Below are 144,179 nucleotides of genomic sequence, written 5' to 3'. Positions count from 1 at the left end.
GGGGAGCTGGGGGTGGCAACGGCCGACAGAAAGCTCTGGCGTGGGCTGGACATGAAGTCACGAAGAGTCGGAAGCGACTGACCGAATAAACAACAACAACAAACAACAACAACCCTGTGAGGTAGGATAGGCTTAGAGTCAGGGACTGGCCCAAAATCACCCTGTGAGCTTCATGGCCAAGTGGGGTCTAGAACCCGGATCTCCCAAGTCCCAGTCCAGCACTCTAACCACTACACCACACCGGCTCCCATGCCCTGTGGCAGTGATTTCCACAGTTCAACTACGTATGTGCTGTGTGAAGGAGTACGTCCTTTTACCTGTCACACATCTACCACCGTTCAGCTTCATGGGATGACCCCTTGGGTTCATCCCATCTAGTATTATGAGAGAGGGAGAAAAATGTCTCCCTCTCCGCTTTCTCCACACCTCTAAGCAATCCAGTGCACCTGATGCTTGCTGCTGCCGTAGCTGCTCACAGGCCGGTACACACTTCGAATGGCAGCATGCCACGCACCCTTGACGGCCGCGCATTGAGTTGAATGCGTCAGTGCGATCCTTAGCCATTATCAGTGCCCTTGCCGACCTCGCGGGTCAAAGCAAAGATTTGCAACCTACTTCCGCCCGGTGCTCTTTCTCAATCTCTACAAACATTTTATATTTTAATGATTGCAGGGCTGCTGATAGAGCTTGCCTCGCCCCGTTTCGAAACGTGCCAGGCTGTAAATTGTAGACTTGGGTGCTTCTGCGTTCTATAAGCTTTGTCCCTTCCTTTTTTGTGGTAGGAGCAGGAGGTAGATCGAGGGCAGTGGAATTTTCCCAGCAGGGAAAATTCCAGTCAGCCGAGCAGTGGGCAGGCCCGAAGCGGAGACATGTAGCGTTGGAAAGAGGTGCTGCCAACCTTCCTTTTGTGTGTCTTTGATCCTCTGCTCTGCAGGAGAAATGCTGCATGTTGAACTCAGAGGGGGGAAAGGGGGGCTGCTCAACACGACCAGGGCTGGCCGCATTCCATCCTCCGTAGCGTGGCAGGGATCTTAGTTTCCATGGCGACAGAATCGCTGTATGGCATCTTTTTTGTGTTTTGCTATGGAACGTCTGAGAAGGCCAGGAAGCTCATGGGATCTCTTTCTCACAGGGGCTGGCATTGCAGCAGTTGCCAATTTCAGGACTTAAATAAACTGTTTTCTTGGTTTCTCAACAACATCAACGACTCTAATTGCATTCATATGAGCATTAAATGCAAAAGTTCAAACCATATTCCCTTTAGACACTTGCATTTTTTCTATGAGTGCTTCAGTGCCTTAACAGCTGACAGGCCGAAATTCAGGTAGTGAAGCTTTCTGCAAGAAATGTAGCTTTCCTCTTTACTGCACATCCATGATAAGAACTGCTCCACCTTCTGAATCTCTTGCGGCCACATAATCGTCAAAAGCTCAGGTGCGCTGACAGACAAGCCTATGCCTGGCTCTTGATGAAGACAGGGCTGGGGAATGAGCAGCCTTCCAGATCTTTTAGCCTGCAACTCCCATCAGTCCTAGCCAGTGTAGGCAATGGTGAGGGATGATGGGAATTGCAGTGCAACAACTTTTGGAGGGCCATACATTCCCCATCCCTACTGTGAGGGGTTTGAAGCAAATCAATAACATTTAGCAGTCTTGGCACTGCAATATAGGCCTTTTCTGCGTAAGGCTGTTAATCCGCTGTATCAACTTTCAGTTTCAGTGCAGAAGTGAGATCTGAGCACTACAAGAAGAGTGTTTCCTTTTCTGCTTTTCTGCCACATAACCTCTAGGTGGCATTTTGGTACAGCAGAATAGTGCAGTTACACAAGTGGAAGAAGTGTTTTCTTTTGCTTTCACAAATAATATTGCATTTTCCCTGCTCTAAAAAAACTCACCCAAAGTGTTCTTTAAATACAGAAGCAAAACTGGAGGGTTACATTGTCTAAGGAACCCATAAACAATGGTGATTAGGGAATGATGAGTGCACAATAGAAAAGTTCATAATGGTGAGACAATGTCTTGGTTGAATTTGTGCCTAAAATTCCATGGATATGGCAACTTCTATCACACTGGAACACAGAGACAGAGTGTCTGCACACCAAATACCATAAAATGCAATATTTAAATATAGTCAATAATATCTAGATCAGCCGTGGAGAATCTTTTTCCTATGAAGGGCCATTGACCCATAGTGTGATATGATGTTCGTTTTGTTGTTGTTGTTCAGTCGTTCAGTCGTGTCCGACTCTTCGTGACCCCATGGACCATAGCACTCCAGGCCTTCCTGTCATGCGCTCTCTCCCGGAGTGTGCTCAAGTCAATATTCATTGCATCGGTGATGCTATCCAGCCATCTCATTCTCTGCCGTCCCCTTCTCCTTTTGCCTTCAATCTTTCCCAGCATCAGGGTCTTTTCCAGGGAGTTTTCTTTTCGCATTAGGTGGTCAAAATATTTGAGCTTCAGTATCTGTCCTTCTAATGAGCAGTCAGGGTTGATTTCCTTGAGGATTGACTGATTTGACCTCCTTGCAGTCCAGGGGACTCATAAGAGTCTTCTCCAGCACCACAGTTCGAAAGCATCGATTCTTCGGCGCTCAGCCTTCCTTATAGTCCAGCTCTCACAGCCATACATTACTACTGGGAACACCATAGCTTTGATTAGACGGACCCTTGTCGGCAAGGCGATGTCTCTGCTTCTTACTATGCTGTCTAGGTTTGCCATAGCTTTCCTCCCAAGGAGCAAGCGTCTTTTAATTTCATGGCTACAGTCACCATCTGCGGTGTTCTTGGAGCCCAAGAAAATAAAATCTGTCACTGCTTCCATTTCTTCCCCTTCTATATGCCAGCAAGTGATGGGGCCAGATGCCATGATCTTCATTTTTTTAATGTTGAGTTTCAAACCAGCTTTTGCACTCTCCACTTTCACCCTCAACAAGAGGCTCTTTAGATCCTCTTCGCTTTCTGCCATTAGGATGGTATCGTCTGCATATCGGAGGTTGTTGATAATTCTCCTGGCAATCTTAATTCCGACCTGTGAGTCATCCAACCCGGCGTTTCTCATGATGTACTCTGCATATAAATTAAACAAGCAGGGCGACAATATGCAGCCTTGTCGTACTCCTTTCCCAATTTTGAACCAATCGGTTGTTCCATGTCCGGTTCTTACTGTTGCTTCTTGACCCTCGTACAGGTTTCTCAGGAGACAGGTAAGGTGGTCTGGTACTCCCATCTCTTGAAGAATTTGTCACAGTTTGTTGTGATCCACACAATCAAAGGCTTTAGCGTAGTCAATGAAGCAGAAATAGACGTTTTTCTGGAATTCTCTTGCTTTCTCCATGATGCAGCGAATGTTGGTGATTTGATCTCTACTTCAGTGATGTTTGTTACCAACTCCTTTATGATTTTTGCAGTTGATTAGGCTGCAAAAACTACAGGACCTTATAGGATGGAGTTCAGATATCCACACAAAATGTTTAGAAGGAAGTTAAGGATTTATTGAAAGATTCTAAGTGCAACTCACATGCCCAAATAAAGTGAACACCTTATTTGTTATGCAGCCCCAAATTCCCAACGTATGTAGTATAGCAATACAAAGATATATCCCTGATACCTAAGCACTGGACAGTAAATACTTCTTCCCTGATATTTACCCATATTTGCATATTTCATATGTTCTGGAAATGCCCAATAGTTGGTTTCTTTGGGGAGGAAGTTATCATACAGATAAACTTCATATTGGAAAGCTCTTTAATATTTACTGATGTATATGTTCTCCTAAAAAATTTCCCTGCTTTTTGGAATGTAACACATGGTCAGTGTAAATGGATTTTTGTGCCCTCTTGGCTGCTAAAAGACTGCTACTACAATGCTGGAAGGATAAAAACTCACCACCTATAATGCAATGAAGATGTAACAACACTAGCGACATTTGAAAGCGTGGTATATAGATGTCACTTGCAAATAGACTCATATTTGGATATCTGGTCTGTTATTACTGAGGTTTATGTCAATCTATGGTCCCCCCCCCCCAATGTTATAATATTTGAAACTGAGAACTTTAGAATATGTTGTTACATTTTCAATTGTTTGGTTTTGTTATGTTTTTGTTCGTTTGCTTTGTTTTGTTGAAACTCAAAATAATTTATATATATATATATATATATATATATATATACACACACACACACACACACACACACACACATACCCAGAAGACCCCACACTTACACACACAGGCTAATATACTGGCCAAGTATTAATAGCTGTAGAATGCTTGGACTGGGGTGAGTTGACAATGGCCACTTAGTAGGGCCAAATGTTCACTAAGCCCTGCCCCCCCTTACACTCTAGGGGTCTTTTATACCTTTCTTTAGATACAGGAGGGCATAATAGGATGTCACACCTAATGTTTGATCTCATGCTTAATGTTGCCCATCTCTGGTATCAATTGGTGTTTGTGATGAAACAGTATATTGTTTGATTGTTGAACTGTCTATTTTAATGTCTGTTTGCATGGTTGATGCATTATAACATGTCTTTTCTCTTTAAGGCTTTGGTAAGTAGGTGGGTCGGGTTGGATGAATCAGAGGTCGGAATTAAGATTGCCGGGAGAATTATCAACAACCTCCGATATGCAGACGATACCACCCTAATGGCAGAAAGCGAAGAGGATCTCAAGAGCCTCTTGTTGAGGGTGAAAGAGGAGAGTGCAAAAGCTGGTTTGAAACTCAACATTAAAAAAACGAAGATCATGTCATCTGGCCCTATCACTTCCTGGCATATAGAAGGGGAAGAAATGGAAGCAGTGACAGATTTTATTTTCTTGGGCTCCAAGATCACCGCAGACGGTGACTGTAGCCATGAAATTAAAAGACGCTTGCTCCTTGGGAGGAAAGCTATGGCAAACCTAGACAGCGTAGTAAGAAGCAGAGACATCACCTTGCCGACAAAGGTCCGTCTAATCAAAGCTATGGTTTTCCCAGTAGTAATGTATGGCTGTCAGAGCTGGACTATAAGGAAGGCTGAGCGCCGAAGAATCGATGCTTTCGAACTGTGGTGCTGGAGAAGACTCTTACGAGTCCCCTGGACTGCAAGGAGGTCAAATCAGTCCATCCTAAAGGAAATCAACCCTGACTGCTCATTGGAAGGACAGATAATGAAGCTGAAGCTCAAATATTTTGGCCACCTAATGCGAAGAGAAAACTCCCTGGAAAAGACCCTGATGCTGGGAAAGACTGAAGGCAAAAGGAGAAGGGGACGGCAGAGGATGAGATGGCTAGATAGCATCACGGATACAATGAATATGAACTTGAGCACGCTCCGGGAGAGAGCGCAGGACAGGAAGGCCTGGCGTGCTATGGTCCATGGGGTCACGAAGAGTCAGACACGACTGAACGACTGAACAACAACAACAAAGAGTAGGCAAGGATTTAATAAAAACGTGGAACAACAATTTTTACATGTAACACCAACTAAATTGAAACTTCATATCCTTTGTAAATAAAGTTTAATTTTTATTTCGTTAATACAAACCATGTCATTCTCGGTCTTGTTATTAAAAGGGAAAAGGTTTGATGATAATAAGAACGTAATAAGCTGGAGTCACAATATCTGCAGAGAGAGAGAGAGAGAGGGAGAGAGAGAGAGGAACTGAAGGTTCTCTGCTAGCTAAGAGGAGAGTGGTGGCAGCAACATTTTAAAGGTTTGTAAAAGAAAAGAGGTTTTTTTTCTCAGAAGTAGGTTTTGAGGTTATTATGATTGCATCCCTTCCACAGATGCTCACTCTCTGGTTTTCCCAAAAGGAAGAGGTTGAGGGAATATAAGGGTATAAAGAATTCTAGAGTTGGAATTTGTACCTGATGCTGTGGAGATTTTCATCAGGAGTGGTGATAAGATAATAATCAGAAGTGGGGGACAGGTGGATATGCCACAGTGTTCTTCCAAAGATCATTGTCTTCCAGTGTTCCCAAGGTCTGCCTAAATGGTCACAAAATGGCTCCCTTTGTTATTGTAACATCTTCCTCCCTGCTGTCAATATCCCCCCTGCCCCCAAATATGGGCCATTTCCATTATGTTTTTGTTGTTGTTTATTTGTTCAGTCGCTTCCGACTCTTCGTGACTTCATGGACCAGCCCACGCCAGAGCTTCCTGTCGGCCGTCGCCACCCCCAGCTCCCCCAAAGTTGAGCCCGTCACCTCCAGAATATCATCCATCCATCTTGCCCTTGGTCGGCCCCTCTTCCTTTTGCCTTCCACTTTCCCTAGCATCAGCATCTTCTCCAGGGTGTCCTGTCTTCTCAGTATGTGGCCAAAGTACTTCAGTTTTGCCTTTCATATCATTCCCTGAAGTGAGCAGTCGGGCTTTATTTCCTGGAGTATGGACTGGTTTGATCTTCTTGCAGTCTCAGAATTTTCCTCCAGCACCACAGTTCAAATGCATCTATCTTCCTTCCCTCAGCCTTCCTTATGGTCCATCTCTCGCAGCCATAGGTTACTACGGGGAATACCATTGTTTTAACTATGCGGACCTTTGTTGTCTGTGTGATGTCTCTGCTCTTCACTATTTTATCAAGATTTGTCACTGCTCTCCTCCCAAGAAGTAAACGTCTTCTGATTTCCTGGCTGCAGTCAGCGTCTGCAGTAAGCTTTGCACCTAGAAAGACAAAGTCTGTCACTGCCTCCACGTTTTCTCCCTCTATTTGCCAGTTATCTATCAAGCTGGTTGCCATAATCTTGGTTTTTTTGAAGTTGAACTGCAACCCAACTTTTGCACTTTCTTCTTTCACCTTCGTCATGAGGTTCCTCAGCTCCTCCTTGCTTTCAGCCATCAAAGTGGTATCATCTGCATATCTGAGATAGTTAGTGTTTCTTCCAGCGATTTTAACTCCAGCCTTGGCTTCGTCAAGCCCAGCACGTCGCATGATGTGTTCTGCGTACATAGGTAGAGAGTATACAACCCTGCTGTACTCCTTTCCCAATCTTAAACCAGTCCGTTGTTCCGTGGTCTGTTCTTACCGTTACTACTTGGTCGTTATACAGATTCCTCAGGGGGCAGACAAGACGACTTGGTATCCCCATACCACCAAGAACTTGCCACAATTTGTGATGATCCACACAGTCAAAGGCTTTAGAATAGTCAATAAAACAGAAATAGATGTTTTTCTGAAACTCCCTGGCTTTCTCCATTATCCAGCGGATATTGGCAATTTGGTCTCTAGTTCCTCTGCCTTTTCTAAACCCAGCTTGTACATCTGGCAGTTCTCGTTCCATGAATTGCCAGAGTCTACCTTGCAAGATCTTGAGCATTACCTTACTGGCATGTGAAATAAGTGCCACTGTTAGATAGTTGGAACATTCTTTGGTGCTTCCCTTTTTTGGTATGGGGATATAAGTTGATTTTTTCCAATCTGTTGGCCATTCTTGTGCTTTCCAAATTTGCTGGCATATGGCATGCATCACTTTGACAGCATCATCTTGCAAGATTTTAAACAGTTCAGCTGGGATACCGTCATCTCCTGCTGCCATGTTATTAGCAATGCTTCTTAAGGCCCATTCAACCTCACTCTTCAGGATGTCTGGCTCTAGCTCACTGACTACACCATCAAATCTATCCCCGATATTATTATCCTTCCTATACAGATCTTCTGTATATTCTTGCCACCTTTTCTTGATCTCTTCTGCTTCTCTTAGGTCCTTGCCATCTTTGTTTTTGATCATACCCATTTTTGCCTGGAATTTACCTCCGATGTTTCTGATTTTCTGGAAGAGTTCTCTTGTCCTGCCTATTCTATTATCTTCTTCTGCTTCCGCGCATTGCTTGTTTAAAAATAATTCCTTATCTCTTTTGGCTAACCTCTGGAATTTTGCATGTAATTGGGCATATCTCCCCGTATCACTGTTGCCTTTTGCTTTCCTTCTTTCTTGGGCGGCTTCCAGTGTCTCAGCAGACAGCCATCTTGCCTTTTTGGTTTTCTTTTTCTTTGGGACGTTTTTTGTTGCCGCCTCCTGAACAGTGTTGCAAACTTCTGTCCATAGTTCTTCCGGGACCCTATCTACTAAATCTAGTCCCTTAAATCTATTCTTCACTCCACTGCATATTCATGAGGAATATTAGTGAGCTCATATCTAACTGATCTGTGGGTCTTCCCTGTTCTCTTTAGTCTGATTCTAAATTGTGCAATAAGAACTTCGTGATCTGAACTACAATCAGCTCCAGGTCTTGTTTTTACCAACTGCATAGATGTCCGCTTGGCTACAAACGATGTAGTCAATCTGATTTTGGTGTCGACCGTCTGGTGAAGTCCATGTATAAAGTCGTCTCTTAGGTTGTTGGAAGAGAGTGTTTGAGTTGTCTTGGCAAAATTCTATCAGCCTATGTCCTGCTTCATTTTGTTCTCCCAGACCATGCTTGCCTGTAATTCCAGGTGTTGTTTGACTACCCACCTTAGCATTCCAGTCCCCTGTAATGAAAATAACATCTTTTTTTGGCGTACTATCCAGTAGGTGCTGCAGATCCTCATAGAACTGATCTACTTCTGCTTCTTCAGCATCTGTGGTTGGGGCATATATTTGGATCACTGTGATGTTAAATGGCGTACCCTAAATTTGAATTGAGATCATTCTATCGTTTTTTGGATTGTATCCAAGCACTGCTTTAGCCACTTTATTATTAATTATGAAGGCTACTCCATTTCTTCTGTGGTCCTCTTGTCCACAGTAGTAGATCTGGTGGTCATCTGATGTGAAGTGGCCCATTCCAGTCCATTTCAGTTCACTGACACCCAAAATGTCTATATTTAATCTTGACATCTCCCCAATAACCACATCCAATTTGCCCCGGCTCATAGATCTTACATTCCAGTTTCCTATGGTGTGTTGATCTTTAGAACATCGGATTCATCGTTCACCACCAGCACCATCGGCTGCTAGCCGTCCTTTCGGCTTTGAGCTAGCTGCGTCATCACATCTGGGGCTAGTTGAACTTATCCTCTGTTCCTCCCCAGTAGCATTTTGACCATCCTCCAACCTGGGAGTCCCATCTTCCGATACCGACATATCTCTGGTTGTAATGATCCATTTAGCTTTCATGGCAAGAATATTGGGGTGGGTTGCTGTTTCCTTCCCCAGGGAACGTATTTATTCTGACCTCTCTGCCATGACCTTCCTGTCTTGGGTGTCCCTTCATGGTTTAGCTCATGATGTCATTGAGGTGCTCCAGCACCACGATAAAGTAACAATTCCCTTTGCTGAAGCATTTCCATTATGTTGTTTGTTGTTCAGTCGTTCAGTCGTGTCCGACTCTTCGTGACCCCATGGACCATAGCACGCCAGGCCTTCCTGTCCTGCGCTCTCTCCCAGAGCGTGCTCAAGTCCATATTCATTGCATCGGTGATGCTATCCAGCCATCTCATCCTCTGCCGTCCCCTTCTCCTCTTGCCTTCAGTCTTTCCCAGCATCAGGGTCTTTTCCAGAGAGTTTCCTCTTTGCATTAGGCAGCCAAAATATTTGAGCTTCAGCTTCAGTATCTGTCCTTCCAATGAGCACTCAGGGTTGATTTCCTTGAGGATGGACTGATTTGACCTCCTTGCAGTCCAGGGGACTCGTAAGAGTCTTCTCCAGCACCACAGTTCGAAAGCATCGATTCTTCGGTGCTCAGCCTTCCTTATAGTCCAGCTCTCACAGCCATACAGTACTACTGGGAAAACCATAGCTTTGATTAGACAGACCCTTGTCGGCAAGGTGATGTCTCTGCTTCTTACTATGCTGTCTAGATTTGCCATAGCTTTCCTCCCAAGGAGCAAGCGTCTTTTAATTTCATGGCTACAGTCACCGTCTGCGGTGATCTTGGAGCCCAAGAAAATAAAATCTGTCACTGCTTCCATTTCTTCCCCTTCTATATGCCAGCAAGTGATGGGGCCAGATGCCATGATCTTCGTTTTTGTAATGTTGAGTTTCAAACCAGCTTTTGCACTCTCCTCTTTCACCCTCAACAAGAGGCTCTTGAGATCCTCTTCGCTTTCTGCCATTAGGGTGGGATCGTCTGCGTATCTGAGGTTGTTGATAATTCTCCTGGCAATCTTAATTCCGACCTGTGAGTCATCCAACCCGGCGTTTCTCATGATGTACTCTGCATATAAGTTAAATAAGCAGGGTGACAATATGCAGCCTTGTCGTACTCCTTTCCCAATTTGAACCAATCGGTTGTTCCATGTCCGGTTCTTACTGTTGCTTCTTGACCCTTGTACAGGTTTCTCAGGAGACAGGTAAGGTGGTCTGGTACTCCCATCTCTTGAAGAATTTGCCACAGTTTGTTGTGATCCACACAATCAAAGGCTTTAGCGTAGTCAATGAAGCAGAAATAGACATTTTTCTGGAATTCTCCTGCTTTCTCCATGATCCAGTGAATGTTGGCGATTTGATCTCTAGTTCCTCTGCCTCTTCGGAACCCAGCTTGTACTTCCGGTAGTTCTCGGTTCACATGCTGCTGAAGCCTAGCTTGTAGGATTTTGAGCATCACCTTGCTGGCATGTGAAATGAGCGCAATTGTACGGTAGTTTGAAAACTCTTTGGCATTGCCCTTTTTTGGAATTGGAATGTAAACTGACCTTTTCCAGTCTTGTGGCCACTGCTGAGTGTTTCAAATGTGTTGGCATATTGAGTGCAGCACTTTAACAGCATCATCTTTTAGGATTTTAAATAGCTCGGCTGGAATACTGTCATCTCCACTAGCTTTGTTGTTACTAATGCTTCCTAAGGCCCACTTGACTTCACTCTCGAGGATGTCCGGCTCAAGTTCAGTGACCGCACTATCATGGCTATCAGGGACATTAAGATCTTTCCTGTATAGTTCTTCTGTGTATTCTTTCCACCTCTTCTTAATCTCATCTGCTTCTGTGAGGTCCCTGCCTTCTTTGTCCTTTATCATGCCCGTCTTTGCACAAAACGTTCCCTTGATATCTCTGATTTTCTTGAAGAGATCTCTAGTCTTTCCCATTCTGTTGTTTTCCTCGATTTCTTTGCATTGTTCATTTAAGAAGGCCTTCTTGTCTCTCCTCGCTGTTCTCTGGAACTCTGCATTCAGTTGGATATATCTTCCCCTTTCTCCCTTGCTTTTTGCTTCCCTTCTTTCCTCAGCTACTTGTAAAGCCTCCTCAGACAACCATTTGGCTTTCTTGCATTTCTTTTTCTTTGGGATGGATTGAGTTGCTGCCTCCTGAACAATGTTACGGACCTCCGTCCATAGTTCCTCAGGCACTCTGTCTATCAGGTCTAATCCCTTAAATCTATTCCTCACCTCCACTGTATATTCATAAGGAATATGATTTAGGTCATACCTGAATGGTTTAGTGGTTTTCCCAATGTTCTTCAATTTAAGCCGAAATTTTGCAAGAAGCAGCTCATGATCTGAGCCACAGTCAGCTCCAGGTCTTGTTTTGACTGACTGTATAGAGCTTCTCCATCTTTGGCTGCAAAGGACATAATCAATCTGACTTCGATATTGACCATCTGGTGATGTCCATGTGTAGAGTCGCCTCTTGTGCTGTTGGAAAAGCGTGTTTGCTATGATCAGCATGTTCTCTTGGCAAAACTCTATTAGCCTTTGTCCTGCTTCATTTTGTACACGGAGGCCATGCTTGCCTGTTATCCCGGTGATTTCTTGACTTCCTACTTTAGCATTCCAATCCCCTATGATGAAGAGGACATCTGTTTTTGGTGTTAGTTCTAGAAGGTGTTGTAGGTCTTCATAGAACCGATCAACCTCAGCTTCTTCGGCCTTAGTTGTTGGGGCATAGACTTGAATTACTGTGATGTTGAATGGTTTGCCTTGGATTCATACTGAGATCATTCTATCGTTTTTGAGATTGTACTCCAGTACTGCTCTTCCCACCCTTTTGTTGACGATGAGTGCTACTCCATTTCTTCTAAGGGATTCTTGCCCACAGTAGTAGATATGATGGTCACCTGAATTAAATTCGCCCATGCCTGTCCATTTTAGTTCGCTGATTCCCAAGATGTCGATGTTCAATCTTGCCATCTCCTGTTTGACCACCTCCAGCTTACCTTGATTCATTGATCTGACATTCCAGGTTGCTAAACAATATTGTTCTTTACAGCATTGGATTTTCTTTTCACCACCAGACACATCCACAGCTGAGTGTCCTTTCGGGTTTGGCCCAGCCGCTTCACTCTTTCTGGCGCTACTTGGAAATACCCTCTGCTCTTCCCCAGTAGCATATTGGACACCTTCCGACCTGAGGGGCTCATCTTCCGGCGTCATCTCTTTTAGCCTTGTGATACATTCCATGGGGTTTTCTTGGCAAGAATACTGAAGTGGGTTGCCATTTCCTTCTCCAGTGGACCACATTTTGTCAGAACTCTCTGCCATGACCTGTCCGTCTTGGGTGGCCCTGCACGGCATAGCTTATGGCTTCACTGAGTTACGCAAGCCCCTTTGCCACAACAAGGCAGTGATACTTTGATGTTAATAGCCTTCCTGCATTAACATCAAAGTATCATCCATCACCATCACCATTCCTGGATGCCCAAGGTCCTCCTCTTGAGAGAAACAGTTCTCTCACCATTCATACCTCCCTGCATTCCTTCATTTGGAACAACAAGAAACTACAACAAACAATGCTGTTCAGGATGATTGTTTTGAATGATTGTTTTGAATGCAGGATGTTTAGATTTAACATATCTAAGCACTTAGATTTTACAATTTAGTTATGAATTGTGTTGGCACATACAGGCGTACAAACAGAACTGGGATCATCGGAAGTTCACTGGAGATCTTTCAATATTGTAAGGTCAGGAATAATAAAAAGGAACTATCTAGAAAGTCAAATAGAAAAAGAATTTAAAGGAAAGAAATAAACTTTATTTATTCAGGCCAGGTTACCTGAAGGATCGCCTCCTCCCATATGTGCCTGCCCGGACCTTAAGGTCATCATCAGCGGCCCTTCTCCGTGAGCCCCTGCCAAAGGAAGTGAGGCGCGTGGCTACTAGGAGGAGGGCTTTTTCTGCTGTGGCACCCCGGCTCTGGAATGAGCTCCCTAGTGAGGTTCGCCTGACGCCTACATTGTACTCCTTTCGGCGCCAGGTGAAGACCTTTTTATTTTCCCAGGCATTTTAGCTTTCTAAATTTTTATCTTTGCTGTTTTAAATCTGTATTTTAAACTCCTGTACTGCTGCTAGGTTTTATTGTGGTTGTATTGTTATATTGTGGTTTTAATGTTCTATATATTTTAAATTGTTTTATTGTGTGTTGTTTGGTTTTAGTTTTTGTGAACCGCCCAGAGAGCTTCAGCTATTGGGCGGTATAGAAATGAAATGAATGAATAAATAAATAAATAAATACATTGACCAAAATCAAGTAGAGGACGAGAAAAGAAAGGGAACCATAGAGGGAGTGGGCAGTTCTAACTAAATTAATGTAAGCAGTGTATGTGGAAAGAATATATTTTGAAGAATTAAAACACACTGTCTGAATGGGATAAGTCAATCAGGGACCACAGCCAAATTTGCTGTACAAATTCAGTGGTGTAGCAGCAAAAAGTGGCTATTTAACTATGACCTGAAGAAGCCTCCCAGGAGTGTGATTTTGCTTTAACCCTTATTGCTCACCTTGTTTTAAAGAGAGATCACCTCTGTTTTGCTGATGTGGCCACAGTTTGGCAGCAATTTCAGTGGCATGACAGTGGTGGCAATTTCTGCAGTGGGGAGGGGTCGGGAAATTGGCTTTGCCAGACCCCCAGAACTTGCTTTTCCCTGCTCTAAGGGGTTGTCAGTGGGCACCTTGCAGCAGTGTGGGCCTTGGCAGATGCCCTGAAACTGGTCTTCCTCCTGTCCTTCATAAAAGCCAATGATGCCCCTGACTTGGATTCCCTAGAGGATGCCAATTAGTTTTCTAGCAGCTGTGGTAAAACTCACACACGCACACGCATGCACCCCCCCCCCCAAGGTGAAGGTAAACACTCTTGTATGAGCGTGACGGCAGTGCGGAGTGTGCCTTCCAGGGACACAACACAGGCTTCAATAGACAGGATACAGTGGCAATGAGAACAATGCAGTGGCAAAACCGATCTCTAAAATAAACATCTGCTGTCAGCTTGCCATCTTGGCTGCAACACTATCTGTCGATGGGAAGAAGGAAGTACTGATCTCTGGGTGGTTTGTGATGGTGGAGAAGATTAGATGGAATTAAAAATTAACCAAAAACATCCAATAAAATTAGAGAAATTTCTTGGGTGTTTGAGTCACATATATCTGTCTCTGAAAATTAATAGCTGATCTACTTAGGCATGCTACAACAGTTGTAAAATTCCACTTTCAAAACTCTTTCACCCATTGTTGCAATAATGTCAGGAATCTTTACCACCAGCATTTGGGTTTTTTTTTCATTAAACTTATTCGCAACTCTTTAACTCTGGAACCTACAAATCTTTTTCACATATGATTCTGGCTACTCAAATAGCCTGCAGCTAAGGATATTTTAGGGCCAGACCACCCTTTCTTCAGGACTTTAGGATTCCTCATTGTGTTCTAACTTGTGTGGTTTATGGTCTGTAATTACAAGTATGAACATTTACACACCATGGGTTGGATCCAGGATCTGCCTTCCGTGGGCGGAAGGGCTCCACTCACTAAAAGTGCCTCTGCCCAATTTTGGGGGATCTCCTTTCTCTCTGCACCACACCCCAGTGTGAGCTCACCCCATTCTGCAGGGTCCTCCAACCCTCTTTATAGCACTTTCAGGCTCTAGAGTGGCTGTTGTGGGAGGATGGGAGTGGGGAACTCCACTTCATCCAGCCTGGTTGCATGTGCCTCAATATGCATTTTTTAACCCATTAGTCATGGATGTGACTTGTATGATTTTAAAGCAAAATTTTAAAAAGGCAGGTTGGTTCTAATGAACCATGTTCTAGACCAGATGAGCACATGGAATGTTTCCTGTGACTTGTATACGTATGCAAATGGGTAGCCTGAATGAGTTGGACATGCAACATACTCCTGAATACTGAATGGCCATCCACACGAAAGCTTTCTTTCCTTGTGTTAGAGTGGCCTTCCCCAACTTGTTGCCTTCCAGACTACAAGTTCCATTATCCCTAGCTATTTGCCATACTGGGTGGGTATGATGGGTGGTGTAGTCCACAACAGCTGGAGTGCATCAGGTTGAGGAAGTCTGTGTTCGACACAGCATCCTCTCTTACATTAGACTGCAGGAGCTGGAAGCTGGTTACTAGGACCACCTTCCTGCCTTGAGGCCTTTCTACTGACACAAACTAACCTGCAAATACCCCCCAAAGGGGACATTGTTCTGAGTTGTTTCGGCAGTTCAATACTAAACAAAATAATAACGCATGATGTTGTAGTGCTGAAAGAGCTGTTCTTGCACCATAGACTGAGCATGGGATCAGGATGAAAGTCAAGCCCTTTATATCTTAGCAGTGAATTGGTCCATCTTTCAGATCAGCTGAATTGGTTTGACATTTGAGATCTGCTTCTATGGTGCTTCCCAGGAGATGCTTTCGATCAGCAGAGAAACTGTAGGAGGCAGCTCAGGCTGCAGGAAAGGCAGAGAACAGGGAGCTCCTAAGTTGAGACAGCAATTTCCCAATCTGTCAGTAGTTTTTGCTGTCCAAAAAGAGAACATAAGGAAACTGCCACAACTCATAAATTTTGTCTATTGTTTATAGTTTATTTGGCCCACACAGGGAAAAAGCCCTTAAGACAGACTCATTAAACTAGCTGTAATAACACAGTAATCTCTAAACACATTGGCTCAGTTTAGATGTCATGAACTTGATCTTCCACAGCAAGTTTCTCAAAGGTTCCCTCATCCACTTTCTGGTTTTCCCTAACTACAATTTCCCATCATGTCCGAATTGGCAAAGTTAGCTCCATGCCTCCGAACCATGCTTTGAAACCATTGCTTGAAGCAGCTTTACAGACCATGGCTTGGAGACACAGTGCTAGCCAGGGTTGGCATCATTGGGCATTTGCCCAGGTCTTGTTGTGGCGAAGGGGCTTGCATAACTCAGTGAAGCCATAAGCTATGCCGTGCAGGGCCACCCAAGACGGACAGGTCATGGCAGAGAGTTCTGACAAAATGTGGTCCACTGGAGAAGGAAATGGCAACCCACTCCAGTATTCTTGCCAAGAAAACCCCATGGAACGTATCACAAGGCTAAAAGAGATGACGCCGGAAGATGAGCCCCTCAGGTCGAAAGGTGTCCAATATGCTACTGGGGAAGAGCAGAGGGTATTTCCAAGTAGCGCCAGAAAGAGTGAAGCGGCTGGGCCAAACCCGAAAGGACACTCAGCTGTGGATGTGTCTGGTGGTGAAAAGAAAATCCGATGCTGTAAAGAACAATATTGTTTAGCAACCTGGAATGTCAGATCAATGAATCAAGGTAAGCTGGAGGTGGTCAAACAGGAGATGGCAAGATTGAACATCGACATCTTGGGAATCAGCGAACTAAAATGGACAGGCATGGGCGAATTTAATTCAGGTGACCATCATATCTACTATTGTGGGCAAGAATCCCTTAGAAGAAATGGAGTAGCACTCATAGTCAACAAAAGGGTGGGAAAAGCAGTACTGGGGTACAATCTTAAAAATGATAGAATGATCTCAGTACGAATCCAAGGCAAACCATTCAACATCACAGTAATTCAAGTCTATGCCCCAACCACTGAGGCCGAAGAAGCTGAGGTTGATCGGTTCTATGAAGACCTACAACACCTTCTAGAACTAACACCAAAAACAGATGTCCTCTTCATCATAGGGGATTGGAATGCTAAAGTAGGAAGTCAAGAAATCACCGGGATAACAGGCAGGCATGGCCTTGGTGTACAAAATGAAGCAGGACAAAAGCTAATAGAGTTTTGCCAAGAGAACACGCTGATCATAGCAAACACTCTTTTCCAACAGCACAAGAGACGACTCTACACATGGACGTCACCAGATGGTCAATATCGAAATCAGATTGATTATGTCCTTTGCAGCCAAAGATGGAGAAGCTCCATACAGTCAGTCAAAACAAGACCTGGAGCTGACTGTGGCTCAGATCATGAGCTGCTTCTTGCAAAATTTCGGCTTAAATTGAAGAACGTCGGGAAAACCACTAAACCGTTCAGGTATGACCTAAATCATATCCCTGATGAATATACAGTGGAGGTGAGGAATAGATTTCAGGGATTAGACCTGATAGACAGAGTGCCTGAGGAACTATGGACGGAGGTCCATAACATTGTTCAGGAGGCAGCAACGAAATCCATCCCAAAGAAAAAGAAATGCAAGAAAGCCAAGTGGCTGTCTGATGAGGCTTTACAAGTAGCTCACGAAAGAAGGGAAGCGAAAAGCAATGGAGAAAGGGGAAGATATACCCAACTGAATGCAGAGTTCCAGAGAATAGCAAGGAGAGACAAGAAGGCCTTCTTAAATGAACAATGCAAAGAAATCGAGGAAAACAACAGAATGGGAAAGACTAGAGATCTCTTCAAGAAAATTGGAGATCTCAAGGGAACGTTTTGTGCAAAGACGGGCATGATAAAGGACAAAGAAGGCAGGGACCTCACAGAAGCAGATGAGATTAAGAAGAGGTGGCAAGAATACACAGAAGAACTGTACAGGAAAGATCTGAATGTCCCTGATAGCCATGATAGTGCGGTCACTGAACTTGAGCCGGACATCCTCGAGAGTGAAGTCAAGTGGGCCTTAGGAAGCATTAGTAACAACAAAGCTAGCGGAGATGACAGTATTCCAGCCGAGCTATTTAAAATCCTAAAAGATGATGCTGTTAAAGTGCTGCATTCAATATGCCAACAAATCTGGAACACTCAACAGTGGCCACAAGACTGGAAAAGGTCAGTTTACATTCCAATTCCAAAGAAGGGCAACGCCAAAGAGTGTTCAAACTACCGCACCATTGCGCTCATTTCACATGCCAGCAAGGTGATGCTCAAAATCCTACAAGCTAGGCTTCAGCAGTATGCGAACCGAGAACTACCGGAAGTACAAGCTGGGTTTAGAAGAGGCAGAGGAACTAGAGATCAAATCGCCAACATTCGCTGCATCATGGAGAAAGCAAGAGAATTCCAGAAAAATGTCTATTTCTGCTTCATTGACTACGCTAAAGCCTTTGATTGTGTGGATCACAACAAACTGTGGCAAATTCTTCAAGTGATGGGAGTACCAGACCACCTTACCTGTCTCCTGAGAAACCTGTACGAGGGTCAAGAAGCAACAGTAAGAACCAGACATGGAACAACCGATTGGTTCCAAATTGGGAAAGGAGTACGACAAGGCTGCATATTGTCACCCTGCTTATTTAACTTATATGCAGAGTACATCATAAGAAATGCCGGGTTGGATGAATCAGAGGTCGGAATTAAGATTGCCGGGATAATTATCAACAACCTCCGATATGCAGACGATACCACCCTAATGGCAGAAAGCGAAGAGGATCTCAAGAGCCTCTTGTTGAGGGTGAAAGAGGAGAGTGCAAAAGCTGGTTTGAAACTCAACATTACAAAAACGAAGATCATGGCATGTGGCCCCATCACTTGCTGGCATATAGAAGGGGAAGAAATGGAAGCAGTGACAGATTTTACTTTCTTGGGCTCCAAGATCACCGCAGACGGTGACTGTAGCCATGAAATTAAAAGACGCTTGCTCCTGGGGAGGAAAGCTATGGCCAACCTAGACAGCATAGTAAGAAGCAGAGACATCACCTTGCCGACAAAGGTCCGTCTAATCAAAGCTATGGTTTTCCCAGTAGTAATGTATGGCTGTGAGAGCTGGACTATAAGGAAGGCTGAGCACCGAAGAATTGATGCTTTCGAACTGTGGTGCTGGAGAAGGCTCTTACGAGTCCCCTGGACTGCAAGGAGGTCAAATCAGTCCATCCTCAAGGAAATCAACCCTGAGTGCTCATTGGAAGGACAGATACTGAAGCTGAAGCTCCAATATTTTGGCCACCTAATGCGAAGAGAAAACTCCCTGGAAAAGCCCCTGATGCTGGGAAAGACTGAAGGCAAAAGGAGAAGGGGGCGGCAGAGGATGAGATGGCTAGATAGCATCACCGATGCAATGAATATGAACTTGAGCACGCTCCGGGAGAGAGCGCAGGACAGGAAGGCCTGGCGTGCTATGGTCCATGGGGTCACGAAGAGTCGGCCACGACTGAACAACAACACCTCAGCAAGGGACTCACCGCTGACCACCAGAGACCTCTGGCTGTATTGTTGCTCCTCCTTGCCATTGCTGCCATCTTCCCTGCTGTCTCCCTTTGGGATAGCATGAGCAAGCGAAGAAAGCTAGAAGGAGCAGCAGCCATAGCTGCCCTGCTTACTCACATGTTCCTTCTTTAGGAGTGGGCCCAGAGGGCATGTGAGTGACCAACAGCCAGGAGAAGGGGAGCCCTTGGGGGTATCTTGCCTGATGGTCTCCAAAAACCAGCAGCTGGCACTGGTGTTAGGTTGGCCAGTTACACATTGCTAAATCTCCAAGAGAGAGGTCAAAAAAGGACACAGATTTGCATAAAATGTGCATGTGCTAATCTATATATATACAGAGATACAAATTTAGAAGAGTTGCTGTAATTTAAATAGAAATGCATCTCAACATCATATGGATGACTGTGACCAGGTGACCTGTGTGCTTTGCTCAGTCTCCTGTCCAGGTGCTAACCATTGATGGGCAACTTCAAGGCCCCTGTTGCTCTCCCTTCTTGGGGTTTAAATTGGACTTGGACTGAATAGCCCTTCAAATAGAGGAAATATTCAAAATAGAGGACTGTCCACAGATAGACCTTCAAATAGAAAAAGAGGACACATGGCCACTCTTGCCAATTTGGATGATGACGGGAGCTTGCAGCACATTCCGAAGCCTCTAAACCCTGATGTGTAAGATCACTCCTTGTGCTACCAGTCAAAAGGCATTGTGCACCTTTTCTGACTTTTCCTCCTTAATGGATTGTTTTGAAGAAATAAAAGAGACAGAAGAAGGGGTGGCAAAACACAGGAGGGTAACATCATGAAGATGACATTGGGCTTCCCCACATGAGGCTTATATCATGTGATCAAGATTGGTTACTCTCAGAAGTTTGCAGAGACTTTACATGACGTGTCAACCTGCAGGGCCACTCCCACAGTTTATGACCTTTCTCCTGCCATTATAAAGTGTGGGAAAAGTCCGATTTTCCTGTGTACTTCCGTAATGGCGCTATAACAGCAGAACCATCTAGTGATTGTAAAATGAAACATATAGAACTCACCAAGAAAGACAAACAACCCATGTCACTGTGAGAAAAGTGGGAAAGACTAGAGATCTCTTCAAGAAAATTGGAGATCTCAAGGGAACGTTTTGTGCAAAGACGGACATGATAAAGGACAAAGAAGGCAGGGACCTAACAGAAGCAGATGAGATTAAGAAGAGGTGGAAAGAATACACAGAAGAACTATACAGGAAAGATCTTAATGTCCCTGATAGCCATGATAGTGCGGTCACTGAACTTGAGCCGGACATCCTTGAGAGTGAAGTCAAGTGGGCCTTAGGAAGCATTAGTAACAACAAAGCTAGTGGAGATGACAGTATTCCAGCTGAGCTATTTAAAATCCTAAAAGATGATGCTGTTAAAGTGCTGCATTCAATATGCCAACAAATTTGGAACACTCAGCAGTGGCCGCAAGACTGGAAAAGGTCAGTTTACATTCCAATTCCAAAGAAGGGCAACGCCAAAGAATGTTCAAACTACCGCACAATTGCGCTCATTTCACATGCCAGCAAGGTGATGCTCAAAATCCTACAAGCTAGACTTCAGCAGTATGCGAACCGAGAACTACCGGAAGTACAAGCTGGGTTCCGAAGAGGCAGAGGAACTAGAGATCAAATTGCCAACATTCGCTGCATCATGGAGAAAGCAGGAGAATTCCAGAAAAATGTCTATTTCTGCTTCATTGACTACGCTAAAGCCTTTGATTGTGTGGATCACAACAAACTGTGGCAAATTCTTCAAGTGATGGGAGTACCAGACCACCTTACCTGTCTCCTGAGAAACCTGTACGAGGGTCAAGAAGCAACAGTAAGAACCAGACATGGAACAACCGATTGGTTCCAAATTGGGAAAGGAGTACGACAAGGCTGCATATTGTCGCCCTGCTTATTTAACTTATATGCAGAGTACATCATGAGAAATGCCGGGTTGGATGAATCAGAGGTCGGAATTAAGATTGCCGGGAGAATTATCAACAACCTCCGATATGCAGACGATACCACCCTAATGGCAGAAAGCGAAGAGGATCTCAAGAGCCTCTTGTTGAGGGTGAAAGAGGAGAGTGCAAAAGCTGGTTTGAAACTCAACATTACAAAAACGAAGATCATGGCATCTGGCCCCATCACTTGCTGGCATATAGAAGGGGAAGAAATGGAAGCAGTGACAGATTTTACTTTCTTGGGCTCCAAGATCACCGCAGACGGTGACTGTAGCCATGAAATTAAAAGATGCTTGCTCCTGGGGAGGAAAGCTATGGCCAACCTAGACAGCATAGTAAGAAGCAGAGACATCACCTTGCCGACAAAGGTCCGTCTAATCAAAGCTATGGTTTTCCCAGTAGTAATGTATGGCTGTGAGAGCTGGACTATAAGGAAGGCTGAGCACCGAAGAATTGATGCTTTCGAACTGTGGTGCTGGAGAAGACTCTTACGAGTCCCCTGGACTGCAAGGAGGTCAAATCAGTCCATCCTAAAGGAAATCAACCCTGACTGCTCATTGGAAGGACAGATCATGAAGGTGAAGCTCAAATATTTTGGCCACCTAATGTGAAGAGAAAACTCTCTGGAAAAGACCCTGATGCTGGGAAAGACTGAAGGCAAGAGGAGAAGGGGACGGCAGAGGATGAGATGGCTAGATAGCATCACCAATGCAATGAATATGAACTTGAGCACGCTCCGGGAGAGAGCACAGGACAGGAAGGCCTGGCGTGCCATGGTCCATGGGGTCACGAAGAGTCGGACACGACTGAACGACTGAACAACGCAACAAAGGACATAAAACAGCATGGACGAGAACAACATATATCTGAAACAAGTTAAAACCATCAGCCAAAGACAATCCAGGGCCTGATCAAAATTTAATTTTGTCTGGGTCTTAGCCCTGGAGTCTGTTCTCAGTGCTAGGGCTCTCCCTTAGAATGTGCAAAGCTCTGATGGAGACCAGAGTGCCACTGAAGAATGGGCAGGGCATCTTTCCCTCAGCACTGAGTATCTATAATGAGCACCATTACATTTGATGTATTAGGAGAAAGGCTTCTAGGGAGGCTTGAGTTGCGGCACCTCTCTTAAAGCACTGCACCAACTAGCTGAGGGGGAAGCCAGAAGGTAGGACATAACGTACTGGTTGGCACTGAAAAAAAATGGGGGGAGATGAAATCACAGAGGAACGTAACAATCACGTTTTTATTGGCCTAATTCATTTTGGAAAATACGTCTTCAAGGCCACTACAGAAAGGAACAATAGACATTTTATATAGGATTTGTGGAAGGCCCCCCCCCGCCTTTCTTAGGCTATCCCACTGCTAACATCCACCAAATGTAGTGAACCCAACATAGGGTTTCTGCCACTATTCCATTTTTGAATACTTTGAGACTTGGATCTGTAGAACTCCTTGCCATGAGTCATGAAACCCTTAACCATAGAAGTGCTGCCACCAAAATGAACCCTGTGTATCTTATATACCTCAGTAGTCTGATAACTACAGAAGAGGCATGGGATTGACACCAGCATTAGAGACAAGATGAACAAAATTATGAGTTTTATTATGGGATTTATATACACAAAGGGACAGAGTGTTCTTCAAATTACAGGATGGAATGCTTAAACATACTTAAATTAAATATCCTTTGTTGCCATACCTAATAAGAGAGTATTCCCTGCTAATAAGCTCTCAATAGACTTCCCTCCAGATCCAATTACCCTAAATTGCACCCCAGCCAATCCCTCACAAGTAAGAATGGAAGCTGCACAGCAGTCTCTTGTCCCTGCTCTGAGCACAGACCTCTTCAGCTAACTACTGGTAACTCCATCTCCCCGCATTCCATTCTCTAGCTCAGGGGTAGGCAAAAGGTAGATCTCTAGATGTTTTGGATTTCAACTCCCAGAAGTGCTGGGAGTTGAAGGCCAAAACATCTGGAGGTCTACTTTCTCACCACCCATACTCTAAGCGTCTCTAACTGGCTTCTCCCAGACTCTTCTAAATCTCCTGGTCAATCATGTTCCTAATGGAACTTCTAACTGCCAATCACATTTGTTGACCCACAAAGTTAACTTCTCCCCTATACATTTCAAACAGCCTGAAGTCCCCCTTGCTAAGCCACCATAGCCAAGGCAACCACAACTGTTTAAGGCTCTATACACAGTAACAAAGCTAGGCCTCTGGCCTACTCAGTTACATTATAGCCTCACACAAAGTATTTAAACATAACAAAACACAAACAAACGGGTGAAAATACAGTGTTTCTTCACAGTAGTATATTATAGTATTATTATATTATACAATATAATATATTATGCCTTTTTTTTGGAGAATATTGGTTTCTGTTAATTGTTGGCAATGGAAATGTTTGATTACACTTAACAGAAGAGGAGTAAATCAGGGTCCAGTCTGGGCTAACTACAGTCTTGCATAGCCCGTCATCTCGTTAGTAGAATTCCCATGGCCCACCACTTGTTATATTATACAATATAATAAGGTTTATGCCATTAAAATATCAATTCAAAAGGGAAAGGACCTATTGAACATCTACATAGATGCTAAAAATATACAAATATTTTGTCCATTTCCTTTTTCACTGATATTTTAATTCTATTAATTTCCCCCTTATTCTATTGTGTAATGGTCTTAATAGTATCATACTATATACAACATTCAATATTATTATTTGTAGTACCCTCAAACGTGCTGGCCCAATAAACACTTTATTTTTGTGCAGCTTTGAGATTTCACCTCCTCTCTCTTTCCCACTCCCTGTTATTGCTGCCTGCTCTCTTTCAGTTTCTCCACTGGTGGACACTGGCCAATTTCCCATAGAGTACCTAGTGCCGCCTGCTTGCTGGGATTCTTGCATAGACTGTGTTTCAAGTGGTGTTTGCAACCACTTGAGAATCAGGCAGGAGTTATGTAAAATAAAGTTATTTATTTACCCCAGCATGCTTCTAACTCCTCAGTCTCCGTGTCCCTCCTGCTCTGTCTCTGTACTGTTAATGCTGGCTGCCTGGTAGCGGAATCGTAGGTTGTTGTTGAATCATGGGTTCTCATTATGTGCGAATTCTGCACTATAGTTTAACTATGGGTTGTTAACTACAAACAACCTAGAGTTCGCAACCCAACAACAAACCATGGGTTCTCTTCCTGGGTTGTTCAAGGTTAACAACCCATAGTGCAGGCTTTGCACATAACAACCCAATTCAACAACAGCCCATGATTCAACAACCCATGATTCAACGACAACCCACACTCAACCTATAATCTGGGTTGCCGTTACATGTGTCATTCTTCCCGTCTGCTCCCACAGCTCTCTGACCTGGTTCCACATACATTGACACAGTCTGATCCAGGGAGGGACATCTCATGTCCTTTACATACTCAGGATCACTTAACACAGATTGGTTGCGCCTTAACTGTTCAGTGGTCTTGAATATGTACTCTTGGTTTGTAAAATCCAGTGGTAGACCATGGGGATTCTAATAACAAGACGACAGATGACACAAGACTGAAGTTAGCCCACCCTGGGCCTTGTTCTACACCTCTTCTGTTAAGTTAATCAAACATTTAATCAAACAAGACTGAAGTTAGCCCACCCTGGGCCTTGTTCTACACCTCTTCTGTTAAGTTAATCAAACATTCTCATTGCACACAATTAATAGACAAAATATATTCTCCAAAAATGTGCTTCTCTTCCATTGCTTTCTTTTTTTCAGTTCAGTGTCCTCTTGCTTTAACATCACCTGATCTAGTGGTGGCAAAGGTCTAAATTCTTGGGAACCGCCACATGCTATCCCCATACGAATTTTGTTCAGGCTCCATAATAAAGATGCTGCCATCCAGCAGTATCGGCTTCTCAATAAGGAGCATATATACTCATGCACAGCTGGGCATTACATGCAGAATCCAAAACAAAGAGGTGATATCAATGCATGTTACAAACAATGGGATGGATCGAGACATAATCATATTTAAAGCAGACCCAATGGAATCAATGGGACTTAAGGTCTCTAAGTATGACTAAGTCTGGATGCAACCCAATTACACCCCCCCACACACACACACACACTTTTCCTTACAGGTGAAGCTATAGGCAATGTATGTATTTTTTACCATGCTGTGATTAAAAATTGGTGGCATCAGATGACATTGCTTCAGGGGTCGGATCCAGCCAATGAGCCTTGAGTTGGCTGTCCTGGATCTAAGCACTCATTTGCTCCATAAATGTCATGCACTTCTCCAAGTGAATTGGAGAATGCCTGAAGAACGCACTGAATTCTGAACCTTTCTGACCCAAGGGAAGATATTTACTACATAAAAAGGACCAAAAAAGCCCATTGAAAACTGACTGGCTTGTTTCCCTTCCGTGCTTCCTTGGGAAGTGCAGACACTGCTTCTCTTGTAGTTATGAGAGAATGCCTGTGATTTAGTATCCTACACATCACAGGTGGATTTGGGGCATTGTTCCTTTCTTGTCAAGTAATAGATCCGGTTGGCTTCTGGGTAGGTGACTTTGGAGAGAGGCAGTTTGTAGATGGCATCATCATTGGTGGTGAACAGCAGGAAGGTGAGTGAAGATAAACAGAAAGGCCACGTTCCCAGTGGCATTCCAAACTGGAGGGGAACAGAACAGTCGCAATCTTAGGTTGGTTTGTACAACCCTATGGCTGTGATCAGGCGACAGCTATTCAGAGACGGTGGTGTAATGGAGCCAGGGCTCACGGGGATGTGGCACCGGCCCTTTTTTTATTAGCTGAGATGCTAAGGTTATCTGCCAATCCCCCACCCCCTGCAGAATTCCTTGTTTCCTCTGAGCTTAACTGCAATCCTCACAGAGGGCGGGTTTGCACAATCACAGAGGAAAATAAACCACAGTGACTTATTTTCTCTCCCCACACGTGCCAGTCACAAGTTGCCTAATTAGCATAATACCCTTGCCAGGCGTGGGTTGCTGTGATGTCTGAACCTGTTGAGGGTGAGTGGCTTTAAAAAAAAAAAAAGACATAGCTTGTTTAATTTGTTTTAAAAATGAAACCACGGACGATTCCTAATGCTTTGATTCCACTTGGAAGCCAAGTCCGAGAAATTTGAAACTCTTGAATCTATGGGGAAATTTGGATGAGGGGAATTTCAGAAGGGTGCTATTGCCCTTATGTCCACAATAATAAGCAGGATGCTTGTGGGCTTCCCATAGGCATCTGGTTAGCTACTGTGGGAACAAAACGGTGGACTAGACAGGCCTTTGGTCTGATCCAGAACAGCTCTTCTTATGTTCCTATCCGTAGGACAGAGACATCACGGCTCATGGTACAATCATTCTTTTTTTCATAGTAGTTCAAGTTCAAAATTACTTGACCACGGACCATGGAGGCTGGGGCCAAAAAGAAGAAGTGAATATGAGTCCCACAGGCAACAATGGGCCCATCATACCAGCTATATCAGGGGATGACTTTTGGCCCTACACATGTTGTTGGGCTTGGACTCCTACTCCCACTAGCCCCAGCCAGCATGGCCAATGGTGAGGATGCTGAGCATGGTAAGCATTGTAGGGCAGCAGAATCCAGAGGGCCACAGATTCCCCACCCCTGACCTACAAAGCTGTTGTCCATACACAGCTGTTATGTACACTGGTTGGGAACTAGATTGGCAAGTAGTCCTGAATACCAGTAAGAGGGACAACCATCATGTTCTCATTCTACTTCCCTGTAGCTGGCCTCAAGAAGGGATAACTGTGGAAGGGAGTTAGGAAGAGATTTTGCCTCTTCCTAACTCCTGCCCTATCCAAAGTTATATCTAGGGATGTCAGAGAATTCTGCCACTGATCTCGGTGAGGCCAAATGCCAGTGCATTCGGCCCCCCAAAATCTGTGGCGGAACAAAGCCCCCCACCCCCCCCGTGAAAGCCACGCAAAACGGGACACTTACCTGGTGCCATTCGCGCTGCTTTGCGAATGGCGGCCATGTCTGCGGCCACCATTAGCTTCTTCGTTATAGCCGTGATAGGCTACATAAATAATTATGTAGCCTGTCACGGCTAATGCAGGGACACCATTTGTGTCCCTGCGGAGGCCATGATAGGCTACGTAAATATTTACGTAGCCTATCATGGCAAAAAAAGGGAACGCAAATGGCGGCCGCTGTAGCCGCTGCCATTTGCGTTCCCCCCCCCTTTTTTTTTGCCGTGATAGGCTACGTAAATATATACGTAGCCTATCACGGCAAAATACAGGGATGCAAATGGCAGCGGCTACGGCGGCTGCCATTTGCGTCCCTGTGCAGCCCAGCGGCCGGATGTCCAGCTGCAGGCGGCTCTGGCTGGCAGCTCCACAGAGTCACTGCAGAGCAGAGCCGGCCGGGGAGAATTTTGGGGGGAGTGATGGAGCGCCTCCCCCCCCCCCCGCGAATTTCACCCTTCGAAAAGATAAATGACTTTCGTACATCCCTAGTTATATCTTTCTCAGGCCAGTTGGCTCAGAGCCAGCTAGAAAGTTATGCTTTTGGGTGACCCAGCTGTCATTGTTCTTGCTGCTGCCCCTTAATTTAAAGTGAATACCCTACAGGGAGCCAGAAGAAGACCACACTGGTTGCTGGTCCTCGTTGCTCATATAACATATATGGTGAAGTGGGCCAGCCTCGACTCTGAGAGTTCAAATTATGCATCAGTTTCAAAGCTGGCTTTGAACGTTTGCCTGAAATCCATGAGAAACCAGCTCACAGTGGAGTCCCACAGAGTTCAATGGGCCTGAGGCTTGCTCTGGATTGCATCCTTAATTCCTGTTTGACTTTCCTTTAGTCAAACCACCCAGGCTCAGGAGCGAAGATAAACAAGATCCTTTTTGTATGCTGCTATTCTTTTGGCCGCAGCCATCTTCTCCTCATTTGCCCTTGTAGCACTCTTCAGGGGAAGACAATCTTCTCACGAGGAAAGCAACTGTGAATACTTGATGATAAATTTCTGCCCCCTGTGCCTCCACCCTTAAAGTCAGCAAAACTTACCACGGAAAACATATTGGCCAGTGCTTCTCCCGCATAGGCAGTCAACAGGGCTGCAAAAATATGAAGGACAATTAGATTAGATTATGATATGCTGTGGCAGGCTCCGAAATGGAGCAGGGTACAGGCAAGTGGGTGAAAGACTACTTATTTTTCTTTCTTTTTTTTAAGAAGAAAGGGGCAATGGAATTTGGGTTTTGCCATTAGATCCTTTCACTTCTCAGTCATCAACCTCAAAGGATGCTAAAATCATTATGCATGATCTGGCCAAAGATAAGCACTGTTAAAGTCCAATCGATTTCAGTTGGAAAGTTTTAAGCATGTGCTGAGTCTCCCACTGAAATCAATGTTACTTAAGGACAGCTTAACCATGGTTGGATCATGTCCATATCTTTGAAAAAGACATGCCTTATGTCAGCCTCCCTCCCCGTGGTGCCCTCCAGATGTTTTTGACTATAACTCCCATCAGCCCCTGCCAGGATGGCCAATGGTCAGGGATGATGGGAGTTATAATCAAAAACATCTGGAGGGTACCATCTTGGGGAAGTCTGCCTGAAGTTAAGACCTGAGCCTTCGAATTCGACAAGTTCATGGAGGATAAGGCTATCGGTGGCTACTAGACATAAGAACATAAGAAGAGCTGTGCTGGATCAGACCAAGGGTCCATCTAGTCCAGCATTCTGTTCACACAGTGGTCAACCAGATGCCCACAGGAAACCTATAAGTAGGACATGAGTGCAATAGAACCCTCCCACTCATGTTCCCCAGCAACTGGTGCACATAGGCATACTGTCTCTGATACTGGAGGGATCATATAGCCATCAGGACTAGTAGCCATCGATAGCCTTATCCTCCATTAATTTGTAACGATGGCTCTGTACTACCTTCAAGATGAGGCAGCATGCCACTTGTTGGGGAGTAACAGCAGGTGATGGCTATTGCCTTCATGTCCTGTTTGTGGGCTTCCCAGAGGCCTTTGGTTGACACAGTGTGGGAAACAGAATGCTGGACTTGACAGGCCTTTCGTCTGATCTAGCCGGGCTCTTATGTTCTTATATTCTTATTTATCTCTTTCGCAGCCAAACTCAGGAGAGATGAGAGCTTTTCCCTGCCTGGGGAGAGGGGATGGGGCCCGGAGGTTCCCCAGGCTTGTTTTAGATTCTGGCCATTGTAGGCAGTAGCTTAAGTTCACTTAGGGAGGAACTGCCACTTGGTGGTAGAGCATATGCTTTGCATGCACAAAGCCCCAGGTTCAATCTCCATGGCATCCCCAGTTCAAAAGATCAGTTAGCACATGATGGTAAAGACCTATCTCAACTTGTGACTTTGGAGTCTCTGCTTGTGACCCTGCGAGTCAGAGGAAACCCCACGGGCCTAGAGTCATTCCAATGTTGGGGGATGAGGCCATGGATTTAGAAGAAGTATCTGAAGGGGAGAGAGAACGACTCCCTGGGCAAGCCCCATGCAAATCCACTGCCCTGGAAGGTCTAGAGCAAAAGGAGGGGTATTAGCTTAATGGCAGAGGCCATGCTTTGCATGCAGAAAATCCCAGTTTCAATCCCTGGTGTCTCCAGGTAGGGCAGGGAAAGAGTCCTGTCTGAAACCCTGGAGAGCCGCTGCTAGTCAAGGTAGCCATTTCTGCCCTACATGGACCAACGGTCTGAGTCAGAAACAGGCGGCTTCTTATGCTTCTATGACCCCCCTGGTGGCCAGTGGCTCTCTGATCTCAGGAGGTTGCATCGCCATCCTCTCACCTTGAGAACTCCAGCTCAGAAGACCCAGTGGAACCATGGTCTCCTCAGTGTCAGTGAGGCTGACAGCCATTGAATAAGGAAGGCCCCTTTAAATGAATGGGCTTCTGTCACTGGAGGAGGAGCTTGCCAGCCAGGCTGAGCTGCAGCTGTACTTAAGGCCCAGTCATGGAGTTAGGTGCTGCTGAAGCAACATCTGAGTCTTGCTCCTATGAGTCTTCACCTTGGGTGCCCATAGAGCTGGCTGCATGCTATACTTTGGCCTTGGTGAAAACTGGACTTTGTCCTGTGATGCCTCACCTGGCTGCTTTGCTGGAATCCTAACTCCTGCTGTGAACCTACCTCTTGGGCCAGAGTCCGCATAGAGGCCATTGCTCAGAACAGAACAGCTAGATTGGGGAGGGGAACTGGGTTGGGGGCTGGGGGCTACTTTCCCCAGACTCCATCCCCACAGGCCCAAATTTCAGCAGCAAACCTCTGTGGACGCTTACAGTACAAGGGACATTTTTGGTGCATTTTTGGTGGATGTTGGTGGCGCGTTGGGGCTGCATGCAGCCTGCAGGCCATGTGTTGCTCACCCCCAGAGCTAAGTAGAGAAATAGTCTGACGTGGCATGAGGCAACTTCCTGTGTTGTGAGTAATAGCAGTGAGACTGGATACCTACCACAAGCTACTGCCAATGAAAAAGTCTGCCAGGTGAAGGCGTAGAACATCCCCCCTATTGCGATGCATGACAAGCAGCTGTTGTAGCTCCACAAGCCGGCGTAAATTTTGCAAAAAGGAGAGGCCAGACTCAGTGCTGCAGGGAAGACAGATGCAAAGACATGTCACTGCTGGGCTTAAGGGGTAAGTTCCATAATGAAATAGGAGTGAAGAGGATGGCCAGCTCCAAGATGTTTTTCTACACCAGAATCTCAAAGGAATTTGGAGTGCAAGGACATCCATATTCATGGGGTCCATTCATCTCGCCACAAGGCAAGTTCTTCCCTTCCACAGGTCCCAGAATGTGGCTTTACCTAGCAACCTCAACAGATAATAATATCACAGCTCAGCTGGGCCACTATACTGCAGAGTTCTTAGGATAATGGTTTAAGCCGATCCTGTCCATGGCATCACTCATACCTGCGGGCACCCCCACTGCTGAACCAATCACAGCATGAATGAAGATGAGTGGGGATGAAACGAGCAAAGCCATCAGGATAATGCCTCCGGTCCAAGGGTTATCACAGCCATACACCTGCCCAACTCCTACTGGGATAGACTGCAAAAGCTGTGGAACAAGCATTGAAAGGAAAAGTTTTAAGGTTGTATGATAAGAGCTTCTATATTGATGGGCACAAAATAATAAGAACCACCAGTTGCCCAGAATCCTGTCCCTGACCATCTCCTGCTCTTCAGGACATCTATGATAGCACAGGATAATAATAAATGATCCTACTTCTGATGTTTATTCTTGGCCTTCAGTAGTTTAACATCTCAATACTTTGAATCCTGGATTATGGGACAGTCCCCATAAACATGAAGCTATGCTTGCAGACAGTGGCAGCTCCAGGTTTTTGAGGAACCTTGTGCAAGACACCCTCCATGGGCCCCTCCCTCAGTGAGTCTACCTTCTCACTGCCATTGTCACCCTCTCCTCTTGCTCCTCCTCTTTCTCATCATTGACACTGCTTGCTTGCTTGCTTGCTTGACAGGCAGGAAGCCAATGAGCAAGCCGGCTGTGGCATCTGCTGCTCTTACTTCTCACCGCTATCATTGCCTGGGCCACAGCAAGGTGAACAAGCAGGTTGCAACAGTGGAGAGGATGAGCAAGTCCAAGGGGCTGTTGTCAGTGGGCCCCTGCTGGGGTGTGGGCCCTCAGCAAATGCCCAGCCATGCTTACCCTTGACTCTGCTTGCAGAGTGCAAGCTTCATTCATGCGTTCTTTTAGGGTAGGAGCAGTGGGGTGGCTTGATGGGTCTCAAACTGGGCAGCTGACCTCCTGTGCAACCAGTGCTGTTTCTGCTGCAAGCCTGGCAGACTCAACTCTGTGGTTCAAAGGTGCCATCTAGAGCAGTAATTCAGGCCTGCCTGAGCCCTCCATCAGCTGGCTCTGAATGCCAATCTCTGCCTGTCGGGTTCTATCAAAGCCCTGGCCTCAGAGTTTGCCCTTCAGTCTCTGGTGTGGGGGCTCGGCCTAAGCTTCTGCTCTCTGATTCCTGTCTCAGATCTTGACCTGCGCCAGCTTGGACTGCACCCATACCTCTGGCCCTCCTTACCCCTGACTGCTGCCTTAGAACTTGACACCTGCCTGTTTCTGGCCCACTTGGATAGGCAGCCAGTTCCCACTGGGTCCCAAAACCCAGCTGCTTTGAACCTGACCTTTGCCAAAGCCTGACAGCTCTAGGAGGACAGCTTGGGCTTCACTCATGCATCATCTCAAACCACTTTCCCAGAATGTTTCAGTTTTAACACAGCATTTAGATTATAAAGGTGTTGCAGCTTGAAATAATGGGCTCCTTTCTGGCCCCTTCCCAATACCAGTCCTGTGTCTGAAAATTGGTTGATAGGTAAAGATGCCCATTCTAGCTAATGCAGTAATGGTGTCCATGGACTTTGTGTCCCGCTTCAATGCAGATTGATCGTGCTAAGCCCCTGAGTTTCTTTGATTGATCGTACTAAGCCCCAGAGTTTCTGTGATTGATTGTACTAAGCCCCAAAGTTTCTGTGATTGATCGTATTAAACCCCAAAGTTTCTGTGATTGATCGTACTAAGCCCCAAAGTTTCTTTGACTGATCGTACTAAGCCCCAAAGTTTCTTTGACTGATCGTACTAAGCCCCAACTTTTCATGTTTCCCTAAGCACTTGCTTTCCTGTCATGCTTCCATGCCTACCCAAGTAAAAAGCCAAACTCACATCAAACCATTATTATGGGATACTAAGTAAGTAATTAGTACCTTATTGAGTTTTACTGACATCTGGCTCTTCCTTGGAAAAGCTCAGAGTATAGGATAGCTTATATGAGGGCTCCCTGGCAATTTCCCAACCAGCCACTAGCTAGGCTGAAACCCATTGGGCTCTAATGGTGTTACAAACATATGAAACACCTGAAGCTGGATCAGACCAAAGGCCTTTTTAGCCTCTCCTTTCCCACAGTGGCCAACCTGATGCCTCTAGGAAGCCCACAAGCAGGACATGAGGACAATAGCCTTCTTCCTCTGTTGTTCCTCAGCAGCTGGTACTCAGAGGCATGCTGCCTTTGATTCTGGAGGCGGTACACAGCCATCATGGCTAGTAGCCGCTGCTATCCATCACATGGTCCCATACCATTCCCCATTTCCTGCTGGCATTGCTTGAATCTTTGCCCTTGCCCAGGTCTTCCCGGGATGGCAACAGTCTTTGCCTGAGGAGAGAGCAGCATTGGGGATCCTCCTTTCTATCACACAGAATTGCAGCAAGCGTCCCATTCATGCAATTCCTCCCCTTCCCCAAAGGGGGCTTGGGCCTGTCCTACATGGACAGTCCATCAACCTGGAGCTTTCAGTCCAAGGTGTGATGTTATCTGTGCAGTGGAGGTGAGTGGCATCCATGCTGCACATCCATCAAATGAAGCCTGCTTCTGTTCCAGGATGGTATGAATGGGACTTTTTGTTTGCTGAACTCTCAACCCCGGAGCTGGCAAGCGTCCTTCCATTCTTTTCCACAAGCAGCTCGTGTCGGGCAGCTAATGTTATGGAATCTGAACAGTGATGAGCTGACTGCTGAAACAAAGGTCTCCTAGTTTAATTAAATTAAATGCTCAGCGCATGAGTCCATTTCAGCTTGACAGCCGAAAACTCATTACTGCTTTGGCTAAGTCATTGGGGAACATTCTCCTCAACGATGCTGGCATTCGCTTTTGAAGTCTCTTGCAGAGATAAGAATAAAAAATATTTCTAATAACCTGTTAATCTTGCATAAATACCTCTCCCTGTGGAAGCGAGAGATGACTGGCCTTCATTCCAAAACCGACTTACAATTGAAGGCCTCAGCTGTAATTTTCCACTGACTTTGAGACGCACAGTACTGCTCACGTCAGTGGCGCATTGCCAGTTTTACAAGAACCCGGCTCCAAAACGTACATTCCTTGAATATCCCAAATATTTCATTACTGCTAACTTGGGCAAGCAATTGAGGAAGACAATGTGAACATGAATCTAGTTCTCAGGGTAGCTGGAATAGATGGGGGATGGGGATGATAGGGCATAAAGGGCGCCTTGTCCCCTTAGTACCCTGGGTTTAAAACCTAAAGGAAAGGGAAATCCGATGTACAAGGCAAGTTGTAAAACTGCAGTTACTAGTTCACTGTTACCACTCCTAAGAATACCCTGTCTGTACTGACAGTGCTATCTCTTTCATCTCTTCCATCCTGATAGCATGCTTTTTGAGGCCTCGCATTGTCATAACTACTTAACAAATGGCAAACTGAAGCTAAGGGAGACTGTGTTCACATAACACGATAACCCTCACTCAAAGGTTGAGTATGGTTGGAGTGTGGGTTGTAGTTGAACCATGGGTTGTTGTTGAAATGTGCATTATCATGTCTGAACCCAGCCATGATAACAAACCACAGTTTGTTAACCACAAACAAGCCATCATTCACAACCCAACAAACAATGGGTTCTTTTCATGAGTCGTTCGTGGTTAACAAACCATAGTTTGTTAGTGTGGCTGAGTTCAGACAACATGATAAGCAACATTTCAGCAACAACCCACTATGCAATGATAACCCACACTCAACCCTTGAGTGTGGCTTATCGTGTTGGATCCAGTGCCAGGGTTAGATTTATATACAGATTAGATTACTGGAGACATAATGCTGACTCTTCCATGCGATTAAATGGGACTGTTTGTTTGTTCTGATATAATGAGGGACCAAAGTCTCCAAAATATAGAATTCTTAGAAGTCGTAAAAATCACCTGGATGTTATCATATGTCAATGACACCCAATTAGGGAGTTATGGGTCTCGACATTCAAGCCACAAATGACAATTGCCACAATAACATTTCCCACACAGCAGGGGTAAACATTTTCCCAACACTATGCAGCTCCATGGCTCTGGGGTTGTCATGAAAAACAAACAACAAACAACTGTTTTGTAGGTTAGGGTTCAATAAGGCTGTTTACATCAATGGAAGCTTTGCCACTGCTCTTTCCTGTTGACTTCAGCGAGGTATGGATGGATCCCCAGTGCTCGATGTTCATACATAGCACTGTGTTAATGCTAGTAAGGCACCCACAGATGGGGTCCTAGGGCTGTTTTGGAGCCTGGCATAGTGTTGCCTAACTCTCTGCTTTGAAAACAAGAGGGGAGAAAAGAGTAGGAGGAGCCACTGTGCCTGCCCCACACCACTAACCCATCCTCCTCAGCAATGTCAGATATCTCTTCAAAGCAGCTGCCACACCGAGGGACCACAGGAGGAATACCAGCATGCATTGCTTTGTTTGTGCAGTGTTTAAACTGTGTCAAGGATTGATGGTTCACACCAGCTGTGGGTAGTGCCAGGGCTGGTCCAAGACATTTTGCTGCCTGAGGAGAAGAACAAGATTGTGTCTCCTCCCCGCTCAGTCCTAAAGCTGACTGAAGTGACAGATGAATTGTCTTCAACACTGACAATGAGACAATGGCTCCCACTGCACCTGAAAGCGTTAGGGTAGCTTCAGGGCAGCAGAGCAGGCCACATGGTGCACAGCTCTCTCCTACAACATCTTGTTGCTGCCTCCCAGCACCCACTGCTTGAGGTGACTGTCTTACTCTGCCTAATGGTTGGACCAGCCCTGGGCAGCACCCTTGCCAACTCTCAGATACCTTAAGGCAGGCCTGTCAGTTTAGGGATGCTGGAGAAATTTGAGACGGACTAAAATGAGCTCGGATTTCTAAGAATCCGACCTGCAGAATATGCTGTGGAGAGACCCCCTCAGGCCATGTGGAGTCCGTGGATTTTTGATTTTTTTTTTTAACTTTCCCAAAATGTACACATATTTATTTGTAGGGACATACACACGTTTCTTCTGAGGAGAAGTGGAATGGAACAGGGGACAGTACGTAAAATGTTACGCATTAAGGTAAATTATGGAAATACTTACGAAACCGCCCACATAATTACTAGTGTATTTTTCCGCATGATGTAAAATAAATATTCGCATCCGTCTGTAAACGGATGACAGAAGAAAATGCGCCTGACAATCCATGGAACACAGATGGAGAGGATTTTTCATAGTCTGCATATCCCTATGTCAAATACCGTACCCAGTGGCCTTACTGAGCTGTTAAGAGGCACAAAGATGGCTTGCAACACCCATCCAAGGCTATGCCGCCATCTTAATTCTCCCTTTAGGTTGGGTTCACCCAGGTTGGGGGCTGTGTGCCTTGTCTGCGACCTGGCCGGTCCCCATGTGAAGTGAGAGTCATAATCCTTTTCAGCAGGTGCAGGGAACTCTGGGATGCCCTCAGTGTGGGTGGGCATGTCAGGCTGAAGGTAGTATGTGTGGTTTCAGACCTGCTAAGGCTCCACGGCACAAAGTGAGAGTGTCCCTTTCTGGAGGGCTCTGGACCAACCGGTCCTTGCTCACGTGAACCAAGAATTTGGAGCTGATATGGCACACCATTTTGGGTCCGTACTTCTTGTTTCAATTGCTTGCAAGAACGACAGCCGGAGCTTTTAAAGGTTGATTTTTTTCCAGGTGATGCACTGGAGAAGTAGGTGTTGTGTGTGTGAGATCATGTGGTATGTTGTGCCTTTTACTCTAGTGCCAGTATAATCGGAATGTCTGGCGCCATGAGAACTAGAACATATAATGACCATTTCCCTCCCTACCAGGTGATTGTATTTGTATCGAAGCGTGGCTTAGTGGTTAAGACGCTGAACTGCAGACCGGAAGGTCGGCAGGACAGCAGTTCGAGACCCGAGTGCCGTGTGACGGAGTGAGCTCCCGTCTTCAGTCCCAGCTCCTGCCAACCTAGCAGTTCGAAAGCAAGAAATTGCAAGTAGATAAATAGGTATCGCCTCGGCGGGAAAGGTAACAGCGTTCCGTGCACCTCGGTGTTCAGTCATGCCGGCCACATGACCACAGAAGCGTCTTCGGACAGCGCTGGCTCTTCGGCTTAGAAACGGGGATGAGCACCGCACCCTAGAGTCGGACACAACTGGTTGGGGACACCTGTACCTTTACCTTTTTAAACATTTTGGCTGCACTGCCAAAAACTTGGCTAGCGTTGCGTGCTTCCCAGTTCCCTGAGCATTAAGACATCCCAAGGGCTGTGTTGCTGGGACTTGGTTTCCTTCAGGTGGGAACGTACTGGAAGCTTAGTTTTATTTACAAATATTCAAGCAGGGCATAAAATGGAGGTAAACAGCAGGCAGTGGTACAACACTCTGAGTGCAAGGAGCCCCGGTGACGAAGCATCTCAGCCCCGGTGATGAAGAATCTCAGACCCAGGGACGAAGCACCAGCAAACAAGCCAGTGTAGTGTAGTGGTGAGAGTGACGGACTGGGAGCTGGGAGATCCGGGTTCTAGTCCCCACTTGGCCATGGAAGCTCACTGGGTGACTTTGGGCCAGTCACAGACTCTCAGCCCAACCTACCTCACAGGGTTGTTGTTGTAGGATACAACGGAGAGGAGGAGGATAATGTAAGCCGCCTTGGGTTCCTTGCAAGAGGAAAAAAGGCGGGATATAAATGCAATAAATAAATAAATAAATATAAACAAGCGAGTGGTGCCAGTGATGTGGGGAAATGTAGCCATGAGGTCCTGGAAGCCAAATGTAGGTTGCTAGGTAGGAGGCTGAAATCCAGGACCACCAAGGTGGCTTTCTCTGAAATGCTACCTGTTCCACGCACAGGGCCAGCTAGACAGGTGAAGCGGAGGAGTCTCAATGTGTGGATGAGACGGTGGTGCAGGGAGGAGGGGTTCAGATTTTTTAGGCACTGGCAGTGGAGGCTGGTGGCGCCAATGTCAGCCAAGGCAACTTGGATAGCTCCTTCAGAGTTATCATAGAATCATAGAACAGTAGGGTTGGAAGGGGCCTATAAGGCCATCAAGTCCAACCCCCTGCTCAATGCTTCTGACTGAAACCCGGAGTGGATTCAACACCCCGCTGACATTGGAGCCACCAACCTCCACTGGGCGCTGGGGAACATTTTGGAACCAACCAGGCCTGTACAAGAGGGATGGGCTCCACTTGAACCAGAATGGAACCAGACTGCTGGTGCTTGACATAAGCAAGGTGGCAGAGCAGCTTTTAAACTGAATCCTGGGGGAAAGCTGACAGGAGCAGGGAAGCATCCAGTTCAGGTTGAATCATCCCTCGGGGATGAAGATGAAAATGTTTCCAATTGCCCAAATGGGGACAGGGAGGGAATAGGCCAGGAGCATATGGTGAAACGTGATAGCCAGTGAAAGCGGTCTGAGGCCATAGCAGAAGATGCACATGCCAGAGACACCCGGGGAGGGGCACCAGTTATAGGCATTTCTATGCAAATGCTAGAAGCCTCTGAGCCAAGATGGAGACTTGAACTGCATGGTTTTAAAGGAAAGCTTAGCTCTGGTGGGCATAATGGAAACCTGACAGAATGGGGACAACTAGTGGGATATGGTCATCTCTGGATATAAACGCAATAGGAAGGACAGGGTGGGGTGTACTGGAAGAGGTATTGCTCTGTATGTCAAAGAGGGCATCGTGTCAAGCAGGCTAGAAAGCCTAAAAGAGACAGACTCCTCCACAGAAGTGCTGTGTGTGACAAAGTCTCCAAAACTAATTAATTTAGTACTTGTTGTTGTTGTTCAGTCGTTCAGTCGTGTCCGACTCTTCGTGACCCCATGGACCATAGCACGCCAGGCCTTCCTGTCCTGCGCTCTCTCCCGGAGCGTGCTCAAGTTCATATTCATTGCATCCGTGATGCTATCTAGCCATCTCATCCTCTGCCGTCCCCTTCTCCTTTTGCCTTCAGTCTTTCCCAGCATCAGGATCTTTTCCAGGGAGTTTTCTCTTCGCATTAGGTGGCCAAAATATTGGAGCTTCAGCTTCAGTATCTGTCCTTCCAATGAGCACTCAGGGTTGATTTCCTTTAGGATGGACTGATTTGACCTCCTTGCAGTCCAGGGGACTCGTAAGAGTCTTCTCCAGCACCACAGTTCGAAAGCATCAATTCTTCGGTGCTCAGCCTTCCTTATAGTCCAGCTCTCACAGCCATACATTACTACTGGGAAAACCATAGCTTTGATTAGACGGACCTTTGTCGGCAAGGTGATGTCTCTGCTTCTTACTATGCTGTCTAGGTTGGCCATAGCTTTCCTCCCAAGGAGCAAGCGTCTTTTAATTTCATGGCTACAGTCACCGTCTGCGGTGATCTTGGAGCCCAAGAAAATAAAATCTGTCACTGCTTCCATTTCTTCCCCTTCTATATGCCAGCAAGTGATGGGGCCAGATGCCATGATCTTCGTTTTTTTAATGTTGAGTTTCAAACCAGCTTTTGCACTCTCCTCTTTCACCCTCAACAAGAGGCTCTTGAGATCCTCTTCGCTTTCTGCCATTAGGGTGGTATTGTCTGCATATTGGAGGTTGTTGATAATTCTCCCAGCAATCTTAATTCCGACCTCTGATTCATCCAACCCGGCATTTCTCATGATGTACTCTGCATATAAGTTAAATAAGCAGGGTGACAATATGCAGCCTTGTCGTACTCCTTTCCCAATTTTGAACCAATCGGTTGTTCCATGTCTGGTTCTTACTGTTGCTTCTTGACCCTCGTACAGGTTTCTCAGGAGACAGGTAAGGTGGTCTGGTACTCCCATCATTTTAAGAATTTGCCACAGTTTGTTGTGATCCACACAATCAAAGGCTTTAGCGTAGTCAATGAAGCAGAAATAGACGTTTTTCTGGAATTCTCTTGCTTTCTCCATGATGCAGCGAATGTTGGCGATTTGATCTCTAGTTCCTCTGCCTCTTCTAAACCCAGCTTGGACTTCCGGTAGTTCTCGGTTCGCATACTGCTGAAGCCTAGCTTGTAGGATTTTGAGCATCACCTTGCTGGCATGTGAAATGAGCGCAATGGTGCGGTAGTTTGAACACTCTTTGGCGTTGCCCTTCTTTGGAATTGGAATGTAAACTGACCTTTTCCAGTCTTGTGGCCACTGTTGAGTGTTCCAGATTTGTTGGCATATTGAATGCAGCACTTTAACAGCATCATCTTTTAGGATTTTAAATAGCTCGGCTGGAATACTGTCATCTCCGCTAGCTTTGTTGTTACTAATGCTTCCTAAGGCCCACTTGACTTCACTCTCGAGGATGTCCGGCTCAAGTTCAGTGACCGCACTATCATGGCTATCAGGGACATTCAGATCTTTCCTGTACAGTTCTTCTGTGTATTCTTGCCACCTCTTCTTAATCTCATCTGCTTCTGTGAGGTCCCTGCCTTCTTTGTCCTTTATCATGCCCGTCTTTGCACAAAACGTTCCCTTGAGATCTCCAATTTTCTTGAAGAGATCTCTAGTCTTTCCCATTCTGTTGTTTTCCTCGATTTCTTTGCATTGTTCATTTAAGAAGGCCTTCTTGTCTCTCCTTGCTATTCTCTGGAACTCTGCATTCAGTTGGGTATATCTTCCCCTTTCTCCCTTGCTTTTCGCTTCCCTTCTTTCGTGAGCTACTTGTAAAGCCTCATCAGACAGCCACTTGGCTTTCTTGCATTTCTTTTTCTTTGGGATGGATTTCGTTGCTGCCCCCTGAACAATGTTACGGACCTCCGTCCATAGTTCCTCAGGCACTCTGTCTATCAGGTCTAATCCCTGAAATCTATTCCTCACCTCCACTGTATATTCATCAGGGATATGATTTAGGTCATACCTGAACGGTTTAGTGGTTTTCCCGACGTTCTTCAATTTAAGCCGAAATTTGGCAAGAAGCAGCTCATGATCTGAGCCACAGTCAGCTCCAGGTCTTGTTTTGACTGACTGTATGGAGCTTCTCCATCTTTGGCTGCAAAGGACATAATCAATCTGATTTCGATATTGACCATCTGGTGACGTCCATGTGTAGAGTCGCCTCTTGTGCTGTTGGAAAAGAGTATTTGCTATGATCAGCATGTTCTCTTGGCAAAACTCTATTAGCTTTTGTCCTGCTTCATTTTGTACACCAAGGCCATGCCTGCCTGTTATCCCGGTGATTTCTTGACTTCCGATTTTAGCATTCCAATCCCCTATGATGAAGAGGACATCTTTTTTTGGTGTTAGTTCTAGAAGGTGTTGTAGGTCTTCATAGAACCGATCAACCTCAGCTTCTTCGGCATCAGTGGTTGGGGCATAGACTTGAATTACTGTGATGTTGAATGGTTTGCCTTGGATTCGTACTGAGATCATTCTATCATTTTTAAGATTGTACCCCAGTACTGCTTTTCCCACCCTTTTGTTGACTATGAGTGCTACTCCATTTCTTCTAAGGGATTCTTGCCCACAATAGTAGATATGATGGTCACCTGAATTAAATTCGCCCATGCCTGTCCATTTTAGTTCGCTGATTCCCAAGATGTCGATGTTCAATCTTGCCATCTCCTGTTTGACCACCTCCAGCTTACCTTGATTCATTGATCTGACATTCCAGGTTCCTAAACAATATTGTTCTTTACAGCATTGGATTTTCTTTTCACCACCAGACACATCCACAGCTGAGTGTCCTTTCGGCTTTGGCCCAGCCGCTTCACTCTTTCTGGCGCTACTTGGAAATACCCTCTGCTCTTCCCCAGTAGCATATTGGACACCTTCCGACCTGAGGGGCTCATCTTCCGGCGTCATATCTTTTAGCCTTGTGATACGTTCCATGGGGTTTTCTTGGCAAGAATACTGGAGTGGGTTGCCATTTCCTTCTCCAGTGGACCACATTTTGTCAGAACTCTCTGCCATGACCTGTCCGTCTTGGGTGGCCCTGCACGGCATAGCTTATGGCTTCACTGAGTTATGCAAGCCCCTTCGCCACAACAAGGCAGTGATCCATGAAGGGGAAGTTAGTACTAGGAACATGCTAGTACTAAACCAGAACATTCAGGGTGACCTTGAGATGGGAAATGAAGTCAGGGAGGCCTCCAAACGAGGAAGTGTTGTAACAATGGGTGACTTCAATTATCCCCACATTGACTGGGTAAATGCATGCTCCAGTCACGACAAAGTGGTTGAATTTCTCAATGCCCTCAATGACTGTGCCCTAGAAAAGTCATGGAACCGACCAGAGGGGAGGCAACCCTGAATTTAATCCTAAGTGCTGCTGCCCAGGACCAGTTGCAAGATGTGAGTGTTGCTGAACCAATTGTGAACAGTGACCACAGTCTATTAGATTTTATATTTAAGTGGAAAATTGCCAAGGAAATGGGGTTCAATGGAAGCAAGTGTAAAGTGATGCACATTGGGGGGAAAATCCCAACTTCGCATATAAACCAAGAAATATAAACTGACCAAGAAAGTCAGTGACTGACCAAGAAAGAGATCTTGGGTTTGTAGTGGACAGCTGAATGAAAATGTCAAACCAGTGTGCGGCTGCTGTGAAAAAGGCAAATTCCATGTTACGCATTATTAGGGGAGGAATTGAAAATAAAACTGCCAATATCATACTGCTCTTTTACAAATCTATGGTGCGACCACACTTGGAATACTGTATACAGTTCTGGTCACCACACCTAAAAAAGGATATTGTAGAGTTGGAAAAAGTGCGGAAAAGGGCAATTAAAATCATCACGGGGCTGGAGCAACTCCCCGATGAGGAAAGGTTACAATGTCTGGGACTGTTTAGCTGTGAGAAAAGGTGAGCGAGGGGGAGACACGATAGAGGTGTACAAAGTTATGCATGGTGTGGAGGAAGTGGATAGGGAGACATTTCCCTGCCCCCCATGATACTAGAACCCAGCATCATCCCATGAAGCTGAGTGGTGGAAGATTCGGGACAGATAAAAGGAAATACTTCTTCACACTGTGCATAGTTAAACTATGACATTTGCTACCACAAGATGTATGTGATGGCCACCAATTTGGATGGCTTTAAAAGGGGATTGGACATATTCCTGGAGGAGAAGGCTATCAATGGCTACTAGACTTGATGGCTATGTGCTACCTCCAGTACCAGAGGCAGTGAACATGGGCAGGAGAGTGCTGTTACACTCATGTCCTGCTTGTGGATTTCCCATGGGCAGCTGGTCAGCCACCGAGTGAACAGAATGCTGGACTAGATGAACACTTGGTCTGATCCAGCACAGCACTTCTTCTGTTCTAATTTTAGACCCTGGAATTAATGGTTTTACAGTGGTCCCTCTTTAGATGGCCCTGGGCATTACTGCGAAGCACACAAGTGCAGTCGCACTCCCCAGTTCCATCCTTTATAACTGCTTCTACATTCCTGATACGATGGAGCAAAAAACAAAACGAAAACCAGTTTGCCAACCCTGGATAAAAAAAGAAATACTCTGAGCATGTGCAGTTTCGCAATTTAAACTCACTTAAATCATAGCACCATCACGACGACACGAATAAAACGGAGTTTGCTTCTGTTGCCCTGATACTAATTACATTGACTTGGGAATTAGCACCATTTTGTTGTAGAAAATGATAATACAGTTTTGTGTGAAAATGAGCACCTGTAACTATGCACCTGCCCAGTCAGCTGCCCCCTGACTAAAAATGTTTTTTAAAAATAAGAATACATAAAATATATTGTAGTGAGCAACATCAGTAGTGGGGTGCCTGGGCCTGCCCATGCCAGCCCAGGTGCTGAGGCCAGGCTTATTTGTCAGTGCCACCATCAACTGCCCCTGTCTGGGGGCATTTGGGAGGGCAGATGGGTAAGGGTCCAGGACATTAGCCCCAAGGTCAACTTTGTGAGGAAGTAGCAATTTTCCTAATATAATGCATTTTTGAATGTTATTGTCACTAATATACACATTTCGTATACGTTTTTGACTGGAAAGCTCCATTGCAAAATTCTGGGAAGTGTGAATTTTGAAGGATAACTGAGTTTTGGTTCACATATTGGTTTGAAAGGGCAAAATTCAGTACATTCTCCTTAAAATGTGAACCAAATGAATATATCCCACCTGCCCCCACAGTAGAAAGGCCCATGGTTTGAAATCATCTTACCAAAGTCACCTGGACCTCTGGCCAAGTGATGTTGGGCTCCGAGGTGATGGGTCGAATAAGCGTCGTGGGGAAGAAAGGATTGTAGTGGCCGGTAGCAGCTATGAACAGACTCAGAGCCAAGTTGAAGGGCAACGTGAAAACTGGCAGGTCCCATTTGCTGAAGAGTGAGCCTAAAGCACTTGTGAGAATAGGGCTGGAAAAGAAGAACAAACATTGCTCAGCAAGGAGTGGAAACATATCTGCACTACAGACTTAAACTGGCATAATAGTTATTCCCTATCCTGGGGAATCCTGAGAACTGTAGTTCCATGAGAAGAAGACTAGGGATCTCTTAACAGAATTTTGTCAATTCTCTACACTGCAGTTGTAGTGCATCAGTCCCCCTGTTGATGCCCTAAGGGGAGCCAAGACACCTAAATTGTTATAAATCTGATATCAGTGTGTCATGTAGATATGCTCTTTAAGTCAGGGATGAGGAACGTGGGCCCCTCAAGATGTTGGACTGCAAGTCCCATCATCCCTCACCATTGGCTATGCTGGCTAGGACTGATGGGAGTGGTAGTCCAACAATATCTAGAGGGGGCAAATGTTCTCCCTCCCTGCTTTAGTGGATCTAGTGAAGCCTCTTCCATTGGTTAGTTTAAAGCAATAGTATTCACCATGAAACCAAAGGGGATGATGACCAATATATTTAAAGTTCTCTGGGTGGTTTACAGTAAAAATCTAAAATGATTAAAAAGTAGCAAAAGTAGTAAAATATTGGGGATGATGGCCTTGGAAATTCCTTGATCCCTGACAGGGATCCCTCCAATCTCCTTTAAAAAAATTCTCCTGGGAAGTTCATTCTGCATTGACTAAGAGACCTTGTTCCATTGCTTAGGTTTCTGCACAGATCCATGGTGACATCTGTTTGAGTTCAGCTGTTCCCTGCTCAGGGATGGAGACAAGAAAAGAGAAATGGAGCATGCAACAAAATTTTGCAGTGTGGAGTGTTACTGCTGCGGGTTTCACCCAACCAATACTCCATTCCACAACTACCCCCCTGTCCTTTTCCATTTGACACTAAATATTCTATAGTTACTGAGCATGTTTAGTCCTCATTGGGCTGGGTTTTTGGGGTGTGTATCTGTGCCCCTTTGTTTTTTTGAGGATGCACTTCTGCAAACCTCAGGGTTCCCCAAGCATGCCGATATCTCCTTTTTGTGCATGGATAGTGCCATTTTAGTTGCATAAGGACTGACATTCTGAAAAATAGTTCAGTGTTAGCGTGATTGTTTCCTGACACCTGATCCCTATTTCATCAATCGTTTCCTCTGTCTTCTTCCCCTGTTTCCAAAGCGCCATGTAGACAGGGCAATCTTTAAAAATAAAGTGGATAAAAAACTGGCCCATGTTCGTGCGCCTCTAGATGTAGCTTGGTCTGCTGACATCAGCAGTCGTTTGTGCTTTAGTGTAGCCGCTTACACATTGCCCAAAAAGTGGAACTGCATCACCAACACACACATACACAAACAAACAGACGATTTGCATATACTTTGTATAGCCACAAATGCAGAAAGAATGGCTAGCATTTCAGTAGAAATACAATACATCTCACCATAGTGGGGAAGATGATAACCAGGTGACCCGCCTGCTGTCCAGGTATACTAACAAGGAACATAGGAAGCTGCTTGAGTCAGACCATGGTTCCAATTAGCCCAGTATTTCAACACTGACTGGAAGCAGTCCAGGGGGTTTCAGGCAGGAGTTTTTCCTGCCCTACCTGGATATGCTGGGGATTGAACCACTGAGCTATGGCCCCTCTTATTAATCCCTTGCTCTCCCTTCTTATGGTCCTTTATCTTTGAACTGGGCCTGGACAGGACATCCCGTCAAACAGAGGGCACTTTTCCATAGAGGGCTGTCCCCTGTAAAGTAGGACACACGACCACCCTATGGTGCTTCTCTCCATGCCATGACAAGTTTCACCTGCTGATTATTTTGGCCATTCAAGCTGCTGTCACATGCACAGGAGCAAGCCAGTCTGCTTTTTCCACCCTGGTCAGTTGGCAGCTTAACCCACCAAACATCTTCTTGCACACAGACAGCATTTTCTAACCCAAAGGACAACGGGACGGCCCTCTGTGTGCACAGAATTGCTCCCATATGTAGAAAACTTGAGGAGCTTTGGATCACAGCCAATGTGTACACAATCCCTTAAGCATGGGAAAAAGTCCAAATCAGAAGACCTTTTGGTGCGTAATGATCATATTGTTTGTTTATTACAAAAAGGCAGGAGAAATCGAGAGCAAAAGCCCACGTGATTCGTTGTTGCTTTTTCCAAAGGGGGCAAAATGGAGAAGCTTCATAGTTCTGGTTCAAAGCTGTGTGTGTGACATGTTTTATTTTCAGCATAGCTGGTTACACCTCGCATTTATCACAGTGAAGCAATGTGTAATTGCAACCCGGAGCAAAATGCTCATGCTGTAAACCTATTTTGGTTCAACGTGCATTTTATAGGTGCGTTGTCGAGGAAATTGGATCTAAAATGAATGGAAAACAAATGAACCAGTTTGTAGAACTATGTCAATGAAAATCATCTTAAGGGAACAAACAAACAAACAAAATGCTTAGCTGAGTAGGCATGTGTGGTGTAGTGGTTAGAGCAGTATTCCCCAACCTGTTGATCTCCAGATGTGTTGGACTGCAACTCCCATCATTCCCAGCCAGTATGGCCCATTGAAGGGCAACCAGTTGAAGGTGGCTGGGTTAGAGTGTCTGGCTAGGACTGGGGAGACCTAGGTTCAAATCCCCACTCAGCCTTGAAGCTCATCGAGTTGGCTTCATTGGCTGCCTATTTGTTTCCAGGTTCAGTATAAAGTCCTGGTCATATCCTTCAAAGCCCTAAAGGGCTTGGGACCAGGTTGCCTCAGGGACTGTTTACTCCCAAAGAAGCCTGTCTGCTGCTTAAAACTGGCCTCAAGAAACCCTGTTCTCTCGTTTTTCTTGTGTGGCACCGGACAGTCAAGTTTGTGAGACAGCACCTTTTCGGTAGTGGCACCAAAACCATCATGGAGATCTACCACACCCCTTCTGTTTTTTTTTAAGCATCCCTTAAAATATTTTTATATGCATTATTTTGATTTAACATGCAAACCTTTCAGCTGACATTTTAGCTGTATTTTACTGTTTTACTGTTTGTTTTAATTATTGCTTTCTGCATGTTTTATTTTTGATGTGATTGTTCTTAATTTTCATAAGCTGCTTTCAGTAATTTCTTTTAAGTAGAAGCGACACGGTAATAATCTTGGGGGAGGGGCCGTAGCTCAGTGGTAGGGCACCTGCTTTGCATGCAGGAAGTTCCAGATTCAATCCCCGGAATCTCCAGGTAGGGGGAGAAAGAAATCCTGCCTAAAAACCTGGAGAGCCATTGCTGCCAGTCAGTGTTGACAATACTGGGCTAGATGGGCCAAGGGGCTGACTCGGTAGAAGGCAGCTTCCCATGTTCCTAACAGATGTCTTGAGCCATAGCTTAGAGGGAGAGCACCTGCTTTGCATGCAGAAGGTCCTACATTCAATCCCCAGCATCTCCAGGCTAAGTAAGAATCCTCCCTAAAACCCTGGAGAGCCACTGCTGCCAGTCAGTGTCAACAATACTGAGCTAGATGGACCAAGGCAAGGGTCTGATTTGGTATAAAGAAGTTTCCTATGTTCCGATCATCTCTTGGAAGAACGGATGTGCTAAATTGGGACCCGAGTGCTCAGCTACTACTCTCTGTCTTCCATCCATGGTGACAAAATGAAGTCACCATGTGGAGGGTGCGGGGAGCCTCTGTAGTCTGATTCTGCTCCAATTTGGCTAGACAGAGAAAAGGAGGAGGCTGTTACCATGATAGGAAGCAAGATGACAGAATCATTATGAGATTTAAGAACATAAGAAGAGCCCTGCTGGATCAGTCCAAAGCTCTATCTCGTCCAGCATTTGGTTCCCACAATGGCCAACCAGATGAGCATAATAGCACCCCACTGCTCATCTTCCCCAAGAACTGACACTGAGAGGCATATTGTCCCTGATACTGGAGGGAATATATAGCTGTCTTGACTAGAAGCCATTGCTAGCCTGATCGTCCATGAATTTGTCTGTGTTTCAGTCTGATCACAGTTTAACTGCCTTGGGTTCCCCGAAATAATCCTGGGAATCTTACTTTGGTGCTGAACATTCTCTGGCAGACATCCCTAGGTCTTTCTTGGAACTATATTTCCCAGTGGCTCAGCCCCACAACCCTCCATGCATCAGGGGTGAACTTAGGGAGCGGGAAGACAACTCTATACATGTGGAAGCTCCCTGTATGGTTTAGAACCCTGTGTGCTCAGGGTTCTAGATTGCTTGGGGAGCCTACAAGAGTTGTGCAGGTTTCCCACTGCTTGGATTGCTGTCAGGGATGGGTGGAGCCTATAAGCGCATCCCCATTCTCCCTCCCCACACGGTGGGGGAAGCCATGATGGTGAACAACTGAACAAGGCCTGTGTAAAGGGAACCCAGGAGAGATGGGGCAAAGGGGAGGATGACCCCAAAGATGCACTGCTACTAGACTCACCACGTCATGGACATGAGAATGACAGGAAGCAAAAGCCACCAATAGTAGTCACCCTTGTCTGAGAACACAGCCATGAGCATCCCAACCAGGACCCCATTGTAGCCGTGCAGTCCTGCTGCGATGGCTGACCTGTGCGAGAAGGAAATCAGGTCAAAGATGCATACTACGGTCCCCTTTTCTGTTCCCAGAACATGGTCTGAAGACACAATTCTACAGCCCTCTTGCTGAAGCTAAGCAGGTCTGGGTCTGGTCTGTGCCTGGATGGGTGACTGCCTGGAGACCCTGTGCATGCCACCCTGAGTTCCATGATGGAAGAAAAGCAGGATATTAATGTATTAAATAAATAATAAATAAATACTGAAGTTGTGTGTCTGAGAAACAGTATCGACAATTGCAGAATATCTTCACTCTGCCCCAGGATGTGACAATGGAGAATGGCCGCTCTCGCTGAATGTTCAGGATCTCACTTGCTTACCTGTAAACCTTGTGGGAGAGCTTCTTATCACAGGCAGGTGACATAAGCTAAACTTGGGAGACATGTAAATCTCACTCCAGTTGGGCTATCCACTGAGCCTGGAATTTCAAACACCTGAAGGTGGATAACCAAAGTCCAATTGTGCCTTTTCTGATACGGATTGTATCCGTTCTTATGGGATTTGACTCAAAAGTAATACAAGATAAACTACTAATGGAAGATGGGTTCACTCTATCACATAGACGAGGGGAAAAAACTTGTTCTCTTGCTGTTCGAGAAGACAGGACTAAGTCTAAAGAGATGAAGTTAACAGGAGAGCAGGTTTTGGTTGAATATTAGGAGAAACCTCTAAAGGTAAGAGCAGTTCGTCGATGGAACCAATTACTTGCAGCTGGGGCAGGGATGGACTCCTCCTTGGTGGAAGTCTTCAAGCTGAGACTGGACAGCCATCTGTTGCGGGATGCTCTAGTTCTCGATTTCCTGCATGAAACAGGGGGTTCAACTATACTATCTACAAAGCCCATCTCCAACTTGATGGCTGTATGACTGGTAGCCCAGTAAGTACTATTCTGTGCTCTTAGGATGTCTCATGAGCTCTCCCTTACATGGTAGGCCAGTTCAGAGTGAATCCCATCTTCCATTAGTAGATTATCTTGAATGAGATTTGAATCAAATCCCATGCGAACTGATCGAGAAAGGCACAATCCTATTGAAAAATGGACTTTGGTTTTCCACCTTGCTTCTGTGAGGCCTTGATCTCTTTTCACAGAAAAGTTCCCTCTTTGTGGAGGCATTTATGCTTGGGCTGCTGAAGACCTAAAAAAATAATGCAAATAGGCTTTCTGGGCCGACAAATGCCCTTGCTATTTGAACTTAGAAAATGAGTGGCTTTTAGGGCTGCAGACCACTTATCTGAACCTGGTTTTGCAAAATGAATACATATGTCAATCAATAAAAACAGGAGCAGGCAATATGCCCCTTTGCTACTTTCATTTAAGCATGGGGAACAAAAAGGAGGAGGAGGGCTGGAACAATTAAAGGACAACTGAAGGGCAAACTTACGTCTCCTGGCTTAGGATAAGTGCTGTTACGGTCGAGACAATGGCACCAATGCAACACGTGAGGGTCAGCCAAGGGCTCTGGACCAGGAATCCGGCAATCATGATCAGACCGCTGAGTGGATTGCTGACAAACATCACTTGCGATACACCTCGCAGGACCCAGTCAGGGAACTGGAGCAAAAGGGGCTTATCTGAAAGAAATCCCCATTGGAGAAAAGATGTGCAAGTTGGGATGGTTTCTGAAAACACAGACGCAGGCATGCACAGACACAGGCACAATGTGCTGAGGGCATGATCTGGGGGCACGTGATGCGGCCACCTTATTGAGGCTAAGCAGGTGTGGGCCTGATCAGAGACCACAGAGGGACCCCAGGAACCTTGCCTTGACCTCTGTGGTGGAAAGTCAAGGTAGGCAGGGAATAAATAAACACATCGAAAATTTGGGAACAGTTTATAGCTTTGCTGGATGCAGGGTGAGGCAGCCGGCTGCTCTTCAGATGCTTTGGACTACAACTCCCAAATCCCTGCCTATTGGCCATACTGGCTGGGCTTGTGGGAGTCGTAGTTCATAACCACTGGAGGGCTCCAGGTGGACTATCCCTAGTTTAGTGAATAAACTGGTCCACCCAGCTGTAGCAGAGGGGAGAGGGGAGACAGTGAGATTGGCTGGGGAACAGCTGCCGTTTGGTCTTCCACTCCCAGGAGTAGCCACCCCACCTGGCTGTTTCTGAGGAAGAGGTGAGGCAGCAAAGCCACCTTCCATTGATCAGGCTGGGACCAATCTGCTCCCCCGCTCCCAGAATGGTCTCCTGAGGTTTCCAGGCAAGCTTCCCGCAGTGTTCACCCAGAACTGGTTCCTGAGTAGCTGAAACCACTTCTGAACCAATAAGGGTGCTGTCAGGGCCCCAACATGCCTCCAGCCCAGGGGATCTGAAGGCTTCAGCCAATGAAGAGGACTGTGTATCTGAACCTCAGCAGAAGGCAGTCATGAAAGTGGCCATGGTGTGACACTTAATCCTGGCCTTTTTCTGATGGATTCTCTTTCCTTTTCGTTCTCCATACTTTCCTACTGTGACTTGCCTTTACCTTTAGATGGTAAGGCAGGGCTTGTCTTTTTTTCAACTTTTTTTGTACAGCACTTATTTATTTTTAAGCCGAACAGCAGCATTTGCTTCGTTATTTATTTTAACAGTTTCTAACCCGCTGTTCAAAAAATGTTACCAGGGCAGCTTACAAAAGCAGAGAATACAATATAATAATACAATGGACCGATTTCATTTAAAAAGAGCAGATACAACTAGTGGCATACAACCCCATCATCAGGGGATTAAAAATCCAGTTAAAAGGCCCAGAAATATACAAAGGTATATACAAAACGATATCAGAGTTGGTGCCTGGGAACAGCATTCCACAAATAGGGCGCTACTATTAAGAAGGCCCTGTTCCCAGATGCCAACCACAGTACCACACAGCAAGGGTACCTGGAAAAGGGATTCTGAAGATGATCTCAGTGTGCACGGAGGCTCACATAGAGATAGTTCATCCTTAAAGGCATCGTCACCACCACCACCACCAATGCATTGCAGTGTATTGGCTCTACTGTTTCACACATGGCATTTCATTAAGTGTTATCACTCAAGGCCTAAATCCAACAGAGAGTTAGCAATGCTTAAGCCCATTGAAACTAACTCTTGTGTTGGATTTGGGCCCAAACATTTAGCAAATATTGGACAGATCTTTGCATATAAATATATTCGAATAACCAATGATTTCAATGAATATGCAATGTCAAAATAATGAAAAGTGAATTTGTTTGGGAGCACATTGTCCTGTCTGAGATAATTCCAGCAGGGCTTTGTTTCTCTTGTTTGAAAGTTTATGGGCTGGGATGATTGCCAACGTGTGTATCTGCAGAAACATCTGGCAGAGCTCCTAAGCGCCGATGGGGCTGTAAAATATGACACACGTTTATTATTGTTTGTAAAAACATTGGGAAGTTGATTGAGCGGCACAACAACCGCTGGTAGAGTTCATGCTGCAGATAAAAAATGGCTTATTTATGTTGCTTACATCTAAGGTGGCAGATGGCGTGAGCATCTCCAGGCCAGCTTGTGCTGGGATTGCAACACTTCCCTCTGTGTGTATAGTTTAGACTTTGCACTGGAATTCAGGCAAGATAAATACCTGGTCTGGGATTGGGACAGGGAAGGTGTTGGACCAAAGAAGGAAACCTAGGAACACATATCTTGTGATATTTTTATAGGGTAAAATAAAGGCCAGCCCAAAGCTTATCACCAGGATTAGCAGTGATAATCCAGGATTTTTTTGGTGGGGGTTCCAGTGGTGGCTGATGGGCATCTCTTGAACTGGGGTTCCCTGCAATTAATCTCTGGTATCTTACCTCTTGTGCCACCAGTAGGGTGGCTTCTTATGTATCAGCCCCAAAAGAGGAAATGGTTCACCCCAAAATATGCATATGCTAATTTATATGTGTACATGGAAATTTAGAAATAATGATTATAATTTAAATCAAAACACAATACATCTCACCATAACGAGGAAGACTGTGACCAGGGGACCTGTGTGCTTGCTCAGTCTGCTGTCCAGGTGCTCTTGATGGGCAACTCCAAGGCCCAACTCTTCCTTCTTAGGGATCTTTATCTTTAAATTGGACTTGGACTGGGCAGCCCATTGAATGGAGGACACCCTCAAATAGAGGAATGTCTCCTGTAAAGTAGGACACCTGGCCACCTTGGCCACCAGTACCCTGCTTTCCTCCATAAGACCAGTGGAATAAGAGCCAAGCAAAATGTTACTTTTAATAGAATCATAGAATAGTAGGGTTGGAAGGGGCCTACAAGACCATCGAGTCCAACCCCCTGCTCAGTGCAGGAATCCAAGCCAAAGCATCCCTGACAGATGGCTGTCCAGCTTCATCTTGAATGCCTCCAGTGTGGGAGAGCCCACTACCTCCCTAGGTCATTGGTTCCATTGTCGTATTGCTCTTACAGTCAGGAAGTTTTTCCTGATGTTCAGACGGAATCTGGCTTACTGTCACTTGAGCCCATTATTCCGTGTCCTGCACTCTGGGATGAATGAGAAGAGATCCTGGCCTTCCTCTCTGTGACAACCTTTCAAGTACTTGAAGAGCGCTATCCTATCTCCCCTCAGTCTTCTCTTCTCAAGGCTAAACCTGCCCAGTGCTTTCAGTCTTTCCTCATAGTGCTTTGTTTCCAGTCCTCTGATCATCTTTGTTGCCCTCCTCTGAACCCCCTCCAGTTTGTCTGCATCCTTCTTAAAGTGTGGTGCCCAGAACTGGAAACAATACTCCAGATGAGGCCTAACCAGTGCTGAGTAGAGGGGAGCTAGTACTAATATGTAGCATGTAGCTCTGTCCGTTCATTTTCCATACTCAAATGCAAGTGTGGAAGATCTGATCCAGACTGGGACCCCAGTATGCTGTGTAGTTTATCCTTTTGCCCTCTCCAGATTCTGCCTGCAATAGGGAAAAAAGCTTCCATGAGAGCAAATGGGCCTTTTTTGCTATGCAGATTGCAGGCAATCAGGATGAAATCCAGGATTAAGGCTCTCTAGCTCCCCACAGGATGATCCTGAATGGATCCCCCTCACTTACTTTTGCGCAAGGAAAAAGAGCAGAATAGCTCCATGAGACATATTAGTTTGACCCTGAGCTTTGTGGGTCTGTTGAGGACAGCATCTCAGGTGCAGCAACAGTGTACTTGAGCATTCCAAATGGTGTCCACCAGCAGGCCCCATAAAATCTCAGAGCTTGCTTCTCAGTTCCAGGAGGAAGGACACTGCCAAAGCTTTCACTCTCTTTCCCCAAGTGCTGCTTTGGACCTCTCCTAATCCCCTTTTCCAGGGATATGGAGAGGGGCTTTCATTTCAGTACCCAGATTAGCTCCTTACCCATCATAGCTCCTTATCAAAAGCAAAACCAGGATAAATTAATGAGAAATAGTAAATAAAATAAAATAATGCAGAACAAATTCTGAAAACTAGGTGAAGTCAAACACAACTGTTCAATTTACATGATTTATGAAGATCACAGAACTGAGAATTTGGAATGCCCGAGAGCAATATTTAGGGCGCAATCCTAACTAGATAGGCGGCTGCCTCTGAACTCGGAGGCCACCGCCTATCGTAAGCAAGACAGGAGAGGCACAGGGGGGATCGTTCCCTCTGCGCCTCTCCTGCCTTGCTATTTTTTTGCTAGACAGCTGTTTTTGGCTGTCTAGCAGCAGGGGGGCCAACTGGGAGAGGAAGCTGCTGTACGACACATTGGATGTGTTGTACACACAGCTCCACTCTCCCCGCCCTAGAATTCCCCCCCCCCAGAATGCCCCTTTTCAGTCGCTCTGCACTCATCTTCCGAGCGCGGAGGATGGGGCTTCTCCATACTGCCTCCGAGGCAGTGTGGATGAGGGGGGAGGTCAGATTTCCGGGAACCGACCTTGGAGTGTGGGCTCCGAGGTCAGTTCCTGGAAAAGAGCATATCCTATGGCCTTCTAGATAGTGTCTAGTGGCCATAGGATTGCTCCCTTAAAGTTGTTAGAAAAGAGTACACACAGCCCTTTCTATCACATTCATCAGCCTGGGATCCAGGGAAAATGGATCTATTACTATTATTATTATTTTTAGTAGTAGTAGTAGTAGTAGTAGTATTTCTCCACTGATGGCTTGTCACAAAGATAACTTCACATACCATGCTATCGTCCAGGATATCTTTGACTATCATTGCTCCTGTAACCTTGCTCTTTTAAGACTGCAGTTTTCCGGATAGCTGCCTCATTCTGCCATCATCGGAGCGGCTTCTATTCTGTGATCCCCCTCCCCCAAGAATGCACAGAATGTTGCACCCTGAATGGGACACCTAGTTCAGCTTCCTATAAGTCTAAGCTTTATTGTTTATTTATTTATTTTACAAAAAACCCACAAGTCTCTAGCTCTTATGGTTGCATATATTGATGATTCACTGTAAATCACCTGAAGATCTACCAGATAGATCCCAATCTACCTTCTGCCCACCCATGGATTAGAGTCTGCTTCATCAGATGCACAAAATGTTATTCTCATAATAGATCTGGTTGCTGTAATTACAGAATAGTTGCAAATATGCAAGGCCCCCGGCCTGAACCAAGCTATTAGTAGTTTTAGAGGGGCTTAGATGCCCCATAATGCTCTCTGACTTTGGTTCAGAAGGCTGCTGTTTTCTCTAACAGGCCTCTTGATTTACCAGGATGAGTCAAAGAGCGATAAGAGTCGTAGGGCAGCTTCAAGCACATTCCATACTAACGAGTGGAGCATCTATCAAGATGTGACTGGGAAGTGAGGCTAAGTTTATGCCAAGCTGCAGGTGTCTGTGCTGGGAAAGAGCCTATGCTGGGAATGAATGCTAGTTGGTGCTTGCTAGTGTCGTGCTGCCTCACTGCTAACATGTATGGTATAAGACCCATTTTACTCCATGGCTCTGGGTTCAGAGAAGCTGTCTCATCCAACCATTGGGTATGCCTGTGTGCTGTAAGTTACTCAATAAAGCATCTCCTTGTAAGTAAACCTGGGTCTGATTTATCACTATCTTGGCACCTCTAAGTTAAGAGTTTGAAGCCTACTGCAGGGGCAATACAACTCCTAACACATTTAGCAACATTTACTTTCTGTAGAGATCGTTACAAGAAAGAGGATGGAACAATGGATATTGCTGGTGTTTGAGGTCCATATGTGTGCATTTCTGTGCATGTAGGCTACAGTCAAAATCCTTCACTTGGAGATTTAACTCCTAGATACCCAACATCCCCCTGCCCCCAGCAAAATAGGGATCGTGCTCGCTTTTTGCTTGGGTCAAGTGCCAGAAAATGGGTGACTAGCCCAGGATCACCCCCAAAGATCCATAGATGAGCAGGGATTCAAGCAAAGGTCTCCAGTGCAGGTCCAAACCCAACAGAATATCATAGGTCCTCATAGGTCTATCATATAAGTTTTTACCTTTCAGCCAGTCTCCAAACGCCTTCATATCTCCCGTGACATAGGTCAGGGCTCTGCAGAATCGCTGCCAACTTTCCCCCATCCATGTCTGTGTTTTGTTGGACTTTTCTCCAGCAGTTTCGATGTCCATCATGATTTTCGGACCCTGCTGGGACAAAAGCAGCAATGTGCCAGACTTCACCACAAACTTATCGACTGCTCCCCCGGGTTGGTGTGCTCTTTCTTTCCATGATATGACCGGAAGTAATGCAGGGAAAAGCAGGCCAGAGAGAAGCAACCATCCACATGTACGTATCACAGTCCACAAAATAGTATAAATAACCAAAGGAGTCATCAGGTACACCCAACAGCTTTCTACTAACCTGAACTTTGAACCTCAACCATTGTCATATCACATAACCTTCCCGGTAGGACAACCCTTGGAGGAGGATCCTGTCACTGGTCCTAGTGGCTATGAGGGTCAGGGAAAGTTGGAGGATGCCAATAGCCCTCCCAAAACCACCCAAGGCCATGGCATTACAAGAACCAAAGCATTTGGACTGGTCCCATCCCCTTGTACCAAGCCCACCAGGATCACACCCAGGACCCCAGGAACAAAGGTGGCAGTACATCCAGACAGAAGCCCAGAGCTGGAGGTGAAGTGCCTGTCTGGCAGCACATCAAACATCTTTGAGTCCTACTTGTGAGGAGAAAGGATGCTCTATATCAGGGCTCCAATGTTGACAAGCCAGGAAAGGGTGGGGCATAAGTATCCCCTATAAAGCTGCTCGATGGCATCTAGTCCTTGCTGAAGCAACGTTTTTCTTACTGTACACTTTGTTGGACAGCTCACCTGCTAGCCTGACCTTCCTGATCCTTGAACCAATAGACTGTTCCTGATAAGGCATTGATGGCAGGAATGGGACAACCATAGATACAGGCCACATTCAAAGTATGCCTACCTGGGCTTCCAGCCTTTCCAGGAGTGGCATGCTTTGAGAGGGGTCTTGGGCACATGCTGGCCAGCGCTGGCTCTTAAATTCAGAGTCACACAGCTTGTGTCCATCTGGTGAAGTGTCTGTTGGGACTGGGATGGTGGAGGGCCCAGAAATATTGGTGAGCGAACAGCCATCCATCTTTCCTAGCATGGCATGTGTGATAAAGGGCAGAGAGAAGGAAGTCAGTATGAGAACTCACTCTCTGCCGTGACAACAAGACTGAACAACAACAACAGCTGTTCCTAATGGAAGTAGTTCGTTTATGACAGGGCAGAGGGCAACTATTGGTATATATTCTGGTGAATTGCGGCAGATCAACAAGTTCTGGCTCCCAACTGTCAAACAAAAAAGCTGTCCTTAGGGTTGGCATTGAAGATAGGCATGGCCAGGCACCTGCTGAGAACCCACAATCCAGCAGGGGCCCAGTGACAAGAACCCCCTGGAGTTGCACCTCCTCTTCGCCATTCCATCCTGCTTCTTCACCTGCCTCTTGCTCTGGCTCAGACAATGGTGGTGGTGGGGAGGAGAAGCAGGAGTGTGTTGGCCCCAGGCCTGTAACCAAGCCACCTGTAGTTTTAGAGGGCATCACCTAGCTGTGGTGAGTGCGCTTGTATGTTCCAATGAACCCTGTGAGCGAAGCCCTTGGGAGTTATGTACTCCCAGCAGCGTCATCCATGGCGGCAAGGTCAAGGGGGAGGAACCAGACAAAGAAAGATCCAAGAAAGTCCTCAATTGGTAGAACAGGCGGAAGATAACAAGGTGTATGTTACAATGGCTGAGAAGGTGGATGAAGGCTGCAGCAGATAAAGGACCACCAATTGTCATGATATTCATGCCATTGGATTAAAGCCTGTTCTGCGAAGACTGTGTGTTGATCATTGTGCACTGATCTCCACACATAAAACAAATTCACGCACAGGCGTCTTCCAATCTAAACCTAACCAACCAAAATTCCCATGGCAATCGAATGGCAATGGGGGCAGGACTGTGAAATCCAGAAGCCCCTAGTCATGGACTGGCACATGGGCGGTGGATACAGATTCAGTCGTCCTGACTCAAGGACCGAGGCAGTTGAATAGTTCGGCGGCTGTATCCACGACTGAGCAGTCCTATTCAGGATCCACTGTGCTCACCCCATATGGGGAGGGGGCTACAGAAGGTGCCCTAAACATAGTCTGCCTCATCTTCTCCCTGACTGGATTACTGCGTCCAGTGGGGTCACCATTTAGCGGCTGCAAAAGACAAATGAACTTTGGAACATGGAATATACAGACACTGCTGGACAATACAGATAGTGAACGCCCTGAACAAAGGACTGCCATCATTGCAAGGGAGCTGAGACGTTTTAACATTGACATAGCAGCACTCCAAGAAACTCGAAGAGCAGGACAACTGAAGGATGAAAAAAGGAGGTTACACCTTCTTCTGGAAAGGACTGCCTGAACAAGAACGACGAACACATGGAGTAGGCTTTGCTATTAAAAATGATCTTATGAAGCTCTTGTCAGAAGTTCCTACTGGCATTAACGAACGACTCTCAACCCTCCGAATAAAACTCACCAATACCCAGCAGGCAACTATTCTAAGTGCCTATGCACCAACATTAGATGCTGATGAAGACATCAAAGAACATTTTTACTTCCAAGTGGACACCATCCTATCAGATACCTAAGGAGGATAAAATCATCCTCCAGGGCGATTTCAATGCAAGAGTTGGGCGTGATTTTGATTTGTGGCCAGGGACCATTGGGAAAGAAGGAGTCGGCAATAGCAACTAGAATGGAATTCTCCTTCTGACTAAATGTGCGGAGCATAATCTTGTCATTACCAACACACTTTTTCATCAGAAAAATAAATTTAAAACATCATGGAAGCACCCTTGGTCGAAGCACTGGCATCTTCTAGATTATGTAATTGTCCGTGCCAGAGATCACTGCGATGTACTCCTCACTAGAGCCATGATGAGTGCTGACGACTGCTGGACAGACCACGGATTAATTCATTCCACGATGGCCATTAAGACTGTCCCTCAACGTAGGCTCCAAGGAAGAAAACCAAGGCATAAAATGAACACCCAAGCCCTTTAAGACCCTGTTAAGTGAACCTGCTTTCAAACAACCCTCAAGGAACATTTACCTATGCAAACCCCTGAAAATGTTGAGGAACACTGGAATAAACTGAAAACTTCCATTATTGCAGCCTGTGAACAAACTATCGGATACCAAACTAAGAAACATCAGGACTGGTTTGATGAGAATGATAGGGAGATTGAACATACTATTGATAAGAAAAGGAAAGCTTTCCAAATATGGCAAAAAGACATCAACTGTGCCCTAAGAAAAAAATCTACCCCAGTGCAAAGGCTGAGGTCCAAGGAAGAACTAGAGAACTTAAGAACGCCTGGTGGATAAAGAAAGCTCAAGAAATCCAGCATTTTGCAGATGCCCATGACGCACGGGGCTTTTTTAATGCCACAAAGGCCATCTACGGACCAACAAACCATGGTACAAACCCCTTATACTCAATAGATGGTGCTGAACTTCTAAAGGACAAAGAGTCTATTGCACTGCATTGGAAAGAGCATTACTACAACCTCCTTAACCATAACTCTATTGTGGCTGATGAGGTTTTCTTGCAAATCCCACAAAAACAAATCAGAGATGAGCTTGCAGTATCCCCTAGTTTGGAGGAAGTCAGTAAAGCCATTAACCAAATGAAAAATAATAAAGCTAGTGGACCCGATGGGATCCTTGTTGAAGTCTTTAAAGAAGGTGGGCCTGAAGCTACACAACAGCTTCACAAGCTCATCGAAAAAATCTGGATGAGGGAGGAGATCCCAGCAGACTTCAGGGATGCCATAATTATTACTCTCTTTAAAAAGGGTGATAGAATAGATTGTGGAAACTATCGAGGCATCTCCCTTCTAGCTACAGCAGGCAAAATCCTGGCAAGGATCCTCGCAAACCACCTTCTACCTATCTCAGAAGACATCCTCCCTGAATCCCAAAATGGCTTCCGCCCTTCCAGGGGGACAGTGGATATGATCTTCACCGCAGGACAGCTCCAAGAAGGGAGCAAAACCAACCCCTGTACATGGCATTTATTGATCTGACTAAGGCCTTCGACACTGTAAATCGTACTGCTCTCTGGACCAACCTTCTGAAAACTGGATGCCCTAATAAATTTGTGAACATCTTGCGGCTCCTCCATGATGGCAACAATCTTGGATAACAGTGGCTCTCAAAGTGATCCACTCAAAGTGGGATCAGGCGTTAAACAGGGACGTGTCATTGCTCCAACCTTATTCGCGATCTTCATCGCTATGATTCTACACCTTGTTGAAGGGAAACTTCCCACCAGTGTACAAATCATATATTGAACAGATGGAAAACGTCTCCCCTTTCTGTCCTTACAACAACTCTGTGAGGTGTGTTAGGTAAGGCTGAGAGTCGGTGACTGGCCCAACGTCACCCAGTGAGCTTCATGGCTGAGTGGGGACTCGAACCTGGATCTCCCGAGTCCCAGGCCAACACTAACTACTACATCGCGCTGGTTGCTAAAATAGAAGAAAGCTTGTGGGGGTGAGGACAGGAGTGGATTTTGGTGTGACAGGATTGCAAGCTTAGTTCTGGTACTAAGAACCAATTCCTGGGCTGAGTATGTGCTCAGAGCCACCCTGTTCCTTAATTCTAAGTGAATGTTGCCCCCTGCCAGCCACTCCTTGGCACCTGGTGGACCTCAGGTACTAGTAAAAATCAAAGCAGATCCTGCAACCCCGAAGGCGTCATCTGCCCTCCCCCGCCTTTACTACTGACCTCCCCATACTGATGGGGCAGGGCTGCAAAGGCCACTGCAGCTGCATTTGGCTGAATGCAGCTACAGAGGCCTAACAGTTGGGAACCCTGATAAGCCAGGGCTAAGTGGAGCAGTGTGAGCATGTCCAGCTTACATGGCACTTGCAGTCACCACACTTAAAAAAAGGGTATTGTAGAGCTGGAAAAAGTGCAGAAAAGGGCAACTACAATGATCATGGGGCTGGAGCAATTCCCCTACGAGGAAAGGTTACAATGTCTGGGACTGTTTAGCATAGAGAAAAGGCGAGTGAGGGTGAGACGTGATAGAATCATAGAATCATAGAATAGTAGGGTTGGAAGGGGCCTATAAGACCATCGAGTCCAACCCCCTTTGTTGTTGTTGTTGTTCAGTCGTTCAGTCGTGTCCGACTCTTCATGACCCCATGGACCATAGCATGCCAGGCCTTCCTGTCCTGCGCTCTCTCCCGGAGCGTGCTCAAGTTCATATTCATTGCATCCGTGATGCTATCTAGCCATCTCATCCTCTGCCGTCCCCTTCTCCTTTTGCCTTCAGTCTTTCCCAGCATCAGGGTCTTTTCCAGAGAGTTTTCTCTTCGCATTAGGTGGCCAAAATATTGGAGCTTCAGCTTCATTATCTGTCCTTCCAATGAGCACTCAGGGTTGATTTCCTTTAGGATGGACTGATTTGACCTCCTTGCAGTCCAGGGGACTCGTAAGAGTCTTCTCCAGCACCACAGTTCAAAAGCATCAATTCTTCGGCGCTCAGCCTTCCTTATAGTCCAGCTCTCACAGCCATACGTTACTACTGGGAAAACCATAGCTTTGATTAGACGGACCTTTGTCGGCAAGGTGATGTCTCTGCTTCTTACTATGCTGTCTAGGTTGGCCATAGCTTTCCTCCCAAGGAGCAAGCGTCTTTTAATTTCATGGCTACAGTCACCGTCTGCGGTGATCTTGGAGCCCAAGAAAGTAAAATCTGTCACTGCTTCCATTTCTTCCCCTTCTATATGCCAGCAAGTGATGGGGCCACATGCCATGATCTTCGTTTTTTTAATGTTGAGTTTCAAACCAGCTTTTGCACTCTCCTCTTTCACCCTCAACAAGAGGCTCTTGAGATCCTCTTCGCTTTCTGCCATTAGGGTGGTATCGTCTGCGTATCGGAGGTTGTTGATAATTCTCCCAGCAATCTTAATTCCGACCTCTGATTCATCCAACCCGGCATTTCTCATGATGTACTCTGCATATAAGTTAAATAAGCAGGGTGACAATATGCAGCCTTGTCGTACTCCTTTCCCAATTTTGAACCAATCGGTTGTTCCATGTCCGGTTCTTACTGTTGCTTCTTGACCCTCGTACAGGTTTCTCAGGAGACAGGTAAGGTGGTCTGGTACTCCCATCACTTTAAGAATTTGCCACAGTTTGTTGTGATCCACACAATCAAAGGCTTTAGCGTAGTCAATGAAGCAGAAATAGACGTTTTTCTGGAATTCTCTTGCTTTCTCCATGATGCAGCGAATGTTGGCGATTTGATCTCTAGTTCCTCTGCCTCTTCGAAACACAGCTTGTACTTCCGGTAGTTCTCGGTTCGCATACTGCTGAAGCCTAGCTTGTAGGATTTTGAGCATCACCTTGCTGGCATGTGAAATGAGCGCAATGGTGCAGTAGTTTGAACACTCTTTGGCGTTGCCTTTCTTTGGAATTGGAATGTAAACTGACCTTTTCCAGTCTTGTGGCCACTGTTGAGTGTTCCAGATTTGTTGGCATATTGAATGCAGCACTTTAACAGCATCATCTTTTAGGATTTTAAATAGCTCGGCTGGAATACTGTCATCTCCGCTAGCTTTGTTGTTACTAATGCTTCCTAAGGCCCACTTGACTTCACTCTCGAGGATGTCCGGCTCAAGTTCAGTGACCGCACTATCATGGCTATCAGGGACATTCAGATCTTTCCTGTATAGTTCTTCTGTGTATTCTTGCCACCTCTTCTTAATCTCATCTGCTTCTGTTAGATCCCTGCCTTCTTTGTCCTTTATCATGCCCGTCTTTGCACAAAATGTTCCCTTGAGATCTCCAATTTTCTTGAAGAGATCTCTAGTCTTTCCCATTCTGTTGTTTTCCTCGATTTCTTTGCATTGTTCATTTAAGAAGGCCTTCTTGTCTCTCCTTGCTATTCTCTGGAACTCTGCATTCAGTTGGATATATCTTCCCCTTTCTCCCTTGCTTTTCGCTTCCCTTCTTTCGTGAGCTACTTGTAAAGCCTCATCAGACAGCCACTTGGCTTTCTTGCATTTCTTTTTCTTTGGGATGGATTGAGTTGCTGCCTCCTGAACAATGTTACGGACCTCCGTCCATAGTTCCTCAGGCACTCTGTCTATCAGATCTAATCCCTGAAATCTATTCCTCACCTCCACTGTATATTCATCAGGGATATGATTTAGGTCATACCTGAATGGTTTAGTGGTTTTCTCTACGTTCTTCAATTTAAGCCGAAATTTGGCAAGAAGCAGCTCATGATCTGAGCCACAGTCAGCTCCAGGTCTTGTTTTTACTGACTGCATGGAGCTTCTCCATCTTTGGCTGCAAAGGACATAATCAATCTGATTTCGATATTGACCATCTGGTGACGTCCATGTGTAGAGTCGCCTCTTGTGCTGCTGGAAAAGAGTGTTTGCTATGATCAGCATGTTCTCTTGGCAAAACTCTATTAGCTTTTGTCCTGCTTCATTTTGTACACCAAGGCCATGCCTGCCTGTTATCCCGGTGATTTCTTGACTTCCTACTTTAGCATTCCAATCCCCTATGATGAAGAGGACATCTTTTTTTGGTGTTAGTTCTAGAACGTGTTGTAGGTCTTCATAGAACCGATCAACCTCAGCTTCTTCGGCATCAGTGGTTGGGGCATAGACTTGAATTACTGTGATGTTGAATGGTTTGCCTTGGATTCGTACTGAGATCATTCTATCATTTTTAAGATTGTACCCCAGTACTGCTTTTCCCACCCTTTTGTTGACTATGAGTGCTACTCCATTTCTTCTAAGGGATTCTTGCCCACAATAGTAGATATGATGGTCACCTGAATTAAATTCGCCCATGCCTGTCCATTTTAGTTCGCTGATTCCCAAGATGTCGATGTTCAATCTTGCCATCTCATGTTTGACCACCTCCAGCTTACCTTGATTCATTGATCTGACATTCCAGGTTCCTAAACAATATTGTTCTTTACAGCATCGGATTTTCTTTTCACCACCAGACACATCCACAGCTGAGTGTCCTTTCGGGTTTGGCCCAGCCGCTTCACTCTTTCTGGCGCTACTTGGAAATACCCTCTGCTCTTCCCCAGTAGCATATTGGACACCTTCCGACCGGAGGGGCTCATCTTCCGGCGTCATATCTTTTAGCCTTGTGATACTTTCCATGGGGTTTTCTTGGCAAGAATACTGGAGTGGGTTGCCATTTCCTTCTCCAGTGGACCACATTTTGTCAGAACTCTCTGCCATGACCTGTCCGTCTTGGGTGGCCCTGCACGGCATAGCTTATGGCTTCACTGAGTTACGCAAGCCCCTTCGCCACAACAAGGCAGTGATCCATGAAGGGGAACCCCCTTTGTAGAGGTGTACAAAGTTACGCATGGTGTGGAGAAAGTGGATAGGGAGACGTTTTTCTCCCTCTCCCATCGTACTAGAACCTAATGGGGTCATCCCATGAAGCTGATTGGTTGGAGATTCAGTAGAGAGAGAAGGAAGGACTCCTTCACACAGCACATAGTTAAACTATGGAATTCACTTCCACAGGATGTAGTGATGGCCACCAATTTGGATGGCTTTAAAAGGGGATTGGACCAATTCCTGGAGGAAAAGGCTATCAATGGCTACTAGTCCTGATGGCTATATGCTACCTCCAGTATCAGAGGTGCAGAGCCTATGTACACCAGTTGCTGGGGAACATGGGTGGGAGGGTGCTGTTGTGCTCATGTCCTGCTTATGAGTTTCCTGTGGGCAGCTGGTTGGCCCACTAGAATGCTGGACTAGATGGACCTTTGGTCTGATCCAGCAGGGCTCTTCTTACATTCTATCTAAGAATATGCTACCTCCAGGATCAGAGGTAGCATAGCTACATACACCAGTTGCTACTGTTCTTATTTTCTCCTCTGTCCACATGGGGAGGTTGGGAGTAGCGGGACTGGGGCCAGAGCATGCGTTCCCACCTCTCTCCATGCTCACAGAAACAGGCCTCTTTGGCAAATGCCAAAGGGCTACAGTGACAGAACTAAGAGCATCCTTGAGCACCCAGTGATTATGGACACTTACTTACCTGGGAATACTGGAGCAAAGATTTGGCTCCTGCTCTGCCTTCAGTCACTTTAGTGCTGAATTTGTGAATTCAGAATTTGTGGCATGCAGCAGTCCTCAAGGGTTTTGCACTTGGATAGAGTCAATGTATAGGTCGTTCGATTCCTTGGATAAAGGGTAACCTCTCTCCTACTGGAAAAACCTGAACCCATCACCCTGCCTTTTTCTCAGTACCTGCAACCATGTCCCTTTCTCAACTGGATCTGTCTCAAGAAGGCAGCCAAGCACCCACTCACTTCTTTCGAATTCTTTATAGTGTATGATCTTGCTTTGACTAAAGGTCTGATAGCATCGCTTTATAACATCCATCAAGTGCCAGTATTGGAAGGCAGCCCATCCTATGTATGGGCATGGGAGGCTGACTTAGGTGAGTCTTTGGAAGAAGATGATTGGCAGTGTATCTGGACAAATTTGGCATCCATCAAGACTCATATAAATGAAGCACAATGTGAAGTTCTCAGGATGTGCTACAGTACTCCAACACCTAATTCACCCAAACTACAGTCAATATTGTTGGAATGGGTGTGGTCAGATAAGCTCATACTTTCACCTTTGGTGGGAACGTTCAACCATGCAAGAATTTGGAACATAGTTGCTGATCACAGCTAAGAATGTCTCCGCAGTCACAGTCAATCACTGGTAACTTCTAAAGCTAAGCCACTTCATCATTTTGAATGTAATGACCCCAAATTCCTCCATAAAGACCTCTTTAAGCAGCAGTTGTACATAGTACATATTTGGAAGTCTCTAAAGCAATCAACTAAACAGTAGTGGATTGATAAAATGTGGGGGTCTATGATTATGTATAAACTTATTCAGCAAGTTTAGCAAACAAGGAATAATAAAAAAAAGATATTATGGCACTGTGATTTCCATTTATCTCCTCTGTGGAAGTCCTCCAAAGTTGTGGTCAAATTCTGATCAGCTACATATACCTACATTTTTTTTTACTGTCATATTATACATCCCCTTATGTATATGTAAGGGCACAATTGTATGCATGTTTAGACTAGGGCTGTGCATAGCTTGAGTTCTGAATCTGAATACCGAAGTGAATCGGGGTGCTTCGGGGGTGCCTCAGTGAGATCTGAAGTGGATCAGAACAGAATTCAGAGCTATTCTGATGCCTTCTGAAGCCCAGACAGCCTGTTTCCAAATGTGTCAACTTGTGAAAGATAGAGGAGGAGGAGGAGGAGGAGGAGGAGGAGGAGGGAGGGAGGGAGGGAGGGAGCTTTGGTGAATGGCAACTCTAGTTGCCAAATTAGGGCTGAACTTAACCCAGCAGTCTCCAACCAGTGACAGTGTTGGAGGACGGTGGATAGGAATACTGTATATATTGGAAAGAAAAGCCTGCATTTGTTTCATTGCAAGAGAAAGAGAGGTGGTTACTGGAGAAAGCTGTTGTTTGGTTAGTTGGCTAGATCTGTGGTGTGTGTGTGTGTGTGTGTGTGAGAGAGAGAGAGAGAGAGAGAAAGAAAGAGAGAGAGAATGTTGTACTGCAGCTTTATTCTAATTTTTTCCCACCCAGCCCTTCTCAATTCAACTATTCCCTTCCTTTGTTTTCTAGATTATTTATTTAACACCCCCCAAACATTTAGTACTTCAGTAGTTTAATTTCCTCCTTTCCTTGCCTTGTTCTTTGGCTCCCCCTCTGCCCTTCTGAATTATTCAACCTTTCTTTCTTTTGATTCTTTATAAAAAATACAAGAAAAAATTTAAAAAGTAGTTTACTTTCCTTGCCTTACCTTGTTCTTTGGCTCGCTCCCCCCTTCCCTGCTGTTCTCAAGTCAACTCTTTCTTTGTAGTTTTCTGGCTAGATCCTTAAAAAAATAAAAATAAAAATACTTCCCTTTCCTTGTTCTTGGCTCTACCCCTCTGCCCTTCTCAGTTCCTGTATTCATTCCCTTCCCATTTTTGCAGTCTATATCTTTTCCCTTAAAAAAATAAAATAAAATATAAAGCCTTTTCTTTGCTTGTAGGTAGTTCTGTATTTGCTTTTCTTTTGCTCTTGTGTGTCTCTGTGCGTACGCTTGTGTTGTGGTCAAGCAAAGTGCTACACATGCCCACATTTCAAAATACAGTGGGTAAAGCACTACACACGTAACATCTATTATTTAAATTCAATACTACACTGTGTGGCAAAGAAAGCCCAATATGAGGCATCTTCAGGGTCTTGGCATTGGGGCTGCCCATTGCCCAGATTTCATGCAATTCTGTGCAACCAGTGAAAAGTTATAACTTTTTGCTTTGAGAGTTTGTGTGGAAAACATAGTGCACCTTGCCTGCCAGCCTGTCTTCCCAGATAATGTGTGTTGTATTCCATTCAGCCAAAGACAACTTGAGGTCATCCACTGTGAAGCTGAATAGGAAAGGGGAGAGGGGTTATTGTCACTTCAAAGAAACCTACAGCAAAGACTAGGTGTAGTGACCACCTCTTAATTATCGCTTAGGGAGCAATCCTATGGCCGCTAGTCAGCGGCTAGATGGCCATAGGATATCTGGTTTTCCGAGAACTGACCTTGGAGTCCCGCATTTGGAGAGGCCAAAACAGGGTGTTCCGGGGGGTGTTCCAGGGTGGGGAAGGTGGAAATGCCAATATGACACATCCTATGTGTCATCCAGCAGCCTCCTCCCCCGCTCCGCCCTCCTGCAACTAGACAGCCAAAATCAGCTGTCCAGCCACAAATGCAGGGCAGAAGAAGCGTGGAGGGAATGATCCCCTCCATATTCTCCTGCCCTGCATTGGATAGGCGGTTGCCTCCAAGTTTGGAGGTGGCTGCCTATCACCATAGGATTGTGTCCTTAAACACCTAACTTCTCTGATTATCCCTTTATGGCCTTTGGTTTTAATTTCTGAGAACAGCACATTTCACCTGTGCCTAGCACAAAGAGTACAGAGCCAAACTCAAACTGTCTGAAATTTGGCAGGTGGAATCCCCTCCATGGGGGCTAACAGGTCCCCAAACAGTGAAAACTTATAGCTCTTTGCTTTGAGAGTCTTTGTTGAAAAAATCAAATTTCACCTGTGCCTAGCACAAAAACTACTGGGCCAAACTGTCTGAACGTTGGCATGTGTAATCACCTCCATGGGGGCTGCCAAGTCTACATATTTCATGTATTTACCATGAAAACTGAGAAAGTTATGTCAGTTTCTGTTTTCCAATGCAAGTCAAAGGGAAAACGTCAAATCCGAATTATTTGGATGACCGAATCTCACTTCAAATCTGAATCCAAAGCGAAGTGGATTGGATCTGAACTGGTCCGAAGTGAAGCAGGGCTGCTTCCAAAGGCCTGAAGCTGCATCTGAAGCAAAGCAGGGAGTCTGTGCACAGCCCTAGTTTAGACAGAAAAAAGTCCTACAACCCCCAGCATTCCTCAGCCAGCCATGTTGACTAGGGAATGCTGGGAGTTGTGGGACTTTTTTTCTGTCTAAACATGCATAGGATTGCACTCTAAGTTGTTTTAATAATAAAATGTAGGTTATTTTATCAACTTAAATATCCAGCCTTTCTTTAGATACTGAGCATCTTCTCTCACATTGTTTTCTTTTAGTTGTTCCACAAGCATATCCATGACATACTAAAGATTACGGTCAGTGAGTTTATTTTGTTAGTGATCTTGTTGTAATAGTCTGTGTGCTCTTCTGTACCTTTTTGACTCTATTTTAAACTTTATTTCACAATAAAATAGAATTCCATAAGAAAAACAAAAAGAACACATTTTCACCTAGGTTAGAGAAGTGTGGGATTTTTCTTTCTTCCAGTGTGGTATGTGCCTTGACTTAAGCAGTTGAGCCATCCCAGTGAATTGTTTCAGTGAACTGTGTGGGTTTATTCAGCAACAACCTTTGTTGTTGTTGTTCATTCGTTAAGTTGTGTCCGACTCTTCGTGACCCCATGCACCATAGCACGCCAGGCCTTCCTGTCCTCCGCTCTCTTCCAGAGTTTTGTTCGGTCCAGCTTTCTGTTTGTGGTGTGCTACGATCTAGAATTGTGGCCACTCCCCTCGGAGTTGTAAAAGGTCACAACCCTTACATGTCTCCAAGATGGTCCCTATTTTCATCTATGGAGGGAGCAATCCTATGGTCACTAGACACTGTCAAGAGGGCCATAGGTTTTTCAGTTTCTGAGAACTGAGGTCAGAGCCAGTGCTCTGAATGTGGTTCCCAGAAACCACGCTCCCCACCCCCTCATAGCTGGCGCGGTTCTTTCCATGCTGGCTACATCTCTGCGCTTGGAAAGAGAGTGTGGAGATGGACAAAAGGGGGCGGTCCTGGGGCCAGGGAGGGGAGGAGACAGTGGAAGCCACTTTATGCAGCTTCCTATGCACCACATGGCCTCTTTCCCTACCCCCTGCAAGGCTGCAGCCGGACAGCCAAAATCGGCTGTCTAGCCAAAAATGCAGGGCGGCTGGAGCATGGAGGAGATTCCAACCCTATGCTTCTATGATTGCCCTCCATGCTCCAGCTGCCCTGCATAGGATAGTAGGCAGCCTTGGATTTTGGAGGCTGGTGACTATGCAGGTAAGCTTGCACCCTAAGTGTTGGAACGTCTAAAGTGGGAAGGAAAGAAGGAGTTATTACACCACCAGAGCTGTAGTAATGCCCTAGAGGCCTGCAGCTTTATTGCACCAGTTCTGACGGATGGAAAAGAAAGAGAAACTTCATTTTCTTTTGCATTTTGTACAAAGATATGGAGAAAGAATATTATGCAAGAAAGCCCTGCTTGCCTTCCAAGATTCACAGGCCTGATTCTAACAAGTGGCAGGCACCGCATGTCCTTGGGCTGATCATAGCATTTCAAGGGCAATTCAACTTATCTCCCTCTCCAAGGCAGGATCATCTCCGCATCATCCCGCTGTTCAGGCCACACAGCCCTAGCCAAAATGGTGCCCCTATTTGGCTTCTGAACCATTAAGAGTTGCAGGGAAGGCAAATTCGAGTTAGTGGGCTTTCCCCTCATCAGTGCAGTAATCAGCTTGCCAAAAGCCACACCTGGTGAAATCTGCCCTCAAAAGTAACTTGTTTAGGTTCAAAAGTCCTTTCTGCACAGCCCTAGCAAAAATGGCACCACTGTTTGGCTCTTGATCCTTTAAGAGTTGCATGAAGGGCAAATTCCAGCTGGTGCTTTCCCCCCATCAGTGCAGGAGTCAGCTTGCCAAAAACCACACCTGGTGAAATCTGCCCTCCAAAGTAACTTGTTTAGGTACAAAAGTCCTTTCTGCACAGCCCTAGCAAAAATGGCACCACTGTTTGGCTCTTGATCCTTTAAGAGTTGCATGAAGGGCAAATTCCAGCTGGTGCGTTCCCCCCATCAGTGCAGGAGTCAGCTTGCCAAAAACCACACCTGGTGAAATCTGCCCTCCAAAGTAACTTGTTTAGGTACAAAAGTCCTTGCTGGGCCTGGATCTGGGAACCCTACCAGCCATTCTAGCACAGCTGATGAATTGGTAAGGCTTACAACAAATGTTTCAGGTCATGTGCTCTCGTTAGCCAGTAGGGAGCAGGCTTGGAAGTGATCCCACAGCTTCCCCAATGGGTTTCTAGTACGGCTGAGTGAAAATCCAACTCCCAATTTTTGTGCCCCTCCACAAATTCCAGCAATTTGGAGGAGGCCGATAGAGGTGAATTTCAAAGGCTGTGCTCTTCCTGGCTTTTTGAGCTGGCAGCTATTATATTTTATTTAAGGTATTCATATCCTGATTTTCAAACTAGTCTTCTGAATTAGCTTACAACAACAGCAACAAAAAACATAAAGTGTCAATGATAAAAATGCACGGCAAAAATTGAATGGAACCAATAAATGGGAGGGACACACACACACACACACACACACACACACAGTTTCTTCCTCCCAAATGCTGTTTGAACCTGCACTACATAACATTGTCACATAGGTGGTCATGTGTCCTGCTTCACAGAGGACAGTCCTCTATTGAAAAGGCTATCTATTTGGAGGCGTGCATGCCCCACAGAAAGGCAGTCCTTCTGCTCCAGGGTCTCTAGCCAGTCTGAGCTAAGGAAAAATTGATTCTTCCCAGGTGAGTATAGTGATCAAGAAACCCATTCATGGCATCATCCAAAATAAAATTGTGTTAAGGTAGTAGACTTGAACATGGCTAGAAAGCAGCTTTTCTCCATGTCTCGTAATACTAGAACTTCAGGTCATCTGAAGAAACTGCGTTGCTGATGTACAGAGCAAGGAATGAATTTATGGAACTCATTGCCACAAGATTGCCTCTGACCAAGGGTGTTGAACTTTGTTCCATCTGAGGGCCAAATTCAACTTTGGAGAAGCTCCTGGGGACCACATTCCAGTAGAGACATGTCAACGTTTCAGAAAAACATGCAAAAACCATGGAACTGTCATATGATCAGCAGACATTTGCATGGGGCTAGCGGAAGGTGTTGTGCAAGCCTGAGGTTCAATGCCCCTGGCTGAGACGGATGGCTCTAAAAGATGATGAAACAAATGCTTGGAGGAGGAGAGGTCCATCAATAGCTATTAGCAGTGATGGCCATATTTCATTTCATTCATTCATTCATTACATTTATATCCCACCTTTACACTCTCAAGTGGACACTCTCAAGTGGACAGCATCTATGAAAGCTTATGCCAAAATGCATGTCTTAGTCTTTAAGGTTCCACAAGACTGTTTGTTCTTTTTGCTGCAACAGACTACTGTGTCTACCCCTCTGGAAATTGGCAGGAAATCTCCACCTTGCTGCAAATTGATAATCCATTTCTGCTGCTAGGATGAACCCTTCCAATTTTGTAATGATGAATGGCTTTTATATGCTTTAAAGCCCAAACTGCCCATGAATATAAAGCCAATCATTTCACCTTCCAGACACTCACCTTAACTTTAAAGTATTTCCTGTCTCTTTCTGCCTGTTGCTTTTTCATTAGCCCTATTAACAGGCAACTAAGAGGGGCAGATTTATTTTTATTTATTTATTTATTTATTTATTTATTTATTTATTTCATTTCTATACTGCCCAATAGCCTAAGCTCTCTGGGCAGTTCATAAAAATTAAAACCAAACAACACACAATAAGACAATTCAAAATATATAGAACAGATAAGTGAGGGGTGCAGTGCAATGCATGATTACTCAGAAGTAAATGCACCTTGGATTGCAACTGCAGTCTGCCTGGCTGTGGAATCTTCCATTGCATTGGAAAACAGTGAAAACATCTGCGAATTGTCACTGTCCAAGTGATGGTTTGATTAGCATTGATTCAGTATTCTTAAGGGTGTGTTTACACAGGAGTCCCACTGAATTCAATGGGGCTTACTGCCTAGAGTGTGTTCCTAGCGTTACACAGCCCTATTCTGGTTTACTGCATTTGCTCTTGGATTGTTTTCAAAGAGCCTTTTCCAGCAAGCACTTGGTGACAGGGAGAAGAACCAGGGAGCCAAAGAACCCAAATCCCAAGAGGGCACCAGAGAATGAAATCACTGCTCTGCATTAAGCAAGCACAGAAACTGAGCTCTCTTACCTCAAGCTGCAGTCCAACCAGGAAGCTTTCTGCTCTGCCAAGTTTATCTCTTAAGGGGAGCATGCAGGAACAGTGATACTAGAAGAGAACGTGCACCACTTTATATAGTCCACAACTCGCAGCATAGCTCAAGTCATCGTGGGAGCCCTCCTCCTCCCTTTGTGTGCATACAGCTGGGTCTCCCAAGCAATATTAGAAGAGTCTCTCTGTTTCTTTCCTTTTTGACCATGTTGCTTACCAAAATCCCGTTTCCCCCCTGCTGTTTCCCTGCTTTTTCTCTCCTCTGTGCCTGGTTTCCTTCCAGCTAAAGAAGGCTCAGGTATTGCGCACACACACACACACACACATACACACACTTACACAGACATTGCACACAATCCCATGCGATGTGCTTAACTCTCTTTGCAGAAGAGCTAAGTGCATGCTTAAAACACTCTTGTTGAAACCTGTAGGATGTAAAAGAGCTTAATTTTGGCTAGGTTGTGCCCATTGGCTAGTAAAGCCATATAAAAAGAGAATGTCGAACGGGAGATTTCTTGGAATCAAAAGGAATAACTCTGCCATGTCAAAGCCCCCTGTTAGGGGAGGGACCAAAGCTTAGCAGAAGCACGCTTGCTTCTCTTGCAGAAGGTTCAAGGTTCAGTCCCCGACATCTCCAGCTAGCCAGGATGGGAAGACCCCAGACCAACATCCTGCAGAGTCAGAGCGGCCTGAAATAGGCTAGCTGGAGACCAGGGCCGGTTCTACCATAAGGCAGAGTGGGGCAGCCACCTTAGGTGGCTGATGCTGGGGGGGGGGTAGGGAGGGACAGTGAGTTTCTGGAGACAACTGTGTGTACCACATGACCTGCCATATATCCCCTAAGCTTCCACCTCCTCCCCCCCCCCCCGACTTGCTGGCTTGCTCTTTTAAATTGTTCAGTGGTTGCAAATACCAGCAACACCAGACAGGCCGCTTAACAAAATCAGCCTCGGATGGCCTTCTCTCTGTCCCATCAGCCAGGACAGCTAGACTAGTGAGGACAAGGGAGAGGGCCTTCTCTGTGGTGGCCCCCACTCTGTGGAACTCCCTCCCGAGAGAACTCCGCCATGCCCCCTCTTTAATGAGCTTCTGCCACGCATTAAAAACCTGGTTGTTCAGGCAGGCATTTGGGGTGGATTAGGGTATTTTTAGAAATATGTTTTAATGTGGAATTTTATTGTTTTAAACTGTTCTGTTGTTGCATGTCGCCCAGAGTGTTTAATAAATTTAATAAAAAATAAAAAAAATACTTTTAAAAGGATACAGCTTTGTCTCCATTAGACCTGAAACAAGATTCGCTGTTGCCATGGCAAAGCGGAGGCGGCACAGGCCGCCTCACCCACAATGCCTCATTCTGAGGACGGTGTGGCTTCTCCAGAGCGCCCTGCACTCGCATCACTCTCTCCTTTTCTGCAGCAGTGCATTCTGCTTGAGGTTAAGCAGCGCCTGCCGCTTCAGAAGCAAAGTGGCAGCAGTGTTTTGCGGCTGGCTGGCGGGCGGGGTGTGTGGTCATGACAGTATTTATTTATTTATTTATTTCATTTCTATACCGCCCAATAGCCGAAGCTCTCTGGGCGGTTCACAAAAAACAGTAGTGGCACAGTGGTGGCAGGGATGGGCAGCACTGCAGGTGGTGGCCGAGGACTACAGTCCGCCAGGCCTCCCGATCTGCCTGAGCCACGTGGCTCACTGGCTCGCACTGCAGGGCTGGCCCTGATGGTAGATCATGCAGTTATCCTCCCATTTTTACATCTCCCCCAAGCCTTCACATCTCAATGCACATTTCGCAATGATGTCGAGACCAGTATGGTGTATTATGTAACAGAACATGACTCTAGATTGGGAATCTAGTTACTCCTAACAGTAGCCAGTAAATTTGTTTGCCTTCCCACCTTTATAAGTGTCGCTCCTTTCGAATGACCTTAGTTTCCATTTCTGTAAAATGATCGACCTATATTTCAAAGGGAGGAGGCTTAACAGGTTGTTAATGGGGAGAGGAAATGTTGGTATGAATGAGACACCCTGATTTTCATTGCCAGTTTTATTCACTCCTGTGTGAGATAAAATAACTTGGTTCTAATGTCGCAATCTTCAAACTTTTCAGCCCCAGGACCCTACCTTTAACCCAAATACCCATTTTAACTTTTGGATGGTGGAACTGCTGCTTTTGTGTCCCACTGTAGGTCAGATTTTGACCCAGGGGTCTGACCAGGTCCACCAGTTGAAGACTAATGCTCTAATGCACCTATTCTTTAATATATAGATTGCACATATAATAGAAACAAGACAATACCATTAGCGATGACAGAGGAATCCATTTGTGGGGTGGAGCTCGATGAGCTTCCCTTGGTTTGGCCCCCTGGACTTCGACCTATTTTCTGCTAACTGGCCCAGCTTGGCCTGCAGAGAGTTGGGCCAGTTCATGGATTTTCCACGTTTTTCCAATTTGCACAAATTACAGCTGCAACTTGTGAAAATTTGCATAATTTGCACAGATTGTGCTAAGTACAGTCACAATTTGCACAAATTTTGGCCATAAATTGCTCAAATCTGTATTTGTGCAAATTGTGGCCTGACCAACCAACCAACCAAACAAAAAACCCCACCCCTGTAAAAAGTTCTTGGTGTTCAGGAAAAACCCATGGCTTGGCTCACAAATGCAAGCTGAGTTGAGCAGATGGCGGAACTCTGTTGAGCCGAAAAACAGCCAGATTTCCACATGATGGACATCCCTAATACACATTATGCATTAGACTAGATTATATACAGCCAATAATAGAAAAAATAGAATATATAATAAATATATATAAACAACTACACAGATTGTATATATGCATATCACTACCACAATTTAAATATTGATGCAAAGTGATACAGTACTTAACCACAAAGAAAAAGAACAGTTATACTTATTGATATGAAAATTATATCTTGATTTCACAAAAGAGCTGAAATGGTGGGAGCACCTCTGATGTTTTTGGACTACAACTCCCATCAGCTCCCAAACACTGGGAATTCAATTGTTGCAGCTGTTTCTTTTTTGATTTTGGTTTCCAGCCTTATAGCTGTTTGTTCTGGTCCCTTTTGGTACAGTTGCTTGCTTCTTCTTCTTCTTTTTTTTACTCTAAGCCTCCCCCTTTTATGCTCAGACCCCTGACAACTCAAGGAAGCCTTCAAGGCTACTAGCTCATCTTCCCAAATCTTGTAAAGGAGGGGAAACAAGTTCCCACAGGAATGCAACTGAGATCATTCAGTCCCAATTAGCTGAGTCTTACTCTGGCCTTGAAGGCCGGAGCTGTCTCAAGATAACAAGCCTAGCAGGCACAGGTGGTTACATCACTACGTGCCATTTCAACTTGGCCAGATGGAGCCATCACACAGTTAAAGCACAAAAGGAAAATGGAGTTCTTCACTTAAAGCACTGAGCAAGAATAAATTCCTGACACCATCCATCTAGCAATGCAATTGGGAGAACATTTCCATCTGTTCTCTTGGGCCACTAGTCCCATGGGAAAAGTAGTGATACTGCTGAATTTCATAATTAGTCAGCTTGTGGGTCGAAACTCATCCGCTTGCAACACCCACCTTTGTAGCAAGCCTGGACTGATGCATTACGAATTCTATTCAGAACTGGTTGCGAGCTTTGGAGCACACGCAGTCTGCATCTAAACAGTGCTATTTTCGCACATGCACTGAGTTGGTTGGTTTAATCCTTGAATGATATGGGGCATTACCAGAGCTTTCCTCATTGTCAGGACTGCCACAGCTCTGGCTCTGCGAGGAGGAGGAGAATTCTATGGGTCCATTTTCTTCTCTCTTCCATATACCATCAACCATCAATTATGAGTTAACATCACATAGGCAGACCATGTGAAAACAGAAAGAAGGAGATGGATAGTGTGGTGACGTACTGCGTGATATCAAGCAGCACTACACGTTTTCAAGATATTAAGCATGTGCAAAAACTCCCATACACACAATGAGAGTTCATATTAAAGGAGACCTCTCATCTGAGCTAACACAGGCGAATGCATTACTTTTGGAGGAAATAATGAATTCACCCGGGGTGAGTTTAGCCATCACTGGCAAAATCTTTGCTGCACACGATCACAGCTGGATCAAGGCCCTGGCACCTGACAGTAGGGATGTATGGCCTCTGTAAAATCCATTCCGCTGTGTTTTGCAGATTGTCAGGCACCTTTCATTCCATTGTCCGCCCATCGATGGACTTGGATTTTTTCCCTTTTCCGAATTTGTGCAAACGTGCATTTGCACATGGGCACATTTGTGCAAGTTCACAGGTGCAAAAATGCGCACATTCCCCAAAGCTGCACGAAATCCTCCCATGTGTGATTTCATGCTTTAGCCTACAGGGAAATGAACATTGTTTTGCTGGTTCGTTTTTATTTCCTGCGTATTTTTCTACAACAAAATTTACGCAAAAACAGGAAAGCTAGAAAAACGGTCCACAAGTTTGCAGGATCTGCCAGTCAGATTCATCCAAATCCAAGCTCATTTGGTTCCATTGCAGATTTCTCTGTCATCCCTACCTGACGGGGCAGTTCTGTCACCTTTTGAGACTCCTCTTACAGAGCACATAGTATTCCTGAGGGCAGAACATTTTAATAGATATTTGCTGTTCAGAAGGCCAGGAATAAAAAGTTTATAGAGGATGATAAAGCTAACCAAATAATAACATTAGCAAATATAAATTTATTGTGGGGCAATCAAATCTATATAGAGATACCTATCTGTTACATATATGAAAGTGTCTATCTTCACAGCCCATTAAGAGTCATTTCACACATTATGTTCAGCGGTGTCGTGGAGCCAGGCCTTCCAGGGATGCAGTCCCAGCACTTTTTTATTAGCAGGGATGCTGCCATCACATGCCACCTGCCTCAGACCCTCCCCTCCATTCCCTCTGAGCTGAGGTGCAACCCTCACAATAGTGGAGGGGGAGTGGGGAAATGAATTTTCCCAGCAACAATACAGGGTTCCCTGTTGTAATACAAAGTGTTTTGGGGTGGCTTCACCTTGAATGGGCAATGACTCCCCATTGGCTGTACAAGAGACCTGCTCCAGGTGGAGATGAAAACTTCTAGAACTTGTTTGTTGATACAGATCCGCATAGCTGCCTGAATTTTTGGCCTCTCCTTAGGGGCGTGGCTATGGGGCTTGTCACGATGAGCACCTGCACTTCGAAATTCACTTAGGGATGGGCAAACTCACCGGAGCCCATCTTGCCCCCCACTTGGCGGACTCCACTGCCCGCCCACCCCTGTTAGGTGCGCTGCACGAGCTGGGAGACAGTCCACAGACACCCAGCGAATGGCATGCAACATCCTTCCTTCCCACAATAAGACCCTTTACTCCTGTAATTTTGTGTAAATTGAGCTATTTATGGCCGCCATTTTACTCCAATGGTGATTTCCGTAAATAGCTTAACTGTCATTTTTACTCGAAATGGCGGCTTGTGGACAAGCGGGGCTCCCCATGCTTGCCTGACTCGGCACGGGCTGAGTCAGGCAAGCGTGGGGATCTGCAGACTGGCATCCGGGAGCCGAGCCGGTGAGAAATCGCCAAGCTCAAGCCCCAACCAGACTTCCGCCACTACATCACAGATTATGTGGCAGCATCCATTTGACAAGGAACTGCACCCAGTCCTGCCTCCCAGATTAATGCATTTGTAAGATACGCATGTTTGCAAATATCTGTTACATTCTTAGGTGTACATTTAAATCTCCCGAGGCATCCATTTAAGGACACAAATATGTGAAGCGGTCCCAGGACTGAAGCCAAACCTTTTGAGGCAAATGAAGATGATGTAAGAAGGTGACAAATTACAACCTAGGCCAAGCTGCATGCTGTAAGGAGAGGCATGAGTGCTGATCACACAATTTCTCTCCCCCACCCCCAGTGGTGGCATCAGAAAAAAGGGTCAGGGGGACAGAAAGTGCAAAGTGTGTTTTGCAAGAGGGCAAAGTTGTCCTGCCTGTTTGATTTCTGGAAGAGAAGCAATGGCGCATTTCACAGTAACACTCCCTTCCTAAACATACTCTCTCTGAAGCAGGTTTTATTCCAGGGCATGGTCTGAAGGCACATGAGACAGCCGCCTCGCTGAAGCTAAGCAGGTCTGGGTCTGATCAGTGCTTGGAGGGTAGACCAGCTGGGAACCCATGTAGCCACCTTGAGCTCCACGCTGGAAGAAAGGTGGGATATAAATGTAACAAATAAATAAATTATTGATTTTGCTGGAGGGGAAAGGAAATTATAGGGGAGAGCTGGATGTCAGTGGCTTGGAAGGGAGCCAATTGTCTATCTTCAGTGCCAGTGTAGTGTAGTGGTGAGAGTGACGGACTGGGAGCTGGGAGATCTGGGTTCTAGTCCCCACTTGGCCATGGAAGCTCACTGGGTGACTTTGGGCCAGTCACAGACTCTCAGCCCAACCTACCTCACAGGGTTGTTGTTGTGAGGATACAATGGTGAGGAGGAGGATAATGTAAGCCGCCTTGAGTTCCTTGCAAGAGGGAGAAAGGCGGGGTATAAATGCAATAAATAAATAAATAAATAAATAAATAAAATCTTCCAGCTCCAAAGTTTTCTTTCCACTCCAGTTCTGTCAGTGAGAGACAGAAGTCTCTTGACTGAGACTTGACATGAGCCAACAATGTGATGTGGCTGCAAAAAAGGCAAATGCTATCTTGGGCTGCATTAATGGAAGCATAGCTTCCAAATCCTGGGAAGTACTAGTTTCCCTCTACTCTGCACTGGTTAGGCCTCATCTGGAGTACTGTGTCCAGTTCTGGGCACCACACTTTAAGAAGGATGCAGACAAACTGGAGAGGGTTCAGAGGAGGGCAACCAAGATGATCAGAGGACTGGAAACAAAACCCTATAAGGAGAGACTGAAAGAACTGGGCATGTTTAGCCTTGAGAAGAGAAGACTGAGGGGAGATATGATAGCACTCTTCAAGTACTTGAAAGGTTGTCACAGAGAGGAAGGCCAGGATCTCTTGTTGATCATCCCAGAGTGCAGGACACGGAATCATGGGCTCAAGTGACAGGAAGCCAGATTCCGGCTGGACATCAGGAAAAACTTCCTGACTGTAAGAGCAACACGACAATGGAACCAGTGACGTAGGGAGGTGGTGGGCTCTCCCACACTGGAGGCCTTCAAGACGAGGCTGGACAGCCATCTGTCGGGGATGCTCTGACCTGGATTCCTGCACTGAGCAGGGGGTTGGACTCTATGGCCTTGTAGGCCCCTTCCAGCCCTACCATTCTACGATTCTGTGATAAGTGAGCCCATCAGAAACTCCTCTTCATATATGTTGTACCATAACAATGAAGACCAGCAGTCTAAGCAAGTGAGAACTTTCTTTCCTTTGAGTGACCCCAAGAGTCCAGCAACGGAGGTCAGATCAGCTGGGGGGTGACCTTGTCTGGGGCGGTGCTTGTTCCCCCTGTGGATACTGGCCACAGACCCCAACGAACTGGGAAAAAGTGTGAAATGTGAGGTGCCCTGGAGTGTCACAAATATGGTGCTCCCAATGTGAGCTTTGCTGGCTCACAATAGTTGTTTTCATTGTGGGGCGAGCCCAGCCCTCAAATTCTTAACGGGTGTGGTCAGCATTCATCAGGCAAAGCCAGCTGATATTGGCACATCCTCAGAACCTGGCTACAGAAATGCTTGTGTCCTCTGACACAGGAACCGGATTTCCTTCCTGGGGTTTTTATAGCCTGGCTGTTTTTCACTGTAATTTGTGGAAGAATGGCTCAGCCCAGGGGTGACTCCTTACTAACAGCGGGAGGGCACTACCCCCCCGCCTGCAGAAGGCACAGAGTTTCTTCAGCTACCTTGCTGCAGCCTGCAGTGCTCTCCCTCCGCCCCCCCCCCCCCGTGGGTGAGTTCCTTACCTGCCTCATGACCCTCGGCTCTGCTACAAACTGGGCATGCTCAGGATTCCATTCCCACATACTGGGGGTGCTGAACCTCTTTCAGCTCAAGAGCCAAATTCAATTTCCGACGAGCTCATGGGAGCCACATTTCAGTGGGTTGGTTGGGCTGGGAGAAATGGGACAGGACCAAAGGCAAAGTCGCAGGGCAGGGGGCAGGGCTCCAAATGCCAGCATCCTCTAGCTTAAAGCTCTTACTTCCAGGCAGTGGAGGCTCGTGGCTCCGATGTCGGTGGCGCTATGAATCTGCTTTGGGTTTCAGTCAGAACCAGGCAGAACTCTAAAGAAGCTCTCCAAAGTGCTGATGCACTTGCCTTTTTTTCTCTAAGCTAGGCACTAAGGGCATCCAGCAGCACCACCTAGTGGTTGGAGGTGTTGGTCACATAATCATGACCCAGCCTTGCTACGTTCGTATGTATGAAGGCTTCAAGTTTCTTCTGCAGATTTACTCAGAAGTTCTCATTGAACTAATTTGGGACTGACTTCTGATTTACCGTGCATGGCTCAGCCAGCATGCATCATGTGTGAAAATGGTCTGATGATTTACTATGTAAGGCTGAAATCCAAAGTAATTGTACATGGAAGTAAATATAGCTGAAATCAAGGACATTAATTTACAACTAAACATAGTTGGGGATCTGCCAGGAAGCTAAATGGCACCTTGTAGACTGACTTACAGGGCAATCCTTTATATGTACACTCCAAAGGAAGTCCCACTGGTAACCGGGTTTAGGATTGCAGCCTTAATTTACTGTATGCAAAAAATACAATACAACACAAAACAAAACATTGTCTCTGCTTCCCTCTGGTGGCTCAATGCAAATATACAAGCCATAGCAGCCAGCAACCCTACCTTTTTTCTGATGCATTGGGTATGGAGCATTTGAAAAATCTGCTTTGTCAAATGCTTCATCCCTTGTTCAGCTGTATCCCAATACAGAGGGAGGGTCCCATGCTGTCATAGAGTGGGGAAACCCGGGGCTTAGCATGCAAGGGACAGTTCATGGGGACACCTTCACTAGCTAGTTAGAGGATTTTATTGAACACATGCAGCAGCCAAATCAAACTGTTAATTCAGGGGTGGGGGTGGGGTGTTTGCCGGGACTGCAGCAGGGTGAAAATATTTAACCCCCCCTTCTCACGTGCCGTGGTTCTAACTATGCTCCCCTCCCAACAGCGGCTATTCAAACATGTAAAAAAACAGAACAAAAAACCATGTTCATTAATTGTTGTTGTTTATTCGGTCAGTCGCTTCCGACTCTTCGTGACTTCATGGACCAGCCCATGCCAGAGCTTCCTGTTGGCCGTCGCCACCCCCAGCTCCCCCAAGGTCGAGTCCGTCACCACCAGAATATCATCCATCCATCTTGCCCTTGGTCGGCCCCTCTTCCTTTTGCCTTCCACTTTCCCTAGCATCTGCATCTTCTCCAGGGTATCCTGTCTTCTCAGTATGTGGCCAAAGTACTTCAGTTTTGCCTTTAATATCATTCCCTGGAGTGAGCAGTCTGGCTTTATTTCCTGAAGTATGGACTGCTTTGATCTTCTTGCAGTCCAAGGCACACTCCGAATTTTCCTCCAACACCAGAGTTCAAAAGCATCTATCTTCCTTCGCTCAGCCTTCCTTATGGTCCAGCTCTCACAGTCATAGGTTACTATGGGGAATACCATTGCTTTAACTATGTGGACCTTTGTTGTCAGTGTGATGTCTCTGCTCTTAACGATTTTATCAAGATTTGTCATTGCTGTCCTCCCAAGAAGTAAACGTCTTCTGATTTCCTGGCTGCAGTCAGCATCTGCAGTAATCTCTGCACCTAGAAATACGAAGTCTGTCACTGCCGCCACATTTTCTCCCTCTGTTTGCCAGTTATCAATTAATTGCTGGTTGCCATAATCTTGGGGTTTTTTTAGGTTTAACTGCAACCCAGCTTTTGCACTTTCTTCTTTCATCTTCGTCATAAGGTTCCTCAGCTCCTCCTCGCTTTCAGCCATCAAAGTGGTATCATCTGCATATCTGAGATTGTTAATGTTTCTTTCAGCGATTTTAACTCCAGCCTTGGATTCATCAAGCCCAGCACGTCGCATGATGTGTTCTGCGTATTTTTGACAAAGGAGTTTTTGATGAGAAACTCTATTGTTGGGATTATGTTGTGTCCACAAGAGTCTTGATGGTGACCTCTGTCTTGTTCCATTCCAAGACCCAGTTCCTCTGTGGCTTTTCCCATCATTCAGTGTTTATGCAGTTCCTTTGGGCTGAAATCTTCTCTATTTTGATAATAAAGCTAAGAATCAGAACATCAGAACATAAGAAAAGCCCTGCTGGATCAGACCAAGGGTCCATCTAGTCCAGCATTCTGTTCACACAGTGGCTGATCAGCTGCCCATGGCAAACCCACAAACAGGACACAAGTGCAACAGCACCCTCCCACCCATGTTCCCCAGCAACTGGTGTACATAGGATCACTGCCTCTGGTACTGGAGGTAGCACATAGCCATCAGGATTAGTAGCCATTGATAGCTTTCTCCTCCAGGGATCTGTCTAACCCCCGTTTAAAGCCCTCCAGACTGGTGGGCATCACTTCACTACATCTTGTACAAGCGAATTCTGCTTTCACTACATCTTGTGGAAGGAGATTCCATAACTGTCTGTGGTGGAACTTGTTTTAAAATTGGGACTATACTTCCTTCATCCCACAGAGGCCTGTAACACAGAACCTTTCCTCTCTCTCTCTCTCTCTCTCTCTCTCTCTCTCATACACATACATACACACACACACTGATTGTATTTTGTAGAGAATGTGGTTCTTGACATAGAAAGGCATTCATACAAAACCAAAGTGCTATTTTCTTTTCAACATCAAACGGTGCAGGTATATCCATGATGTGATGAGTCCAAGCAATTTCCTTCTTAGGGATTTATTGCACTAGCAAATTAACAGCAAGGAAATGGTTTGGAACATCACGCCTCAAGAACGTCAGGCTTGAACGAGGGAGTTAATGGCACACATTCCTGGGCCACAGTCTGTGTTTGCAAAGATTAATCTAACTGCAACATGGATTCATCAAACCCTAAACAGATAAATAAAATGTGCTGTGAGCAATGCAACAAATAATGTGGAATGCAGGGGGGGCAAACGATTCTGGCCAAACTTAGAAACATCATTAATTTCCATCTATTTTAGTCAAGGAGAGTCAAATGCATTAAGTTAAACTCTCTCCTACTGAAATCAAGGGGACTTGAGGGCATACTAAAGTTTGCAGAAGTACAAAAAGCTGGAAAAGAAAATCCTAAAGGTGGGGGAACATTGCAATGACGACTGACTGTTTCTTTTAGGAGGAGGGGTGAACTGGAAGCCTGGGTGGGGAAGGAGTGTAATGGAGTATCGTGGTGAAGGGTATGGCTGGCTGGAACATATTTCACACAGCAATATTTTGATGCACATCCCATTTGTGTTATTGTCATTATTCATCATCTCACCTCACTTTTTCTGTGTATTAGGAGAATTAGGCCAGAAGCAGTCGAGGATTGAGGTTGAAAACTAGTGATGAGAAAGACGCTTGGAATTCACTGACACAGATTGCGATAATACAAAAAAAGATGGCTTTTAAAAAAGGATTAGACAAATTCACACAGGAGGAACATTTATTTCCCAGACAAACATCTTCCATACCTCTCAGATAGGGATGGAAATATTTGTCAGTTGTGCATTCAGTTTTTTTTCCATCTCCAGTTCTTCAATATGAAGAAATTTGAGAATTTCATTAAATCCTTATTTTAAAAAACTGACTCAAAACGAAATTCTCACTCATTTGCACTGGCCAAATTAAATCGGTCCAGCTATTCCCAGCTCAAAGAGTGCCATGCTGTACCCGCCTGCCTTGTAGCTGTTAAAGATGAGGAACCTGTCAGAAAAAAGGTAGCAAACCAAATTCAGCACTACATATATATGACTGAATACACAGGGATTCAAACCCAGTCTTTTAAGAGCTAAGCACGCAAAGCCCTTTGCCTGGATGGGTGACTCTGCCAATTTTGCTTTCTCCCACCTCTCTCTCTCTCTCTCTCTCTCTCTCTCTCTCTCTCTCTGTGCATGTGTGTGTCTGTGTGGTGTTCTTCTAAGAACACACACACACACTATACCATCCTGTTTACAAAGAAATTTGTGGAGTTTTGTAAGTTCTGATCAAAAAATGAAGCAATGAAATTCTTACCCATCCCTACTCTCAGGTTGCAGCAAAGGTCAATATTCTTAAATTGCCCCGCTCCTCAGACCGCCGCCCAGGCAGAAGGATCATGCTCTGTTGATATGCATGCAGACAGGTTGCATTTTTAAACGTTCAAAACCTGGGAGGGAAAATGGCACGTGAAGTATGATCCAATTTAGCACAGGGGCCTCTGTCACTGGCATGAATGTTTGTTTTTTCAGAACTTTGAGCCACATCCTCAGGTACCACATGGAGACTGGGGATATAAAATGAGTGTCGCTTGCTCAAGGGCTCCCCAAAATCTGGAATTAGCGCTGAATGTGTGAGACTCCCCAAAGGTGTCATTAAAGTGAGACTGAGTCTGTAATCTCAAACCAGATGTTATCATGAAAAAGGATCACAGGAAGACTCTGGGAACAAGACATCTTCCGTGAAATATGCTCAGATTCTGCAGAAATACAGCCGGCAGAGGGATGGAGGCACACGCGTCAACGCAACTGTAAAACTCATCTCAGATTTATGGCCGGCTGTACATGTTTTGCATCTGGCGCATGAAGAAGCTAAGTGAGACGTACTTCAACTTTTGGTAGAGTTCATTCCTATAAAGTACATGGTTGGGCTAATAAAAAAAAATGGCTTATTTATGATGACCCCCAAAAGTGTTCCTCTGCAAGGTAAACTGCATACAGATTTTTCCATACATTTAATGAGGGAACAAAGCTGCTTTTTGCATTGGGCAGGAAGGGAGAGAGGCCGAGTAGTAACTACTGCAGGATGAAGGCATCCCAAATATACCCTGTGCCAGGGAGGGAACCTAAGAACATAAGAAGGGTACTGTTGGATCACATCCAAGGTCCATCCACTTCAGCAAATTTGAACTAGTTTCCTTTGGAGCTTTTCCTTTTGAGATCAGTGGTAATGATATCTTTTGACTCTAAATTTAAACAATCCATTTTCCCCCTGAGGCTGCAATCCTATGCACCTTACCTGGATGTAACCTCTACTGAACACACTGGGGCTTACTTCTGAGTAATGTGCATAGGATTGCTCTGTGAGCATGCTTGTTCAGACATAAGTCCCACTGCTTTCAAAGGAGTCTTAACTTCGAATAGATTTCACTAGGACTGGCTGCTGTGGACAACTGGAAATATGAAAAGACATTCCTAGAGCAGGGATGAATGAATCTGAATTCTCCCACATCTGAATTTTGTAAATCTCAAATTCTTTTTGCTCCATTTATGAAGACATTTGCGAATTCTGGTAAATGTTTATCAAAACTGAACTGGAACAAAATTCTCACCCATTTGCACCAGCCAAATTCCGTATGTCCAGATATTCCCAGCATGGAAAAGACCACGATGTACCTGTCTGTCTTGTAGTTGTTAAAGGTGAGGAGGCAGCCCTAATTCAACACCAGAAACATGGTTGAATATGGAGGGATTCACACGCAGACTTTAAGGGGGGAGCACAGAAAGTCCTTTGCCTGGATGGCTCAATCTGCCCCTTTTGCTTTCTCCAACATTCAGTTTCTAAAAATCTCATGTTCTTTCCATCCTGTCATGAAGAAACTTGTACATTTAGGAATAGTACTATGTCGAAAATTTCTCCCACATTTTTTCACCCATTCTCATTTAATTTGATAAAAAAGAAATTGCTTTCAAAAAGAAATTCAATGGTGAAGAATTTCGTAGAAATTCTCAGGTGGGGTTTGGGTTTCTTGGGCTTACCTTTCTTAGGAGGTGGCTAAGAAGTGAGTGCAAATGTCCTATTTTTTATTGTACAATTATCTCTTCAGCAGCCTGTACCTCCTTCGCTTCCTTCACTTCAATTAAAGGCATCATGAGGTAATTCCTCCCACAGCGCCTTTTCAGATCAGGAGGTGCAGGCAGCCTGGGAGGCTTGCTGTGATTAGGGAAGCTCAAAAACACCACAAAAAAGAATGATAAAGCACTCCGAGAATAAGGCAGAACAATGGAAGCCTTTTTCAAGGGGGAAGAAAACTTTCAGGAAACTGGAGTACAGATTTTGGCTCAGCACCAACTCTACCTCTTCCCTACAGCTAGGTGCAGCACTCCCCCTCCCCACCCTCACACCAGCATTGTGGTGAATGCAAAATGGTGGCCAGTCCGCCAACACGGTTGATTCTGTTGCAGTACGAAAAACCCAACCCCCCTTCTGAAAAAGAAAGAGGCTGTGCTACAAGCCCTGCCAATGGGGAGCCTTACCCGGGAGAAACTGTGGAGAATTTCCCCTCCCCCTGGAGAAATTCGGTGAAATTGTCTCCCAAATTTCTCTGCCCACAAAGAAGGTGGAGAATTCTGAGAGACCGTTTGCTCTCAGCTCTATTTTGGAAAGTTCTTATAAAACTCCCAAACCAAATGAAATTCCCACCCACCCCTATTCTAGAGGAGATGAAACAACTGGGGGAGGAAGACATTTCTTAGGCAGAGAAATGCACAAAGCGATGTAGTTGTTGCTTTGTTATGACCTATGGCAGAGCCTTCTTGTTCCAGCCCTAACAAATCTGATTTAGAATTAAAATATTGAGCAATCTAACAATGTTCTCTAGTATTTCTGACACTCTGGTGCCCTCTGGTGAGAGTTCACAAGCACAGACTTATGGGCCTCCACCACTGGAAAACTCAGGAAATTTTTATTGCACACTGAACTTTTCGAATCCAGAAAATGCATCACACAAGGGGAAAGCATCCTGCCCAGCCTGCAGACCTTCTTCCCGCTCCTGCACAAGATTGCTTCCCTCTACTCTGAATCAATTATTCTAAAGCAACAACCACTTCCAAGATCTGTAGCCACAATACTATGGATAAGAGAATCCTCACTTGAGGCATAAACTCAAAAAGTGTGTGCAGGGAGAGGGAGATCATGGTTTGACGATCCTGAGTGTGTGGATAAGAAGAGATTGGTAAGTATGTTAAGGATTCAGTGACTGTGAGTGTATAGTATAAAAAAAAACATAACCTCTAACAATTGTGAAGATAAGCTTAACTAGGCCTTGTAAGTAGCTTGGTTCAAGCAACAAACCAAGGTGCCTGATGCAACTGAGTGTGTGTGTGTGTGTGTGTGTGTGTGTGTGTCTGACCATGAGAAAGTAATTGTAACTTGCTCATATGCAGGACATTCCTATCCACTAAAATATTATTTATTTATTTATTTATTTATTTCATTTCTATACCACCCAATAGCTGAAGCTTTCTGGGTGGTTCACAAAAATTAAAACCAAATAGCACACAATAAAACAATACAAAATATATAAAACATTAAAACCACAGTAAACAATACAACCAGTATACAACCACAATAAAACCTAGCAGCAGTGCAGGGATTTAAAATACAGATTTAAAACAGCAAAGCTAAAAGTCTAAAGAACTAAAATGCTAAAATGCCTGGGAAAATAAAAAGGTCTTCACCTGGCGCCAGAAAGAATACAATGTAGGTGCCAGGCGAACCTCACTAGGAAGCTCATTCCACAGCCGGGGTGCCACAGCAGAAAAGGCCCTCCTCCTAGTAGCCACCTGCCTCACTTGCTTTGGAGAAAAGAAGAGAAGAGAAGAGAAAGAGGCACATATGGGAGGAGGTAATCCTTCAGACAGCCTTGCCCCAAGCCATTAAGGGCTTTGAATGAATGAATCAGGCTTGGAAATGGACTGGCAGCCAGTGCAGCTGGAAAAGTACTGGTGTAATATGAGCTCGTTGGCTAGTCCCTGTTAACAATCTTGCTGCCCTATTTTGGACCAGCTGAAGTTTCCGGACCATTTTCAAAGGCAGCCCCACGTATAACGCATTGCAGTAATCCAGACGAGAAGTTATCAGAGCATGGATAACTGTAGCTAGGCTCTCTCTGTCCAGTCCAGATAAGGGCGTAGTTGGTATACCAGCCTAAGCTGATAAAAAGTGCTCTGTGCCACTGAGTTCACCTGTACCTCAAGTGACAGTTCTGGATCCAAGAGCACCCCCAAACTACGAACGTGATCCTTTCAGGGGAGTGCAGCCCCCTCCAAAACAGGTTGAATATCACCTAGCTGGGCAGACGAACCACCCACTAACAGTACCTCTGTCTTGTCTGGATTGAGTTTCAGTTTATTGGCCCTCATCCAGTCCATTACCGTGCCCAGACCCTGATTCAGAATAGCCACTGCCTCACCTGGGTTTGATGAGAAAGAGAGGTAGAGCTGGGTGTCATCCGTGTATTGATGGCACCTCAGCCCACAACTCCGGATAACCTCCCCCAGTGGTTAAATAACTCATCCCTAAAGATAAGAAGTAAGAGTAATAATGCAGCTATGCTGATAAGACTGTTACTGAGTACTAATTGGTTTCTGAGCATGCATAGTATGTTTTCTTTGTTCTCCAACTTTCAGCCTGTATAAATGCATCCTGTTTTCTTTCTTTTTTTAAGAGAGACAGTTTCGTCTGTCTCTCCCGTGGCCGTGATGTGCTTTTCTACATTTCTGACTGTTCTACCTAACCTCCTTGGATATTTCCTTAACACATGTCACAGATGAAAGTAGGGGCTCTTGTATGATCAGGTAGGTCAAAGGTAGGCATGGCCAGGCGCCTGCTGAGGACCCACACTCCAGCAGGGGCCCAGTGACAAGAGCCCCTGGAGTTGTGCCTCCTCTTTGCCATTCCATCCTGCCTCTTCTCCCACCTCTCGCTCTGGCCCAGACAACGGTGGTGGTGGGGAGGAGCAGCGGGAGATGCCTGTTAAGCCAGCAAGTGGTAGCAAGGATGAGAAAGAGGATGAGGAGCTGGTGACAATGGGGGTGAGAAGGTAGACTCAGTGAGGGAGGGGCCCCATTGAGGATGTCTCACCCAAGGCCCCTCCAAAACCTGGAACCAGCACTCCATATAATATATTAAAAATACCCTTTAACATTTCACAGATGAAAGAAGGGATTCATAGAATCATAGAACAGTAGGGTTGGAAGGGGCTTACAAGACCATCGAGTCCAACCCCCTGCTCAATGCAGGAACCCAAGTCAGAGCATCCCTGACAAGTGGCTGTCCAGCTTCATCTTCAATGACTCCAGTGTGGGAGAGCCCACCACCTCCCTAGGTCATTGGTTCCATTGTTGTATTGCTCTAAGAGTCAGGAAGTTTTTTTTCCTGACGTTCAGCTGGAATCTGGCTTCCAATAACTTGAGCCCATTATTCCGTGTCCTGCACTCTGGGATGATCGAGAAGAGATGCTGGCCTTCCTCTCTGTGACAACCTTTCAAGTACTTGAATAACACCCCTGTACTGTTGCCGAAGATCACAGCAAAATGCCCCGGCTTCCAGTATTCCCAGTTGCTGAAGGATCTACTCCACCAGATGTATGCATTTGCTTTATAATCATCTGCCCTGTACCCATTTAAAATTAAAGAGGGCACTGGTTCTTTTGGTTAAAGATATTCTCGAAAAACACAACTGTGTTTACACTGTGTTTACACAATTGCAAAATACGCTACCATCAGTTAGCATATATAGCAGTCTCAACCTGTGTACAGCAGTCTCTCTGCATGGCACGTTAGTGGCCATGCCTCCTTTCCCCCTGCCTCTCTTCAGAACTGAACTTCTAGAGGTTTTTGGTAGAGAACTGACCCTTGAAGAATGACAACAGGATATGTTAAATGCATCGCGTGTCGCTGATCCTAACGTCTTCTTTTTTTTATGTTATGTTATGCCCTAATTCACCCAGCTGCTTCCCCCCTAAAGTTGTGGGCGAAAGAAAGGGGAAAAACCTCCATGGGCACCAATGCAATTTTGTTAAGGTTTTCTTTAGCCCCTGTGTGCAGGAGAGTAGATTTGGGGGGAAGTAGGTAGGTGAGACTGTTTGACCCCCTCGAGCCCACGTGTTGTGGTTCCCAGGCTGGAATGGGCCACCGTGCGCTTGCGCTAAAGTAAAAAAAAGCTGCCACCAGTTGCTATTAATCCTCCTCCTCTTCCTTATCATTGCTTCCTCTTGCTTGCTTGACAGGCAAAACAGCCAGTGAACAAGTGGGCAGTGGCATCCGCTGCTCCTCCTCACCACCTCCGTTGTCCAGGCCAGAGCAGGAGGCAGGTGAACAAGCAGGCTGCAAGGGTGAAGAGGAGGAGCAACGCCAGGGGCCTTTCGCCAGTGGGCCCCTGCTGGGGTGTGGGCCCTTGGCAGGTGCCCGCCCATGCCTACCCTTGACACCCTCCCTGCTTTGGACCCATACCCTTCAGTCGCATGGGTGCACCAGTGTAATTACACAATTTCAGTGATTTTAGAAAATAAAATAACAACCCAAACAGTGCCAAGAGCAAGAAGTGAATATGTATGACTAATTTACAGAGTTTTAAAAAAATTATTCTTTACCAGAACAAGGAGGGACAGATGGAAATGAAATACAACAAAGGTTGCTGGTACAGACATAACACAGCCTTCCCTGGTCTGGTGCTCTTGAGAGGTTTTGGATGACAACTCCCAGCATTCCTGACCACTGGCCATGCTGGCTGGGGCTGATAGGAGTTGGAGTCCAAACCGTCTGAATGGCACCAGGCTGGGTAAGGGTGCCTTAGCATCTGTTCGGCTCAGTTGCATGTCATGCAGATATAACGAGCCCTTGGGATAGCAAACATTCAGTATATATTTCCCAATAACCTCAAACACTTGTACATTTTATGGTGCTCTCTGCTATGACATAGATTTCCAGGCGAGGCAGGTGTAAAACAACTGATCTCTCCCTAGTTTTTAATTCTGGCACAGATGTATTTTTTTTCCCTTGTGGCTCATAACTATTTATTAAAAACCAAAACCAAAACCCACCCCCAACCAAGAAATCTTTTCATGGAAAACTAATTGTTTCTCCATCGCAAAGATCAAAGGATACATATATCTTGATGAATTGTCTGCCTTCTGCACATGCAACAATGTTTAAGACATGACAGAAGCTCAAATGCGAGATTTTTGAAGGCTGCTGCGTCACGCTGCATAAACAGCACATCTCTGTCCCCACCTCTCAATTGACCAAAGATTTATACTTTGAAAACTGTAGACAACATTTCTCTGCTGGGAGGTGGGGCTGGTTTCATGCAACTCTGTCCCGGGGACGATAGACATAACAACGTTCCTATATTGCTTTCAAGTGTTCAAAACATTTCACATGCACCATCTAGCTGTAACCCTTAAACAACCCTGCAAGGTAAGTCAGTATCATTACCCCCCATATCACAGTGGCTTGCTGGAAGTCATCTAGCAAGTTCACGGCAGGGGTGAGATTCAAACCATGAACTTCCTGCTTTGTAGATCAGTCTCTTAACCACACAACACCAGACATAACATATGTAGAGCAGTGGAAATGTTTGAAAGTGGCCTGGGTGTGTTTAGTTCAGACGTTACCTTTTCCTTTCCAGGACTGAGATCTGAAAAACACCCCATTTCTGCAGGTTTGCAACAAAAGCTGGCTGTGGATGGTGCTGACTGGCTACTGCCCATGGTGTCACCAAGACACTCTTCCTCCTTATCCCTAGAGCTGTTATGCAACTCTTTTAAAAATATTTATGTATTTTTTCCAGTAAGACAAAAGGTGTGTGATCCAGGGGCTGGAGCAGCTCCCTGATGAGAGAAGGTTACCACAGCTGGGGTTGTTTAGCTTGGAAAAGAAGAGGGCGAGGGGAGACATGATGGAGGTCTACAGAATTACACATAGTGTGGAGAATGTGGAGAGGGAGACGTTTTTCTCTCTCGCTCAAAATACTAGAACCTGGGCTCATACCATGAAGCTGATTGGTGGGAGATTCAGGACAGATAAAAGGAAGGACTCCTTCACACAGCACATAGTTAAACTCGCTACCACAAGATGTAGTGATGGCCACCAATTTGGATGACTTTAAAAGGGGGGAAGGTCTCACGTTTCCCTTGGGCCCCCTCTTTCCTGATGCACTCAGACACACAAATAGAGAGGCTTCAGTCTCATGCCTTTAATTCATTATCAACAGGTTCATTACAGATGCAAATTCTTGAAGACTCTCCAGCTACAAAGGAACGCCTCCAGGGGATTCAAATGGGAACACCGACCTTGCCTGCAGTTTGAAGTGCGGCTTGCTGGCTAGACTAACTTAGGGAGGGATGCCCCACCCTTCCAGTGATGCTTCCCTACATCGCCTCTCACACATCGCTAACTGGGTCGACCATCTGAGCTCCGCCCCTGACGTTTCCCTCTTAGCTTTGAGCTGTAGTCTAGCATCTCTTAGGTCACAGCCCCCACTTTCCTCCTCCTCCTTGTCCCGGCTTCTCACAGAGGGGGGCAAGCGGGGGGGCTTCAGGCCCAGCCATCTGATAGTTAGTACCTGAGAACCACCCCTACCCATATCTGAACTGGCTTGGAAAAATGCATCCCCTGGTTCTGGCTGTTCCTCTTCTGAATCTGAGCTGCTAACTATCTCCCTGTGCTCAGAATCACTCCTAACATAAGGCTACCAATGGCTACTAGTCTTGATGGCTATGTGCTCCCTCCAGTGCCAGAGGCAGTAGGCCTATGTACACCAGTTGCTGGGTAACATGGGTGGGAGGTTGCTGTTGCGCTCATGCCCTGCTTGTGGGTTCCTGATTGACAGCTGGTTGCCCACTGTGTGAACAAAATGCTAGCCAATGGACCCTTGGTCTGATCCAGCAGGGCTCTTCTGATGTTTCTATGTGTGTATAACTGGATAAACTGACAGCTGATTCATTGGACATAATAGAATGTATGTCTGTTATGCAGACTGAAAAGCCTGGACGAAAGCACACTTATACCTTAGGTCAGGGGTGTTGAACCTAGGGATGTATGGAATCTCCACTGTCTGTTCCAGTGGGGAATCCGTGGGTGGGGAAGGCGATCCATTCCTCCCCCCCCCAGAATCCTCCAGAGAGGCTCTGCTCCCTGAGGATTCCGGGAGGGATGAACCCGGCTTGGGGGCCGCTTACCTTGCCGCCTGCTGGCCACAGCCATTCACCTCCTCCGTGCCGATCACCATTTCTTTTTTTTTTTAAAGGCAATTGGCAGAATGTGCCCATAGACTTATATGCAAGTACAGCCATGAATCTTGCATATAAGTCTATGTGTCCATAGGCTTATATGCAAGATTCACAGCTCTATTTGTGTATAAGTCTATGGGAACATCCTGCCTATTGCCATTTTTTTTTTTTAAAGAAGTGGCGATCGGCAGGGAGGAGGCGAACGGCTCTGGCTGGCAAGAAGCAGCCGAGTGCCGTTCCGCCTCCAATCCTCCTGGAGCAGAGGGAAGTGGTGCCGATCCACTGCAGATTTCCTGAGGCCAGATTCTTTTGAATCATTTGAATCCACGGCGGATTTCTCCAACATCCCTAGTTGAACCTCTTTCAGCCTGAGGGTCAAATTCCATTTCAGAGAAACTCTTGGGGGTCACTTTCCAGTGATGGGTGGGCTGAAGCAAAAGGGGGTAGGGCCAAAGGCAAAATGGGTGGGGCCTAAATGAAAAGAATGCCAACTGCTAGCCCTTAGGAGAGGCATTTCAACCTTTTAGAATGGGCAAAAAACTGCACAAAAGCCAGGAAACCACCAACGAATGATAGTTCTGGGAAAGAGCCTGGAGTTAGGGATGTGTGGACTGTGTGGAATCTGTCTGTGTTTCGCAGTTTGTCAGGGGCCTTTTGTTCCATTGTCCACCCACAGGCAGATGCGAATAATTTTTTTTTGTCATGCAGAAAAATACACAAACAATTCCCTAAGGTGTTTTGTAACAATTTACATAATTTACCTTAGCACGTAACATTGTCACCCATTCCATCCACGTTTTCCTCAGCAGAAACTTGCATGTTTCCGTACGAATAAATATACCTACATTTCAGGAAAGTAAAAAAAAAGAATCCGAAAGTCCACGGACTTTGCGCAGCCTGAGGGGGTCTCTCTGCAGGTTGGATTCTTAGAAATCTGAGCTCATTTTAGTCAATCTCAAATTTCTCCAGCATCCCTCGTTGGAGCCAGGGGAGGGGGTGTGGCCTTCTGGGGAGCCCTGGAGGGACAGATTTGATCCCAGGAACCTGCAGTGATTTCTCTTTTTAGCCTATTCTGCACCCATGGAAATACAGGAAACCTCCTCGTGAAATTTCGTGAATGTTATCATGGTATTTCAGGATAAGGCAGACGGGCTGCAACTCTTCTGTGGTGCTTCAGTAACATACAGTTGTGGAAACCAAATAGATAAGGCAGGACATCAGAGGTTGGACTGGGGTGGTTGAGGAACCTGTGTAGCATCAGCTTTTTTATGTCAACCCTCCTCTTTCAAAATGGTTTCTATATTCTTACCTTACTTCAGTAGCATCCATAATTGGGAAATGGTTCTCTCTCTGTCTCTGTCTCTGTCTCCGTCGCTCTCTCTCTCTCTCTCTCTGGCAAGCAAATTAAAAATAGGATCATTCTGTTTGCAAATTCCGCTCCGCCTGCCCCAAGTCATTTCAGTCCCAGCAGAAGCCAAAGTTTATGCTGCAAAAGAGATTTGTTTCCATTTTTTTTTTTTAAAGAGTTTACAAAGCCTGCTTGGCCCAACAGACCTGGAATAAACCCAGGCCGCGTTTAGTGGGAGTTCCACATACCGGAATATGTGTATTTTGGAAGGAAGAAGATGATGGAGAAGAAGCATTTTATAGTTCAGTTTGCCAACATGTTCGTTGGTTGACAGATCAACAGACTGGTTGAGGTAATGGGGAGAGATAACTCTATTGAGCTGTAAATACTTAAGAAGCTGGGAATCTGGAAATGGGAGGATTAAATTTTTGTAGTTCTCCCAAAGATATTAAACCAGGTTCCAAGGAACTCAGAATCCAGGCTTCACCATTCAAGTTTGAATCAAGGCACTGTTGATCAGCCAACACACACACACACACACACACACACACACACACACTTAAAAAGAAAGGATTTTGGGCCGTGTTTTTAGAAGCCTGGTGTTGCCAGATTTTAAAAGATCAAAATCTGCTAGTGGGACCTGAAACAGAATATTGCAGTATGGGGTGCTTCTTTCACCATTCTCCATTCTGTTCTCTCTCCTACCTGCTTTTCCATTCACCCCGCTCCCCAACAGTCAGTCAGCCTTCCATAGCTTTGGAGCATTCTCAGTCCTTATAGGCCTGTTTGGGGGTTCCCCACTTAGGGTTTTTCCCCTAAATATCTTTTGTATTTCTGCAAATCTTGGGGTTCACCCAAGCCTGCTGATTTCTCTAGGCCCAGCACTAGGCTTCGGAGGGCCGTTGGCATGGCATTGCCATTGGGCCCCCAAGCTTTGCATGTCTACCACTGGACATGGATGTTGGGCATTACATTGTGGAGGATCTAAGATGGCAACCAGCTACTGCAGATGGAAGCCAAGTGGTGGATCAGCTTCCATTCAAAATTATCAGCCAGCTGGTAATTGACTGGCCTTGGGGTGGTGGGAAGAAAAGAACTGGGTTGGTGGGAGGAAAGTGACTGGCCTGGCAAATGTGGCAGCAGCTGGGGGCAGCAGAGGAGGAGAATGACTACCTGTGGCTGCAGCAGTACTGGGTCTGGCGGTGGCGAGGGCTCTGATGGTGGGGTGAGCAGGATTGGCAATGGGCCTCTCGGAGTCCCAGGGCCCTCAGCAGGTGCCTGACCATGCTGACCTCTGAGAGGGGCTGTAGGTCAGTTGTAGAGCACCTGCTTCTCATGCATAAGGTCCCAGAGCTGAGCGGAAGTTTCTCAGAATACTTTTTTTCTGAGAAAATGTTCCTTTTTCACACCCCCCACATTTAGAAAAAAGAAATCCACTTTGCAGAATTTATCTGAATATCCTCCAGCATTTATGTGTAATGGCTGACATTGCCCCCACCCCCCACAATGCCCCAGGACGATGTTAGATCCAGCCAGGTCCGGTGTGAGCTCTCTTGCCCCCTGAAGCAGAGGAACATATGCCACTGATGTGCAACCCTCCCTCCCTCCCTGCCATCTCTGCTGCCATGATGCAAACCTCCCTCCCTCCTGACCCCAAAATCAGGCCAAATGTTCATCTATTCAAAAGTTTGGGCTAGCTGTACTATCAACACCACACTTATTTATTTGAAACATGCCTGCCTCGCCTGTCAGGAGCACAGCTTCCAGGATAGCGAACAATAAAACCATCCTCAATGAATTACAGTCAGGGCCAGAAATACTGGAACAAGGATAACTGTTTTGGCAGTCGGCCTCTGTACACCACCACACTGAAGTTGAAAGGAAACACACCCAGATGGGAGCGAAGTCAGGACTTTCAGCTGTAATTCAAGGGGTGTGACAAAAGCACTAACCATTCAGGAAGGACAGCCAGTGGCATACACACACCCCCATCGTTGGTGGCTCATAAGTAATGGAACGAATGGCTGACAAGCAGCTGCATGGCCAGGTGTGGCCTGTTTCCTGGGTACCCCATGACCAATCAAGCAGATAAAAGGCCTGGAGGTGGTTCTGGGTGTGACATTTGCATTTGGTAGCTGTTCACTGGAACTCCCAACATGAGGTCCAAAGAGGTGTCCATGCAAGTGAAGGAGGCCATCATTAGGCTGAGGAAACAAACGAAACCCATCAGAGAGATAGCACAAACAGTGGGAGTGGCCAACACAACAGTTTGGAACATCCTGAAAAAGAAGGAATTAACTGGCAAGCTCAGCAACAGCAAAAGGCCTGGAAGACCACGGAAGACAACTAAAGTAGATGACCGCAGAATTCTGCTCATGGTGAAGAGGACCCCTTTCACAACATCTAGCCAGGTCAAGAACACTCCTGAGGAGGTAGGCATGTCATTATCAACATCTACAGTCAAGAGACAGCTTTATGAATGTAAATACAGAGGCTTCACAACAAGGTGCAAACCACTGGTAACGCTCAAGAACAGACAGGCCAGATTAGCCTTTGCCAGCAAACACCTAAAAAAGCCTGCCCAGTTCTGGAATAAGATTCTTTGGACTGATGAAACCAAGATTCACTTGTACCAGAATGATGGGAAGAGAAAAGTATGGAGAAGGAAAGGAATAGCTCATTATCCAAAGCATACCACATCATATGTCAAACATGGTGGAGGCAGTGTTATGGTATGGGCATGTATGGCTGCCAATAATGGAACCGGGTCACTGGTGTTTATTGATGACCTGACTGCTGATAAAAGCAGCAAGATGAATTCTGAAGTGTGTAGGGCTATACTTTCTGCTCAGATTCAGCTGAATGCTGCCAAACTGAGAGGACGTCGCTTCATATTGCAGATGGATACTGACCCAAAACATACAGCAAAAGCTACCCAAGAGTTTCTCAAGGTAAAGAAGTGGGATGTTCTTCAATGGCCAAGTCAGTCACTAATCTCCACCCAATAGAGGATGCTTTTCATTTACTGAGGACAAGACTAAAGGCAGAAAGACCCACAAAGAAGCAGCAGCTGAAGGCAGCTGCAGTAAAGGCCTGGCAAAGCATCTCGAGGGAGGAAACTCAGCATTTGGTCATGTCCATGGGTTCCAGACTTCAGGCAGTCATTGACTGCAAAGGATTTTCTTCCAGGTATTAAAGGCGACTCCTTCATGGATCACTGCCTTGTTGTGGCGAAGGGGCTTGTGTAACTCAGTGAAGCCATAAGCTATGCCGTGCAGGGCCACCCAAGACGGACAGGTCATGGCAGAGAGTTCCGACAAAATGTGGTCCATTGGAGAAGGAAATGGCAACCCACTCCAGTATTCTTGCCAAGAAAACCCCATGGAACGTATCACAAGGCTAAAAGATATGACACCGGAAGATGAGCCCCTCAGGTTGGAAGGTGTCCAATATACTACTGGGGAAGAGCAAAGGGAATTTCCAAGTAGCGCCAGAAAGAGTGAAGCGGCTGGGCCAAAGCTGAAAGGACACTCAGCTGTGGATGTGTCTGGTGGCGAAAGGAAGTCTGATGCTGTAAAGAACAATATTGTTTAGGAACCTGAAATGTCAGATCAATGAATCAAGGTAAGCTGTAGGTGGTCAAACATGAGATGGCAAGACTGAACATCGACATCTTGGGAATCAGCGAACTAAAATGGACAAGCATGGGTGAATTTAATTCAGGTGACCACCATATCTACTACTGTGGGCAAGAATACCTTAGAATTGGAGAATGGAAGTAAGAATGGAGTAACACTCATAGTCAACAAAAGGGTGGGAAAAGGAGTACTGGGGTACAACCTCAAAAATGGCAGAATGATCTCAGTACGAATCCAAGGCAAACCATTCAACATCACAGTAATTCAAGTCTATGCCCCAACCACTGAGGCTGAAGAAGCTGAGGTTGATTGGTTCTATGAAGACCTACAACACCTTCTAGAACTAACACCAAAAAAAGATGTCCTTTTCATCATAGGGGATTGGAATGCTAAAGTAGGAAGTCAAGAAATCAGCGGGATAACAGGCAAGCATGGCCTTGGTGTACAAAATGAAGCAGGACAAAGGCTAATAGAGTTTTTATTTGGCCCAAATATTTGACCCAATCAAAGGCTTTAGCGTAGTCAATGAAGCAGAAATAGACTTTTTCTGGAATTCTCTTGCTTTCTCCATGATGCAGCGAATGTTGGCGATTTGATCTCTAGTTCCTCTGCCTCTTCAAAACCCAGCTTGTACTTCCGGTAGTTCTAGATTCGCATACTGCTGAAGCCTAGCTTGTAGGATTTTGAGCATCACCTTGCTGGCATGTGAAATGAGTGCAATTGTGCTGTAGTTTGAACACTCTTTGGCGTTGCCCTTCTTTGGAATTGGAATGTAAACTGACCTTTTCCAGTCTTGTGGCCATTGTTGAGTGTTCCAAATTTGTTGGCATATTGAATGCAACACTTTAACAGCATCATCTTTTAGGATTTTAAATAGCTCAGCTGGAATACTCTCATATCCACTAGCTTTGTTGTTAGTAATGCTTCCTAAGGCCCACTTGACTTCACTCTCGAGGATGTCCGGCTCAAGTTCAGTGACCGCACTATCATGGCTATCAGGGACATTCAGATCTTTCCTGTATAGTACTTCTGTGTATTCTTGCCACCTCTTCTTAATCTCATCTGCTTCTGTTAGGTCCCTGCCTTCCTTGTCCTTTATCATGCCCGTCTTTGCACAAAACGTTCCCTTGAGATCTCCAATTTTCTTGAAGAGATCTCTAGTCTTTCCCATTCTGTTGTTTTCCTCGATTTCTTTGCATTGTTCATTTAAGAAGGCCTTCTTGTCTCTCCTTGCTATTCTCTGGAACTCTGCATTCAGTTGGATATATCTTCCCCTTTCTCCCTTGCTTTTCGCTTCCCTTCTTTCCTCAGCTACTTGTAAAGCCTCATCAGACAGCCACTTGGCTTTCTTGCATTTCTTTTTCTTTGGGATGGATTTCGTTGCTGCCTCCTAGACAATGTTACGGACCTCCATCCATAGTTCCTCAGGCACTCTGTCTATCAGGTCTAATTCCTGAAATCTATTCCTCACCTCCACTGTATATTCATATGGGATATGATTTAGGTCATACCTGAATGGTTTAGTGGTTTTCCCTACGTTCTTCAATTTAAGCCGAAATTTTGCAAGAAGCAGCTCATGATCTGAGCCACAGTCAGCTCCAGGTCTTGTTTTGACTGACTGTATAGAGCTTCTCCATCTTTGGCTGCAAAGGACATAATCAATCTGATTTCGATATTGACCATCTGGTGATGTCCATGTGTAGAGTCGTCTCTTGTGCTGTTGGAAAAGAGTGTTTGCTATGATCAGCGTGTTCTCTTGGCAAAACTCTATTAGCCTTTGTCCTGCTTCATTTTGTACACCAAGGCCATGCCTGCCTGTTATCCCGGTGATTTCTTGACTTTCTACTTTAGCATTCCAATCCCCTATGATGAAGAGGACATCTGTTTTTGGTGTTAGTTCTAGAAGGTGTTGTAGGTCTTCATAGAACCGATCAACCTCAGCTTCTTCGGCATCAGTGGTTGGGGCATAGATTTGAATTACTGTGATGTTGAATAGTTTGCCTTGGATTCGTATTGAGATCATTCTATCATTTTTAAGATTGCACCCCAGTACTGCTTTTCCCACCCTTTTGTTGGCTATGAGTGCTACTCCATTTCTTCTAAGGGATTCTTGCCCACAATAGTAGATATGATGGTCACCTGAATTAAATTCGCCCATGCCTGTCCATTTTAGTTCACTGATTCCCAAGATGTCGATGTTCAATCTTGCCATCTCATGTTTGACCACCTACAGCTTACCCTGATTCATTGATCTGACATTCTAGGTTCCTAAACAATATTGTTCTTTACAGCATCGGATTTTCTTTTCACCACCAGACACATCCACAGCTGAGTGTCCTTTCGGCTTTGGCCCAGCCGCTTCACTCTTTCTGGCGCTACTTGGAAATACCCTCTGCTCTTCCCCAGTAGCATATTGGACACCTTCCGACCTGAGGGGCTCATCTTCTGGCGTCATCTCTTTTAGCCTTGTGATACGTTCCATGGGGTTTTCTTGGCAAGAATACTGGAGTGGGTTGCCATTTCCTTCTCCAGTGGACCACATTTTGTCAGAACTCTCTGCCATGACCTGTCCGTCTTGGGTGGCCCTGCACGGCATAGCTTATGGCTTCACTGAGTTACGCAAGCCCCTTTGCCACAACAAGGCAGTGATCCATGAAGGGGCAACAGGCTTGGGGGGTAGCCTAGTCAGGCCTGGGAACGAGGAGGAGGAGGAGGAGGAAGGAGAGGAGGGGAGGCAGTGGGGCTGTGGGTCTAGCGTGGCAGGTTTTGACGAAATGTCCCAGCTTTCCACACCGAAACCATCGGCGCTCCGCACGCCGCTGCTCTAGTTCCTCTGGCGGCAGCGGGGCTTGGGTAGCTCCCAGCTGCATCGGGGTCTCCTCCGCCCCCACCGCAGGAGCGGGGGGTGGGGGAGGGGGCAGGAAACGTGGGGGAATGGGAGGAAGGAAATCTCGGCCCCTGGTGCCCTGCTGGGTCTGCTGGTGCCCCTCCAGCTGACTATCTATCTGGAGGCAGGTCTGGTGAGGCCCTCCAAAGTAGGCGGGCTAGGTGTGCATGCCAACTCATCCAAGATCTAGTCGTTCAAACCGTCCAAAAACTGAGCCACCAGCGCAGCATCATTCCACTGTAAATCCTGCATCAGCAAGTGAAAAGTTGTCGCGTAGCAGGAAACTGAGTCCTTGACCTGCCTGAGGTGGTGAAACTCCTGAGAAGCTGTCTGTGTGCGCAGGGGGTCACCGAAAAAACTGGCCATTGCTGTCATGAAACCTTGATAGTCCCTGAGCAGGGGGTCATTAGCGAGAAGAAGTCCCGAAGCCCATTTAGCTGCCACGCCTGAAAGGAGGTTAATGATGAAGCCCACACGAACCTGTTCTGTCAGGAAATCCTCAGGTCGTAGGCACATGTACAGCTCTGATTGGGCCCGGAAAATCTGAAAAAAGTCCTTTCTTACCAGAAAACTTCTCTGGCAGAGCCACCGGACACTTGCGGTGGGGGGGAATCAGAGGTGGTGCGGGTTGAACCGCAGCTTGCAGACTCTGTACGGCAGTCGTCAGTTGAGCCACTTGATCACGAAGAGCCTGGTTCTCTTGCGCTAGAGCTTGCACCACCGAGTCCATGGCAGCCTCCAGAGGCAGTAGGAGCAGAGAGAGAAAAAAAAGAGGAATGGGGACCAAGCTGTCAGGAGTGCCCTAACTGCCTCTTGCAGTCCCCACCAATAGCTAACTCAGGACACAAGACGACGAGGATTCTTTCTGAGACTTTATTCCGTTATTATTTTATGACTCTTTCGGATACTAATCACTAGCGACAAAGCAAGGAACAGCACTGGGGAAAGATAGGAGAACCACGGGAAGACCCTGAACTTATGGGCTAGGGAGAGATCCTCCCTCTTTCCCTTGGGTCCTTGGGACCATTGTTTGAGCGCCAAACGAGTGGTACGCCTCCTTTCTGTGCCCTCCATCTGTCATTGCTCCCTGCGTCTGCGCCGACCGTCCAGCAAGCCCCCCTCCAGCGCTCTCTCACTGCCAGAGTCACTATCTATCCCAGGAATGCTGGCAGGAGGAATCTCTGCCAGCTGCTGTGCTTGTGAGAGATGAGCGAGCTCCTCTCCCACGGATTGCTGTTCCTCCTCAGAATCAGAACTGTTCTGGGGCTCTATTGGCTCAGTTTCCACCCTGACACTAACTCCTCATGGGGGTCAAAGCTTTTACTATGCCTTCTCCCCAGCTCAGTAAATCTGCCTCCTAGTACTCTAGCCTCCACCAGTACCCAGGGAAACAAAACTGGCTTTGGTCCTCGTCAGTGTCCACCACAAGGACCTCCGGCTCTTGCTCTGCCCTGCCTCTCTCTTGTGTATCTTTCCGGTGCTGTTTATATAATAGCACTGAATTCACTGGTAATTCCTGGTGTCCCATCGTAACCTATTTCCAGGACACCATAATCGTCTTCAGATGGAGCAATGTCAGCAGGGATGCCGTGGGTGTCCAATATGGGCGTGGAGTCGCTTTTGCGCAGATGGCGGCTCACTAGGGGACTGGGCGGCCATGCGGAGCTCACCAGGTGTTCGCTGGGCTGCTCAGGGGCTCAAGCAGCGCAGTGAGTGGGGGTGGGCAGCGGCAAGAGTTTGGCAAGCACCCGGTGAGTGCAGGTGGAGGTGAGTCCGTCCATCAGTCCAGACTGGTCTCCATCCCTTCACAATCTCCCACAGCAGCATTCAAATGTTATCTTCTGAAACAGTGTTCCCCAGCCTGGCACTGGCCAGATGTGTCAGACTACAACTCCCACAATCCCCAGCCAGTACTGCTATGGGGAGCTGCAGGCTACACATCCAGAGGGTTCTAGGGTGGGGATCATCGCTCTCAAAACTACAAATAAAATAGTCTTTACCTGGCATGTAAAAGTGAATACAGTAGGTCTCCTGTGGCATTCCACTCTTGGGGTGCCATCACTGAGAAGCCCCTATATGAGCAGCAGTAATGCAAATACAGCCGCCACAATGCCAAACGGACAGTTACGTATCTACAGTAGGATGTCCCGAGATGGCAACAACACGCTGCAATGACGAAAGCCACATTTAAAAAAAAACACAAAACACTTAGACTTAACCGGTGTTATGATTCCTGGTAATAAGATTATGCTGAAGCCTTTAATTTTCTTAAAACAGTTCATCTTGCACCACCAGATGCCAGAGGAGCATTAATTAATGAGGTTTATATTTTCAGACATCTTGAGAGGATTAGCACCGGAAAAAGAGGACGTGGGGGAAGAAGGAAAACTACCTTGAGATAAGCAAGCATGTGCCATTTAGGCTTAAGGAGTAGCTCCTGCTGTGATGTGGGAAAACGTTATGCAGAAAGGCACCTGTGTGAGCTGTAATACAGTTCAAATAATTAGTCCTCGATAGACTTCAGTGATTTGATAGACAGAGCAACAGTTCCAGCAGACACTTCTCTCTGGTTCAAGGCACTAAGGGATGTTCAGGAGGCAGTGGTGACGACGCCTCTGGCAGTGATTGGCTCCCTTGCCAGCCTGTCACAGATGGGCTGGGCATTTAGATCGATCTCGGGCTGAGCTAGTCCAATCCTATGGGTTACGGCTTGCTGAGCTGCCCAGATCTCAAGTGCAATATGCTGGCATGTTTTGTAATTTTCGTCCCACCCCTTTTGCCTTTTGTCTTTGGCCCCACCCACCACTGGAATGTGTCCCCTGAGAGCTTCTCCAAAATGGAATTAAGCCCTGGGGCTGAAAGAGTTCTCCACTTGTGGCCTGTGGGGTGGGGGGAAGACAGACAAATCAGGGGGCTTAGGAAAGGAGTCGGGGGAGGCCTGGTAAAGCAGCAGGCCAGTGGAAGGGCTAGGGGAGAACTAAGAAAGGAGGATTGGAACAAGAAGGTGCTCAGAATAACAGGAAGAAGGCCGGAAGTATCCAAGGTAAAGGAAAACTGGGAGAGAGAATTGGTAAAGATCAGAGAGAGAGAGAGAGAGAGATGGCTAGGAGCTTCATGAACCAGGCAAGCTGAAGTTCATGTATTGTTTTGAAATAACCAAGAACATAAGAACAACACAAGGACATCAGAAGAGCCCCACTGGATCAGATAGAAGATCCATCTAGTCCAGCATTCTGATTCTCACAGTGACCAACCACATGTCACTGGGAAGCCCGTCAGGAGGACATGACAGCAACAGTTCTCTCCTGCAAGACACGGAATCATGGGCCCAAGTTACAGGAAGCCGGAACCTGGATGAACATCAGGAAAAACGTCCTGACCGTCAGACCAATATGACAGTGGAACCAACTACCTAGGGAGGTGGTGGGCTCTCCCACGCTGGAGACATTCAAGACGAGGCTGGACAGCCATCTGCCAGGGATGCTCTGACTTGGATTCCTGCATTGAGCAGGGGGTTGGACTCGATGGCCTTGTAGGCCCCTTCCAACCCTACTATTCTATGATTCTATACCATTCAAATGCACCCAGCTGGCATTTATTTCACACTGTTACCACTACGGGGATGGCATTTGGATTTTCTGCCTTGGGCACCAAAGCGACTTGAGCTGTCTCTGCAAGCCAATAAAAAGAATCTTGGAAACAAAACTAAAGCAACAAAAGATGTTTTTTTCTTTAGCAAAATGTTGATTTAGCTTCAGAGGTGGAGAATACCATCAACCAGGGCTGAAACTTACTTAGATTTAGAGCAGGGGTGGGCAAACGTTTTGCCCCTTGGCAATGTGGCCATGGTCAGTGGTTGGAGGTCACGTACACATGGTGAGACAGCCCCAAAACAGTGGTGGGTGTGGCCAGGGACAGCTTCCCCCTCACCCCAACTGATTCATTCATTCATTTAATCCGTCTAATTGCAAGGGTTCTTTGGGCAGATTGTAAACAGTTAAGAAATACAATACAATACGAATATTGAAAAGAATAAGATACAATACAAAATTACAAACAGCACAGGCATAGATAAATATAAAGATATATAAAAACAGTCATGAAAATCTAAAAACTAAGTCCCTAAAATGCTTGGGAGAAAAGAAAGGTCTTTGCTTGGTTCAGAAAAATAACAAGGTAGGTGCCAGGTGAGCCTATTTGGGGAATTTAATTCGTAAGTGGAGTGCCACCACTGAAAAGTCTTCCTTTGTCTTGAAGCTGCCCACCTACCGTTCTTTGGCAGGGGAACCTGGAGGCAGGCCCCTGAAGATGAGCTAGGGGTTTGAACAGATACATATGGGGGGAGATGTTCCTTTAGATGCTCTCGTTTCAAGCTCTTTAGGGCTTTAAGGGCCGTAATTTGCATATTTTATGCCATTTCCAGCCATAAAGCACTTACTTTTATGTCAGTTGTGGCTGTAAAGTGCTTACGGCCACAAATGATGTAAAAGTAAGTCCTTTACAGCCACAAATGGTGTAAAATATGCAAATTATGGCTGTAATTGTTCCATGACAGGCGAATGGCAGCCACCATTAGTGTATCTTGTCTTTTCTAAAGGTAGAAAGAGACACCCTGTGTGAAACCTGGGGGATGAGCAGGTAAGGGGGGCCGTCCGCTGTGACCTCCACAGCTCAAATTCTTGGGAATCTGGCCTCACTGGAGTCTGCAGCAGATTTCTCCAGCATTCCTTCATGTACATGACTTGCTCTTTATGCATGTGATGACAGGAAGCCCAACAGGTGAACTGAATCCACTGATAAATATTGGGTTTGAGGGGGTACGGTCATTCGACTGGTGGTGCTATATCTGTGATGGCCCACCCACACAAGCCAAGTCATCAGCTGATGTTGCAGCCATCAAGTGGTAAACATGCATGTGTGAACCAGTCCTTATGGGTCACTGTGATGATGGATGGGAGGAAGGAAGGAAGGAAGGAAGGAAGGAAGGAAGGAAGGAAGGATAGGTGACCAACAGCTGAACTGAATGCATGTAAACTTTACATAAATCACAGGTGGAAAATACAAGATAATGTGGCATGGCTGGCTGATAGATTAACCTTTGGCTCTAACAGGCTTGACATTAAAAGAAATGGCTGTATTCTGGCGAAGAACGGCAAGCTTAATAAACAAAAGAAGCATATAGGTCCATTTTTTCCCCAACCACCCCAGACTCGAGCTGAATTCTGAGGACTGTCAATCCATCCCCTTTCAGAAAGACCAATTTATTTTTTAATGCACTTCAGCTATCGCTCCAACCTGCCAAACCAGATGTATACTCTCCATGCTGCAGTCCATAAAAATAAAAGGTCAGCTATTAATTGCCTTCAGATTAGCTTCTGTGACTTCAAGATAGACCTTTTCACAGCCACCCTGTTTAATTTATTTCTTATAGTCAGAAAACTCTCTACCCCAAAAACATAACTCTGCATCCTTCCACCCCCCCATCATTGATTCCATCAAAGAGATCATAAAAGCAAAATGAGCGTGGAGATGCAAATGGGGAAATGGTGGTGAGAAAGTAATAAACATTACAATGATTATATATATATATATATATATATATATATATACACACACACACACAAACAAGCCTATAAACCTCCCCCAACCCTGAAGATATCTGAAGTGTATCATTTCATTTTTATAACTTGCACTTCATAATGCATAGCTTCCAAAGAAAATGAATTTAATTACGCCGCCAACCTTACCTAACCCCAATCGAGTCTGAGGTAGTAATGAAAGCAATACATTCATCCATAGCAAGAAGTGCTGGAGAGTCTTGATTTTATAGGGAAAAAAGAAAGAGATCTGGGTCCCAGTCCACCAGTCATGGTAGGGCCAGGGAGCAAAGCTGCTTTTCTAAGGGCAAAGGCATACAGGATATTTTTAGAGAGGGTGGTTGATTTGGAAGTGGCCTCTCTGTGTATTCTGTCCAGATTTACCTTCGTCTTTCAAAGACTGAGCTCAGACAAGAAGAGCGGTTCTATAACTTTTGCATCAGAAGCTGGCTGTGGACAGTGTTGATTGGCTAATGCCTGTGATGTCACAAAGACACCTCTGACCCCAATCCCAGTTTTGCAGTTTTTAAAAATTCATGAATTAATTATTTTTTAAAAATTAATTTTTGTTTAAATTAACAAGGCAAAGGATGGACATATAAATGAGTAAATATACATGTTGCATGTGAAAAAAAATTAAAAAGGTGGTCAGCCCACCTGCAGCATGGAAAGAGGGTCAAGGCTAGGGATGTATGGATTCTGTACCTTCAGTGCCGCTTGACTTCCGCAGTTTGTGGCCAGTGTTCCGTTCCGCCATTCACAAGCCCCCGGAATTCTCCTCTTTTTTTTTCCGCTCCGAAAATTACGAAGATAAATCCGTACCGACAAATCTGGTGCCCAGCCATCTCCGTGAGTCTGCATAACTTCCATAAGAATCGCTATTTTTCATAAATATTTACATATTCCTCCCCCCTGCCCTGACGTGCAGTAATTACTTTCAGCCAAAACACTTCCTCTTCCTTGTAGGGGCTTCCCCAAAGAAGGCTGTCTTAGGTGTGCCTGAGCGATAAACTCTTTGTTTAAAGCAACACTGTTTTAAAGAAAGAAAAAAAATATAGTTTTTCATATTCCCTGGTATGTTTATTCCTCATTTTGTCCATTCCCTGAGCATGTGTAGAGTGTGCTTTTTATTCAAACAAAGAAAAGCTTGCTAATCTTTCTGCTCATGGTGCATTTGTACAAGTGTAACTACTTCAGAAAGAACTTTCCATTATACTGTCTCTTTTTCATGAGTTTCATAACAGCAGTGTGGTGTAGTGGTTAGACAGCCAGTGTAGCCTAGTGGTTAGAGTGTTGGACTGGGACTTGGGAGATGGGGGGTTCCAGTCCCCACTTGGCTATGGAAGCTCACTGGGTGACTTTGGGCCGGTCTCAACCACACACATTGTTCGTGTGTTCTTTCTGAAGCAGTCACACTTGTACAAATGTATGAGCAGAAAGATTAGCAAGCTTCTCTTTCTTTGAATAAAAAGCACACTCTGCACATGCTCAGGGAATGGACAAAGTGAGGAATAAAAATACCAGGGAATATGAAGAACTATATTCTTCCATTATGTGTGTGTGTGTGTGTGTGCGTGTGAGGGGAGCTTCTCCCCCAATCCAGCTGTTTCCCTGGAAACCCCCTCCCCCCATTCACCCAAGGGTCTTCTGAGATAACTAACAGGAGGTTTGATCATGAGCTGGATGTGGAAATACAAAGCTGAGCTGGGGGCAAGTGGGGTGCTGACATGTGTAGGAGTAAGTTGCATTGAACTCAATAAGACTTACCTCTGAGTAGACATGCACAGAGTTGGTTCTCCTCTCCATTTTAGCCTCACAACGTCAACAACAACATTGGATGTGGAAATATAAAGCTTAGCAAGGAGAATAATACCTCGTGCAGGGCTCCAGGACTGGCATGGTCATTTTAAAAGGTTTGTTCTTTCTTTAAAACAGCATTGCTTTAAACAAAGAGTTTATCGCTCAGGCACACCTAAGACAGCCTTCTTTTGGGAAGCCCCTAGGAAGAGGAAGTGTTTTGGCTGAAAGTAAACGGAGATGGGGGATTTCAATTTAAAAAGAACACCCACAAACAAGGCGGTGAGCACAATTCATTGATTTTTAAAAAACTCAAGTTTTTATTATTGGAACATACTACACTGTGTTTTTATTTCTGAAAATTTTGCAACCCTTTGCGGACGACAGAAAAAGAGCCGCATGACCGCTGGCTCCGCAGGACCTCATGGTGCCGTTCCGCAGAGGATTCTGTGGCACAGACGGAAGGGAATTCGATCCCATTTCAGTCTGTGGCGGAATTCTCTGACATCCCCAGTCAAGGCTGTCGGCTGAAACAGTGTTTGATATAAGGCAAAAGGAGAAGGGGACGGCAGAGGATGAGATTGCAAGATAGCGTCACCGATGCAATGAATATGAACTTGAGCACGCTCCGGGAGAGAGCGCAGGACAGGAAGGCCTGGCGTGCTATGGTCCATGGGGTCACGAAGAGTCGGACACGACTGAACGACTGAACAACAACAACACCTGCCATTCAAGGGGTGAAACTGGGCTCACATCATGGCGGAGGGACCTGCTGTCTTACATGTTACGTCAGTCTTCACCCCCTAGGAGAATTTATTTATTTATTTATTTAAATAAATGGTTGTTAAATGGTTAAAATTTAAAAGAATTGTTAAATTGTTTTAGACATATGCTGTTGTTGTTGTGTGTTATTCATTCTGTGTCATTCTGTGAATGATTTTTATATTTTATATAATGTATTTTAATGGTTTTTAATTTTTGTGAGCCACCCAGACAACTTTGACTATGGGGCAGTATAGAAATATAATAACTTTCTTTCTTTCTTTCTTTCTTTCTTTCTTTCTTTCTTTCTTTCTTTCTTCCTTCCTTCCTTCCTTCCTTCCTTCCTTCCTTCCTTTTCTTTTATACCCCTCCCATCCTCCAAGGAACTCATGCCAGCACACAAAGGAGTGGGCAATATGCAGCCAATATGGCAACAGTAGCAGCAAGAAATCACCGTGATTTTGCAAAGAAAGAAGGTGTGTTTTGTGCCTGGCTATGCCCATTATAGTAGCCATTTTGCGAGAGTGCCCACAACACTCTTTTAAAATGTCGAATATGCCCATTGACCCAAGAAGGCTGAGGACCCCTGGTCTAACCATTATACCACACTAGCACACTGGCACAATACTTGGCCAGACATGTGGTTGTCACCACTGAGAATTCCTGCATATCCTCCAACATTTGATTGGTGAATGAAAATAGGGATGCTCTTGTGTATTTCCCCTTATGATTTATTTATTAACACATTTATACCCTGCCTTTCAATTCAATGGCTCGTCAAGGTAGTGAACAACAGTGTTAAAAACCCATGATAAAAGTTTACTGAAACAAGTATTAAAACAAACGAGGGGGAAAAACCAGAAACAAACAAAAAAATCCCATGGAGACTGAAATCAACAGGAAAAACTAAACAAAACCAAAGAACAACAGAGCTCATAAAATCAATTGAAGCCAGTCCTTGTAAAACCCTGTTTTCATGTCAAGGACCAATGCCTGAAAGCATGCTCCAAAGTTTGTTTCCTGAGAAGGAAGAGCTTTTTTGCATGAGGCATGTATTGTGCACTTCAGATTCCTTACTCACTATTGTTTACAGGTTGTTTAGATGACCTTGTGATCGTCCAGTTTCACTTTTTCAGAGAACTTCTCCAGTTTATTTAGAACAGGGAAAATGCGGTCTTATTTCTGGAAGCGCTGCTTCTATTGGTGTATTTGTGCTATTGCACTAGAGCATAGCTCCACCTAGAGGTTATGTATTTGTAGCACCTGGGGGTGGGGTGGGGATTTGGCAGGAAACTGGCAACATGCTGCATACACAATCCAGATGAACTCTGCAGGGCTAGTTTCTATTCAAAAGCAAAGTAGTAGTGTTGCACATGCTTTAATGTGTCATTTGGCCCTTGTTCCTAGATGCTGTGGTCCAGTTTGTGTTGTATGTGGCTAGCTGGCTTGAATGAGGATGCAGATTTCTTCTGGTTTTAACTGATGGAAGCCATCTAATTCTGTGGGGGCCTGGGTGAACACTGCAGAGTGGATGTACCTCTACAAAATATACGTGAGGATTTTCCTTGCAGGATCATGGCACAGGAGTCTAGTTATCTGCTCTTTTTGATTATTTGCAACCTAAATAGCACACAATTTCAATTTGTTTTAGTTTCTAGCTTTCATTTTTTAAAGTCCTTTTAAAGAAAGCATTATTAAAATTCTTAAATCTCTGTATGGTATGATTTGCACATGTGAGTGATTGTAATTGCCTGCATCCCAGGGACAATTTTTACAACAAAGTGATTCACCTCAAGGGACTTCCTTCTCTCTTCTATTAAAAAAAGAAAAAAGAAACAGAAAGCAACAACTTCACATGTTATGGTTTTTATGATGTGAGTTATAGCTCAATAGGAAATGAACTAAGAATATCAAACTGCTTTCAGTCAAACAGGGAGTTTCCATATTAAGAGGTGCTTTTCTTGGACTATTTGGCCTGTGCTTTTAGTCAGAGACAAGCAGGTCGAAGATTACTACATTCCGAAAGGGGAAAGGTCAGCTTTCATTCTGCTGAACATCAGGAGTCCGTGTGGATTTTAATTGCTCATGGGGCTGTTGCAAATACAGAATATAAAATGGCCCTAGGAAAACAAAGCATTAGATGCAAGACTTTAGTCCAAGAATAACAAGTTCTGCATTGACTCAAAAATTATATATATATACACACACACACACACACACACACATGCACACACACATGCGCACACACACGCACACACACAGAAGTCTGAGGAACTGGAAACCAGGAGAAGCATTTGCGGACCAAAACACAATGAATGTAAGCTAGATCAGCTAGAAATGGACATGGAAAACCTGCAATTTAAGGAGTAACTGACAAGGCACCTTTCAATGAGGTGAGGTCAGTTGAGGTCCATTTTGCTGTCAGTTTTGTATGGGGAAATATGACTATTGAAACTACCCCCTTGGGGTGACAATTCATGTTTCTCTTATTAGGGGAAAGTATTATCACTAGCAAACATTTTCAGTGCAAAAGGGGGCTTCTGCATTTAGTGGAGATCTTGAAGATGTGCCTAACAATTTTTCATTGACAGAAGGCTGGACTGAGCTATATTAAAAAATAGCAGTTATAAATAAATTAAGCGGGCAGCATCCAGAGTTCTTATTTTAAGAGGACAGGCAGATTGGAGAACACTGGGAGCCCAAAGGAACACAGTGTTATGCTGCAAGAACACTATGCATCACTGACCCAGAGTTACTTTGCAAGGATCTGAGTTGCCACTCAGTTTTGCCGCAAGCGAAATTTGAAGCGACTCTGGAGGCAGCTTCTCAGCCAGAACATCTGTGGGAATGTGGGGGCAATCTTCAAAGAATATACATAGAACGAAGGAAACCTCTCAGGGGAGTTTTGTGCATCTCAGCCGGACATGCTGTAGTGGTGCTGGGAGAAGCCAGGTGTGTGGAGAGTGGTGATGCAGCCAGACACTGGAGCATCCTGGGGTTTGATCATTGCTGTTGGACAGGAAAATACAGTAAAACAGAACATCATGGCTGGAAGAGATGGCAGTGACGCTTCCCCACATTCATATCACTGCCGTTCAGGATAATTGTGTGTGTGTGGGAGGAAAAAAAGAAATGGCAGTGAGGAGTGTGCAAAGACCAGCTGGGCTGCCTGAAATTATGTAGCAGTTAACATGGAAGTGGGGGAGGCTGGTGGCTCCGATTTTGGTGGGGCTGTGCAGCCTTTCCGAGTTTCAGTCAGAACCAGCCAGAACTCTAAAGGAACTCTCCAAGGTGCTGAACCTGTTATGGGGATAGGGTTCAGCACCTTGGAGAGCTCCTTTAGAGTTATGGTGGAAATCTGGGATGGATTCACAACACCACTGAAATCGGAGCCACCAGACTCCACTGCATGGGAGGCAGCAGAGAGTTTTGGAAGCAGAAGGCTCTAGACTGGCTTCCCCAACTGGGTGCTCTGAGGAGGTGTTGGACTACAACTCCCATCAGTTCCAGCCAGCAAGTTGGTCCATTCTTTTCAAAACCGGATTGAAACCAAACTCTCCCCCTTCCCGATTTCAAAAGCAGTCCTGATGTGTCATGGTCTTAAATCCCTCTGGATTCCAGCCATCGCGTCTCTAGGTAGCTTAGGATCAGGCTGTCTTGAAATGATGGCAGGCATGGGATGCAATTGGCGGGAAGAGCTCCTGCTCATGCCCCGTAGAAATGGGTGGGAGCTGGACAAGATACTGGCAGCTGGCCATTCACATCCATGGGCTTGTCCTAGAGCTCTTCTACAGGTTCATTGCCAAGCAGACACCAGGAATGCCTTTTAGCACAGTATCGCCTCTTCTATTTTGTGTAAGGAAGGTACTTTCGAGAGGCCTTTCTGGACTGACTGTAGAATCATAGAATTATGGAATAGTAGAGTTGGAAGGGGCCTACAAGACCATTGAGTCCAGCCCCCCGCTCTATTATTATTATTATTATTATTATTATTATTATTATATTTATTGGGACACAAGGCGGCTTACAAAAATTAAAACATATACAATTAAAACATATGAAAATATATGAAGGTTAAAATATAAATTAAACAACAATATAATTAAAATTATATTAAATCATTAAAACAGCATTTTAAAACAGCATTTTAGCAGCTTACCTCCAGGTTCCAACTATGTCCCAAAGGCCTGCTGGAACAAGAATGTTTTAGTCTGGCTTTGGAAACACATCAAGGAGGGAGAATAATAGAATCATAGACTAGTAGGGTTGGAAGGGGCCTACAAGGCCATCGAGTCCAACCTCCTGCTCAATGCAGGAATCCAAGTCAGAGCATCCCTGACAGATGGCTGTCCAGCCTCATCTTGAACGCCTCCAGTGTGGGAGAGCCCACCACCTCCCTAGGTCATTGGTTCCATTGTCGTATTGCTCTAACAGTCAGGACGTTTTTCCTGATGTTCAGCCGGAATCTGGCTTCCTGTCACTTGAGCCCATTATTCCGTGACCTGCACTCTGGGATGATCGAGAAGAGATGCTGGCCTTCCTCTCTGTGACAACCTTTCAAGTCCTTGAAGAGTGCTATCCTATCTCCCCTCAGTCTTCTCTTCTCAAGGCTAAACATGCCCAGTTCTTTCAGTCTCTCCTCATAGGGCGTTGTTTCCAGTCCCCTGATTATCTTTGTTGCCCTCCTCTGTACCCTCTCCAGTTTGTCTGCATCCTTCTTAAAGTGTGGTGCCCAGAACTGGACACAGTACTCCAGATGAGGCCTAACCAGTTCTGAGGAGAGGGGAACTAGTACTTCCTGGGATTTGGAAGCTATGCTTCTATCAATGCAGCCCAACAGAGAATTTGTCTTTTTTGCAGCTGCATCACATTGTTGGCTCATATTCACCTTGTGATCAACAACAATTCCAAGATCCTTCTTGCTTGTAGTGTTGTTGAACCACATATCCCCCATCTTGTAACTGTGCATTTGGTTTCTTTTTCCTAGGTGCAGAACATGGCATTTATCCCTATTAAATGTCATTCTGTTGTTTCCTGCCCAGCGCTCCAGTCTATCCAGATCACTTTGAATTGTGTTTCTGTCTTCCAAAGTATTAGCTATCCTGCCCAATTTTGTGTCATCTGCAAATTTGATCAGCATTCCCTGCACCTCCTCCTCCAAGTCATTCATAAAAATGTTGAAGAGCACTGGGCCCAGGACTGAGCCCTGCAGTAACCCACTTGTTACCTCTCCCCAGTTTGAGAAAGTCCCATTGATAAGCACTCTTTGAGTCCGATTCTGTAGCCAGCTGTGGATCCACCGGATCGTTGTTTCATCTAGCCCACTTTGAGCTAGTTTGCTCATCAGGAGATCATGGGGCACTTTGTCGAAAGCTTTGCTGAAGTCGAGGTATATGATGTCTACAGCATTCCCACAGTCCACAAGGGAGGTTGCTGTCAGGAGCGCTGTAGTGGCCTCTTTCAGACTTTCAGTACACTCCAATAGCCAACTCAAGACACAGATGAAAGCATTCTTTTTAAGGCTTTAATCCTTTTACAACTTAATGACTCTTTCAGATGCTATCACCAGCGACTAAGCAATGAACAGCGGAGTAGCCTATGCTCTGGGTAGGCAGTTGGTCCCCGTTTGAAGGGGAATCACGGGAAGACCCTAAACTTATGGGCTAGGGAGAAATCCTCCCTCTTTCCCTTGGGTCCATGGGACGCGGCCGTTGCTTGCATGCCAAATGGGTGCTAGGCCTCCTTTCCGCGCCCTCCATCACTCATCACTCCCTGCGTCTGCGTTGAGCATCTAGCAAGCCCCCTCCCACACTCTTTCACTGCCCGGGTCACTATCTATCTCAGGAATGCTGGCAGGAGGAATCTCTGCCAGCTGCTGTGCCTGTGAGGGATGAGCTGGCTCCTCTCCCACGGATTGCTGATCCTCCTCAGAATCAGAACTGCTCTGGGGTCAGTTTCCACCCTGACAGTTACTTGATTAAAAAAATGAGATCAGATTCATCTGGCAGGACTTGTTCTTGACATATCCATGTTGACTTCGAGTAATTACGGCATTGTTTTCAAGGTGCTTCCAGATGGATTGCTTTATCATCCGCTCCAGAATTTTCCCAGGGATGGATGTCAGACTGACTGGTCTGTAGTTCCCAGGTTCCTCCTTTTTGCCCTTTTTGAAGATAGGGACAACATTAGCCCTCCTCCAGTCATCTGGCACTTCCCCCGTCCTCCATGATTTCTCAAAGAGAATAGACAGCGGTTCTGAGAGTTCTTCTGCCAGTTCCTTTATTACTCTAGGATGCAGTTCATCTGGCCCTGGAGATTTGAACTCATTCAAAGGATTTAGGTGTTCCTTGACCATATGCCTATCGATCGCAAGCTGCAATCCTGCTCCTTCAGCCTGTACTTCGCCTTTGCCAGGGGGGTCATAGACTCTCTTTTGGGAGAAGACTGAGCCAAAGTAGGAATTGAGCACCTCTGCCTTCCCAGGGAGCCATCCTAGCCTCCCTGGGAAGGGTGTTCCACAGCTGTGGGACAGCCACCGAGAAGGCCTTCTCTCAGGTTCCCACCAAACGTGCCAGTGGCAGTGGTGGGACTGAGAGAAGGGCCTCCCCAGATCTCAGGACATGGGCAGGTTCATAAGGGAAGATAGGTCTTTCAGATTACCTGGACAGGAGCTGTATAGGGCTTTATAGGTCATAGCTAGCACTTTGAATTGTGCCCGGAAACAGACTGGAAGCCAGTGAAGCTGTTTTAACAAGGGAGTTGCATGATCCCTGTAACCAGCCCCAGTCAACAGTCTGGCAGCAGCTCTTTGAACTAACTGCAGTTTCCGAACACTCTTCATAGGCAGCCCCATGTAGAGTGCATTGCAGTAATCCAAATGGGATGTCACTAAGGCATGTCTCACCATGGCCAGATCAGACATCTCCAGGAATGGGCGCTGTTGGTGCACTAGTTTTAACTGTGGAAAAGCACTCTTGGCCACTGCTGAAACCTGAGCATCCAGGCTTAGGGCTGAATCCAGGAGCACCCCCAAACTGCGAACCTGAGTCTTCAGAGGGAGTGCAACCCCATCCAACACAGGCTGAATCCCTATTCCCTGATATACCTTTCGACTGACCAGGAGCACCTCTGTCTTGTCTCGATTAAGTTTCAATTTGTTCTCCCTCATCCAGTCCATTACTTATGCCAAACACCGGTTAAGGACAGAAACAGCTTCCTTGGAATCTGGTGGGAAGGAGTAGTAGAGCTGGGTATCATCAGCATATTGGTGGCACCGAACTCCAAAACTCCAGACAACCTCTCCCAGCGGTTTCATGTAGATATTAAATAACATGGGGGACAGAACAGAACCCTGAGGGACCCCACAAGCTAACGGCCACAGAGTCAAACAGGCATCCCCCAACACCACCTTCTGAGTTCACCCTGCTAGGAAGGAATGGAGCCACTATAAACCGGACCCCCAAGTCCCATCCCAGCGAGTCATCCCAGAAGAATACCATGGTTGATGGTATCGAATGCCACTGAGAGGTCCAGCAGAACTAACAGGGACACACTCCCCCTGTCTAGTTCCCAGTGTAGGTCATCCACTAAGGGGACCAAAGCTGTCTCTGCCCCATACCCAGGCCTGAAACCAGATTGAAATGGATCAAGATAATCAATTTCATCCAGGAACCCCTGGAGCTGGGAGGTCACCACATGCTCTAATACCTTGCCCCAAAATGGTACATTAGAGACTGGATGATAGTTATCTAGTATGGTGGAATTCAGGGAAGGCTTCTTCAACAGAGGTCTCACAACCACCTCTTTTAAGCATAATGGAACAATACCTTGTTCCAAAGAGGCATTACCCACTCCCATTATCCACTCAGCCAGTCCTCCGCTGGCCTCTTTAAGAAGCCAGGAGGGGCAAGGATCCAGCATACATGTGGTGGCTCTCACCGCTCCAAGGATCCTGTCCACATCCTCGGGCTGCACAAATTGAAAAGAATCCCTCAACACTGAACAAGCAGGAGCCAAAGTGGCATCCACAGGATCTGCATCAACTGCAGCGTCCAAGTCAGGACGGATCCAAGCGGTTTTATCAGCAAAGCGCTGAGCAAATTGTTCACAGCGGGCTGTCGAGTGGTCAGAATTTTCATCACATGGGCCAGGATGTAGAAGGCCCCTGGCCACTCGAAACAGCTCCGCTGGCCGGCTCCCTGAAGATGCAATGGGGCCAGAAAAGAAAGACTTCTTTGCTGCTCTTACTGCCGCGGAGCAGGCTTTCAAATAAGCTCTAGCCCGTGTTCGATCGGACTCGTTCCGAGCTTCCGCCAGTGTCGCTCTAGTCTCCGTCTCATTCGCTTCATTGCCGCCAGTTCCCTAGAGAACCAGGGTGCTGATTTGGCTCCACTCCATGAGAGGGGGCACTCAGGAGGAGCTATTGTGTCCACTGCACTGGCCATTTCCCTATTCCAGAGATCAGCCAGGGCTTCGACAGAATCGCCTGCCGAGGCAGCAGGAAAATCCCCGAGAGCTGTCAGGAAACCATCCGGATCCATCAGCCTCCTGGGGCGGACCAGCCTAATTGGTCCCCCACCACTGCAGAGGCACTGAGTTCCAGTGAGTCTAAACCCCACCAGGTAGCGATCTGTCCATGACAATGGAACAACAGAAAGTTCCTCCACATCCAGATCACCGTCATCCTGCCCAGCATAGAAAACTGGGCCTAGAGTGTGACCTGCTGTATGAGTGGGGCCAGAAACCACTTTGGACTGACACATGGTCATCATGAAGTCCTGAGCCACTCCCGACAGGGCAGCCTCAGCATGGATGTTGAAGTCTCCCAGCAGAACAAGCCGAGGGGACTCCATCACCGCCGCCGAGATCACCCTGGCTAGCTCAGGAAGGGAGACTGTTGGGCAGCGGGGTGGGTGGTACACCAACAGAATCCTTATTCTGTCCCGAGCACCCACTTTTAAGTAAACACAGTCAAACCCAGTAGACTGTGGGCCAAAGCACCTGGTGAGGGAGATGGTATCATGACCAATGCAGGAATCCAAGTCAAAGCATCCCTGACAAGTAGGGATGGTGATGTGCTTCAAGGTATGGGAGCTCCAAGCGACAGGATGATTAAAAACCAAAACAAAACCATCACACCTTCTAATAGCAAACTCAGGTGGTAAGTGCCAACAGGACTGTAGCCAAAATTGTAGAGATGGCGGAGAATTCCGCCATGGATTTCAGTGAGGCTGAATGCACTGGCATTCGGCCCCCCAAAACCCATGGCGGAATGGCCTCCTACCCCCCGCCCCCCCCCACGGAATCCCCCCTGGGAAGAAGCTTACCTGGGGAGGATGTTCCGGCAGTGGCGGCTCCGGCAGCGGCTCCGGCGGTGGCTGGTCTTTCGACCATTTGTGTCCTGCTGTTTGCCGTGATAGGCTACGTAAGTATTTACATAGCCTATCATGGCAATCCAAACCCCCCCAACCCCCCCGCCTACGCAAATGGCGGCGGCTACAGCGGCCGCCATTTGCGTTCCCTTTTTTCCGCTGTTTTAGCCTACATAAATATTTACGTAGGCTATTATGGCGAAAAAAAGGGGGAATGCAAATAGCGTAGTGGGCGCCATTTGCATTCCTTCCCCCCCCGCCGTTTTAGCCTACATAAATATTTACGTAAGCTATTATGGCCGGAAAAAAAAGGAATGCAAATAGCGCCCAATACGCTATTTGCATTCCCCTTTTTTTCGCCGTAATAGCCTACGTAAATGTTTACGTAGGCTAAAACGGAGAAAAATATGGAACGCAAATGGTGGCCGCTGTAGCTGCCACCATTTGCGTACGCTGTTTTTTTTTTTGCCTGCTGTGATAGGTTACATAAATACTTAGGTAGCCTATCACCGCAGCCTGGCTAGATGCAAATGGCGGCCGCTACGGCAGCCAACATTTGCGTCCACAGCAGCCCATCCGCTGGATTCCGGGGGGGAGGACCGGATCACTTCCCCCCGCATCGAGGATTCCGGGGGGAGGGACGGAGCGCCTCCCCCCCACCGCGAATCACATCCGCGAAAAGGTAAGTGACTTTCGTTGTTGTTGTTGTTCATCCCTACAAAATTGGGCCACTGAGAAACAGGAGCATCAGCATTTTTGGGAAAATCCAAATGTTTGCAGATGTACCCCCCCAAAACACCAAACAAACCCCACCCCCCAACCCCTTTAAAAGAAAAAAAAATCTGAGTGGGCAACCTTGCACCAAAAATGGTGCAATGAGAACCAAGCATGCTCAGTAGCCACGGAATGTTGACTGTTGTTTGGAAAAGAAACATGGAAAACTGTGGGGAGGGGAATGGACTGGACTGCTGGAGGAGGAGGACATGGTTGGCTGGCTGGAGCCCTGAATGGGAGCAATTCTATTAGACTGCAACATTTGGTTGTAGTCCCACTTGTCATAATACAATACAATACATAATATCACACAGGAGTGAAATGCCCACCATGAGGCATGCAGGGTGCATGGAGAAAGGGCCTGAATATTGTAGAAACTCAGTGGGGTCTGTCAGTACAGGCCGAGCCACACATTATCTGGAATGTGGGCAGATTTTGCCCCCATGCAGTGTTGCCCATCAGTGTTTCCTGTTGTTGATTGTGGGGTCTTACTGGATTGGCTCTGTGGGATGGGAGTTGGGGGCACTGTGCTACAGTAGTTCCACTCCTGCCTTCCAGGGCCAATTCCAGAGAGTGGTATTGGGGGATTCCTGTTCTACCCCATGGCTATTAAGCTGTGGGTTGCCACAGAGTTCTATTCTATCCCCCATGCTGTTCAACATCTATATGAAGCCGTTTGGTGAGGTCATTAGGAGTTCTGGGGTGGGGTGTCACCAGTACGCTGATGATATTCAGTTCTATTTCTCCTTGTCGTCAGAATTGGCTAAGGTGCTGGACCAGTGCTTGGAGGCTATAATGGGCTGGATGAGGGCCAATAAACTGAAGCTAAATCCTGACAAGATGGAAGCTCTGTGGACTGGTGGTTCCCGAGTCCTGGAATTGGGGAAGTGACCTGTCCTGGATGGGGTTGCTCTCCCCATGAAGGAGCAGGTGCGTAGCTTGGGAGTACTCCTAGATCCATCCCTGTCACTGGAGCCCCAGCTGGACTCCATGGCCTGGAGTACTTGGGGCCAGCTTGGGCTGATTCGCCAGCTACAGCCTTTCCTGGACAGAGATAACCTAGCCACAGTAGTACATGTGCTGGTAACTTCCCGATTAGATTACTGCAATGCACATTACGTGGGGCTGCCCTTGAAGACAATTCAGAAATTGCAGCTAGTGCAAAATGCAGCAGCTTGACTGCTGACCGGAACACCTGATAAAAATCATATAACACCAGTTTTAAAGGAATTGCACTGGCTGCCAATACGCTTCTGCTTGGAATTCAAGGTTTTGGGGATGACAGTTAAAGCCCTAAGCAGCTTGGGATCTTGATATTTGAGGGAGCGCCTCTCCCTATATATGCCTGCCTGAGGACTGAGATCTGTTGGAGGGGCGCCCTCCTCTGCGTCCCACCAGTGTGAGACATACACCATGGTGGGATGTGGGAGAGGGCCTTCTCTGCTGTGGCACCCCAGTTGTGGAATGCCCTCCCCTTGAAGGCCCAATTGGCGCAGACATTGGTCTTGTTTCGGCGCCAGGTAAAAACATGGCATTTTACCAAAGCCTTTGAGGGCTAAAATGCATTCCCTAAAGTAGCACACTGTTTTAACTATTTTATTGTTTTAGATTTTAATTAGTATTGTTTAATGGTTTAATGTGTTTTTAGCTGTTTATTTATTGTTTTATACTGCTTAAACTGATTTTATCTGTATGCCGCCTTAAGATCTTAATGATATAGGGGGTGGGATACACATGTTTTAAATAAAATAAATAAATAAATAAATAAATAAATCGATCCTTGACTGCTGACCCAGGTTCATTAAACAGATCCCTGGCAGAGCTCTTAATGTAGTTGCTAAGGAACATGGGCAGAGGGTATGATTACCTTCACATCCTGCTTGTGAGTTTCCTGTAGGATCTCTTTGTCCACTGTGGGAACAGCATGCTGCACTAAATAGGCTCTTGGTCTCATTCAGCATGGCTCTTCTTAGGTTCATAGGCCAGCAACAGTCCAAACAGGAGGCTGAGATGTCCTTAAGGGGGCAATGCAAAATTAATTCACTCTTCCTGAATACAATACACACAGGACTTTACTTCCAACCCCCACTATAGAAGTGAAAGGCAGCCATTTATTGATATGGGGAAAGTGCAGAAGCTTCAGTGGAAGCCACTAAGACGGAAGCGGAAGCCAATCTGCTTGGCTCCACCCACTCATCTGCATAGCCCCACCCTAGGTTCTGTTTCTTGGTGTGATGGAATGTTGGGAACACTCAACTGTGACAGAATGTCTCGAGCTTCTAACAGCACGACAAAGAGATTAAATGTTGGGAACTGGCTATTAGGTACTGAGATAATGTAATAAACAATATGATAAAGTATAGCAATCTGGCATATAAACGAGACAGCTAAATTCAATCTTCAGGGATAGTTCAATAGAAAGTTACCCTGGAAAAATGCGGTGTATCATATTTCATGCCTTTAATAGGGTTTTCATGATTTTACAAAGTGCTTCAACCAGACAGACTCAGCTGGAGGTTACACAGCAGGAGACCCTAAAAACAGTGCATCTGTGTTTTTCAACTCCTGCCAAGATCTCTTGAATCTGATCCGGAATGACTATGCATCTTTGGAATGCACATTCGCTTTTCTCCAGCCTTATCCAAATAATAATAAAAAAAGAAAAGAAAAAGAAAAGGAAAGGAAGGAGTCCTGGGAGAATTCCATATGGAAACACTAAACCAACATTATAAAGGATTTCCTATAAACAAAATTATGGTCACAAATTTTGGATGTGGACCATGCTGAAAACAAAAGGCCCCTTTGTGTCTCTTTTTTAATATAGATGACATATATACATAGAGACACAGACATAGTCATTGGGAGGTTCGCTTGTAGCCTCCCTTTTCTGAAGATCGTCAAAGTGCTCCTAACAAGAAGAAACTTTAATCGTTCTGTGCACTAAATCCCCTGAAAATAAATATCCAGAGGAACTTCAAAAAATGCCCCTTAATTAGAATCGTATGTGCCACACTACACATTTCTGGCTGTGGCAGGCAGCCAAGATGTAATTTAATGATCTGCCGTAAATATTAGCCATAATGAACAGACCTTGCCTTACACTCCTGTGTGTCAGAGAGCTTCACTCGTTTATTGTCTGGTTTTGTTCAGGCATCAGACCTTTAAGATATTTCCCCCTCCCTACAATAAAAACAACAACCTCCCCCCTTCAAAAATAGGTCCAGCTCTCTAACAGGAAAAGTGGATGATTATTGTGGTAAAAGAGAAAGACAGTTTTGGCTGGAACCAGATTTTGGCTGCAATTCTATACCCACTTACTTGGAAGTAAGATCCACTGAATTCAGTGGGACTTACTTCTGAGTAGATATGTATAGGATTGCGCTGTCAGTCATGCTTAGAGTAAAACAATCAAATCAATGGGACTCAACTGAGTCATGATTAACATATCCCATTGATTTCAATGGGTCTGTCCTAGGCTGGACCAAATCTGGATCCAACCCATTGTATTTAATTTGTTGCAGTGTTAAAATGTAGCCAAGAGAACATACCTGTGAAATAAGAAGGTAGATCAAGGCTAAGATGGAAGAAGATGCAAAGGGCAGTGAAATGTTAAGCAACTGTTGGTGGCTATGTTTAAAAGCAAAAATTATTATTTTTTTTTACATAATATTAATAATGACACCAACATTATAATTACAAATTATCATCAATCAAAAGAAAAAAGGAAAAAAAGAATGCTTAAAATATTGAGGTTGTTTACAGAACACAACAACCCTGAGTATGGGTTGTTGTTGAACTGTGAGTTGTTATGATGTGTGAACCCAGCTGCACTAACAATCCATGGTTTATTAATCACAAATAACTCACAAAGAGAACCCATAGTTTGTTGTTGGGTTGTGAATTCTGGGTTGTTTGTGGGTTCACACAATATAACAACCTATGATTGAACAACAACCCACACTGAACCCATACTCTGGGTTCTCATGTTGTGTGAACTCAGTCATTGCCTGGTGCCTATTAGGGTAGGAAACACAGACCTCTTTCAGGCAGCCTGGGGCCATTCCCTCTCATTCCTTCTCAGAAGGAGACATTAATCATCTCCTTGGCCACTTCAAAACCCCAAATAGTGAAAAGCCCATCACAAAGTGGGGTTCATCACATGGGGGCAGAAATTCACATCAATACTGGGGGTTTCCCCATCCGGTTTCATCGCAGGATTAGTTCGGGCTCCTTTACACAGTCATTTCTGTCTCATTATATTCCATTCCTTACATTTTCATGGGGTGGCTACTTTTCCATGAAAAGCCATTACACGCATTGGGAGCATTGCGAAATTTCCTCCCTGGTTCCTCCCTGCCTGTTTCCCTCCCCTGGCAGATTACTGGTGGATTGACACGCAACGGGGTGGACAGCAACTTCCACGGGGGCCTGTTCAGATGTCACACTAAGCCATGGTTAGGGCTACTAAACATTTTGCAGCAAGTGATTAGCTCATGGTTAATAAACCATCATGACTGGGAAAAATGCTGTTCAGACTTCATGCTAAGCCATCATGCTTAGCTCAAAAATGCTGGTCTGAACAGGGCCACTAACTAAAGGGAGAACCAAACCATCCTGAGACATCACTCACTCCCCACTCCCACCAGGTAGAACTAAAAGAGCCAATCACACAGAAGCCCCATCCGGCCCACAGTTAACCCTTTCCTACCTCTACATTAATTTCCTGCAAAACTAAATACCTTAATATTAATACAATAAAACAGATTAACATGAAGAGCGGGTGATTTTGTCACATCATTCTTCCATATGATTTTATGGCAGATGTAGAAAAAAAGAGCACTTTGCAGAAGTGAGCTCTTCCTCTCAAAAACAGGCTAGCTGCAGCCACTCTAGAAACAAGCTGGCGGCCATGGCGCCTTCTTTAGCAAAGAGGTTCAGAGGACATCAAAGGCATGCTGATTTCATGCTGTAGGGATTGTTTCAAGATCCACAGCATTGTCTCAAATGGCCAAATGGACTTAATCTCTTGGACAATATATATGTCATCGTAAACATTACAGATAAAATGGCTTTGCTTTGGCCTCCTTCAGAAAAGTGCTCCATAAACCTCAGAGATGAAGCTGAGAAGATAAAAGCTATAACAGAGCTTCATAGCTCTCTTGTAATTTCCTTAGCATCTGTTGAATTTGTGGATGTCAGATTGGTTTCCCTTGTCTTTTCAGTTCTGCAGACTCCAACCAGCATCCACAAGCAAAGGTCAGGTGGTGCCCTTTTAGATGTTCTCCCAGCTGTTTAGGAGCCATTTGTGAGCAGCATCTACTCCACTTGGAGAACATTGAAACCACCATGTGCTGGCTGATACATATGTATGAACCCACATGTTTAATTCAAACACATGTATGGAATCTTTTGGACTTCATGTCAACATTTGCTACTGATAATGGGCAAATTATTTAGAAGAAAGAAGCTGGACACAAGGATTAAATACAAGATTTATTAGAGGTAAAACATAGGTTACACAGTTTATTTTAAGCATTTAAAAGGGAAGTTGCATTTACAGAGTTAAAAATGTCATAGATGTTAATGATTCTAGCAAGTATACATAAACATAGAATCATAGAATAGTAGGGTTGGAAGGGGCCTACAAGACCATCGAGTCTACCCCCTGCTCAATGCAGGAATCCTCAATGCAGAGCATCCCTGACGGATGGCTGTTCAGCTTCATCTTGAATGCCTCCAGTGTGGGAAAGCCCACCACCTCCCTAGGTCATTGGTTCCATTGTTGTACTGCTCTCCAAATTCTTCCTCACAGCTTGTTCTGACTTCTGTCCATATCAGATTGTGTGCCTGCTTGAACCAAAACTTGTGCACATTTTCCTGCACATTTCCCCAACTATACACATCAGTTGTGCACATTTTTGAAATGTACACATTTTTCTCCCATTGAGTATAGCATGTTTCTGCGCATTTTTTAAAGTACACATTTTCTTGCTTATTTTTCAAATGTATGCATGTGGTCAAACTTCTTTTGGGGGCCCTGTAAATCGCATTGCATGCTTGGAAACGTACAGAGTCTGACCGCGGATTGCATTCGAGTCCACATTTGGGTCTGGGAGGTGGGAAATGGGTAAATTCTGGTCAAACCCAAACTGAAGCAAATTTCTCATATTTACTATATAAAAATGATTTGGAAAAAACAGAGAAGCAAACATGCAATTTCATTTCATTTCATTTCTTATATTTCTATACTGCCCCATAGCCAAAGCTCTCTGGGTGGTTCACAAATATTGAGGAATATGTGGCCCTCCAGATATTTTGGCCTACAACTCCCACAGTCCCTCACTATTGGCTATACTGGTGAGGGCCAATGGGAGTTATAGGCATAAACATCTGGAGGACCTCATGTTTCTCACCCCTGTTCTATGCTCTTGCAGAAAAAAAAATAGTACATGTTGCAGGGACCAGGGGCAGTGCAAGTAACCCTCCCCAATTTTCCCAATAGATGCTTAGGCATCACAGAGTGCTTTTATGAGGAAGCTGGGTTGGGCTTAGCCCATTCAGCTTTATTTTCTATACTCTGCAGGAGATGGGAGTTTATATGATGTCAGAGCCTGGAGGAAGGCAAAGAACTGGAATTCTGCCCCAGCTATCAAGTTTGGCTAATTTCAGACTTGGCCAAGGCTGAAAATCCAGTCTAATATCAAGAGAAGCATTCCACTTTCTCATTCCAGGCCTAGTTTTGATTGCCCAACTCCCTGGCACAAGAAGGATGTCTCCTTTAAGGTGATCTAGATCTCATCAAGGACCATCGGTTTGGCTTAATGGGTCCTGCCGGTGAGATAAATCGCCCAGCGGAGAGCTGCCTTGGCGTTCCGTATAAAGAATGGTCCCCGTGTCATGCTTTGCTTAGTCTGCTAATCAAAACGTGTCGCTCTGAGCACTTCTCATTTACGATGGCGTATGAAAATCAAGCTTCATTATGGCTGCCTGATGCATTATCAGCCAACAGCCGGATAATGGGCAAAAACCGTCACCAGGTTTGGAGTGAGCACGGCTCTGAATTGTTATGTGTGTGAGTGTGGAAATAATAATAATAACCTAGAGAGACGTAGCTGGTTATTCATTAGATGCATTTGACATAATGTACTGAACGCAGTAAAGAATACGTTTCAATTAATAAAGTTGGTTGGGCATGGATTTTATCTAACGCAATGCATGGCATATTGTGGAGAAGCTTCTGGGAGGGGAAATGGCAAGTCCGAGTCTCTAGTTATAGAAAAGGTAGGCAGAACATCATATGTGCCAAGATTCAAAGAGCTTCTGTAGGCATATCCAAGGGCTTAAGTTTACTCACTGCTATTTTTGTCTCCCCCCACCCCCTTGAAGAGTAGAACAAAAGAACACGCTCACAACTCCTTTTTAAAACTCCTGACATTTCCAGAATGGTTCGCCATGTGGGACGAAGGAGCCACGGTTTGGGAAACACAAACCCAAAGTCCCCTCAATCTAGGGGTGTATGAATCCCACCTACCTGGCTCTGCTGGGGGTCCGCGGGCGGTTTCTTCATACAAGAAACTACTGTTTCTTCATACACACACACCTTTAACTCTGGGGTGGAGAACCTCAGGCCTGTGGGGCAAATCCGACCCTCCTCAGGTCCCAATCTGGCCCTCCAGTGTCCCCCAGACATCCACGCCCTTTTCCTCTGGCCTCACCCCCTTTTCACCAAACCACCAATCGCCAGGTGGTTTCCTGGCTTTTTTGCAGTCCCCCCCCACCATCCCAAAAGGTTGAAATGCCTCTACTTAGTGACTGGCAGTGAGAGCTTTAAGCTACAATATGCTGGCATTTTATGAATTTTAGGCCCCACTCCTTTTTCCTTTGGCCCCACTCACCCTTGGAAGCCCCCGACAGCTTCTCCAAAACTGAATTTGGCCCTTGGGCTAAAAGAGGTTCCCTACCCCTGCTTTAGCTGGTGTGTGAGGGTGTGTCACCGCCTCCCACAAGCTCTGATGGGTATGTTATTTTCACAGTTCTGTTTTCAATTAGTTGTAACTAGAGGTGCGCACCAAGCCCCTGCTTTGACTAGGACCCCAATTCAGTGCTTCATAAAATGTCCCACTTGTATTAAGACCTGTTTGGAGTCAGTCTGCTTTGACTTGGTACCAAACCTGAACCAAGGTTTAGAAACCCGAGGCTTTGTGCTTCGCACTGATGATCAAGGGAAAGCAAAAATAAAATAAAATAATAAAAAAGGCTATAATTCCCCCCCCCTTGATCACAATCAGAAGATACTTCCACGCATAGCAGCCCCCTTGAAGGGGACAACATGTGCTTAATGTCATAAAAATTAGGTGTGGTGGCCTTTGTGCTACACACCTATATATTTTCAGTTTTTAAAAAAGGAACTGCCAATACATTTTTAAAAAATTTCTTGGCAGAATTGCATGAAAACTGCAGGGATTATTGCCCTTCTGAGGGGCTAAGCCTGCCATATTTCAGTGTGATAGCCAGAAGTGGGTTCTGTACAAGAGCAGCCTTGGACAAATCTGAAACTAAGCCTCATTCTGGAATGGCTTTGGTTCTGTTGCCTTTGGAGGGAAGCCTGCTTTGCCTTGGGACCCATCAGAACTGGCCTGAAGTGGCCTGCTTCTGTTCGGGCTTTAGACTTCATCCCAATCCAGTGCACATCCCTACTCCTAACCATTAGTTCCCATTGAGGAACTACTGACTGACCCTTATGGACTATTTATCAATCATCTGCCTTTCAAAGGAAATGGTAGGTCAATTCCACTAGCATCATTGACTTCTAAGTCATCATTGGATTGTGCCTTGTGTCTATAGTACCTAAGAACATACGAACATCAGAAGACCCCTGCTGGATCAGACCAAGGGTCCATCTAGTCCAGCAGCAATCTGTTCACACAGTGGCCAACCAGCTGTCGACCAGCTGTCCTGCATTGAGCAGGGGGTTGGACTCGATGGCCTTGTAGGCCCCTTCCAACCCTACTATTCTATGATTCTATGAATTGCAGCGTGAGAGCTCTAAAACAAAGCTTTAGCAATTCCGTATTGCAATTATTTGGCTCTTATAATCCCAGCATTTTAGGGCCTACAACAAGATCTAACAGTATCCAGTCAGCTCTTTAATCTTCTCTCCATCAAGAGGAAGGGAGGCTCCCAGGCTCACTCTCTTTCCCTGACCCGATCTGCAACCTCTGTGCTTCCAGCGCCACTTGGGCTCAGGGTGATGCAGAACCTGGACTTTTACTTACTGGCTGGTGAGGAGACACAATTGCCCCAGCACCCACTTGTTCCTTAACATATTTCATCCATTACAGTAAAGCATAAGTTGTAGCTCCACCCAACATGCAAATAGGCTCCTTCACAATGATGCATTTTGGAGTTTCTTACAGTACTATGCAGAGGGGTGGCAGCATAAAGACAGCAGCAATAATAGTACACTACCTCCTCCTCCTCCCCTCTTTTTCTCCTGCCCTCCCTATCTATGCAGATGCATGCATGCACACGCGCGCACACACACACACACACACACACACACTTGCAAAAGACACCTGCATCCCCCTCCCCTGCAAAATGGCTGGAAGGCCTGGCGTGCTATGGTCCATGGGGTCACGGAGAGTCGGACACCATGTTTTATGATATGGTCTTTCTTTTTTTCTTTCTTCTCCCTCTCCCTCTCTTATGTGGTTTACCCACTCCATTTTTCTCTATGTGTTTGCTATTGTTGTATTTGCAAATATTAAAAGGAAAAAAATAGTTGGAATATAGTGCCAGACAATGACAAAATGACTCCTTCAGCTACAGGAATCTCTAAAATTTAGGGAGACTTGTCAATGATTACCGGAGCAATCCTATGGCCACTAGACAGTGGCTAGACAGCCATAGGATATCTTGTGTTCCAGGAGCTGACCTCGGAGCCCATGCTCCGAGGTTGGTTCCCGGAGAACTGACCTCCCCCCACTTCCGCGATGCCTCAGAGGCAGCGTGGAACAGCCTCATCCTCTGCACTCACAAGAGGTGCACGGAGTGGCTGAAAATGGGCATTCCAGGAGGCTCTCCAGGGTGGGGAGGGTGGAAATGCCTGTACGACACACCCAATGTGTCGTACAGCAGCGTCCTCCCCCACTCAGCCCTCCTGCGGCTAGACAGCCGCAATCGGTTGTCTAGCTGAAAATTCAGGGCAGGAGGAGTGAGGGGGGAACAATCCCCTCCGTGCTTTTCCTGCCCTGCATTGGATAGGCGGTCGCCTCCGAGTTCAGAGGCGGCTGCCTATCTGAATAGGATTGCGCCCTAAATGTTGTAATATTTATTGAAATTCCACATGACTGGAGAATAGATTATTTAAAAATTTCTTATTGCAGCTGGATACACGTCGTGGTAAAATGATGCAAATCATTTGCTAATATGCTGTAATCTTATTTGATGAATGGATAGCTAGGCCTTTGTAGAACTCATGTCTTAAAGTCATATTTCCTTTGGGAGTAATTATGTCTTTCCAGCCACATTTTTTTTCCACTCCTTTTCTTCTCTGGTCCTTATAGGGTTGCCACCTGCCTTACTGATTTTTTCCTACCTTTGGAACACTTGTGCAGCTCTTGTTCAACATCCATAGTAGTTAATATGAAATTTTACACTTTTGCATATATGTAAAGGAAATGAACAACAGGTGTTGCTTTTTTTTCATTCCAGAGCAAACCGTTGAGCAAATTCTACCCCAATCCATTTGTATTTTGATTTGATAAGCTGGCATCATATTCATTTGGCTGGGGATATCATGGCAATAAGCATGATAATGGTAATAATGGATATGAATGTATGCATTCATCTATACTTTTTCTTATAAAAAGCCGAAGAAGTAAATAATTATGTAAAAGTTAAAGTCAACAATATAGAAATCACTTACATTTTAAGAGTATCTAACATTTTAATACTAGAACGTCTATCAGCGTTGGAATTAGACATAGAAAGCTTTTGCCAAAGGAAATGTTTTAACCTTCATTCTCAGTTCCAAAGGGGTTGGACTTTTGTAGGCATCACCAGTGATGGAATTCTTTAAAGATGAGGCAACAACTGAAAAGAACCTGTTCCTTGTCTTTCCAGATGACATAACCTTCCATGAAGGACCTCAGAATTGGGCTGCTTCTCCTTCACATTCTAGTCACTTCCAGGTTAGTTTACTCCAATTCACTGTGTCTAGGGCTGTCCTTGAAGACTGTCCAGAAGCTTCAATTGCCTCAGAATGCAGTCACCAAGGTTTTGTCTGGAGCTGGTAGATAAGGTCTTATTATGCCAATGCCTGACTGGCTGCTAATATATTTGTTTATGTATATATTTTTTTTAAAAAAACCCTGTGATACTGCAATTCCTGACATTTCAAAGCAGTTTACAAAATAAAACACGAAAAAACAACATCGAATAAAACAGGCAAGAGCAAATCAGTAAAACAAACTCAAAAAAGAGCATTGGAGTGAATATAACAAACAGAACAAGGACAGCAGGGTATCTTCCACAACACCAGTCAGAACTCTAAAGTGCTATCCCAGTTCTGACTGGTTCTGACTGAAATCTGGAACAGATTCATTGCTCCACTGACATTGGAGCCACCAGCCTCCACTCCTTTTGTCCTGACCATAAAATTGTCATACTCTCCTCAGTTCCTTTTATGTAACTTTCCAGACACTTTCTGCTAGCATGATGTATGCTCTGCTTATGCTATGGACTTGTAGCTAGGGATGTATGGACTGTGCAAAATCCATCCCGTCTGTGTTTCGTGGATTGTCAGGTGCCTTTTGTTTCATCGTCCACCCATCAATGGAATTGGATTTTTTTGTTTCTGAATTTACACAAATTCGCATTTGTGCAAATCCACATGTGAGAAAATGCGAAAATTCCCCCAAGATGTGCATTTTAATGCTTTAGCCAATTGGGGGAAATGTGCATTTTTGGCCCTTTTTGTGTGTTTTTCATGACTAAATTTGTGCAAAATTTGGGAAAGTTGGAAAACCGGTTTGCAAGTCTGAGGAATCTGCCCAACAGAAGGAAAGCCAGTCCTCTGTGGAATCTGCAGGTCTGATTCATGAAAATGTGAACTCATTTGGTTCCATTGCAGATTTCTCTGACATCCCCACTTGCAGCAAGCTCATATGTGACCTATACGTTTTATCTATATTCCTATGTTAACTCTGTGGTACCAGTATATGGCTAATATATATGTGTATGTTTATAAGATGTATATACCTTTATTCTCCTACAACAGGGGTGGCTAGGGATGGCGGAGAATTCCTCCATGGACCCCAGTGAGGCCAGATTCTTCTGAACCCGGCCTCCAGAGTCCGTGAAGGAATGGGGCACTTACCTCCGCCTCCCTGAGGAATCCTCCCTGGCTGGATCCTCCTCACCGCCAGCTCCATTGCCGTATCACCGGCTGAGGCTGAGTGACTCCGGATGCAAGTAGCCATAAAGATCTTAGATTAAGCTAAATGCAGCTATAAATAGGCTAGCCTATCGCGTGAAAAACCACAGATGCAAATGGCATCCGCTAGGCCATTTGCGGCCGTAAAGCCCTTAGTTTAAGCTAAATGCAACCATTTACAGCTGCATTTAGCTTAATCTAAGACCTTTACGGTCACAAATGGTGTAGCGGACGCCACTTGCATCCGGAGTCACTCAGCCTCAGCCAGCGATATGGCAATGGTGGCTGTATCGCTGGTGCTACGGAGCTGGCCGGTGGCTCCACGGAATTGCCGTGGAGCAGAGCCAGCTGGCAAGGATTCCGGGGGGAGGGACAGATCACCTCCCCCCCACGGACCCCCCCAGAACAGTAGGTGGGTCTTTTGTACATCCCTAGGGGTGGCCGACATGTGCCCCAAGCCTTAAATGCAACCCCTGCTGCTACTGCTGCCACTGACTTTGTTGGAGTGGCAGCAGCAGTGGCAACAGAATTGATGGCATGCTGCCGAATTTCAGCAACAAACTGTAATGATGGCCTTCAAAGGCTACATTTAGCTCTGAAGCTGTTGTGGGTTGCTGCTTAAATTTGGTGGCAAACTGCCAACTATTGGCTGCTGCTGAAATTCAGCAGTGAGGGTGTGGCCCTGGTGGGTTCCAGTGGGTTGAACGTGGACCCCATAAGAACGTAAGAAGAGCCCTGCTGGATCAGACCAAGGGTCCATCTAGTCCAGCACTCTGTTCACACAGTGGCCAACCAGCTGCCTATGGGAAACCACAAGCAGGACATGAGTGCAACAGAACCCTCCCGCCCATGTTCCCCAGCAACTGGTGTACATAGGCATACTGCCTCTGATACTGGAGGTAGCATAAAGGCATCAGGGTTAGTAGCCATTGATAGCCTTTTCCTCAAAGAATTTGTCTAAGTCCCTTTTAAAGCCATCCAAAGTGGTGGCTATCACCACGTGTTGTGGAAATGGATTCCATAGTTTAACCATGTGCTGCTGTGTGAAGAAGGACTTCCTTTGACTGTTTTGAATCTCCCACCAATCAGGTTCATGGGATGACCCCTTTGGGTTCTACTATTATTAGAGAGGGAGAACAATGTCTCCCCAAGAGCCCACAAAGTTGCCCACCCCTATCCAACAGTATGTCAAAGGACACAGAATTACTGGGACCAGGTTGCAGTGAATGTGTCCCAACTGGTAGTCCATAAGCTTATTCCAGATCCTCTGCTGAGATTGTTCAAAGTAACTGAGGAAGATACCCAGAGAATTTTGAATTATCTTACTGTAAACTTATACATATATCTGCAAAAATGTGTTTGGGCTCACATTTAGAAAAATCCTGCCTCTCCAACATACTGAGAGGCGTTGTTAAAATCTCTGGAATTGAAAGAAATATATATGTTAATGGATGCCTTCTAGAGGAGATCTGGATCTCACAGAGTAATAGACTCAGCAGACAAGTGGTTTCATTCATTACAGGAATATGTATTGTGGCAATGTAAGTTGGGAGAGGAATGTGTTTCTATAACTCTTGCCGTATCTGCTTTGTCTTGGAATTTAAATAAAAAGGGTATGGACATAGGAACATAGAAAACTGCCCTATACAGACTGAGACCATTGGTCATAGAATCATAGAATCATAGAATAGTAGGGTTGGAAGGGGCCTACAAGGCCATCGAGTCCAACCCCCTGCTCAATGCAGGAATCCAAGTCAGAGCATCCCTGACAAATGGCTGTCCAGCCTCGTCTTGAAGGCCTCCAGTGTGGGAGAGCCCACCACCTCCCCAGGTAATTGGTTCCATTGCCGTATTGCTCTGACACTCAGGAAGTTTTTCCTGATGTTCAGTCGGAATCTGGCTTCCTGTAACTTGAGCCCATTATTCCGTGTCCTGCACTCTGGGATAATCAAGAAGAGATCCTGGCCTTCTTCTCTGTGACAACCTTTCAAGTACTTGAAGAGCGCTATCATATCTCCCCTCAGTCTTCTCTTCTCAAGGCTAAACATGCCCAGTTCTTTCAGTCTCTCTTCATAGGGCTTTGTTTCCAGTCCCCTGATCATCTTTGTTGCCCTCCTTTGAACCCTCTCCAGCTTGTCTGCATCCTTCTTAAAGTGTGGTGCCCAGAACTGGACACAGTACTCCAGATGAGGCCTAACCAGTGCTGAGTAGAGGGGAACTAGTACTTCCCGGGATTTGGAAGCGATGCTTCTATGAATGCAGCCCAAAATAGCATTTGCCTTTTTTGCAGCCACATCACATTGTTGGCTCATATTCAGCTTGTGATCGACGACAATTCCAAGATCCTTCTCGCTCGTAGTGTGGTTGAGCCACGTATCCCCCATCTTGTAACTGTGCATTTGGTTTCTTTTTCCTAGGTGCAGAACTTGGCATTTGTCCCTATTAAATGCCATTCTGTTGTTTTCTGCCCAGCACTCCAGTCTATCCAGATCACTTTGAATTTTGTTTCTGTCTTCCAAAGTATTAGCTATCCCTCCCAATTTTGTGTCATCTGCAAATTTGATCAGCATTCCCTGCACCTCCTCCTCCAAGTCATTAATAAAAATATTGAAGAGCACTGGGCCCAGGACTGAGCCCTGTGGTACCCCACTCGTTACCTCTCCCCAGCTTGAGAAGGTCCCATTGATAAGCACTCTTTGAGTCCGATTCTGTAGCCAACTGTGGATCCACATGATCGTTGTTTCATCTAGCCCACTTCGAGCTAGTTTGCTCATCAGGATATCATGGGGCACTTTGTCGAAAGCTTTGCTGAAGTCGAGGTATATGATGTCTACAGCATTCCCACGGTCTACAAGGGAGGTGACTTGATCAAAAAATGAGATCAGATTTGTCTGGCAGGACTTGTTTTTGACAAATCCATGTTGGCTTCGAGTAATCACTGCATTGTTGTCAAGGTGCTTCCAGATGGATTGCTTTATGATCTGCTCCAGAATTTTCCCAGGGATTGATGTCAGACTGACTGGTCTGTAGTTCCCAGGTTCCTCCTTTTTACCCTTTTTGAAGATAGGGACAACGTTAGCCCTCCTCCAGTCATCTGGCACTTCCCCGGTCCTCCATGATTTCTCAAAGAGAATAGACAGCGGTTCTGAGAGCTCTTCTGCCAGTTCCTTTATGACTCTAGGATGCAGTTCATCTGGCCCTGGAGATTTGAACTCATTCAAAGTAATGAGGTGTTCCTTGACCATATGCCTGTCGATCTCAAGCTGCAATCCTGCCCCTTCAGCCTGTACTTCGCCTTTGCCAGGGGGGTCATAGACCCTCTTTTGGGAGAAGACTGAGCCAAAGTAGGAATTGAGCACCTCTGCCTTTTCTTTGTCATCTGTTATCATTTTGCCATCCTTATTTAATAGCTGAACAACCATTTCTTTCCTCTGCCTTTTACTATGCACGTAGCTGAAGAAAGCCTTTTTGTTGTTTTTAGCATCCCTCGCTAACCTCACCTCGTTCTCCGCTTTAGCCTTCCTGACGCCATCCCTGCAATTCTGTGCTACCTGCCTGTACTCTTCCTTTGTTACTTGGCCTTCTTTCCACTTCCTATATGTGTCCTTTTTTGTTTTCAGGTCATCCCTAAGCTTTTTGTGAAGCCACATTGGCTTCTTCTGTTGTCTTCCACCTTTTCTTCTTGTTGGAATTGTTTGTGATTGTGCCTTGAGAATTTCCTTTTTTAAAAGTTCCCACCCATCTTGGACTCCTTTTCTCGCTAGCATTGCTTGCCATGGGACCTTACTGATCATTGTTCTGAGTTTATTAAAATCAGCTTTCCTAAAATCCAGGGTACGCGTTTGAGTACACTCGGCTTTTGCTTCCCTTAGAACCAAGAACTCAAGTACAACATGGTCGCTTTCCCCCAGAGTTCCTGTAACTGCTACTTTATCCACTAAGTCATCTCTGTTGGTTAGGATCAAGTCAAGGATAGCCGATCCTCTAGTTCCTTCCTCTACTTTCTGTAGGAGGAAGTTATCCGCCACACAAGTCAGGAATTTCCTGGAGGGGCCATGTTTTGCAGAATTTGTCTCCCAACAAATATCGGGGAAATTGAAGTCCCCCATTACTACTACATCATGCTTCCTTAAAACATTGGCTATTTGCTTTTCAAAAGTTTCATCCTTGGCTTCTCCTTGATTGGGTGGCCGGTAGTAGACTCCGACCACCAGGTTTCTTTTATTCTTTGCTCCATTTATTTCAACCCAGATGCTCTCGATGGGGCTACCAAGCTCCTCCTCCTGTATTTCTGTGCAGAGATATGTATTTTTCACATACAGTGCAACCCCGCCTCCCTTTCTGTTCCTCCTGTTCTTTTTGAACAAGTTATATCCTTCAACTGCTGTATTCCAGTCATGAGAGTCATCCCACCAAGTCTCAGTTATACCTATCAAGTCATAATTTCCCTCCTGTATTAAGAGTTCAAGTTCGTTCTGTTTGTTTCCCATACTCTGGGCATTAGTATATAGACATCGAAGACCATGTGCTTCATAGTCTGGCTTTCTTCCTACATGTGTCTGAAGACTATTATTGGGCGCTATCAGCGCTGTTCTCTCCATTGCAGTGCATGCGCCTACGTCCATTGTTACCCCCAACATTACATCTCCCTTCCCCGTAGGATTCAGTTTAAAGCCCTCCTGATGAAGTTCTTCATGCTGTGGCCAAACACATTCTTCCCAGCCTTTGTGAGGTGCAACCCATCCCTAGCCAACAGCCCATCTTCCAGGAAGTATAGCCCGTGGTCCCAGAATCCAAATCTCTCTCGTCGGCACCACCTTCGTAGCCAGTCATTCACCCGGAGTATTTTTCGTTCCCTTTCTATCCCTCTTCTAACTACTGGAAGGATGGATGAGAAAACTATCTGGGCCCCAAAGTTCTTGAGTTTCCTTCCCAAAGCTTCAAAGTCTGACGTGATCTCTTCGTAGCTCCGCTTGGCGGTATCATTTGTTCCCACATGGATGAGAAGAAAGGGATACCTGTCAGTGGGCTTTATGAGTGCAGGCAACCTTTCAGTCACGTCTCTAATCTGTCCTCCCGGGAGACAACATACCTGGCGAGTCCACGGGTCTTCGCGACATACTTGGGTCTCGATCCCACGCAGCAAGGAGTCTCCCACTACTACCACTCTTCTCTTCTTCTTCTTGTAGGCCTGGGTTTCATCGCCTCTGTTTGACTGACCTTCAGCCTCTTGCTCACTCTCATGCAGGTTCCCCTGTGATTCTTCCTCTGCAGGCTGTCCTCCAGTCTCATCTGCAAGTACCTGGAATCGGTTCCACAGCTCCACCGCTTCCACTGGTGCAGAGTGGCGTCTAGTTCTTCTTCTCCTAACTGTCACCGTTTTCCAAGGAGTATCCTCTACTCCATTTTTCTTCACCTCAGCATTTCCCACTGCCTCATCTTGCTGTTGCTCTTCAAGCTTCTGGTCTGCCCTTTGCTGCTGTAGTTCCCCCATTCTGTCCAAGAACTCTTCGTGTTCTCTTATTCCCCGGAGGGTTGACAGTCGCCGCTCCAGTCCACTTACTTTTTCCTCCAGCAGCGTGATCAACTTGCACTTGTTGCAGGTGTAGGCCATGTTGTTCTCAGGCAAGAAAACAAACATTGCACACACCTTGCAGGTCACCACCACTGGAGAGTCTTGTCCTTCCATAGCCTCTTCTCCCTTTTTGTGTCTAGCTTTGTGATTGTTCTAGACTAGCCTGTGCCTGCTCCTCTACTCAGTAGAGGTTAAAAGCAGAGTCCCACTGGTGTGGAAGTGTGTGTTACAAGACAAATAAATGAAAAAAAGTTAGTAAAAAAAAATAAAAAAAAATGTTAGGGGCCTCCCCCTTGACCTCCCCTGCCGAACTCCCCTGGCCAACTCCTGTTTGCTCCCCCTGTTCGCTCGCTCTCTGGGAGCTTGCCTGCTTCTGTAGTCCCTGGACCAGCTGGAGCAGCTTGCTCTGCTCTGCTCTGCTCAGCTGGGAGGCGGGAAACAGACTGAAGCTTCCCGCCCAGTCAGCTGCTGGGAGTACTCAGGCCACACCCCTCCAATTCAGTTGGAGCTCTCAGAAGCTCCTGGTGAGCTCACAGCCAGTCAGAAGGATAAAGGGCAGCGCCCTGGGCTTCCTGCAACCCACTTACCTCTTAGCCTCTGTCTCCTTTGTCTCCTTTGTCTCTTCAACCACTGCAACTCCCCTGGCCAACTCCTGTTTGCTCCCCCTGTTCGCTCGCTCTGTTCGCTCGCTCTCTGGGAGCTTGCCTGCTTCTGTAGTCCCTGGACCAGCTGGAGCAGCTTGCTCTGCTCTGCTCAGCTGGGAGGCGGGAAACAGACATCTAGATCATCTGGTCCATCTAGATCAGCCACTGTTTAAGGGTAACCCTATGTAGAGTGCATTACAGTCATCTAGATGTGATGAGAACAAGGATAACTGTTTTTACTGTTTTTATTATTCTTGTTTGGATAACTATTCCAAAATCAGACCATAACAGGAAGATTTGTATTGTGCTGAAAGTGCTTCACATACAGTATTTAGTGGCAATCCTTACAACAACACTGCAAGGTAAGTCAATATCATTAAGAACATAAGAAGAGCCCTGCTGGATCAGACCAAGGGTCCATCTAGTCCAGCATTCTGTTCACACAGTGGCTGATCAGCTGCCCATGGGAAACCCACAAGCAGGACATGAGCACAACAGCACCCTCCCACCCATGTTCCCCAGCAGCTGGTGTACACAGGCTCATCATTCCCCGATACAGCAGATGGGAGAACTAAGGCTGAGAGAGAGTGGCTCGAATAGGGCCACTTAGCAAGTGTGTGGCAGAGGCAAGATTCAAAATGGGGACCTCTTGTTTTGCAGTAGGGTAGCCACATAGGGATTGCCTAAAAGAAGAAGAAGAGGAAATACAACGCCAAAAAAAGAGGACAAAAGGGGACGCTTATCTGCATAAAATTTGCATATGCTAATTTATATTGAGAGATGCAAATTTAGAAATAATAATTATAATTTAAATAGATATATAGTACATCTTGCCATACTGTGGAAGACTGAGCAGGTGACCTGTGTGCCTTGCTCAGTCTGCTGTCCGGGTGCTGTTGATGTGCAGCTTCAAGGCCCGGCTCTTCCTTCGGATGGGTCTTTATCTTTAAAGTGGAATTAGGCTGGACAGCCCTTCAAACAGAGGTCTCCTTCACACCAGAGGACAGTCCTCTGGCAGTCCTTCAAAGAGGGACACACAGCCACTCTGGATACCTGCCCCAAGGAGTTCACAATCTACATTTCTGGGAAGAATCAATAGCAGGGAGCAAGGCAAGAACCAGAGAGGCAAGAGCAACAGGGGATTGCCACGTGCAAATTCACTGATATGTTGTACTTCAGATGTTGCAATTATACACTGCACATATGTTAAAGTTGTGATGTTTTTACTATTTTCAATGTTCTTGTTTTTATCGGCTTAAAGTGTTCTTGTTTTAAATTGTTGAACATTGCCCTGATGTCTCGTTAGCAGATAGATAGATAGATAGATAGTTAGATAGATTCATTTATTTATTAAATGTTAATAAACATAAATAGAAGTTTGGATCCAGGATCTGGCTTCTGAGAGAGTAAGTGACCTCTGCCCAAGTTTTGGGGAACCCCCTCCCCCACACCACAGCTGACCCCATGCAGCAGGCTCTCCTGATTCTCTGTGGAGCATTTTCAGGAGGCCGGAGGGATGACCATGGGAAGGTGGGAGCAGGGAAATCCACTTCTGTCAGCGCAGCATAAATCTGGATCCAACCTTAAATGTATGCAGGGTTTGTTTCTGCTGGGGCATTAGGAGGACTGAGGGGTTAAACCAAAAGCTTCCTGGAGGACGTGGGTTTTAGGCTGGGGTTTGACAAAAGAGTGAGAGAGGTGGTACCACGTGGGTGTTGGTGGAGCGCGTTTCTTTTCCCTAAGGTGGCCGTTGCCACCAACTTTCCAGGCTGAAAGAACCTGTCCTTGCTTGGAGTAGCAGAAGATGAGCAGAATCCCTGGACACAGCGTCCCTTCTGATCAGGATGGAACAGGCGGTGCAAGATAACAGCAGCTTTCAGAGCACACATTGTGCATGAGGAACGGCAGTGCGCTTTGGACTGTGGCTGAGTGGATCCTCACAAAGCCGTTTGACATTTTGATCTAATTGAGTGGCAGGACTGAGCAGAAAATGCAAGACGACAGCGTGAGTTAAGAGTGCTGCAAGATGCTTTTGGAATAGACAAGCAGCTAGGGAAAAAGGATGTAGCCTTCCTTCAGGATGTGCTTGCCTGTTGCCTCACTCGCTCACAGTGCTTATAGATACGTTCCATCAAATATGATCAAAGTCAATGGGATTTTTCACTCTCCACCACTAACTTTAATGGGCTGTGGATCTGGCTACAGATGAATTGAATGATTCTCTTGGTGAGTCCCAATCATTTTAATAGGGGTAGTGTACTTTTTCAAAGCAAAACCAACAACTATACAAACAAACAAACAAACAAACATATATGCTTCCGAGGTCAATTCAAGGTCCTGGTTTTAATCTATAAAGCCCTACATGGCTTGGGACCGCAATACCTGATGGCATGCCTCTCCTGAAATGAACCTACCCATACACAACATTCAGCATCTTTGGTCCTCCTCCAAGTGCCTCCTCCAAGGGGAGCTCGGAAGGTGGCAATGAGCGAGACAGCCTTCTCGGTGGTGGCCCCCCACCTGTGGAACTAGCTCCCTGATGAGTTCTGCCTGAAGCCGACATTATTATCTTTTTGGCGCCAAGTTAAGACCTCTCTCTTTTCCCATGGATTTGGCAGCACATGATGAGTTTTAATCAGTCCTGGATGTGTCTTTAGTTATGACTGACAGTTTTTAGTTATATGTTGTTTGTGCATATTGCCTGTGTGCTTTTATGTAAATGGTTTAAAAAAAATTTATATTGTATTTAATGTTTTAACTTCCATAAACCGCCCAGAGAGCTTCAGCTAGGGGGTGGTCTAGCAATGTAATTAACAACAAACAACAAAAAAAAAAAACGAAGAACTTTCGTCCCCCCTCCCTTCTCAAATTGGCACAAGTGTGAGTGTGTGTGTGTGTGTAATAAAATGCCAGGAAATAAATTTTGAAACTGAAAAGAAAAACTCTTAAAAGTCTGAAGATCAACATAGCCAGAAATCGGAACAGAACAAGATTGGTCTTAACAGGCTTTAGAATGCCTGTTGGGTGTAATTTGACACTGTAACTTTAAGAGTGTAGTGTGTAAAGTCAGTTGTTGGGCAGTGGAAATTTCTTTCACCACACATACCTGCTTTCTAAGCACAATGAATATTTTCATTGTAAATGGTTTTAACTGAAATATTAAGGGAGCTCAAGGGAGTTAGAAATGGAGTTGGCCCCAAATCATCACACACACACACCCCCTGCAAAATCCTGAATTCACATTGAATATTGATGTTCTGGCAGTTCTATAATCTGAAACTTCGGGTGGCCATTCTGAAACCCACCACTTTTTCAACAAACTGGTTTTAAAGCCACACTTATATACATGGATGGTAATTATACCAAACCTCCTCCACTTTTGTTATATTTTAACTTTAAAAACCCCCTAATCCATCTTCATTCTTGCAAGTGAACCAGGTGGTTTATACAGCCTGAAGACTACACAATCCATGATGCAGTGGCACTGCAAGGAAAAGAAAGTGAGGTGAGCAGCTGCCAGCACTGAAAAATTGCCTGTGCGAATGGAATGAGATGCAATTTGATTCAGCCAACAGATTTTCTACAGAAATCTGCTACCTGAAGGAGGGAAGCTGAAAATGAACTTCTGCGTCTGGATTTTACACGTGCTTAGTCGGGAGGGATTTGCTGGTCTAAGAAGTAAATTTTGCATTGTCTGGGACCCCTTTTTGGTGGCTTTGCGGGGGATTTTTTTTTTTGTGCTGGTTCTGGTTCTAACTACCCTGAAATGGGAGGCAATATGCAATAGGGATTTCTTTGAGTTTTGATGGCTCAGGGTGGACTACACAAGGTACAGGATGGATAGGTTCAGAGTGATTTTAGGAGAAAGAGGAAGAAATAGAGTTAAAATGGGCGTATTTACCTCATTGCAGAATAAGGGGAACTCAAAGAGCCTCACTTCCTGGTTGGGGTACTTGGAAACTCACTGTGGGCATAGGCTACCCTGTGGTCTAGGCTTTTAGCCATGAATTGTGGGCCTCAGTCTGGATAGGACCGCAGTGTGCCATGGCCCACCTGGTTCTGATATATCCAAAGATGGTTCTGTGTGCACAATGGTGGGGAGACCAAATAGTTGGCTAAGGTGTTAAAGCCAAAGCCAATCTGGTTGCAAAATCAGAACTTGGAACGGAGAGTCTAAAAAATGATCCCAGTAAGGCAGGGTTCACAACCAAAGTCTATGACATAGCTGGGGGCGCAGGGATGCTTGAGGGCGGGGCATGTGTGATTGCACACATCCCACCCTCATTTTAGCCCTACCTGTGTTGCAGGTGGGTGCCTGCCTAGGGCTACTGTGTTAGGGTGATTCAAACCCCAAAGCAAAATACATACGATGCTTGTACAAAGCCATCATGCCTGAGATTACACCATGATGAAGATGATTTATTTATTTCATCTCTATACCACTCAATAGAGTGGCTGGGTGACCAGCCAGATGGGCGAATAATAAATTTAATAAATAAATAAAAAAAATAGTTGAAGCTCTCTGGGCAGTTCACAAAAATTACGAGACCACCAACACAAATTCAAGATAATAAAAACATAATATAAAATCTTTCACATACAAAATCTAAACAGTCAAAACAGTTATACTAAGATACTGGACCTGACAAAAACAACTGACTCACATGCCTCGTCATATTTTTTACTGCATTTATATCCCACCTTTTTTTCCTCTTGCAAGGAATCTAAGATGGCTTACATTACCTCCTCCTCCTCCTCTCTGTTTTATCCTCACCACAACAACAACCCGGTGAGGTAGGCTGGGCTGAGGGTCTGTGACAGGCCCAAAGTCACCCAGTGAGCTTCCATGGCCGAGTGGGGACTAGAACCTGGATCTCCTGGCTCCCAGTCCAACACTCTCACCACTACACCACACTGGCTCTCCATCATATGCCATCAAATGCCTGGGAATAGAGGACAGTCTTAACATGGCCCTGAAAAGATGACAGTGTTGGTGCCAGGTAGACCTCAGTGGGGAGAGTGAGTATGCTAGGGATGGCGGAGAATTTCTCCCCGAAACTTCGGGGGGCCGAGCGCCAATGTGTTCGGCCCCCCGAACAAGTTTCGGGGAGAAATTCTCTGCCCCCCCGCCCCCCGCACCCCCCCGGGACGGGACTTACCTTTGCCGAATGTCCCTCCCGGCGGCGGGTCCGGCCGGTGGTTCGGCGGGTGTTCGTCCGGGGCGGGAGCGGCAGCCGGTCTTTTGACCGGCTGCCGCTGCCGCCATTCCAATCAAAGAAAAA

General features: G+C 45.7%; 1 protein-coding gene across 2 annotated transcripts; it reads right to left on the bottom strand.

Moving 5' to 3' along the window:
• Positions 1 to 24,977: 24,977 nt before the first annotated feature.
• Positions 24,978 to 73,042, bottom strand: SLC14A1 (solute carrier family 14 member 1 (Kidd blood group)). 2 transcript variants are annotated; one of them, XM_084832011.1, is made up of 9 exons: positions 72,903 to 73,042; positions 56,261 to 56,405; positions 50,256 to 50,445; positions 48,719 to 48,847; positions 44,142 to 44,334; positions 31,130 to 31,277; positions 30,672 to 30,806; positions 28,260 to 28,309; positions 24,978 to 25,878 (listed from the first exon to the last, which is right to left on the bottom strand). In XM_084832011.1, the coding sequence occupies exons 1-9, from the start codon at positions 72,963 to 72,965 to the stop codon at positions 25,699 to 25,701; spliced, it is 1,233 nt and encodes a 410-aa protein (XP_084688137.1). In that variant the 5' UTR covers positions 72,966 to 73,042; the 3' UTR covers positions 24,978 to 25,698. The 2 variants fall into 2 exon arrangements, with proteins under 2 accessions (XP_084688137.1, XP_084688138.1); XM_084832012.1 differs by lacking the exon at positions 72,903 to 73,042 and adding an exon at positions 67,147 to 67,415.
• Between the last annotated feature and the right edge of the window lie 71,137 nt (positions 73,043 to 144,179).

The sequence above is a fragment of the Heloderma suspectum genome, chromosome 2 (genome assembly GCF_057233095.1).
Source record: "Heloderma suspectum isolate Gila_16-S chromosome 2, 16-S_ref, whole genome shotgun sequence".
NCBI lineage: Eukaryota > Metazoa > Chordata > Lepidosauria > Squamata > Helodermatidae > Heloderma > Heloderma suspectum.
Note: the sequence above shows the minus strand (reverse complement) of the source record. Positions and strands in the feature narration are given on the sequence as shown.

Bases quoted from the DNA above. Each gene is read 5' to 3' on its own strand.
- SLC14A1 (XM_084832011.1), bottom strand. From the start codon at position 72,965: ATGCTCCCCTTAAGAGATAAACTTGGCAGAGCAGAAAGCTTCCTGGTT. The intron at 48,848-50,255 runs GTAAGTTTGCCC...CTTCTCGCACAG, and splicing joins CTTATCCTAAGCCAGGAGAC to GTCAGCCATCGCAGCAGGAC. The intron at 44,335-48,718 runs GTGAGTCTAGTA...CTTCTTTTCCAG, and splicing joins ATTCTCATGTCCATGACGTG to CCCTATTCTCACAAGTGCTT.